The following is a 135,461-nucleotide window of genomic DNA, read 5'->3' on the forward strand; positions in this document are numbered from 1 at the left end:
ATGCCTCTTTTTTTTTTTAACTGGGAGTGGTTCTTTTATGGGATATTGCCAGAGATGCTGGAAGGAGTGAGCCTCTCATGACCTTGTCAGAGCTCCTGCGTGAGCCTCTTCTACCTCTGCATCATGACTGTTCTTTCTCTTTCTCTTGGTCTCTCCCTGGTTGCCTCCAAGACAGGCTTCATTGCAATACTTGTCTCCAGTACTCAAAAAGACCACATTTCTCAGGAAGCATGTTGGAACTGTGGAGTAGCACACCGCAGTACATTATCAAATCCCAGTTTTCTTTGTTAGAGCCATGTTTTTTAACCCCATCTCACGCAGAGCTGTAGGATCCATGTCTGACAGTCATCTCAACCACTTTCCCTGGTGCTAACATTACTTTCATTGCAGGGGCACTTCTGATAATTACGGCCCAAAGCTAAGCCTGATGCTGTGTTCCAGATACAAACTTTAAGGCACAGCTGCCCAGGTGGTAGAGTTCAGCACTGCCTTGAGCAAGTCCAGCCCTTACAGGTTTCAGGAGGAGCACAGGACTTCAGTAGCTGAGCGTAGGAGCTGACGAAGCCGAGCTCTGCTCCCGCAGACACACTACCAGACTTTCCTGCCCTGGATTTCCCCAGGAACACACACGTGAAGCAGCAGCCAGAGGGGGCTGACCCAGCAAGCACTGCTAGGATCTAATCCAGTCTGCTCAGAGGGATGAAGGCCCCCTCCTGTGTCCTGAGCCCTCGATCCCTGCATGGTTCTGCCTTGCAGAGGGGCCACGGGAGCCCCCAGATCCCACCACCCCCCCTCCTCCTTCCCTGCTGTTGATCCTGGAGATGCCCAAAACATCCCAAGGTGGGTGCCTGCCAGTCCCCACCCCAGCCCTGGCTCACAGCCCACCTGCAAGGTGCCCATCATTTATTTATGCTCCTACCCAAAGCCACCAGCCCTGGCCTGCTGCCCTCCCAGGGCAGGGCCCCAGCTCTGCTTCTCCAGCCCCCCACCATCCCAGGGCTTCACCACCAGCCAGACCAAGGGCGTGCAGGGAGGCATAAGATGGAGAAGACTATCTGGACACCTGGGAGAAGGTAAGAAACATTGCCTGCAGTCGCTGAAACCTTGTCAGAACCCACACTGTGAAGGGGTTTGAATGCAAGACATGGACCCTGTGTAATTTAAGGGGTTTTCCCATCCATCCTCAGGGCTTGATCAATTATAGCAGGCAAAAGCCCCAGGGACTGCTTCAAAAGCAGTCACCAAAACCCCAGTTATAATTCTTGGAGAACTATGGAAGTGTTTTCCTTAGACTTAACATGCACTGATATCTTTCAGGGGGGTTGTCCCCCCCTGCCCACTGGGGAAAATATCCCCAAAGTCAAGCAGATAAGTTATCAGCACCCTTACAAGCTATGCCCTCTTTCCAGGACTTGGTGTCCTCTATGTCTGAAACAATTATTGCCTGTTTTTTTATGATTCGCCTACTCTGCAGTTACTGTAGAAACTCTTGTAAACCAGAACATCATCCATACCCTTCTTACTTCTCCAGACAGCAGCAGAGAACCTACATGGCTTGCAGTTCCCACAGGTGCCACCTTTTGTCTAACATAATGACTATTGGTCATAACGCTGACCAAGCCTCACCACACCTTTGGATGTCCAACTTGGAGTTTGCTTCACACCTAAGCTTTAAACCTGGTGCTTTTGCAGTGTCCCTTATCTAGATCGTATTCCTTGCCAAGGCACTTCAAAGTGAGAAGAAGAGCAAGTGTCGGGAGGTTAGGCTGAAGGAAGAAGGATGTTTGTACCTTACCAGGCTCCTCGGCAGCTGGGGTGGCTGCACGTGGTGCTGAGCAGCAGGCAGCAGCGCTGCGTTATGGGGCAGGACAAGCTTGGGGCCACTGGTGAGCCAGCACCTCGCCCACCGAGATGCAGTCCCACAGCTCCTGAACATGGCAGCCTGTGAGTTGGTTTATTTTTTTTAATTTTTTAGCATCTCCTGCCAAGAAGTGAGGATACTTTCTAGCCCTGCTCAGCTATGGGCTGCTGGAGAAGACCCAGGTGGCTGCCACCGTATCTCGTGTCTACACGGTGCTGCCTGGGCAGAGCTCCCGGGGGTGATCAGGGCTTGCAGGCAGCTGCCTGCGACTGCAAAGACAGCAGCAGCCTCCAGCGGCCAGCTGGCAAACAGCACAAGCACGGTTATGCGTCCAGTGTCCCACGGTGAACACCCGTGGGGCCTCATGTCCAACATCCCAGGGCAAGCACCAGCGTGGCCTCACATCCAACATCACATGGTGAACACCAACGTGGCCTCACGTTTGACATCCCATGGTGAAACCATGGCTTCATGCCCCATGTCCCATGGCACACCCAAGCGCGGCTTTGCGCCCAGTGTCCTCACGTGGCATCAGCCCCTCCACCAGATGGGGTGTCAAGGTTGGCCCATAACCAGAATGGCAAAAAGGCATCTTTTTGACCGCAGCAATGTGAAGGGGGCTCATTCCTTTTCAGTTCCCTTCTCTCTGGCACCATCCTGGCAGCAATTACATGATGGCACCAGCCTTGTCCGAGCGTGGCTATAAATATGGCTGTAGGATCTTGGGGTCTCCTCACTGGGCATCCCTTGCTCTCCTCCAGGAGAATGGCCTTCAAGTCCTCAGTGTCACCATGACCCCAAAGCCCTTCCTCAGCCTTGAGTGATCTTCATGACCACGCTGTGCCCTGGGTCCCCATGCTCTCACCCTTCCCCAGCACCTCACCCCATGCGTTTCCAGGTTGTCCTCCAGGGAAAACATCCTGCAGAGGAGGAGCCCACCCAGGTGCCTGGAGAAGCTGCAAAATGGGAGTAGATGAGCTTGTTTTCTTGTTGTTTCCTTTTTCTTAGTCCTTTGAAATAATCACAAGCATAGCAATTATTGCAGAGATAAAATAGCAAGGATTATGAAATCCTTACAGGCAAAGCTCTCCATCAATTAACCAAATCAATCCTTGCTTTAAAATATAATCCACAACAAGGAGCCACAACAAGAGACAATTAGAAAAAAAAATGGCAATAACAACAACAACAAATATCTTTGTGGAAGAGAAGAGTGGGGAGGAGAGAGAAGATTTTTATCAGAGAGCAGAATAGTTTTGGGTTGTTGCATGCAGTGTAGAAGTATCAAAAATATCTCCACAAGCAGCACACCAAGATGTGTTTCCGAGGTTTTGAAATGAGGCTGAGGGACCTGAGGGGTGTCAAGACCTTGCAGGTACACCAAAAAAAGGCTTAGATCAAGATTTTTAAAAGCAGTGAATAAAATTAGATCCCAAAATCCACATTTAGAGACATATAACCAGGAAAGCTCTGTGGGACCACAAAACCCAGTCCCCCGCAGCGTGGGCAGTGCTGGTGTCACCACTCACCAACATCAGGGTGCATCCATCCCCGGGCAAGGTGCTGAGCCTGGTGGGCTGGTGGGGGCTCCTCCATAACCTCCTCCTTGCTCTGCAATCAAAAACCAGTTACTGGTGGTCAGCTGAAGTTTCTCCCAGCTCTGCCCCGTTTCTTCCAGTATCAATGACCGCTTCTAGCCGAATTAGCTGCCAGCTGCTCCAGTGCCTCTGTTTTGGGAGGAAAGCAAGCAGCCTGCTTCTTGGCAGCACAGGGTCTCCTGCAACAGATGAGGTTGAGTGCTTGCTTGATTCATCGATTACTATTTAAATTAAAGTTATGCCTAGTGACTCCAGGCAGGGACCAAACCACAACACAGCTATGGTGAGTCCCTGCCCTGAGTCCCTCCTGTCCACACAGCCCCATACGCTTGAGCAACACGGAGCCCAAGGCTTGCACCCCAGAAGTGCTCCCCCGTGAAACCCACGGCACCCCATGGTGCCCCACACATGGAGGTGGTGCAGTCCCATGGCAGGATCCCCAATAGACGGGGGAGATGCCAACCTGGAGTCAGTGACGGGACACGCACCCTTCTGGGGCACCCCAAAAAACAGCTCACACGTGAAGGACACGGGGGTGGTGAGCACTGATGAGAATCATACGAGGCCTTAGAGATGTGCCCACCAAAAGCTGTAGGTCCCCATGACACTCAGTTTTGACCCTGCAAGACGGAAGCAAAGCAATGCTGATGTGCCATAGAGTTTTAGCACCAGGCTGGGCCTTGAACAAGGATCAGTATCCTATGTTTCACCAGGCAGGTTTGGGTTTATGGCCCAAATTTCACTTTGTTAAAAAAAAAAAAAAAAATCCTTCTGTGCTGGAAGAGCAGGGAGAGCCCTGGGCTTGCCAGGCAGGCAGGGCTGCATCTCCAACCTCACGCCTGCTTTGCCTTCCTTCTCAAACCCAGAGCTCTTCTGCTGCGGTGGAGAGAAACCATAAGAGACGATCAGAAAGGTTAATAAAAAGTTGAAAACATTCTTAAATGACAGCTCGGGCTCAAAATGTGAGTCTTCTGTTTGTTTTTCTTTGTAGCTTGACTTGAATATCCCTGCTAATTTTTTGAATATTGCTGTAGTGTACAGAAGAATTGCTGATGACACATTTTCCTAACGCGCGTATTACACAAAAGGAGATTATATTTTAGCCTCTTTTAGAGACTATAAAATCAGATTCATCCTAATGAAACAGCAAATAAAAAGGGTTTTCCCTTTTTTTTCTCAATCTCTCGGCATTTTTTCCTCCTGTGGTTTTATTCTTCTCCCCGCTCCTCTTTCCTACGTTATCTGTGTTTCCTGCTCATTTCAACTTGATGACATGTTGCTGGGACAACTAAGTCTCGTAACCTTCTTAACTTTGCCATTGTTACTGCCTGGAGTGTATGTAGGAGGAGTGTTTTAATTTCTTTTCGAATGCACAGCGCCTGCCCCATAGAAAGATATTAGAAATGGAGGGGGGTGGGGGGGAAGAAGGCTTTTCTTCTATAAATGTATGCTATTCAAATCATCGCTTTTTTTATTTCCTTTAAACCCATCATTTGTATGCTGTAGGTCGCTACTTTAAAACCCGGCTCGCTGTCGCTGAAAGGATCACCCGTATAATGATGTCATCCATATTCAGCTGAAACCTCGGCTCTGCCGGAGCCCAGCGCTTCCCCCGCATCCCCAGCCCCAGCCCCAGCCCTATACCTGGCCCCAGGCTCCTGAGCTCACCCCAAATTTCCCATGGGACAGGTCGGACTCCCTGACAGGGCAGTGAAGGCACCGGTGCGACGTGCGCCAGGCTGAGAGCGTGTGGTTTGCATGGGAGCATCTTCCCTACCACCACCAACCAGGCATCATGATGGTTTTGGGAGAAGGGACCAGCTCCTTCCTGGGGGTTATCCCGTGGAGGAGAACTGGTTGCTCGCACCGAGACCAAGGGATCTACTGCACCAGGATTCACCTGACCTGTCTGTCCCTGTACCCTTACAGCATGAGGAGAACCATGTCCTGCAAAAGGGGTTTCACGGCACGGCGCGGCACCACCCCAAACACAGGTGCCCAACCATCCACTGCAACCTGATGGCATCAAAAGCCTAATCATAAGTGTGTTGTTTGCACCATCCCTTCGGTGTCGCCCTGACACACTTATTGTACCTGGATCAATGCTCTTTTAACAACTAATTGATCTTTTATTAACTTATAATAACTTACTTATTAAATCTAAATTAAAGACTTAATTGAGACGCTTAATCTAGAGTGGCTCAGTATATCACCCTCATAAGCATAATGTATAATTTAATTAATTGACGGAGCATGTCATCCGTCACCGTTTCTCCTGACCTGGGAGCTGCAGAGTCAGGAGCGGCTCTGCGGGGCTTGGGCTGTGTGTCTTGATCCGCCTGTGGGCCAATTCCCCCTCTGAAACGCACACAAACAAATCGTCCCCCACCTCGGATCGCAAATCGATGTTAAAACGTTATCTGTTCGGGAGGAGAAAGCGGGGGAACGTGTGCCATGGTACAGGCAAGGGCACCGCTGCTCTGCCTCTCCCCTCCCTCCGAGCAGAGGTTTCGGCTTCTCTCCCTCCCGGCACCCTGCTGCTGCCCCAAAGGGCGAAAGGTTTCCAAAATCACCTTCAGCTCCTCTCCCCACGCATCTGCCACGAAAATGGGGCTGAGGAGGTGAGGAAGCATCCTGGCGGGCTGTGCTCCTGTGCCTCCCCCCCCCCACGCTATTCCTTCTGCTGCGGCTCGGATTTGGGTCCACGCACCATTTTTCGCAGCAATTTCCATCGCTTCCCCCCCCCCCAGCCCACCGCCGACTCCTCGCAATGGAGAATTTCATTTTAAAAACGGCAAGATTTAATTTAAAAATACAAAATGGCAAAGGGAGGGTTTCTTAAATAAAAAAATAAAGGTAAAGAGATGATGGTTGGAACAAAATGTTCCGGAAGAAAGCTGTTCCCTTGGGGTTTCTTTTCTTTAAGCTTTGCATATTACAATTTGAAATTTTTGTAAAGAGATCCCCATTTTATATTCACACTGGTAGCCTGAATTTAAATATCTCTCTCACCTGAGATTAATACAGGCTTCACCCTGAATTACTTCCCGGCTCTGAAGTACAGCTCTGGAGAGCTCAACTCTCCACAAATTCACTTCTCTTTTAGAGGCATAAAAGCTTAGGAAATATATGAAATATTAAAATAGCACGTGTGCCAGGGCAGAGAGGGGGAGAGAGAAGGCTGGGTCATGGGGGGGCTCCTTTGATATGAAAACCTACTTTTCCTCAAATGAAAGCGCGGATCTGCCAGCGCAGGACAAGAGCTCCGTTAAACTCCGAAGGCAAAGATTTCAGCCCAAAGACAATGCTCTTTGTTTTATTTATTTTATTTTATTTTATTTTATTTTTTAAGCCCTGCAAGGGGAGCAGAATGCAAGCCATGTCGTGTGCTTAAGAAATTGACATTTCTGTCAGCAACAGAAAATATCAAGTTTCTCTGGAGCAAAACAACATACTCCCCACAAATGAGGTTATAAACAAAGTTGAAAACACCGGCTCCGTATTGTGCCAACTCAATATTAACCAAATCCACCTGATGGGGGAAAAGTGCCTTGTTTTACGTGCTGAGGACCCATTAGCTAATTGCCATAGAAATCCAGCATTCTATATAATGATTTAACCCTTGCAGAGCCATCGTGCCAGTGGAGGAGGGCACCGCAGGGTCACAGAACGGGCAGGGCTGGAGGGCACCTCTGGGTCCCTCTGGTCCAACCTTGTGCCCGAGCAGGGCCACCCCGACCATGTCATGGGCCATCGGTGGGAGATGTGGAGAGGGAAACTGCTGGAGACTGACGGAGAGGCAGGGACAGCCCAGAAGGTGCTGCCAGCGGCACCTGGTGCCACCAGCCCCACAGCTGCTTCCCAACCCGGGCAGGTTTTCCTCTTTCTTTAGAAGGAGAGCCCTCTCAGGCTGTGCAGAAGCTTTTACACTGCTCTTTTTAGGCTCTACTTCATGCTGTAGCTCCACTTGCAGGCACTTGAGAGAGCACGGAGCTTCAGACAGCCAGTGGAAGGGTGCTGCCTGTGTGCTGCGGTGCTGAGGTGATTTGGGCTGCACTCACCCCCACCACAGTGACCTCCCTTCAGACACATGGCTCCCTTAGAAACCTTTCTCAGGGGATCACCAGCATTAAAAATGCCACCTCCTGGTGTTCCCTGGAGTCTCCAGGGCTTGCAGGGTGCCCGCGGTAGCCCCAGAAGACACAAGGTTCACAAACCAAACCCAAAGAGATGTGGATGACCCACCCATGTTGATGACCCACACGTCTCCACGAGCATCGGGACCAACCAAATTCACAAATCAGCTCAACTCCAGTGCGGGACGTGCCAGCAGACCCCACTCCCGGACATCCCCGGGCAAGCATCACTGCCTGCTCCGGAGCCTGGCGCTCCCCCAGGGCAGCTGGGGCCGGGTGAGGACGTGCCAGGATCGGTGCAAGGCTCGGTCACACCGCTTTCCCTTCGCCGCTGCATTGCTCCACGCGCGTGTGTGTGCACGGCTTCGCTCCAAAGGTGCTGGCAGTCACGGCAGGAGGACTGGTGTGCCGCAGCTCTCTTCTGCCAGCTGCAATAAATTTCTTTGCTCGCGCTTCTCCTCTGAATCGAATAGAGTTTGTTTCATTTTAAGAAGTCTTTTTTTTTTTTTTTTTTCATTTCAGGAAAATGAATGTTAGAGCCAGATAAGAAACTATAGTCTGCTTTCAAGAAGGTTACAAGAAAACTGCATCTTGCATTACTAATCCTTTATCTTTCATGTTAACAAAAAGATTACTGACATATTTTTGAATGAAAGAAAATAAAATAGCAAATGCATCTAAAGAACTGTGTAACTTTCATGCAACACACAAATCGGATGTTAAACGTGGAAGAAAAAAGGAGGGGAATGAAGGGAAGATTCATAATACATTTCCCTTTGTAAAGTGAGCAAACCAACTTTCTGTAATAAGAGAAACTACTGGAGGACCAGAGGAGGCTCCTTTATTAACAGAGAACAATGTTACTCTTTAACCAGAGGCCAGATTCGGAGGGAAGAGGAGGAAATCTCCCCTGCCCAGGACCCTGTTCTGGGGGTCTCGGCGGGAGGGGGGATGAGGAGATGCCACCCCCAGGGGCAAGGTGGCCTCCGGGGAGCCACATCCACCAGCCCCAGTGTCGGAGAAGCCTTTGGCAGGGCAAAATCCAGATATGGGGTGGCAGCATTTGATTGAGGGACACGGGTGCTGGCCCCCCAGGCCGAGCTGTGCTGGGGCTTCTCAGTGCCAGTCCCGGCCCCGCTTCTCCAGGAGGAAACAGGAGGAAACAGCCCCCTGCCTTGGCACATGGTGCTTCATTAGGAAACCCATAATTGAATTCCCTGACCATTCAGCTCTAAAACCCCTTTGATCAGGAATTAGTTAATTACATTACATTGGGCCCGGTATATTCCTTGTTACAAATTTTGCCCGTGTCCCCCAGATATGCAGTTGCGGGCTCCGCTCGCATTGTGTCCTTTGAAATGCACAGAGGAGCCTTTGAAGCTCTCCCCCCTTAATGACGCATTGTTCCTTAATAAGTCTCCCGTAACACTTCCCTGTTAGGAAATAGCTGCCTGCTGCTCGCTTGGGCTTGAACGAGGAATAATAATCCCAATGTAATTGATGATGCTGCCGAATAAATGGGGATACGCGCTACCTGGAGCAGGGCCGGGGGGAGCGCGGCTCCCCGCTGCCGACCTTGGCTCCGACCGCCCTGCCAAAAATCCGTTTGACTTTCAGATGGGCTCAAATCCGGCCGATAAGAGCCGGAGAGACGGCAGGGAGCATCGCGGAGAGCCGGGAAGACGAGCAGGAAAGGAGGCAGATGGGGAGATAGCGGTGAGATGGGGAGATTGCACCTCGCTCGTGTTGGCAGGGAGGAGGTTAAGGAGATGATTTCTGTCTCTCACCCCCCTCAAAAAAAGAAAAAAAAAAGAAAAGTCTGTGTCTCCATATCTCTGTACCCAGACAGGAGCACAGCCCTGTGTGTCAATGCAGAGTTCCTGTCCTGGCCAGGAGGGCACCTGCAGGATCACAGATTTCCTGCCATGGAAACCTTTCCTTGCCAAGACACCCCTGGGTTAACCCAAGGAGTCAGGGATGGCACTGTCACAGCAGCACTTTTCACTTTAAAACTGACCCAAATTCAAGAAAGTTTAACCAAAGGGGTTAAATACCTCCTCTTCCTTCCAAATATCTCCTTCTCCCTCCAAACACAAGGCGATTCAGTTTGAGCTCATGAAAACATTTCACTTTAACTCCTGCCAAAATATCCTTGAATCACTCTGTTTTGCTTTGACCTCCTCCCCAGCCCTGCCAAACATTGTTCCTCTTGCACATCGCTCCTGTCCGCACATCACTTCCCCGTGCATTGCTCCATTTGCACATCGCCTCCACTTGTACCTTGCTCCCATTTGCAGCTGGCTCTGCTTGCACATCGTCCTGCTTGCACATTATTTTGCTTGCACATCACCCCACTTGCACGACTCTGCTTGTACATGACTCTGCTTGCACATCGCTCTGCTTGCACATCACTCTGTACATCATCCTCTTTGCACGCCTCTCTGCTTGCAGATTACTTCACCTGCTTGCATGTCACTGGCTCGAAAACTGTTCCTCTTGCACATCACTTGCAGAGTCTTGTCTCTTCCATTTGCTTCTATTGCCCTCTGCTGGGGACTGCCAAAGGGACGGCTGATCCCTTGGGCACTGCCTTCACCTCTCCGTCTCCCTCCTGCAGTTTCAGGGGAGCCCCAAGCTGGGGTGCCAGAGCGTTGGGGACACAGCCTCATGCAAGACTCGGAGCAGCTTGGCTCTGCTGCTGCATCTACTTGTGCATGGCTTGGAAGCTGTCCATGCCCAGAGCTGGGCCCTTTGTTGGTGGAGGAAAGGTTTCTCATTGAGTTTGTAGATGTCCGGAGGCTGAAGAGCATCACCAACTCTCCAGGGGACGGAGGGCACGTAGGAGGCTACCAGGTCACGGTGGGAGCTCCAGCCAAACCGTGCTGTGCTCCCAGGTTCACACCGTTAATGCCTGGCAGCAATTTTGGGGGCCAAAGCAGAAGGCGAGCATCCCACCAGGGCCACAACGTGATCTCCCTGAGATTGCAGAAACCCAAAGGTGCGTTGCTCGGTCATGGAAATAACCCTGCCTCACCAGGCAGTTTGGCAAGGGAACAAATGGGCAGCATTGGGAGGAATATTCTGCCTTTCCAACCATATTATTTCTGTCCTCTGGCAGAAACAGGGGGAAAAACAGCAGCAGGACAGACAGGCAGGGGAGGGGACAGGTGCCCACCCCACAGCTCCTGCTTCAAGTCCTCGCACACCCGCTGGATTACGGATGATGGAGGAGAGGTACACCTTACAGCAATTAATTCCCAAAGTGTAATTAACATCTGGGCCAGCTCCGCACGATCCCCAGCTGCTAATGAAGCATGGCACCGCTTTAATTCCTGCAATGCTGCACCATCTTCTTATTAAATCCAGGAGTAGGCTCCAGCACATTTCCCTTCAAGGGAAAAAGGGGAAAGAAGCAGAGCAGGATTTGTCTCAATGCAATATGATAGATTAGAGTTTTCCGGATAAAGAAAGTGGGGGGGGGGGGAGGAGAAATTTCACATTTCGTACATGCGCGTCCGCATATTCTCTTTCGCAATGACCTCCTTATGCCCCATCCATCAGCCTGGGGTTGGCTTATTCTAACTAGCAGAGTCTTTTCTCGTGTAGAACAGGCCCATCAGACACAATCTGCATGCCAATTACTGGAGCAGACCCCCTGATACCAAAAAATGGAAATTAGCTGTCAAGCAATGGCATCAGCGGGCTGGGTTGGATTGCCTGCGCTCCCCGCTGCTCATATGCATACGGGCTTGGCTGCGCAGTGACAAGGGAGCCCCCGATGGAAAAAGTAATCTAGAATAATAATAAAATAAAAATAAAAACCACAAAACTAGCATATTTTATTGTTGTTTGCCTTGGTTGCCAGCACTAGGGGCACAATGCAAAATTTACTGGAGGGCAAAAGCCAGCCAGAGGATGGGGAGGGGGAAGAGCTGGGATAATTGCATTCTGGCAGCGGGTACCTCGAGCGATGGAGGGGAAGGACGCGGGGAAGAAACACGACCATAAGGGCAAAGCAGAGCCTGGTTTGTCTGACGCCCCACACTGGTGGTGCTCCAGGAGCCCCAGCGCCAAAGGCACCCGCAGCAGTGTGGTACAAATCCCAGTGCAGGGCACAGGGGTGGGGAAGCACCATGACCAGACAGAGTCCCCAAAATCAGAGTGGGAGATGGTTGGAAAGGCAGCAGCTGGCACGCACCTGCCTGCAGGAGTCCTCCCTGCAGAACTGGGGACAGCAACAGACTCCCTGCAAAACCCGGTGGGAAGGGCATGCTCGAGCCAGGGCCCTGTGCACACAGCCCTCGGAGAGCTTTGCCAGGAGCTGGGGGGAAAGGGGAGCTGGAGCTGGCACCCTTGGTTGGTCCTGGAAGAGTGTTTGGAACCTGAGCTGTCTGCATCCCGCATCCATCCAACCCCTCTCGGACAGAGAAACGGAGAAGAGAGCCCACAACTCGCCTGCCTTCACAGAAGCACCGAGATGAGGCAGAATTAAACCCTGGAGGAAAGGAGAGAGGTGAGGGAAGGCAAGGGGGGGCAGGGGGAGGATGGGGACACGCGCCGTCCTTCGCAGGGGGCTGCGTTCCCGGGGGTCACAGTGCTTGCGGCTTGACAAGCGCCGCTTAACCTGCCTCCCCCTCCGTAATAACCTCATACATCAGCCAGGGGGAGACGGCTGGGGGGGCTCTGCTTCTGCCACCATCATTATCCCAGGGTCCCTCTGCTCCACCTGCAAACAGACTGGGCGTCCCCGGGAGGAGAGGGCCCCGTGCAGCCAGCATCACTTATCCTGCATGGGCACGCATCCAGCCTGACATCTAGCGGCACTGGGCAAAACAGGGCTTTCCAAACTGGGCTGACTGGGAGCACTGGCAAGCCTGACAGCCCCCTTTGCTCCCTGCACGTCTCAGGAGCCTGGGGAACAACTTCTTCCCTCCCCCTCCTGCTCTTTGGGGCCACCCAGCAGCAATCTCGCATCTCAGGGCAGTTTTGGGAGGTGCTCACCATCTGGGTCTGCATCCAGCCTCTTTTTCCTCTTCTAACTGCCCTGCTTTTTGTGGCTCTCCCCTCATCTCACACCTCCAGGGAGCATCCTGACACTCAGGGCTGCCAGGGCCCCCATGGGGGCTGTGGCTGCCACCCTCCTGCTCTGACCGCTTTGCCTCCCACCCTGGTCCCAGTGCCCTGTGCACCATGAGAGGGACACGCTCCTCAAGACACAGGACAGCCACTGCCACCCGACCCAGGAGCAGAGGGACGGAGGGGACAGGGCCAGCGCAGAGGAGGATGACAGCAGAGATGGAGACTGTGCCTGGAGGAGGCTCAGCTCCACATCACCTCCACCAGGGCAGGGACAACTGGGAAGCAGGCTCACACGCAGGGAAGAAGCAGGACAGGCTGAACTGCGCGACTCAACTGCTTTATTGGGGTCGGGGGGGATGGCTCCTCTGCGCTCACTCGGCGATGCTGCGGAAGGACTGGACGGCAGGGCTCACGGCTCCCCACTCCACGGGCTGGCGGTACTCCCCCTTGGGCAGCAGGTACTGCCTGCCCCGGTAGTTGGGGTGCTCGTAGAAAACCCAGACGCCCTCCAGCACCCGACAGGCGTGGACCTCACGGATGCGGCACTCGTCCATGATGGAAGGGCAGTCTTCGGTGGCTTCGAACATCTGCCCGCCGAAATCTCCCTTCTCAAACACCTGGATGTGGCCCCGGCCTCCGCTCGGCTGCAAGGAAAGGGGAGAAAATTGCAGGGTGTTTGCTGAGGCACCGACGTATTCTCCGAGGGATGGGAGCGGAGCCGAGGCACAGCTGGGCTCAGATCAGGCACCAAGCACCCCCAGCACACCAGGATGGTGCAGAACGGCTCCTGTCAGCCCCCCAAAAGCACAGCATGGGGTAATGCCCGACCACGCATCCCATGCAAAGAGGGCACTGAGCCCAATCTGAGCAATTTCAGCTCAAAGCCCCACCACAGCCCCGCTTCAGGATGGGTGTAGGGAGGACAAACAAGTGCCGGGCTCTGTCCCAGACAAGACGCCTGCGCAAACCCTTTAAGCTGCTCGGCGAGATCCGAGTGGAGTGATGCACCCCCTCCGCTCCCCGCTCCCCCTGGCAACGAGGAGTTTAATGAGCTGGTGACCCCAGCTGGGTTGTATTACAGCAGAACACAGCGCGGGTATTTTCCACTGTGATTTCAAGCGCTGCGTTGCCTGAAGGCACTGCGGCGGTTTTAATCTGCAGCTGCCTGGACACCGTCTTCCCCCGCCTCCCCTCCCGTCCGCCCTGGTTGCCGGCCCCAGCCGAGCTCTGCGGGGTCTCGTGGATCCGTGCTGCTGCTCCGGGTCCTCTGACCCTACACCTTCGAGCAGCCGGTCCCTGTGCACAGGAGAGGAGGCCAGGCACCGGTGGACGTGCAACATTTCATGCTGGCGGAGGGAGCTGCGCTGCTGTTACACCTCCCACGTGCTCCTGCTCCATCCCTAGCACCAGACCGGAGCTCTGAGCTGGCTGGAAACCCTCCCTGCCCTGTGCCAAGGGGCTTACACCCAGCTCAAACCCACAACAGGCTCAAAGTGGCGTTAGACCTCCAGACAAAAGCAAGGCCCCCTTGCTCCACGCAACGCCAAACTGTGGCAGCGTTGCTCATGCCGGTGATGCCCAGATCCACACCAGCATCTGCTCCACCGCCGGCAAAGACACTGCAGCACCAGCGCTGGTGTCACAGCCTCTCACACCCACGCTCCCATCCTGGCCGGTTTTAAGGCTGCTCCTCTGGGGGCTGCTCCCCCCGCATGCCCCGCAGGGACTCAGCACCACTCGGATTCAGTCCCCTGGGTCAGGAGGGAGCCGTGGCTTGCCAGAAGCAAAGTGCCCCCCATCCCCGGGTGGTCCTGCAAAATCCACACCCCACTGCTCCCTGCCCTGTGCCTGCTGTCAGAGCCAGATCAGACGGCAGCAATGCAGGGGGAGGCAAGAGGCAGACCTCGGAGGGACCCTGCCGGACAGCAAAGTCCCTGGAGGAAGACGCAGATAAAACTGCACTGCTGTTCCTATGGAAACCCCCCTGCAAAGCGGTCAGAAAGAGCTCCTTTCCACCACTGTGCTTGAGAGCAGAGGAGGTCTGCCTTCCCTGCTCCCCAAACTCTGTGCTTTCCCCAGAGCAGAGCTCTGGGAGCGAGCCCCCTCCCGCTGTCCTCTCCCCAGGCTCGCCAGGAGGACAGGGGCCACCTCCAAACACGCCGGAGTGGCAGGCACGTAACCGCAGATGCCCCTCAGGCAGCATCACACTTACAATCTGGACAGCTCTGCAGGAACCGAGGCGGTCGTTCAAGCCCATCCAGTGGTGGTAGTCGGGATACTCGCCCTGCGTCAGCACGTACATGTTCCCCGAGAAGTCGGGCCGCTCGTAGGCCACCCAGGTGCCTCCTTCCACCCGGATGGAGTTGCAGCGGTTCAGGTAGGTGTGGAAGTCGGGACAGTCGCTGTCGCACTCGTAGCGACGGCCCAGGAAATTCTTGTCTTCGTAGAAGGTGATCTGAAACACAAGGAACGGAGGGAAATGGGGTGGTTCCTCAAGCAGCCCGCGTGCAGGCGCACCGGTGCAGGCAGCCACAAGCAGCGTCGGCATTGCCGCTGGAAGGACGTCACTCCAAAGCACACAGTCACACTCGGAGGTGGTCTGTAACCCCTCCTGCCTCTAACGTGAAGAGGAATAGAAAAAAAACAATTTAGTCTCCAAACTTCACTTTTCCAGGGAAAAGGCAACCTTCCCAAGTCCTTTTCCAGAATCCGTATCCTACAGAATCACAGACTGGTTTGGGTTGGAACACACATTAAATAAAGATCATCTTCCACTAGACCCGGTTCTAGCCACACCATGGTTTGAAATATTTGCAAACAGAGCCTTCAGGATGTCCCTAAGTCGTCCAGCCCACCCACAGAGCAGGATCAGCTGCATCCAAACAACCCCAGCAGCAGATCCACCAGTCTGGCCCCGACATCTCCAACCACCGCCCTTCTCAGCTCCTAGCTCTGTCCCAGTCCAACCCCTAGTAAAGCCCCTGTTCTCTTTGCAGCAAGCACATTAACATATTCCCCTCCCACCTTCTCTAGATCAATAGTAACTAAATTACAGCCAAGGGAGCCATAAGTAGTCAATGGACCATACTAGGCAGTTGGCTTATTGAGCGTTTGTAGTTAGACCTCTGTGACAAGGGACTGGTGAGGTCTCTTCCCTCCTGGGTCATGTTTTCAAGCCCTGCGATCAGTCTCCTTGTCCCCACCCGACCTGGTCCTTTTTTTTTTTTTTTTCCTCAAAAGTTTGCTTTTGAGAAAGTCAATGCCAACAACTGGACATCACTTGAGCTTTACCCATGCCAAAAAAAAAAAAAAGTGTTTCAAGTACATGGGTAGCTCAGTTTGTATCAAGGATTGTATAGTTGGCTTGTTCTGCTTTGGTGCTTTGCTGTTGTCACAAGTTTGACACGGCCAACAAATTTCCAATCAATCACCTCACTTCGTTCCAAAGATCTGCGCTACAGCCGAGCAGCTGATGGCAAGCACTTTGCTTAGGGGTGCTTTTTCCCCTTGCTTCATCACAACCTGTTCCAACCTGATCTTGAGAGCTGGTGAGCAGATCCCATCCCATCCCTCTTGCCCGAGGTGTCACCGACCCAGCCAGGCCTGGAGAAGTGATGTCCATGGACTTCAGAGGTCCTTCGATCACCAAGTCCTGGAGCAGCCCTTCGTGCAGCCCTCACTTTCAGTCCTTCCAGATGACAATTACTCGAGAGCTGCTCTCTGGAATAGGGGTTCCTAAACCACCACGTCTATTTTTGACTATATCCCTTGCTTGCTTATGGTACAGTGAAGTCAGACTATGTCAAAAGCATTCCTACTATGAAGTGCTGTCAAATTTCTCCTAGAGAAAACTACGTTGGTTTGACGTGAATCAGTCTCTTACTCCAGTGTCTTCTAGAGCCTTGCACTGAACCAACTGATGTGCAGGTCAGTTGATCCAACACAGTGCAAACTCAGACAGTATTCAACCTTTTCCAGCCTCCTTAGTACGGCATCAGCCCCATACGTGCTGCCCGGGTTATTTGGTAGCGTCAGAGATGGCCTCAACCAATTCCCCCAGCTGCTCCAGAAGTAATTTTTCTGCCCCGTGATTTAAACACCTAACACACAGGGCTCCGAAATCCATTTTCCCCCTGCATGCCAGCCTGACTTCTCACCCTCTGTCCCCAGAGGAGACCTAGCTAAGACTGAGGCAGAGCAGACACTCCAGCAGTCTCAGTATCCCCTGTTCAGTTTTCCTAGAGGTGGTTGGTTGGTCAGTGTGCCCCTTCAGTCCAACCCTAGTCTGGAGAGAGGATTTATGTCCTTGGTATCGTGCCCTGTCACAGCAACAACGCTTTGCCTGCTGAATTGGTCAAGCTGGCCCTCTATTTCTAATAGAGAAGGAGAGCTCGTTTGATGTTCCTTCCCCACCTCGAGGAACACAAGGGAATTTCCATTTGGCAATGCTACCCGCTGCTCCTTGGGAGATCTTCTCCCTGAACTTACAAAGCCACAAAGCCAAAAACAAACCTGAGAACGCATCAAGGAGCAGTGATCAACTAGAAGTGTGGTTTGTTGGTTTATTCTTTGAACACTTACAGGAAGATGTAAGGAGAGGGCTCCTGCCCACCCATTCCCCACTATTGCCCTTTGCACACCCCCTCAGCTCATTCCAGACCCTCAGACCCGGCACCCCTCAGCTTTCCTCCAGGGCTGTGAGCACAAGCAGAGCAGACTGATGGTTTTCACAAGCAGGATAATGACAGGTGAATTACAGATTTCAATTCCAGATCCGTCGGTTGGACACAAATCGCCTCTGTCGACAAAGCCATCGAGCTGCCCTGCTTGCAGCACCGTCCCGTTAACCACTCGCTGCCCAAACATTGCTCTGGGGCTTACCTGGCAGATAACGGATTTGCCACGGCAGATCTTCCTTACACAACTGCAAAACTCTCACTCCCTCGGCCACCTCATACCAGTTATCACTTTTCTTCCCAACAGCAGTTTTGTTAGAGGGAAACTTGTGAACAATACCTGTAAGCAATACCTGGGAGCACCCACGGCTTGCTACAAAGGCAGCATGGGGGCGGTGATCCCTTTCTAGGGCAGACCACTTGCTTACATTGTGGGAAATAGCACTTCATTCTCTCCTTTGCCTTTTTCTTCTCTCCCTGGAACGTGCTACATGGGAGCACGGCACAGAGAACAGACGAGATTTGGGCTCATTCGCTGACTTAACTCATCCCAGACATTTTGCTACACCACAGCACATAATCAGCCAGGGCAAAGCACCCTAACAGAGGACAGGGCTTCCAGCAGGGACAGTACACGTTTAAGTATCTTCATGTGGATGGCAGGCAGTCACATTCTGCAGCACCTTCATGCACGGGTACATAAAGCCTGCACACCTGCAGCCGCCAGGCTGGGAGGCAGTGGCACACCACACTCAGTTTCTGAAGACTGCTCGGAAATAGCTCAATCACTTCGAACCAGACAAAAGGAGCAGGGAAGCAGAGAGCGAGTCCAGACCTTCCGCAGCACAGACCAGTGCCTACAAAACCACTCTGCCCCCGAGCTCTCTGCCTGCTGGGCCTCAGAGCCTCCGCAGGCTAAGAGGGACGTAACCTGACAAAGGAATACAAGGGGTCGACGTTCAGCTGTCCATAGGCTCTTAGCAGTTGTTCAACACTTCCCAGGAGAAGCGGTCCACAAGCCCCAAGTTCTCACCCTTACCCTTGCCCCAATCCCAAGCCTACAGCAAGATCTGCGTGAACAGCCAGCAGGGCTTTGCCACCTCCACATCAACGATCCCAGCATTCGAGCTGGATCCCCACCTAACGCACGCCACCCCAGCTGAAGGTGAGCTTTGTGACCTACCTCTTTCTCCAGTTTAAGTCACCCCTCCTGATTCCACCAGATCACAAATGGTTCTCCTCCCTCTGGGAATGCTATTGCCTTTGGTGCTACGTCCATGATTCAGGCATCGGTCTGTCCCTTTGCTCCACCACGGAAGGGGGATGCAGCAGCTGCTGCTGGGACCCAGCTCATCCCAGGGAAGCTCTCCACGAGACCTCGTTCTGCAAACGCACCTCATCGCACTCACCGCTGGCACCACAGCCTCCGCCGTCGATTTACAGGGCATCAAACCTCCATGCACTTGAAAATATCGTGTGTAGGTTGCCAATAAACTTACCTTGGTTCCAGCTCTGGACATTTTCTGTTCCAGCCAAACTTCCCGGTGCTGGAGGCACGTCAGGACCTCTTACAAACAGCCAGGATGTGAGGCGCCCTTTTTATAGTGGGCTTGTTTTAAACCAGCCAGCCGCTTTGTCATGAGAATAGGATCCAAAAATTGAGTCAGTGATTCTGAGGCTATAGCCGGTTTCCAGAAAAACAAACGGGATTATGGAATAAAGGAAGGCTTCGCCATCCTCCCTTTGTTACCGTTTGCTGAGTCAGAACACCAAAACTCTGCCAAACGCACTCAAAGCACACAGCCCCCTGCCAAGCCCTGGAGTAGGGGGAGGACATTTTGGCTGCTCTCCCTTTTAAGCGTGTTAAACAAGAAGGCATCCTAGTCAGCTCTAAAAAGGCCCATCCCCGTCTGCAAGGAAGAAACACAAATATTTATTAGAGAACGTTCCCATGCAATGAAGGGTGCAGCTAGGAAAGGGTGAGCACGTGCTCAGAGAAGACCACAGCTTGCAAAGAACAGCCTCTGCTTGGAGGCGCTACTTCAAAAGCCCACCGTGGAAACTTCTGTGCAGCGAAGGCATCGTGTATTTTTACAGCACACCCTCAGCTGAGCTATATTCCTCCAAACGGTGCCTGACATCAAGGAGGGGAAGTATTTCTGGCCATACACCCCAAAAGTGACAGTAAATAGCAAAGAATGCGCCTGGATCTCTGAAGAAGTTTGCCAGTGACACAAATTTAACTCAATTCTTACCCCACTGCTTGCAGTTTATGCAAAGGATCATTTCTTTTAACTGGCCCACCAAGCAGGGAGGGAGAGGAACGCTGGCTTCTGTACGCCCACACACCCCCGAGCCTCCACATTATAAAAACCACCTCTGCAGCTATTCACTGCACCAACCCCACAGCTTAGCGGAACAAAGGCACAAATCTGGCACCACTGCGCCTGAAGCACACAGACCCTACTTCAAATCTGTCAGGGCAAGCAGTCTCATGACAGCGGCTCTGCGTGCCGTCCCGCACACACTGCTGCAGCCCTGCTGAACACCGGAGGAATTCACAGTCAGGTATGGCAGTCGGAGGCAGACGGATGCTCAGCAGCATCTCATCCTCCTCCCTTCAATCATCTAGTGCTGCTGCTCACATCTCTTACTGCTAGGAAGCTGTGAAGTCACTCATAGATATTTCTTTTTTTAAATGCAAATGCTATCTTATGACAACCAAAGTCCAACCAAGACCAAGATCCTATCAGAAAGCAACCCAGTAGGTTCGGCAGGACATCTCCACTGCAGTCACTCTGCACATCTCTCCTTTAAAAGTTGGCTAAACATCATAAACTCACCTTGCATTGCCCAACACCTTAGAATTAAATTTTAGAGATTTATACAGTACTAAAACAGAGGTGGAACTAGAACCAACATTGGTCCCAGAGAACGAAAGCTGCAGGTGAATGTAATCCTGCTTTCATTCAGACAGACCCAGAGCCCAGGTGTCAGACAAAATGCAAAGCAAGCACTGGTACTCAGGTAACACTGAGCAGCTGAGATGACGGAGGACAGATACAGAAAGTCTGTAAGAACCACCACCATCGGGCACTAACAGCTCAGCTTTACACCGCGATGTGGGAATGCGTAACTTATTCAGGCACAACTTCCAAAAGCACCAAATCTTCACCTGGTGACCACTGGCACACCTCCACCCAGCCCCAAGTCAGTACCTGACCCCAAACCCTTTGTTCTCTCTTCAAAGTACGATTCAGATGAGCTGCCACCCCAGGACTCACGAGAGGCCTTCGCGGAAATTCCAGCAGTCCAACAGCCACCTACAGCAGGGCACTGAATCCTCCCACCTCCCTCCCACTCCCAGCACGGATAGCTCTTCACAAGTCACACACAGCTGCTGTGCGTTCAGTTATGTGTGCAGCGCCTTTGCCTATTTTGCTTCGCTTATTTAGGTGCTCAACTATAAGCACATCTCCCCAGACAGGGTCTGCTAGCACAAAATGAGCATGGGACTCATTCGTGTTGATACTCTTTGCAAGAAATAAAGGCAGGAAACTGTATTTCTGTCAAAACGCTGCACAAAGACAACCTTTAAAGCCTTCAAAGCCTTTGCTGCTAAGAATTTGGTACTTTTCTCTCAGCTGAGCGGTTCACCTTTCATCAAAGCTGTGAAGATGCTGTGTCCCTCTAACACCGACTGTATAGGTAAAACTCGTTCCCTAGAACACGTGCCAGGCTCATCTGAGAACTCTGTTTTATTGACACTTGTCAAAACAAAGCAAACATACAAGAAAGGTAATTCCACAAAAATCACATCGCTTAAGTGCCATCTTCGTACTAAAAAAATCTATAGCATTTCATTCATAAAAAAATCAAAACATTTGCTTTTCACATTTATAAAAACAGTGCAGCTGGCTTGTATCGTAAGGATGCGTGGGACGGCCATGGCCCCACGTCCAGCGCCGCATCAGGAGAGGCTCCTTTGGTAGACGCCTGCACACCGCGGATGCTACCTGACACCAGCTGCCCTGCGACAAGGGGCAGGCACGCTTGCTCATCATCCTCCAGCAGCATGCACTTTCTCAGCTACCCACAGAGTAGTTACAGCACATTCCTGGGAAAGTGGCAGCAACTGAAATCCTAAACCAGAGAGATGTCCAAATCCACACCGAGACTGGGCATCAGATCCACGTGTTCAGTCAGGACAGCCACAGAGTCATGATGAGAACTGCCTTCAGGGTATCACTGTCTCTTCCAACGACTCTGTAACAAAGTAGAGGAGCAAACTTTAGGCCCAACACTAGCAAAGAGAAAGCAACATAAAGACTAAGGAGGAAAAAGGGGGAAAAAAAAGTTATGGTTTGAAATATGCAATAGCAGAAGAATAGGATAGGGCCCTGCCTCCAGCTTCTAAACCACTTCTGCTTGGGAAGAGAAAGAGACTGCAAACTAATTAAAAGTCTCGCCCAATTCTCTTAAACAAAAAGTGAGACAGGTGAGTACAGACATTAATACACAGCTTCTTTAAAAAGGCAGCTGTTCAAATACGTTTTTACTTCAGATTATGTACAATAAGCCTATCTGCCTTCAGAAGACGCACACAGATGACCCCAGCAAAACAAACACCACCTGTGGAGAACAAGGGAGGTGCTGAGTACACACAGAACAGGCTCAAACTAAAAAGAGGTTTTGACTGCAAAATGAGAACTAAAACCAAATGCACAGCTCTTGGGAGAATCTCCACCAAGCAGCTTCCAGCTTCTTCCTCCTCTGCCTAGGCCGTACACACAAATATGGGACAAGTCTCCTAGATACAGAAGAATCAAGAGAGAAGCCCTGTACTCACCCTTCCTTTCCTTTTGTTGCACAGGAACACGATGCTATCCTGCTGCCTGCTTGGAGCCCACAGCAGGAGGGACGAGGCTATCCAGCTGCTGACGGTTCCCTGTCTGAACCAGCCATTCGTAGAACTTGCTTTCCACCAGCATCTGGAACTGCTTCCTCTGATCCCTGCAACCAAAAGAAGATGATCAGCAAGGAAGCATGCAAAAGTCGTGCTTTTTTTACAGTATTATTCTTCTAAACCTCACCTTCTCTACCGAAACAAGCCTCTAAGCATATCAGCTAAGAGCTGGGCTAGGTTCAAGAACTGCCTGTACCAAGAAGAGAAGGTTTTTACCACGTGAACGTAACTAAAATTAACCCCAAAGGTAGAACTCAGCAGAGTTACACAAGTGACACAAACTTCCCACTCCTTTAGCAGCCACCCTGCTCCATAAGGCTTCCTCCGCTTTAATCTTAGAGCACAGATTAAAAACCGTCTGAAAAGGTAGAAAAAGATCAGTAATGAGTGTTCAAGCAACGGAGACAGAAAATTTTATTCTGACAGCATCTGGAAAAGAGAGAATGGAGATGGGGAAAAAACGTACGTATAAACACCACTCCTCAAGTAATTCCCTTTACTAGTAAATAACTTTTTTTTTTGGCAAGACCAACAATAACAGGGTATATCACCTCTATCACTCTCTCTCTGGCAGTGATCAAATGTCCAGGAGCAGCGCAGTCTCATGGCAGTATTTCTCCAGAACTTCCCAGCCATCTGGGATCACTTCAGCTCCTGAATTTCTTATGCCAAAGGTGGCGTTAGTGTTGAATAGCTCCTGACAGACTTCTTTTTCTATGAGCTTACACAATACATTTCTGAACCTAAGTAAAACATGAACATCTTCAATATCCTTTGGAGATTTTGTGTGGTTTTGCTTTGACTCATTCCTAATTTGTTTTGATGCTCCCATCCTGTACTGGGAAAAGCAGCAAACCATCCCTATTCATTTCTGTGCCACTCAGCTTCAGAGGGGCCCAGTTTACCCACACCCTTTTTTCAATTTAAAGGCTCTTCTTCTTTGTACTGTCACTTCCATTGGAGACATTCACTGACAAATTCCCCAGAAAGCAGGCTTCTAGGCTGGAAACTAACCTAAATTCCTCCCCAGTGAATGTGAACACAAAGGCAGTCACTCCTCTCTTCTCTCATGATTTTATCTTCTCCAAGTGCTTATTATACACCTCGATCTGCTGCCGACCCTGAAAGACTTTGTCTGATGTGCTCAGAAAACAAGCAAGCAGGATTTTACGCTTTTGCAAGTTGTTCCTCAAGCTCTCTTACCGTCCCATCTTATGGGGTTTTTACCTTTAGCCTGGCAGGATTTACATTCCTTTTTTTTTTTTGTTCAGCCCGCTTTCCTCATTCAGACAACTTCAAGTTTTTGAAAGATGGCTTCTACTGATAACACTTTGTTTCACCTGCCTGTTCAAGCACCAGCAGCTTTTTTTCTTTCTGCACACCTGATAACCTGCTTGTTCCAAATTGTCTGTCTAGTCGTCTCCCTGCCTGCAGGGGACAGACACACTTTACACTGTCAACTGCCCAGCTTCTTTTCAGCAACCTTCTAAACCTGGCCCCCTTTTTCCCCTTTTATGAAATAAAGCAATCCAGTACCAAGGTCCCACCTCCTGTGACTGCCGTAGAGGACACTAAAACTAAGTGCATCATCCGTATTATCTAACATTTCTTCAGCTGTAAGATTTTGATGGGCAAAACACCTTTGTAAAACCCTGGGGGAAGAGCAACAGCGCTGGGAGCGCAATGGCTGCAGAGACAAGAAGCACCTCAGATGAGGCTGATAAACACAAGGATGACCCCAGCACAACAGTCGAGGTTCAGATTTTCCTCTCTGCTGCTCTTCAAGATTCAAGAGCTTAGAGCCGTGAAGGTTTTTATACCTTTGTCAACCCTACTGGGTCACTACTGCTCAGCCATCCTCCATCTGTAGCAAAATCCCACCCAAGAATCCCTTCTCCCCCCCATTCTGGAGCTCTTTCAAACTGCAGGCTCCTGAGCTCTCTGAATGCCACAAAGGGTCAGAGAAAGCTGAGGGAGCTGCTCCAGGACAATGAATGATCGAACAGACTCGAATTCCTCCGCTTGGTATGAAAGGAACTGTTGACTGTTTGACCCAACAGGAGGTTTTCATATTCTCTGTGTCCCACAGAACAAAGCCCTCTGAGATCCCTGCTTCTCAGCACCCAGTTACAAGCCCATTGCAACTCATCAGCTGAGCACAGAATAGGAAGAAAATATATACAGTGCAAGTACAGCTTAGGGATCAAAAGTTGTTTTCACCTCTTCGGGTCTTTAAAAATCAACTATCTGCACTCCTACCTCCATTCTCTGTCCTGAAGCCAAATCCTTCAGGTTGCTGCATCAAAACGGATCACAAAAGACAAAAGCAGCAAAACTGAAGGTGACAGCTTTTAACACCTGCCCAATCTGTCTGGCTGCTCAAGAAAGCGCGTTGACAAAGGAAGCAAGGTGAACTCTTTCAGAACTCCCCAACAGGTGCTGAGAAAGCAAACGGATGTGTATCAGTACACGAGACGGGCTAGGCTAGGCCTAGTTAGAACAGTAAAAGCTGGGCAGAGAATTTTAAAGAAAACTTTAAAAGCTACTGTCCGTGAGGTGATCTACGGTAACGGTCCACATGCATATTCTTAGCTCACCTCAACAACAGGTGGGACAGTAATTTAAAGCTTCAATCTCAATGTAAAGGTTGGGGCTAAGAATGATCACCAATCAGCTGCAGGCCAATAATTTGTGGAGCTGTTGTTCAGGGCGCGTGCCCAGATCTCACCCACGTCAGCATGCGGCACTGGAAGCAGAACAGAGACAGCAAGGAGACAGTACCCAGCATGAGGTAAGCTGTAAACTCGTGCCACCAGGACAGATCCCTCGCCTCAGCCCTCAGCAGCATCTAGGCATGCTTCCCCTTGAGCTTTGCAAGCGAGGAAAATGCCATCAGGAGAAAGCACCTCCTGCAGAGTTAACTGTAAACATTATTCCCCTCGCTGTAATATCAAAGATCAGGATCTCAAGAATGCTAAGTACTCGTACTTTAGGACGGGCATGCAAGACATAGCTCACACAGACCGACCCATTACTAAAGCATTTTTGCAGAACCACATCAAAGGAAACTTGTTTGTACGACCGCGCTGAGCTTCAGCGCGGCTCACGCACCCGTCGGGACGCGGCACTCACTTGCTCAGGCATGCCTCCTTCACCATTTTCTGCCAGATCTGTACCTTCTGCTCCCGCTGACTCAGTGCCTTCTGATAGGCGTGGGGAAGCCCGCCCGGTGTCTCCGTGGTGTCTCCTTCCATCTCAAAGGGAATCACGAAGGTGTAGAAGTCCGAGGGCGGCAGGAGGCGGAAGACGCTCGTGTCGCTGCTCTCCTTGCCCAGCAGCATGGGGCTGTCCCAGTAGTTGGGCAGAGTGGCCAGGCCCACCTGAGCCATGTGGTCTTCCAGCATGGGATAGTGCGTGTGGAACGGGGCGAGGCTGACCGCTTGGTTACCCGCAAGGATAAGGGGCTGGGTAGGCGTCAGAACATGGAAAGTACAGCCGGTGGTGGAAGAAAGGGACAAGCTATAGCAAACCGCGATGACCTTGACGTTGTCACAGCTGTGGACGTGAACGGACACCTGCACAGGGCCAAGCACGAAAGTGCTGTTCCGGCACTTCTCGATGGTCACAGAGCTGCAGAAGAGCAACGGAACGAAGACACAGTGAGCAGGAAAGACTACACACAGAACTTTCTCGCTACTTAATCCATCTAACAAGAGCTTCGCACTTGAACAAACACTGAAAAAATATTTGGCTGGGCCTCAAGTGAACAAAAACTCACCGAAGAGGAGAGAGGAGATAAATGAAGGACTCGTTGCAGCGATGAATTCTTACGTGAGCCCCCACCAAGGTGTCCGAGCTCTTGGCCAGCGTCTGTTTGTACACCTGGCTCATTATCACCATGGGGAATACCTCTGGCACCACACGAGTGTTGCAGGCAATCTTTGCTCTCCTGGTTGTTCCCTCTACTGCAAAATAAAGTTAACCGATACATTTCAAATGAGGAAAACCAAAGAGGCTATACATGCCTCCTACAGAGACACAGACACGATGGTTCACCATCCATGTCGCCTGGCAACGCCTCACGAAAGTAATCAGCCCAAAACGTTGACAGTAGCACAGTGACACCGTGTCACCACGCAACAGTCGTACCACCCACAGACGCCTACTGGGCAGGACACAGCAGTCAGAAGCTCCAGGGCACACTGAAAGATCAAAAAAACTTTCAAAACCATTCAGGGCAGCCAAAGCCTCCCGCAAGCCAGGACATGGACATCTCCATTTCCAGTTCCCGGACACAAATCTGAGCTTGGCAGGAAGGTCTTTAGGGCAAGTGTTCAGCGTTGTGTTGAAAGCATGGACAGTACACTTTAAGACATAGTAAACCAAGAAAATGCTCCCTCTACAGCACAATCCTTGAGCAACCTCACTGTTCTACCTAACGCACTGCCACTCCTCCTATTGTGTGGTCAAATGAAAAAAAAATCTTTTTTTTTTTTCCTCCCTAAGGGGGAAGGTGCCTTGGCTCCCCGCAACGCCCTTGTGGGTGAAGGGCTGGGATTCAAGGCATGAAAAATCCCAGTCAATTCTCGGCTTTGCCACAGACACATCACATTATCTATTTTCTGTGTTTGGCTGTACTTGAATAACGAAGGTAGCAATGCTGACCTTGCTCGGGGGGGGGGGGGGGGGGGGGGGCTTTGAAAACAAAAGGGATCTGAGGACTGGAAAAAACACACACAGGTGTCACACAGCACCCTCTACTCCTGCAGACTCGCCCTTAGCTCTCAGTTTCCCCATCTTCACTGTCAGCTGGAAGAAACAGCAGCAAGCCCCTGCCAGATCCTTGCTAAGCAAGAGGAATCGAGGCTGGAAAGTTATTTCTAAAAGTAAAGGCAAGGCCCACAGATACCTTGCTGTGCCCAGGCAAGCTTCTTCCCAGACCTGAGGCAGGCAGTCATTCCAAAAGGGTTTGTCGTCAGGCAGGAGCGCAGCCAGCTCTCTAGCTTGGGGAAGGAGAAGGCATTGTCGCTCTTTGAGTAGCCGTTCTTCCCTTGACAGGGCTGCCAGAGGGCAAGCTTGTGCAGAGGATAGACGGTCCCGGATCCATCCACAGTCCCTTCGATGAGAAAGCTCAGGGCACAGACAGCTTCATAAGACACCAAGCTGTTGCTGGTGGCGTGGGAAGAGGCACTGAGCTGTTCTGGCTCCAGCAGCAGTTCCAGCATGTCCGAGAGGTGGGCGAGCAAGAACGCATGGTGGTCCTGGTCATTCCAGTTCTTAGGGGGCAGAAAAACAAGCGAGAGTGAGGCGACTTCTCAGAGAGATGACAAGCTCCACCAGTACTGTACAAACACCCTTGCCTAAGCTCGTTCTAAAGGAGGGGAAGCTGGTCAGACATAGTGCCTGGTCCCGCTGCTCTGCCCTTCCCAAACACAGAAAGGAAACCGGACTCATCAGCAAGCTCCCCCAAGAAAGAAAAGTGTTCTTATTCTAACTCCAAATACCAGCTATTTCATTCTAGAAAGCAGAAACGGATTCTCCTGCAATCCCTCCCACACAAACTCAGCCTGCTGCTGCTAGCACTGAAGGTAGGAAACAAATCAGTAGCTGACAGCCAAGGTCTTGCAACTGCTCTGCTGGAAAATCGCTGCATCTGCTCCAGACCTTCAGCTATGATTAAGTGCTTCTGATGAGGAGCCGCAGAAAAAAAAAAAGCAGGGGGTCATTTCTTCATAGGCAAGCGGACCAATAAAGCAACCAACCTCTGAACGAAGCACTAGTTCAAATTCTAAAGGGCTCCATACCATGAAGAGTGAAAGATTGGAGCCATGGCAGACGTTAATAAAGACAACCTTTGCTGGCCTGCGAGCTGCAGAATTAACACCCAGCTGCGGTTACACGTTGTCCTCACCACATGCGAGGGCTGCAGGTGTAAGGGCACAACACGCAGCCACAAGCATCTCATCTGCAGCTGGAGAGCCCAGTGTTGTGACAGAGACCCTCTTGTGCACAGAACAGCCCTCATTCCTGTTCAGTGTTTTACGTAAAAGCGACACCTGAGCAGCAGTCTGAAGAAAACATCAACTTTTCAATTCCAGTGGGTGCTCCAGTGCCACCTGTCTCACAGCCATCTATCAGGTCCTCCATTTCTTCCTTTGCTTGTTAAGTCTTCTTGTTAAATCTGATAGGGCTACCCATTTTCAGTCACTTCAGCTTGCCCCTGCCCACGCCTCCCATGTTCGTACAGCTTAGAGCAGCAGAGCCACAACAAATCTGCTGAGGCTTGCAGCCGGCCTTTATCACGATGCGGTCAGCTTGTAATTCACAGAGCTGCCCACAAGCTGTACCTGATACACCCACCCCAAATCTCCTTTCAGAACACTTTACAGGCGGTGTTAGCATTCCCAGGAGGCCGACTGACTGCATTTCTGCCTCTCTGAAGCACGACCTCAGGTAATTTTGTTAGGGAGCGCCCTGGGACCCCCTCATTCTGTAACAGGAGATGGGACAGCAGCCTCCAAGGAAGGAAGGGCTGCCTGAACAAGCAAGGAGGCTGCTGCTTCTTAAAGGGAGAGCCGGGAGGGCTCGGAGCGAGCTCCCACAACCAGCCATAGCGTGGGGAGCCCCTGCGCACAGCCTGTGCGGATCCCCCACATCCCCCTCGCACCGCTTACCGCGGCGCTCCCAGCTCAGGACTACCACCACACGCAGCGCCTCGCTCCCCCAGCCCAAACCGGCTGCTTTTCCCCTCAAAACCCGAGGCAGGCCCCCCCCAGAACCCCCCTCGGCGCCATCACCTTGCTCTGCCCGGCGGCCTTCCCCGCCGGGCCGGGGGCTGCGGCCGCGGGGCTGGGCCACTGCTCGCCGCGGAGCGCCGTGCGCAGGGACACGCGGCTGAGCTGCTGCAGGTAGAGGAAGAGCAGGAACTGCAGCGTGTCCACGGAGAGCTGCGGGGGGAACGGAGACACAGCGGCGTTAGGGAGGACGCGCACGGGCGCTAGGAGGGCGCCGCCGGGCCCCGACCCCGGCCCCATCCCTGCCTTGCTCCGCTCCCGCTCCAGCTCCTCGGCGCTGCCGCACGCCGCCTCCGCCTCCGCTCTCCGCAGGCTGCGCGGCGGCCGGGCCGGGCGGAGGCGGAGGAAGCGCTGGAAGTAGAGCCAGGCCAGGCCGCGGCCCAGCCGCAGCTTGCCGCAGGCGATGTGCCGCCAGCGCGGCCACCGCAGCCGCGGGAAGCAGCCCTCGGCCGCCCGCCGCCGCGCGTACGCCGCCATCTTGCGCAGGTAGGGGCGGCCCAGCCGGGCGGGCGGCGGCACCGGCAGCGCGCCCAGCAGCGGCGGCTCCGTACGGACCCACAGCGCCACGGCGGCCGCCATGACGGCCGGCCCCGCCGTACGCCGCCCCCCCCCTCCCTTCCAGAGCACGCTTCCCATTGGCCGCCGGCGAGGCGCCGGTGAAGTGTGCGCCGCGGATTGGCCGGCGGCCGGCGGCGAAAGCGGGCGGGGCGCGCTGCTATTGGCTGGAGGCGTGAGGCGGGCGGCCGGGGCGGCGGCGGCGCCTCCTCCTCGTCGCCCCGCTGCCGGCCCGCCGCCGCCATGGCCCCCGGGCGGCTCGGCCGCCTCAGCCTCCTGCTGCTGCCGCTGCTGCTGCTGTGCCTCTGCGGGGAGGCCGCCGCCGGGTGAGTGCCCGCCACCCCCTCCCCCGGCCCCCTTTGCCCCCCCCCCCCCCCCCAGGCGCTTGACGGGGCCCCGCCGCCCCCCTCTGCCCTCCCCGCGTCTCCCCGCTGCAGGAGGGATTTCTACAAGATCCTGGGGGTGTCCCGCGGCGCCTCGGTGAAGGACATCAAGAAGGCGTACCGCAAGCTGGCGCTGCAGCTGCACCCCGACAGGAACCCCGACGACCCCCGGGCGCAGGAAAAGTTCCAGGACCTGGGAGCCGCCTACGAGGTGAGGGCCGGGGCCGAGCTGCGCCGGGAGGCTTCGGGCTGCGGGGGGAAATCGGCTTCACCCCGCCCCCCCCCCGGAGGTCTTTTGGGAGATGTAAACCCCCCCTCTGTAAGGCTCTGGGGAGACCCGGCCTCCCCTGCTCCTGTGGCGGATCTCAGGTGCTTTACCTAATGAAAACAGGTGGGCAGAGAGGCTGCCAGGCTGACCAGAAAAAGTCGTTTTACAACTGTTAGTCCCATAAACATAAGGAGTTCTGTTCCATGACAACAGAGCAGCATGTAAATAATAACCAATAGCATAACATGCCACATAAATTGTGTATAAACTGTTAGCCGTACGTTTTAAGTCAAAACCTGCTTTCTCCTCTGCCATGTGCATGAGCATTCACACAACTCACGCAGGGCAGCTGCTTCTGTTTCTTTCCTTCTGCTTCCCTCTGCCACTGCTGGTCACCTCCTGCTCCTGCCATCCCCTGGAGCAGAGGGATCCTGAGGAAGATGAGAGCATTGACCAGCAGGGAGTCAGGTGGGGGCTTGGCATTCACTTGGAGGAGTCGGGCTGTAGCGTGAGCTGGAACCAAGAGCTGTGGTCAGAAGGAAAGGGGCTGTCCCCCCCGTGCAGCCTGCTGCTGCCCCGATACTGCTCTGTTCTTCCGACATGCAAATACAAAATGAATGAGGAAGTGAGGTGAGAAATAGCACATCAGAGTCCAAGTTGTTCAGCATAACGTCGGGGGTTCTGGTGCCAGCACAGGCAAAACAAACGCAGCGTGCTCTCACCTAAACCAGGGTGTTTTTTAACATAAAACATCAGCCTCTTTACTGCTGCTCAAGGTTTGTCTCGCTGAGTATCTAGAGCAAAGTCTTCAGGAAAAGAACGTGGGGGAAGTAGGTTAATTAAACTGCTCGGTGTCCTTCCTTCAAACAGCCTGAGTGATTTTTAACATGCCAGCTGAGTGGTACAGACACAGATGCTTCAATTAAAGGAGACTCCTACATGTAGCAGCAGCTGTTAGTCTCAGGATGGTTTGGGGATGAAGTTTTTGCTGTCTTTTCTTTTCCTAAGCTTACCCACTGTAGCTGCTTTGCTTTTGAGGCAACCTAGCATAACAAACAAGAGGTCTCCTTGTGATGTTTGGAGTGGTGTGTTCCACTGAAGTCTGCAGAAAGACGCAAAATGAATGTAAAGGCAAATGTTTTGTTCCTTATTTCTTTCTTATTGCTTGTGGTACTGTCAGTAGTCCACCAGAAGAATTCTGTTCCTTCACCAACAGATCACAGAAGGGAAAATTTATCCCACTTCTATGAAACAGGTGCTTTAATGCAAATCTTAGGTGGCAGACAGAGACCTGAGCTCTTATCTCTGGTCCTGGAAAGATGAAGCTGATAGTTACTGTTTTGTGGGTTTTTCTTTTTCCTCTCCTTCCCCTTTGTTGCTGACATTTATCACTGGCTACAATTTCAGACTGTTTATCATCATTGAACCAGCTTCTCCACCTGTTTCCACTCCTTTCAAGTCTTCTGAAAGTTAACCTGGCAATTGTGACCTTCCAAAATGTCATCAACTGGTCAGGAAGGGGAAGGGAGGCTAAATCTGACTGGAAATTTGCAGATCTCTGGGTGAGGAGCAAGAGCAAAGATCAACACCTAGGAATTAAAACTTTAAAGCTTTACAACCTTGAGTGCTGTGTGTTGGGATGTGTTATTGTGCCTTAGTACTGAGGTTGCTCCTTTTGAATTTGGCTGCTCTTAGAAGTGAGGGTCAGTGTTCGAGCTGGTGCAGAGTTAGGCTACCTGGCAGATTCAGCTGGGTAGGCAAACGTGCATTCGTTGCTAATTGTTAGGAAACACTTGTCAGAGGAATACGTGTTCCACAGGCTTAAAGAACAAGCAGAGAAATGAGGGGGGACATTGAGTATTGTTTTGTTTTCATTGAGAAGCAGTTCCTGCTTTGTAAGAGCTGGTTTTGAATTATTATTCCCTTCTGAGTCTTTCAACTCATTAAGATTTAAACTCGGTATTGTTCATGTCTTCTGCGTTGCTTCTGCTGTTTTAATAAACTAATTTTAACTTAGCCAATAAACATTTAACTTCGCAGTGCAGCAAGCAAGTTGTAGCCCATGCTTCTGTACCCTGAAGCGTTGCTCGACCCCTGGTAAGAGCCTGGCACGGCTCTTCGCCGCCCCTTGTTTAAATAGCCCGGTTCAGCTGTGGGCAAAAGCCTTGTCCCTTTGTGTCCCGCTGCCAGGTGCTCTCGGACGAGGAGAAGAGGAAGCAGTACGACGCCTATGGTGAGGAGGGGTTGAAGGACGGGCACCAGAGTTCCCATGGAGACATCTTCTCGCAGTAAGACTTTGCCGCTTCGGGTTACTCTGTAGTCGGAGCTCTAATTCTGTGATGCTCGTGCATACGTTTGACATAGGCAAATTCAGCGTTAAGGGCTTTTACCTGGTCAGGGGGCGCTGATCTGAGGTGACAGCTGAGGGTTTGAAGAAATACATTTACAGTGGATATCCTACCTGCTGCTATCATTTGTCTGTCTTGTGGTAGCCCTTTCTCCAAGAGCAGTAAGTGGGAACCAGCGGTGTCTGTCCACACGGATGGCTGTTGCTCACGTGGGTGACTTGTGAGGTGCTGCAGCTGCATTAAACACACAGCATCTTTCCTGCATTTTCTGCTACGTGAGCATTTAACCTTTTATCACAGACTGCGTGCGCCCTTGGGGGTTCTTTTCTTCCTTTTGCAAGGTAACACTTTAGTGACTTCCAGAGAGCAACCTGATCTCGTGGTTATTTCAAGGCCCTTTTGCTTCTGCTAGGAAAAAAAAATGCTAAAATAATTCCTTAAGTCGTTCTTCCCATGTAATCCTTCTGGGTGAGAACTCCGACTGTCTGCAGGTCCGTTTGGGGAAGAACATTCAGACTTTCTCATACTGCTTGCCCTTAAACTTGTGAAAACCAACCTGCTAGCGCTGACTTGCAGTGCTCAGAGCTTGTGCCTCGGGGTGAGGGTAGCTGAGCAGCAGAGCCGTGCGAAGAGGACTCCCGTTAGGCAGCTGTCAGGTTCTGAGGCGTTGCTGCTGCCTTGGGTGGCTCTCTTCAGCAAAGCCACCTCTGATCAGAATTCCTTCCTGAACTAACTGATGTCCTTCACTCCAGCTTTTTTGGGGACTTCGGGTTCATGTTTGGAGGTAACCCTCGCCAACAGGACAGGAACATCCCACGGGGCAGCGACATCATCGTGGACCTGGAGGTTACGCTGGAGGAGGTGTATTCAGGGAACTTTGTAGAGGTAAGTCTGCGGGCCTGTTGGGCTCCCCAGCGTGTTCTCAGCTCTCGGATGGCTGGCCAGGCCACTCTCTCTTCTCCAGAAGAACGGAACTAAAATAGATGCTTGTTTTCTCGGTGTCTGTCAGTGGATGATGTTATGATGCTGTTTGGTAGCAGATAAACAAATACGTTGTTCCATCAGTTATCTTTGCCATCTGGCAACTTGCCTATATGATGCTTCTTGTGATGGTAACTTGCTGCCTGTCAGGGCCTAGCTGTGGCCAGTCTGCAGTAGCCCAGCTGGAAAATGTGTTAGTGGTTTCTCTCCAGAAGGTATTGTTATTTGAGGCTAAAACACTTAATTTAGTTCTCTGGTTTTCAGCAGTCCTTAGAAAACCATGCTGTGGATTTTTCGTCACTTTTTTATGTGGCCAAGCACGTCGTTATGAATCTCTGGATTGCATGCTTAACAAACATATAGTGGCATTTTAATTATTACTTTTTAAGCAAGCTGTATTTCTGGTGCTCGCGATCTCTGCTGTACTGTGGTAGAGTTCAGAATGCTCGAATTTGTGTTGTGAGTGTCTGGGTAAATGAGAAACTCAGAATAATTTTGCCCAGTGCGTGGAACAAGGAAGCTATCCCAACCAAAGGCGTCAGGTTTCAGCCGAGGTTTCAGCCTGGCGTTATCTTTCCTAGTTAGGAAGGTGGCAGTAGGACCTCGGAGATGGTTTTCTGGTGCTTGGGAATTTAGTGGGTGATCAGCGGGAGGCATAAGGTGAAAACCGCTTAGAGAAATGTTTTGTCAAGATCACACGCAGCTACTGTGGAGGCAGCAGAGTGCACAAAAAACAAGTTACGTTCAAACTGTTTGGGGAATCAAGGCCCAGGGGTGCTGGTTTGTCTGTTTACGTCAGCCTCTTTCGTGCAGGTTGTCAGGAACAAGCCAGTGGCAAGGCAGGCACCTGGCAAACGGAAATGCAACTGCCGGCAGGAGATGAGGACCACGCAGTTGGGCCCTGGACGTTTCCAGATGACTCAAGAAGTTGTTTGCGATGAATGTCCCAATGTCAAGTGAGTTTTGTGCTCTTTGGTGCTATGTGCATGTTTATTCAAAACCTGCCACTAGATGGAGAAAAGCGCCTGTACAACCAGGAAGACCTGGGCAATCTGGGAGCGCTTAGCCCAGGTTTCTCGTGGCTAAGGAGAGAGAGTCTTTATTTTTAGAGTAGAAAAGGCCAGCTCTATTAGATGAAGAGCTTACCAATTTGCTCTCTCAGTTCTTTATTCCTTGAACAATCAGTCGTTGCAGCAGAAATTTCATATTGATACCTGAAACCTGCAGAAGCAAAGTTGGAGAAGCCCACGGTTTCCAGCTGGGGACAGCTGGCTGTGGAATACCGTGCTGTAGTCGCGTATCCAGATGCTGGCTGTGCGTTTAGGAGCTTCACTTTGCCCTCTCTTCTGGATTAGTATTAGTGTGCGAGAAAGGCGGCACTTGGCCTCCAGTTTTAGATGTGAGCAAGGAACGTGTTAACGTGTGGGGGTGTTCTCATTCTGTCAGAAACATAAGTAGCTGCTACCACCTGATGCTGGAAACTCAGCGCTTGCTTGTTCTTCCCCTTTGCAGGCTCGTGAATGAAGAGCGAACACTAGAAGTGGAGATAGAGCCAGGCGTGAGGGATGGCATGGAGTATCCCTTCATTGGGGAAGGTCTGTATACGGGCGCTGCCCGGCCGTGACTTGCTCCTTTTCCTTGATGCAAGGCTGGTCATCGTGACAGTGAAAGTGTCCGAGCCCTGCTTTGGGTAACTGATCAGCACGTCTTATTTGAAGTGCTGCGTCCAGTGCATGCTGCTGAAATCCAGGAGCATGTAGAGTGTTAGCCACACTTAGCAAAGACTGAGATCCACTCCCTTTGGTGGTACTGGGTAGACGCACAAAAAAGCCCTAAATCTGATGGTTCAGATGGTAACATGAACAGGAACATCTGCTTCTGACTTGAGTATGTGAGGGAATCCCCTCTGTCCAAGGAATTCAAGTCCTTTAACAAGAAATGGATGGGTATCGTTAGTGTGTGGGCAAGTCTTTATAACAGCAGACAGGTATGAATTCATTGAGGGATAGCTCTGAAAATCCTGGGTTGTTTAGCAAAAAATACTTCTTGTCAGGGTTGTAGTCGTAAGAATCAACTAGTTGCTTTTTTCCCTTGAACATGTGAGCTGCAAATCTCTATTGTGTATAGGTATTTGCTGTTTGTTGTAAAGAAACAACGCGCTGCTTGTTTCTTCAGTTGTACTAACTAGCTCCTTTAAATAGAGCTCCTCTTTCTTTCCCAGGTGAACCCCATGTGGATGGGGAGCCAGGAGATCTGCGTTTCCGAATAAAAGTTCTTAAGTAAGTGGCTGGCCCTGTTACACCACTCTTTCTGGTTCCTGTAAAGGAAGTTTGCAAGCAATTTTCTGGCCGGTGTTGCCTGCTTGGCTAGTGTGTAGCTTACCCTTCAGCAGAGCTGGTACAGCCAGGGGTCCAGTAGTCAGGGCTGTGCAGGATGTTCAGCCCCAAGGATGCTAGAGGGTTCACCACTGCTAGGATGCTGCAGTAGTATTCTGCTTTTGTTGTGTTTGGCCCGAGTTCTGGCGTGAGTTAGCTCCTGCCTGAATCACATGAAGTATCTCCTTTTTCCATAAACATGCGATCTCCCTATTGTAAGAGCATGTACTATTAAGAAAGATTGCCGAGTGAGTCACGACTTCTTGACACGCCTCGCCACTCATTGCCCTAGAAATAGAAAGGTTATTAGTAGTATGCATCTCACACAGGAAAATGAAGCTAAATTTCATTCATTCTTCGCTTCCTCTCTGACTTCTGTGAAATCTCTAAACCCTTTCACAAAGAGAGGGGAGGAAGCTAGAGGACCCACTTTTCCTGTGGGAAAGAAGGGATGTTCCAGTCTCTTATTTCCACAGGCACCCAGTCTTTGAAAGAAGAGGAGATGACTTGTATACAAATGTGACAATCTCGCTGGTCGAGGCACTTACAGGTTTTGAAATGGATATCACCCACTTGGATGGGCACAAGGTGAGGAAACAGTTTGCTTTCCTGCTCCGTGTAAATAAAATTTAGCTCCCAGGCCTGCTGTGCTGAGGGCTAGTTCGCAGGGGGGCTGCGCAGCTGCTGGCTGTGCCCAACGTCCCCTCGGCTAGAGGCTTCCACACCAATTCCTCCAGAGCCGAAGCGCCTTGTACAAGGTGCGTGGTGAGGACCTGGGTTCCAGGCTGCCAGAGCAGTTCTGTCTTCGGCGTTAGTACTGTCACGTGTCCTGGCAGTAACGCTGCCTGGACCCCTTGCATGTCACTGACTTTGGCAAGGAATCAATAGCAGTTGAAGTTTTTCAGTGGGCCGCAAAGGGCATTTGGGGGGTTGGGGTACGTACACAGAACAATAGTTACAAAACTTCTTTTGTCTCTAGGTCCATGTTGCTCGGGATAAAATTACAAAACCTGGGGCCAAACTGTGGAAGAAAGGAGAAGGTCTTCCAAATTTTGATAACAATAACATCAAAGGCTCACTGATAATCACATTTGATGTGGAATTCCCCAAAGAGCAGCTGACAAACGAACAGCGAGAAGGTGGGTGTCTGACGGCTGTTGTGGCTTTGGGCTGCGCAGTTCTCTTGCGAAAGCTGGTTAGAAGTTGGCATAACTGAACCAGGGGCCTGTAGTGGTCAGGAGGGGCTTTCCTTTCCATGGATCTCTTGTACAACACAACGTGTTTGGCCCAGTGCCCTGTGAATAGCTTTCATTTTCTTCTGAAGCATGTGAGCTTGGCTGCTGCAGTTGTAGGGAACAGGAGTGGGTTGGGATGTGCCACTACTGGAATGTTGCACTTGGCAAACCTGCCGGCGCTTTGTTTTGTAGCTGGCCATCTGTCTGAAGCGAAGGACTTACCGGGCTTAGCCCGTCTGCTTTGCCTTTCGTGGAGTAGGATCACAAGCTGCTTTCCAGCCACTGCTTCTGCCTGGGGGCAGTGCTTGTGAAAATCCCTCTACAGCCAAGGGTAAACGGTGCCGTGCAGCGTTCGGGGGGGGTTGTTCCTCCGTACATCTCCCTGTACCCTCAGTGCTTCGGGCATGCTCGGGGAAGATGTGTGCAGCGCAGACCTGCGTGGTTGGAGAGATCAGCTACTCAGCTTCCAGTTCTGGAATGGAAGCTTGTGGGTGAGGTGTGCTGAAATCCTGAAACTGATGGGAGGGCAGATGCTGTACTCCTAGCCGGAAATTCATCTCTGCTTCAATGGCTTCTGCAGTAGGATCTGCTGCTCTGCTCAAGGCATCACAGTAGGCATCAAGGCAAGACATCTTTGCCCCATCCTCTGCTGGGGGGCAAAGAAGTTCCTGGCCCATAGCAATGCAGCTCTCCCGCAGAAAACCCTGCTCCCCAGCGCTTCTTCCTGCTGGTCAGGGCTATCGTACCTCCTTCTGAATGTGCCATTTTAGTGGACTCTGGCAGCTGTCCTAGTGGCGAGAAGCAAATGTGCAGCTTTCCTGGGCTCCTAGAGTTTGTAGAGGGCAGCCAAGCCCCGTGTGGTCTCTTCTCAGCCCTTCCTGCTGTGTCAACGCCGCTGTGTGAGCTACCAGAGGGAGTCCAGCTGGTGGCTGCAGCTCCAGGGCTGGCCCATCTTCTGCGGCTCTTCCTCCTGCAGTCAGGTCTGCAGCTACTTGGGCTGTGAGGTCTGTGTCCGCATCAGTGCGAGGTGTCCTCCTTCCAGGCTCTGCTGTCCTTCTCAAGCCTGCCCAAGGCAGCAGCGCCTCTTCTTGTGTGGACGTGGGGTTCTTCCGGCTGCTGCTGGTGGCAGTTTGAGGAGAGGCTGAGGGCAAGAATCAGTGACCGAGCCCTGCGTGTTTGTCAGAACCGCTAGCTAGCGTGCCCAGGAACTGGGAGGTGATGGTGCTGGCACGGGTGTGTTCAGGCACGGGGTCTTTGGGTGTTTCATACCCTCCTAAAGCAATTCCACCCTTCCGAGGGGAAGGTGACTGGGTAAGCGGTCAGATGCATTCCTGTGCGCTAGAATATCTCCAAACATCCAGAGATTTCAGGGTTTTTATGAGGGAATAGGTCTGCTCGTGTTGTGTGGCAGCGGTTCAGTGTACACACTCAAAGGAAGACAGTAGGCCTCAGAATTCAAAACATCCCTTTTGTTGTTGGCGCTGTTCCTAATTTCTTATCTCCTAACCATATGGATGGCTCCTGGGGCAGTCAGAAGACAGTGAGACTGAGAGCACTGCTCTGGTCCATCTAAGCTCTAGGGTCAGAGAAACAATATGCTCTCCTTCCTGCCTGCGTAGCGTCAGGGAATTTACTGCCTGCTGATCCGAAGTGACTTTCTCTCGTTTCTTACACATCTCTACCGACGCTCGTTTGCTGTCTTTAGGGACCCTTAAATCTCCCTCCAGAGTGCTCAGAGAGCACCAGCAGGCAGCAAAGTGCCCATGTTGTGTTGTAGCCTGTCACCTGCCGGTGGTGTCAGGAAAACTTTCAGCTGGCTGTAGTGAATGACTGAGGGTGCAGTGGCACCAAACGTCAGGCTTCCTGGCTGCCAGGACCAAATCCCCAACACTGGGGTTAGGGCATCAGATAAGTGTTAAAACTTCCTGTGCACTAATGGGGGTATCTTTGGGGCCAATGTGCATCTGCCTAAGAGCTAGTCAGCAGGAAACGAGGTACAGGAGTGGTGAAAATCCCACTTTTTTCTGGGTTGCTGGAGCTCACCTTCCTTCAGCTACGTCCTTCCTTTTGAAAGGCTGCACGGCCAGAGGGTACATCCGCTTACACATGGGCCAGGAAGTAGCTTCGAGCCTCTTATTTCCAGTTCTTTCCAGGACGGTTTTTCAGCATTTTAACGGAACTTCTGTGACCTTGTGTGCATCAAATAACCAGTCCTGAAGGACAGTAGTGTCTGTAGCCAGAATGGGTTAAGGGTAGGTGAGCAGGGCAAGGTTTGCAGGGAGATGTACTGTCTTTTAGCCAGTCCTCCTGACAAAGGATTTCCATGCCTGTAAGCTTGGTTGTTTTGTTGTCGTTTGTTTTTTGTTGTTGTTGTTTTGTTTTTTTATGAGTAAGTTGGTTGATCTTAATAACTGGTCTGCCTCTCCCTGCTTATGTACCCTGCTTGAAGGTGGCAACCGCTGCAGAGTTTTCCAGGCAGCCGAATGTGCTCTGTTTTGCAGACAGGCCCAGCACCCAGCCCCCTCCACCAGGACTCTGGCTGCAGCTCAGCAGGCTGATCTGAGGCAGGACAGCAGTCCTCTCTTCTTCAAGCCAGTGTGCTTGTTTTGAGGCTGATGCTGTTTTGGGGATACCTAACATCAGAATTAAAGCAATTTAGCTTTTTTTTCTTATTTATTTGAAAGTTTGCTCTCACAATCTTGGATCCAGCACAATCCTTTCTGGTGCTGGTCAGAGCAGAGGTGCTGCTGTGCCCCGAGGGGCCCCACGGCCAGGGCTGGGAGTGCTGGCACTGTGGGTGACCAGGCTGACTCTGAAGAGGGAGTCCCCTCTGATTTATCCCTGGAAAAAGTGTGACATTTATGTTCTTGCCAGTCTGCTTCCTCTGGTCAGTGCAAATATGACCCTTAAGCAGCAGTAAAGCCCTGCCAGTCTTTTCCTGAATGCGCTGACCCCAGTAGATCAGCTGCTGTGGTTTCAGTGCTGACTCACCCTCCCGTTCTCTTATCTTGCTCTGGATGGTGACAGGACATCAGGGCATGAATTCTTTAGGGTGTTTTATGAATGGGTTTTCAAGGGTGGGGAGGATGGCATTTGTAGCGGTTGGATCCAGCGTAGCGATGCTCATCCAGTTACAAACACTGGCTTTCAAAACAGAAATGCGAGCTTTCTGTAGAGCGCTCAACTCCACAGATGCGAGTAAGAGAACAAACTTGCTCTCTAGGGACTGCTTCCAGTGAACAGTACTGTCCCCAGGCACCACACACCGGTGTGAAAACCCCTGCTCTGTAATTATTCGCCTGGCTTTCTGTAGCTGGCAGTTCGAGGAGGAGCCAGACGTAGCCTTCCCAAACGTGCTGCCAGAGGATTTCTGTTGGGCTGTAGAGGGAGCCTGGGGAGATGAGCTAGACGACTGGAATTAAACTCTGGAAATGCTCTCAAAGCCGTTTCTTGGTGCAGTTATACTTAAGATGGCAAACTTGTTCTCGACTTCAATAGCAAAATGGCTCTGGGAGTTGGAGCTTTATCTCTACCTCTATCCCTCACAGAGCTGTGAGGATCTCAAGGTGGTGCTCTCGCCTTTGAAGTGATAGCAGAGATTTTCTCCCTGGAATCATTGCCTTTTTGTGGTCCAGAGAGCGTATGAAAGCATTGTTCTGGCGCTGTTAACTTCGGTCCTATTTCTCCTTGTAGAAATGCTGAAGGAGCACGAGTAAAGCTGTTGCACCTCTGGGTTCGGGGGGATTTTGGTGTTGTTTTTTGTTTGTTTAAATCATGCTCAGAGTGTCAGTGTTTGACTGCGTTACTCAGATATGTGGGCTCAGCCTCGAGAGGCTCGTGCCAGGGGGCCTCCAAGTCGATGTGTAAATGTAGCAGGGACTGCTAAATGCAGCAGCTGCAGCGTCCTCCTCCTGCCTGTGCTGTGCAGTAACGCCTTCGTTTCTTTTGCAGGTCTCAAACAGCTGTTGAAACAAGGATCTGTGCAGAAGGTGTACAACGGATTGCAGGGATATTGATGTGGGGGGAAGAAAAGGACTTAAATCAAAAGTCAGATTTGTTTGCAGTTTTTTCTCCTGCCCATTGCAGAATGGGAAAGAGGGAGGGTGGGGTGATTGTTGAGGTATATGTGTCTCTTTTTTAAACGGTGGAAGCATTCAGATGAGCTGGGGGGCATACTACCCTGTTCAGGACACAATTGGTGCTGCCTATCCTGTTCCATGTCCTGGAACAACAAAGACTCCTTGAGCAGGAAAAAAAAGGGGGCAAAGGAGTTTTAAATTCCACACAGATTGGAATTTCTGTTTTTTAAATATATTTTGATGTGACTTCTCTTCACCATCTCAGCATATTTTCATAGCTTCTCCTGTTTTTGATGTCCTTTGTGTCAGTCTCTTCTGAGTTTCTTTTGTATTTTTTCTAATCCCAGTCCTTCCCCTCTGAGTCCAGAGTGTGGTATTGCTTCAGAGTATGTGCTTCTGGGGCAGGAGTGCAGCTGCTGTTGGGAGTGGACTGACAGGAGGGCCTGTACAGAATGCGTTGGACCCACACGCAGCTGGGAAGGCTGGGGAAAAAACTTTCTGAAAGATCCTGTGTGCTCTCATCACTACCAAGTAGTCCTCTTGTCCCAAAAGTTAACGTTCACTTTTAGATTCAAAGTCACAACGGTTTAGCAAAGATTCCTCGGACCTTCAGCGTGAAATTTCAGGGAAAATAATGGGAACGGCTCCTCGTGGTCTTGGTTCCTCTGCCCCAAACGTAACCAGTGGCTTGTCTGGAAATTGTTCACTCACCTCCTGCACCCTGTCCTCCGTGAGGACAGGGAAGCTAACGGCGCAGAAATAAAGATGTTTGAGTTGGAATGGCAAAAACTACCTGCTTCTGTGTCTCAGCAGCCCTTGCCCTGGTAGAGCTGCAAGTCGTTGAACTGAGGAAGGGTCCCTTTAGAGATCTAAGCCGTGAGCTGCCGTAAAGGGGGACAGTACTGCTGCTAACACCAGCAGCAGCTCCGTAGCTGCTTTGTTTGGATCAAGGGATGGGTGACTCAGCAGGGCCGTACCTGTGCTGCTCTGGTGAAGCAGCTTCACCCTCAAGTCCCTGCTCCTTTAAGCATCCCTGTCAGAAACGCTCATCTCTGCGTGTTATTTGTAAGTAAGTTTGGGAGTGGTAGCGAAGAAAGTTCCCAGAGGTGCCTGCGTCAGTCAGCCTCGTGCTGCTGCGCCGTGGCAGGGATGTAGGAGCGAGATGAGTCAGCTGCTGTAGGATGGTGCTCTGCTCCTTTATCCCGTGCTCCACGGGGCTGTACAGCGGGGTCCCTCCAGCTGCTTGCTCGATGCCGCATCCCCTGAGCTGGGAAACGGATGGGATCTGCCTTTTCCACGTGGAAATGCTTGCCAGGGAAAAGCAGCAGGAGACGCAAGGTTGCTTTTTGGGTTTTCCTCTTGTTTTCAAGTGCGGAGTAGCACCGATCTGAGCTTGGGGAGGAGGAGAGCTGTGGCCCAGCCATTGTGTGCCGCAGTGGTCCAGCTGCGTCCCGCCCAGCCCTTGAAGTCCAGCAGCAGCAGGAGCTGACGCAGCGGAAGCAGCAGCACCGGGAAGGTTTCCTGTTGGATCCTTTGTGCGTTTGCTTTGGCAGAGCAAACCTGGGGCTTCGGGAACAGCCAGGAGAGGGGCGAGGTGAACACAGGTTGCCAGACCCTCGGTCTCAGTGCTCATCTTCCTCGAAATCCTCGCTCAAGCCTAAGGCGTTCATCCTGGCTGAGGCTGCTAGAAGAGCATCAGCCCCTTTGGCCAGGTGTTTCCAGGTCTCTGTAGGCAGCTCTGTGCCCCGCTTCCCCACTCTGATTATGTTTTGAAACCTCTGATTGCACAGAAATGCACCTGGTGGCCCTGCGCATGGGGCTGCTTCGTGCTGTCAGCCCTGCGAGGGTCCGTTTGCTGACTGCTCCATGGCCTTTTTCTTTCTACCCTACCACCATGCCCCACGCCGCCAGCACAGCAATAAAACCAAAAACCTTACAGCAAGGTCTCAGCTTCTGCACAAGATTTTGGCTGCGACGTGACCCTTCCTACCCCTGCCCCCAGCAGCAGACTTATTCTGAGCACAAGTACTTGTGCTTGCCGCTGCTTTTCCTTTCCAAGCTAATTCTTTTCCTTCCTGTAGGGTTTTATTTTTTTCCCTTTCCATTGTGGATCTGTGCTGCCCTGAGAGGCCCATGCTGTGCTGAACAGCAACAGGAGCTGCCAAGCCACAATTTTACCAGGGTGAGAGCGAGACGCAAGGCGGCAGAGACCGGCTCCATTGTTGTCGTGGTGCAGGTAATTCACTGAGATGTGAAAGAGAAAAAGCCCAAAGCCCTGCCAGGCAGCCCTGCTTCCTTCCAGCCTCCTTGCCCTGCTGCGTGGTGTGCGTGCACAGCTGGGGCTCGCTGCCACCCCTGCCTTCAGGCTGGGCACCCAGGGCTTCCACGCTCCCCTCCCGCGCAGCAGCGCGCGTTGGTGCTTGCTGCATCTCGTACGGATGCTCCGCTTGTTGCACTTCGATCCACTCGCTTCAGGAGAGCTGGGCACCTTCTGCGATGGTGGGAGGTGCGTTCCCAGGTGGTGGGGCTGGTGGGATGCGGGTCGGTGGCCGTGACGTCCTGTGCCCTCTGCTTCAGTAAAGCTCTGCCAGCGCGGGTGAGTCCTGGTGCATGGGGACTCCGCTATCTCGCAGGGCCTGAAGCCGCGCACAAGCCAAGGATTGTTGACCCTTCAGACACGGGCACGTTGTTCTACTCCTTCAGCAAGATGCTTGACCTCGAAATGTGTTTCTAGAAATTCTCACCCCTTTGAGAAGGGCTTGTTAAATAAGCAAATGGTTACTGCCTGGCTAACACGGGATCCTGCTCTACAAAGTGATCGCTTCTGATCATCTCCTGAAGATGTTTCTTCCACTGTCAGCACGTTGTTGCCCTCCTTTGGCTGGATCCCTGCTGCGTCTGGATGGGGTGAAGACCCCCCAGCCATGTCAGACCCGGCTTTCCCGGCCATCACCTGGGAGGGGATGCTCCAGCGGAGGCCAGGAGCAGGTAACTGCGGCTCTTCTTGCCAAGCAAGCGAGCACGTGCCTCTGGCTTGCTGTTTTCCATGAGATAAATGGGCAAAGGGTCCCTTTGGTTCTTTGTAGGACAAATATCCCTCACAGAGCACTTGCACAGGGAGGGAGAGGAGGCTTCCCGGTAACTGTTTGCTCCATGACGTCTAAGCCTCGTCAGGGTCTGTCCCTCCACGCTCTGGGCTTGCTGCCTGCAAAGCCACGTCGCCTGTCCCAGAGCAGATGTTGCGGTTTTAAGACCACACGCAGGAGCAGCAGCGTTGGGTCCAAAGGGTCCCAAAGAGCCGTCTGGCCCGAGGGGGTTGTTCCCCATGCCCTCAGCCCCACGGAGCTGCTGCTCTCCTATTTCTCATCCCAATGAGTCAAACTGCTTGCCTGGAGCATTCCCTCCTCCCCGAGTCCGGGCAGGGGCTGAAAGTGTTCCCAAACAGCAGTTTCTCCTCCATGGAAACTTCTGGAAGCGCGGTGTAGGCTGGCTTGTTTTTTCCTAAGAGCTTGTTATTTTAAAGCGCTTATCTGTACCTAAACTCGTCTATATCTGAGAGACAGGCAGCAGAGATAGGAGGGGAGTGACCGCTGCCAGGAGAGAATTGCTGTCCTGAAGGCGCAGGCTTGCAGCGGTCCCCGCGTGCAACTGTTCAAACAAGGCTGGAGACCTCAGGAAGGTGAAGTGACAGTTCCTCGCCAGCATCTCTTACACCATTTTAGGTGGTTTTTAGGTGATCGGCCGTCAGGCTGAGCTGCTCACTGCAGTCAGGCAGGGACTGGCTTGCTCAAACCGGAGCTTTCCCTGGCATGGGGACAGCAGCAGGGATGTCAGCGCTGCTGGTGCTGCTCCTGCCCCAAAAACCTCCGCTTGCCCGCCTGCCACATCACCGCCCGGTGTTGACTGTGGCCAGGGTCCAGCTTTCCCCTCCTGTTTCCGCAGGCCCGGTCAGGCACGCTGACCTGGGAGGCGAGAGGAAAGGGAAGAGGGCAGTGGTGGGTCCTGGGCACCCCTGTGCCCTGCGGGGGGACGTGTCAGCTCTGCCCCTTCTGCCACTGAAGTTTTCCATGGCTGCTGCCCGCTCTCCCTTGGGAGCAGGAGGCACCGCTGGGCAGTGGCAGTGCGGTGGAAGAGGGCCTGGGTGCTTTCCAGTGTCCCAAATGAGGCAAAAATACGTTACAAAAAAAATAATAAAAAAAAAAAACACCAAACCAACCTCTCCCTAGGGGCACAGGCTAATAGCAAACGCGCTCGCCCTGGTGCAAGAGCAGGGTTAACAGGGATGTCTGGAAACTGGAAACTCTGCGCACGAAACCAGCCGGGGCTGTCGCGGCGTGACCTCTGAGGACAGCTCAGAGGATGGAGCCTGTTGAGGCCGGAGTGGCGCTGATGACACCAGCGCAGGCACTGCGTGCGTAGGGTGTGTTTATGAGGCTAAGCCCTTCTTCCTGCCCTGGTGACGAGCAGAAAGTGCTGCAGCTTCAGCTGGGGTGAGGGGGACCTAAATCTGGGGATGGGGGAGAGAGGAACACGGTGTGCAGGGGGAACGGGAGTGGTGGTGTGGTGTCACCTGCCCTGAAGGCAGCCGCGCAGCATCTCCACCGGCGTGGTGAGCGCTGGTCCCCTTTGTTCCACCAGGCAGCCCCGTCCCAGGGCTGGGGACGGGCAGGATGCGGCCACCAGCTGGGGCACGGGGCTGATGCCTCTTGGCTGGGGGCTCGCTGGGGACACTGACCCCACAGCAGGGCTGGTGTCCAAAATGCTCAGCCTTTGGGGTGGAACCGCATCCCCCTGCTAGCCCCTGGGTGGAGGGGAGATGTGCGCCCGTCGGGTAAGCGTGGAGGCGAAGGGGAAACCTGCCCCTACCCCGCGGGCATCGCCTTATTCCCTGCAACACCATGCGGAGCTCGAGGCTGGGCGCCTTATCTCAACCCGTACCCCGAGCAGCGATAGCAGCCTGAGTGATGGAAACCATGAGGCACACGGAAGGAGAAACCTCGTGGGGAGGGGGGAGGCTGGCCATGTTTGCCTTTAGTATTTGCTTTCAGGGAGATGCTGCATAGGGGGCTGGGGAAAGCCTCCAGAGGGCTGCGGGGAGAATAAAACAAGGAGCAAACCACACTCGCCCCTCGGATGTACGCGGCTAAGTGCTGGCACCCATCCCGGGGGGGGAGCACGGCCAGATTTTAGAAAGGACGGGCCCTGGATGCAGCTACCAGCTCCCAGAGCGGTGGTAAATATTTAAGCGGTGTCTGGGAGCTGGCTGCGGCCAGCCCTTCCCCGCGTGTGACCCAGCATGCCACACGTCCCCGGCGTGCTGGTGCAGGGGCAAGCAGCAGTGACCCCATGATGAGGCAGTTTGGGGGTGGAAAGAGGAATTTTGGGGCTGGGAGGGGCGCGGATGCTGCTGCGATAACCTTTCCCTCCGCTCTGTGTCACGCGTTGGGTGTGGGTGCTGGTCACTGCCGGGGAGGTGGCTCTGGGACGGAGGGATGGTGGCTTTGGGTGCCCGGGGACGGCCAGGAGCCCTCCTGGGGACACGGCAGGGTGGCAGCAGCAGCAGTCACGGCTCGCTTTCTCTGTGCTGGCAGCGTAGCCACTTTCTGGAGCGCCCGGCCGTGCCCAGTGCGCAGGGGGTCAGCAGATGAGAAAAGTCTTCCCCAGAGCTGCTTCAAGTGGAGGCTTCCCCAGCTGTCCCAAAGCTGACGCGTTTCAGAAGCAAAACAGGCCCTGTCCTTCCACCCCCAGCCCCAGATCCAGGCCCTTCCCGGGTGCCCCCTGGCCAAGGACCTGGCAGGAGCCGCGCGATCCCTTGGGAGAAACGTGCAGCTCGAGGCGCCGCGGTGCCCAACCCGCTGTGCCCGCGGTGTGGATACGGCGATGCCCTGTGTGCCAAAGCGCAGCCCGCAGGGATATGGACACGGCCATCGCGCCCTGCTGGAGGCTGTTCTCCTCCAAGTGCTGACGCTCGCCTGCTGTGGTGTCAGCGCTTTGGATGCTCAGGCCTCTTGCGCTCTGGCTGAGGAACCCCCAAAGGGTGGGGAGCAGCGGGGCGGCCGAGCACGCCGCTCGGGGTGGACGGCGGCCAGGGCCGCCTGGCAGCTCCAGCGGATCAGATGAGGTTTTTGGAGACCTCCTTCTTCAGCTCTCGCTGTGGACACCACCGTGTCATCTCCCCATCCTGTTCCCGTTTCTTTTTCCATCTCCCCCTTCCCCTGCCCGACCCCTTGCTCCCACGAGGAGTTTTGGGTTTGCAGCTGTGCTTTCACGCAAGGACGTGCTTCACCGGCAATCCTTCTTTTCTTTATCCCTCCCAAAGCCCCTTTTGTCCCTGCTCCCCATTTCTTCCCTCGACCGCTGGGCAGCCAGCGTCTGTAGGTGACAGCGGTGAACGCTTCAGTCTGCCCAGGAAATCTGCCCGCTCGCCTCCAGTCCCCCTTGGCGTGCCAGAGGGAGATAAGGGAAAGAAAAACAAATTGAGCCGGCTGGCCCCGGGGAAAAATCCCTGCTGCAGTGAAAACAAAGCGGCGCAGGGGGTCATGACAAGTTCAGGTGGCGCGAGCCCTGCAAGCCTTCTCCAAGGCCGAACAAACTCGGGACGCACCGTCCAGCCCCAAAGCAAGGCAAGGCAGCACAAGGCGGTGGGCAGGAGGAGTTTTATTGCACCAAAACCGAAGCAGGGCTGTAGTGCGTGGAGGTGGATGGCCACCAGTGGGTCCTCGCCCAGGTGTGCCACCTTTCCTCCCCCGTTCCCCCCCCCACCAGAATGGGGACGAGTGATGGTTTGAGTGCCAGCCTTTTAATGCTTTCTTGGCTTTCTTCTCTGATTTTTCACCACGCCCCTTCCCCGTTTTTTCCATCCCGGCCAAGCGTGGTGTTGCATTAAGCCTCGGCACACAGCATGGGGACTGTCCCCGAGGCAGGGAAGGGACATCCCAGCCGGGGGACCCGCCAGCAAGGGGCTTGCAGCGCGCAGGATCTGTCCCCTGCCTCTGTGGGGTGACGCTGGGTCAGTCCCCTGCCTCCGTGGGGTGATGTGGGACGGCCGTGGCCTCTGCTAGCAGCTGCCACCCGTGCACAAGAAGATGCCTCCGGCCATGCCCACCACCGCCAAGACCCCCAGGGTCAGACCCAGCACCAGTGGGGCACGCGACCGGCTGCTCTGCTTTCCTGCAAGAGGTGAGAGGAGGTGACAACGGCAGGCCACCCCGACCCCCTGCTCTCAAGGGACAAGCACTGGGAGCAGGGGGACAATCCCCGGCCACCCCCGTCATCCTCGGCACAGACCTGTCTCGGTGCTCTGAGCCCGCAGGATGTCCACGCAGGTGGTGTTGAGGAAATGCTGCAGGTCCCGGGTGGTCTCCGGGTACTTCATCAGCTCCCGCTGGGCGAAGGAGGCCACCGCGTCCCTGCCGGGCCAGCGGCGCTCCCAGGTGGCAGTGGGGACGTGGAAGGTGAGGAAGGCTGTCCTGTTGAGGGAGACCTCGTAGAAGCTGTGGGCTGTGCCGTTGGGGAAGAGGTAGCAGCCCAGGCGGCAGCACAGGCTCTGCGTGTCTGTGGGAGGCAGGGGGGCCGTGAGGATGGGAAGGGAGGCCATGAGGACGGGCAGGGGATCATAACCACCCTCGCCGCCCCCAGCACCGAGCTGCCCTCATGCACCAAGTTTGCACAGCCCTGTTTGCGGTCCCCCAGCACCCCCTCGCCCCGCCGCCGTGCCGCTCACAGTTGATGGGCCTCTCCTTGCTGAAGACCCGCACCAGCTCGCCGAAGTAGGTCAGGTAGTTGCCCACTGCGTCCCGCCGCCGCTCCCAGGCAGCCGGGGGCTCCAGCGGCAGCACCTGGGTGACGTTGTGGCCCTCCAGGAGGTGGCTGAGCCGCCCGCCCAGCGTGGCGTTGCCCCAGAAGACGGAGCTGCCCTTGGACACCCGCGTCCGCTGCAGCATGGTGAAGGCGAGCGGGGCTGCCAGGAGACGTCGGTGTCACCGCGGCCAGCGGTGGCTGGGTGACGCCAAGCCCAACGCTCGCCCGCCAGCCCAGTGGTGGCCCGCATGGCCCCGTGCGGCCTTACCCGCGCCCTGCGACCCGCAGCCCAGGGCCCCGCAGAGCAGCAGCAGCAGCAGCCGCAGCATGGTGGGACTGGACGGGACGGGATGTGCGGGGACGGCGGCGGCGGGGGAATTTAGCGGGGCCGGGGAGGTGTGGCTGGAGGAGGAGGACGATGGTGGGAGTCTGGCCAAGGCGCTCCCATTTCCTTAGCCCGGGACAGCCGCACCCCTTCCCTGCCGGGCGCAACGGGGGGCAGGGGGGGGGGGTCGGGGGGTTTGGCGGGACTGGGAGGGACTGGGGGGAACGGGGCTGGTGGCAGTGGTGCTTCTTGTAACAGCTGCAGAGCGGCCCGGTACGGGCATGGGAACCGCACGGCGGGCCGGTACTGGCACGGTACAGCTCGGTACAGCACGGTGTGGCTCGGCACGGCTCGGTACGGCACGGCTCAGTACGGCTCGGTACGGCTCGGTACGGCTCAGCATGGCTCAGTACGACATGGTACGGCTCGGTATGGCTCGGCACGGCTCAGCATGGCTCGGTACGACATGGTACGGCTCGGTACGGCTCAGTACGGCTCGGCACGGCTCAGCATGGCTCGGTACGACATGGTACGGCTCGGCACGGCTCGGTACGGCTCGGCACGGCTCGGTACGACATGGTACGGCTCGGTACGGCTCAGTACGGCTCGGTACGGCTCGGTACGGCTCAGCACAGCTCGGTACGACGCGGTACGGCTCGGTACGGCTCAACCCGGCTCGGCCCGGCCCGTCGGGCCCCCGATGGCCTTGACCCGGCTCGGCTCAGCCCGGCCCGGTTCGGCTCGGCTCGGCTCGGCACGGCGCCAGGAGGGGGGCGTGGTCACGGGGGCGGGCGTGGCCAGTCGTGGGCGCGTCCCGATCGTGGGCGGGGCCACGCGTGGGCGGGGCGGCGGCGGAGCCGGTGCCGGGGAGCGCAGCGATGGCGGCGGCGGAGCTGGAGCGGCTGCGGATGGCGGGGGCCGGCATGGCCATCGCCGTGCTCACCAGCGGCGGCGACGCGCAAGGTGGGGCCCGCGGGGGGCCGGGGGGGCCGCTGCCGAGTCCCCCGTGGGCCGCGGGGATGCGGCGGGTCCAGAGTCCTCGGTGCCGCGGGGGCCTCTGGGACGCGCCACGGGGACACGGGACACGGGGACACGGGATGTGGGGACACGGGACAAGGGGACATGGGACATGGGGGACACGGGATATGGGGACATGGAACGCGGGGGACATGGGATATGGGGACATGGGACATGGGGGACACGGGATATGGGGACATGGAACGCGGGGGACATGGGATATGGGGACATGGGACATGGGGGACACGGGATATGGGGACATGGGACAAGGGAAATGGGGACTTGGGACATGGGGGACATGGGATATGGGGACATGGGACAAGGGAAATGGGGACTTGGGACATGGACACGGGATATGGGGACATGGGACATGGGGACACAAGATATGGGGACATGGGACATGGGTTACAAGGGATATGAGGACACGGGACATGGGGGACACGAGATAGGGGGACAATGGAACACAGGGGACAAGGGATGTGGGGACATGGGACATTGGGGACATGGGATATGGGGACATGGAACACGGGAGACAAGGGATATGTGGACATGGGACATGGGACACATGGGATACGGGACACGTGGGACACATGGGTTACGGGACATGGGGGACATGGGATATGGGGACATGAGGGACATGGGACACATGGGGACAGCCATGCCCCAGCAGGATGGAACTGTCGGGGATCCCTTCCTGGCTGGAGGAGGGCCCCTTGTGGAGCCCCCCCGCCAGGCATCACTGGTGGGGGTCCCCCTTGTGGAGCCCCCCCCGTGCCACTCGCCGTCACGTCTCCGCTCGGCAGGCATGAACGCCGCCGTCCGCGCCGTCACCCGCATGGGCATCTACGTGGGAGCCAAGGTCTTCCTCATCTATGAGGTTCGCCCACCCCCTGCTCCCCCAAAAGCCGCTTGGCCCCGTTTTCATTCATTTACCTGTTTGTTCTGCGCTCGGGGACCTCACCTCCACGTCCCCGCAGGGCTACGAGGGGCTGGTGGAGGGAGGCGACAACATCAAGCAAGCCACCTGGCTCAGCGTCTCCAACATCATCCAGCTGGTAAGCCTCGCCCGGCACCCCTAACCCTAACCCTAACCTGTGAGAGGAGCCGGGGGCCGTCACCCCGCCCCGCTGTCCCCCCTCCCGTGTCCCGTGTCCCCCCCTCCCCATCCCCGGCAGGGCGGCACGGTCATTGGCAGCGCCCGCTGCAAGGCCTTCACCACCCGGGAGGGCCGCCTGCGGGCCGCCCGCAACCTGGTGGAGCACGGCATCACCAACCTGTGCGTCATCGGCGGCGACGGCAGCCTGACGGGCGCCGACATCTTCCGCGCCGAGTGGGGCGGGCTGCTGGACGAGCTGCTGCGGGACGGTGCGTGGCGCCGGGGGGCGAGGGGGGGGTCCCGCGGGGACGGGAGGTCGGAAGGGCTGCGGAGCTCAAAGCCCGGCGCTGTGGGAATCGGGGAGCAGGGCAGATCAGCGAGGAGGTGGCGAAGGCGAACGGGCGGCTGAACATCGTGGGGCTGGTGGGCTCCATCGACAACGACTTCTGCGGCACCGACATGACCATCGGCACCGACTCGGCGCTGCACCGCATCATGGAGGTGATCGACGCCATCACCACCACGGCGCAGAGGTGAGCGGGATGGGCTGCCCCTCGTCCCCGGCTGCCGGCACCCGTGGGCGCACGCCCAGCCTCCCTCCTCCTCCTCTTCCTCCCTTCGCTCTCCTTGCAGCCACCAGCGGACGTTCGTGCTGGAGGTGATGGGCCGGCACTGCGGGTGAGGACCACCGTGGGGGGCAGCTCCGCCACTGCTGTGTTTTGGGACCCTGAGGACATGCGGGTGCCAATGCTGCTCCCTGCAGGTACCTGGCGCTGGTGTCCGGGCTGGCCTCGGGGGCCGACTGGCTCTTCATCCCCGAATCCCCTCCGGAGGACGGCTGGGAGGACATGATGTGCGAGAGGCTCGGGGAGGTGAGAGGGGACCCGTCCCCTGTGACCCCCACTGGGGACCACGGGAAGAGTGCTCGGGGCAGGGATGGACCCAGATAACGCTAATCTTGCCGACGTGTGTTTTCCTTCCCCCTCCCCATGCCATGCCAGACGCGCAGCCGAGGGTCGCGGCTCAACATCATCATCATCGCGGAGGGCGCCATCGACCGCAACGGCAAGCCCATCTCCTCCAACTACGTGAAGGACGTAAGGCCCCGCTCCACCAGCACCCGCTCCGCCAGCTGTGGCCGGATCCTGCCTGGCCTGACAGCCTCTCTGCTCCGCAGCTGGTGGTGCAACGCCTGGGCTTTGACACGCGGGTCACCGTCCTGGGCCATGTGCAGCGCGGCGGGACGCCCTCAGCCTTCGACCGCGTGCTGGTGGGTCTTGGGCAGGGGGAGCTGCCGTGGGAGGGGGTCAGGAGCTCAGAAAAGGGCTGGGAGCACGGTAGAAGGGGGACCTGGGGGAACCCTGCCTGATGATAAGGATGTGCCAACTTGGATCAAGCTGACACAGTCCCCCCAGGCGCAGCCGGGCAAAGCGATCGCCCCATTTCCCTTAATTTGCTGCGAAATCACCACTTTTAAATAATTCAGTGGCTTTCCGGCCGTAAATCGGAAACAATCAAGCAAGCCCCGCCGCTTGATTTCCAAGCACACGCACCCATAGCGAGGTGCAGGCATCGGCGAGGGTGGCCCCGGAGTGACGCCCTGATGGGTGTCCCCCCCCGCCCCAAAACCCTTTTCAGAGCAGCAAGATGGGGATGGAGGCGGTGATGGCGCTGCTGGAGGCCACCCCGGACACCCCCGCCTGCGTGGTGAGCCTGTCGGGGAACCAGTCAGTGCGGCTGCCCCTGATGGAGTGCGTCCAGGTGGTGAGTACATGGTGGCACCGGGGGTCCCTGGGGGCGTGGAGCCGGTGGCGGCACCGGTTTTGCCTCCCGGCCCTGGAAGGTTGGGGTGGGCGTTGGGGTCGTCCTGCTCCCATCACCCCAGGCATGGGCGTCACGGCGCTCATCTCTCCCCCAAGACGAAGGACGTGCAGAAGGCCATGGATGAGAAGAGGTTTGAGGAGGCGATCCAGCTCCGCGGGAGGTGAGGAGCGGGGTGGTGGCCACCACAGGGGACTGGGAGGTGTCCCCAGAGGGTCCTGCTGGGATGTGGGTTCTCCACTCGAGGCATCATTGTCCTCGCAGGAGCTTTGAAAACAACTGGAACATCTACAAGATGTTGGCACACCAGAAGCCAGCGCAGGAGAAGGTAAGGGAGAGTGGCGGGATGTCCCCTCCATCGTCACCTCCGGTTTCGAGGGGGACAGGCACGTGCGGTGGCCAAGCCGCCGTCCCCATTGTGCCACCGCCGTCCCCACAGAGCCCCTTCAGCTTGGCCATCCTGAACGTGGGTGCCCCCGCCGCCGGCATGAACGCGGCCGTCCGGTCGGCTGTGCGCATCAGCATCTGCCAGGGCCACACCGTCTACGCGGTGAATGACGGCTTCGAGGGCTTGGCCAAGGGACAGGTCAGCGCGCTGGCTCCGAACGCCCCAAAGGGCTTGTGAGAGGGGTGGCCGGGCTGTCCCCAGCCCCAAAAACGGGCGCTGCTTCTTGCAGATCCGTGAGGTGGGCTGGCACGACGTGGCGGGCTGGCTGGGACGTGGCGGGTCCATGCTGGGCACCAAGCGGTAAGTGGTCTGCGCCGGGGGACACTGGTGTCACCCGGCCTCTCGAGGACCTCGTGGTCCTCACCCTGCCGTCCTTCCCCTCTGCAGCACTCTGCCCAAGACCTGCATGGAAAAGATCGTGGAGAACGTGCGGAAATTCAACATCCAGGCTCTGCTGGTCATCGGGGGGTTCGAGGTGCGAGGAAAGGCTTTTCCACTGGCTGAGGAGGGCAGGGCTTTGAAAGCGCCCCGCGGTGTCACCGGAGGGAGGTGGCATCTCCCGCGCCTCTGCGTGGGGACACGGAGAAGGGACGGGACCGGCCCCGGGCAACGGGGCGGTTTGGGGCCCTGCTGATGGCCGTACCCGTGGCAGGCATACGAGGGGGTGCTGCAGCTGGTGGAAGCCCGCGGGCAGTACGAGGAGCTGTGCATCATCATGTGTGTCATCCCTGCCACCATCAGCAACAACGTGCCCGGCACCGACTTCAGCCTGGGCTCGGACACGGCCGTCAACGCAGCCATGGAGGTGAGGGGCAGCGGTGAGGGGTCCCCCGCTTGTCCCCAGCGGGCTTTGCCTGTGTGACCCCGTCCCCGATTTTGTCCTGGCGCAGAGCTGTGACCGCATCAAGCAGTCGGCGTCGGGCACCAAGCGCCGCGTCTTCATCGTGGAGACCATGGGAGGCTACTGCGGATACCTGTCCACCGTCACCGGCATCGCGGTGGGCGCCGACGCCGCCTACGTGTATGAAGACCCCTTCACCATCCACGACCTGAAGGTGAGCAGCCCCCGGGCTCCTGATGGCATCGTTCGGGTGAAAAAAAGGAAGGAAAACGAGGACGGGGCGGGCTCCGGAGGAGGTCTGGTGGGATCAAGGGGACTTGGGGTGGACGCAGGAGGCCCAGGACGTGCCGGTGGTTTGTCTCGCAGGCCAACGTGGAGCACTTGACTGACAAAATGAAGACAGACATCCAGAGAGGGCTGGTGCTGCGGTAGGTCGGGGGGCCCCCGGGGCACAGGGACACCTTGGGGACGCCAAGTGAAGGAGCGGCCCCCCCACCCCTTCCCTCTGCTCCCCCAGCAACGAGAAGTGTCACGAGCACTACACCACCGAGTTCCTCTACAACCTCTACTCCTCTGAGGGCAAAGGGATCTTCGACTGCAGGATCAACGTCCTGGGTCACCTCCAGCAGGTACTGTGGGGACAGGAGGGCCACCAGCACCGTGCCACGTGCCACAGGGGCTTGACATCAGTGTTTCTTTGCACCCAGGGCGGGGCCCCAACCCCCTTTGACCGCAACTACGGGACCAAGCTGGGGGTGAAGGCTGTGCTGTGGATGTCAGAGAAGCTGCAGGAGGTCTACCGCAAGGGTGAGCCAAGGGTCGGGGGGACACCGGTGGCACTGGGCGGGTCGGCCGCTGTCCCCACTGCGAGGTGACCACGGCCGGCCGCGTCCCCCCCAGGGCGTGTGTTTGCCAACTCAGCCGACTCCGCCTGCGTGATCGGACTGAGGAAAAAGGTGGTGGCCTTCAGCCCCGTGACGGAGCTCAAGAAAGTCACGGATTTTGAGTAAGTCCCCGTCCCCTGTCCGTGGGGACCTTCCCGATGCTGGTGGTGAGGGCCACCATCCCCGGGGGCCACTGGAGAGCCGTGTCCCCCCTCGTAGGCACCGACTGCCCCAGGAGCAGTGGTGGCTGAACCTACGGCTGATGCTGAAGATGCTGGCCAACTACCAGATCAGCCTGACCGAGTACATCTCGGGGAAGATGGAGCACGTCACCCGGCGCACGCTCAGCATCGAGAAGGGCTTCTAGGGGCTGTCCCCGAGCGCATCCTCCCCAAACCCTGCCTGAAATCACTGGTCCAAGGGCTGGGCCCTGCGCAGACGGGGGCAAGGAGGCTTCCTTGAGCCCAGCCACGCAGCCCAGCCCCGTAATCATCCTCTTCTAGTTTATTCCTGTTATTTAATGATGGGGTTATCCTGATTCCTTCTTTCGTGGCTTGACCGCCCCAACCAAGTGCTGCTTTTAGCTGAGCGCACTCGGCGCAGGAGGGGAGCAGAGGAGCAGGTGCCGCTGTGCCGGAGTGGGCAGGGGACGGCCCTGGGGGCTTCCTCTGCCCGGTGAAGCCCCCGGCTCCATCCCCCCAAGTCGTTTCGGCACAGAGGTCCCGGCAAGCCCCTGTCCCCAGCCACCTTGCATGACGCTTGGCTGTGACCACCACCACCGCGTGGCCCTGGGGCCGTTGCCTGTCATCTCACCGCCGCTCCGTGACCCCGCCACGTCTCGTGCCATCGCAGCGTCGCTCGCGTCTTAGAGATAAAACCCGCTGGAGCCAAAGCTGCGTCGCCGGTGTGGTCACTGGGCGCCACGTCCCCGCGGGGAGGACCGGGGCCGATCGTCCCCATGGGGTGGGCATCGGGATGGGGAGACAGTCCCACGCTGAGGCTGGTTCCTGGGGAGCGGGCGTGAGAAAGCTGAGCTGCAGACGACGTGCCAGAGCCGGATTAACGCCGGGACGGGAGGTTTCCCTGGTGTGTGCATCCCAAGCAGGGGTCCTGGGAGAGCAGGACCCTGGGCGGCCTCTCCCATGCACGGGTCCCTCCAGTGGGTGCAAAGTCAACATCCCTCTGCGGGGCGACCTTGCAACCCTGGAGGAAAATCGCTTCTCCCTTGGTTTGGTTCCCACCTTCAAGGGAAGTTCAAAGCTGACTTCTCGGGGCGACACGCGTGGCTTTCACGCAGTTTCTCAGGGTGGCTGCCAAGCGCCACGGCCCCAGCTCGCAGCACTGGGGCTCGGCTGATGCCAGACATCAAATTTCCCAGGACTTGTCCGTCCTGGGGCCAGGCTGATGGGACATCACCAGCACGGGGACGTGTCACGGTCTTGGGGTTTGGACACAGAGTTGTTTTCTTTCCCGTGGAGTTGTCCCCAGTGGCGAGCCCCCTTTGATTTTAAGGGCAACAGTGTTTTTCCCTAGCTGGCCATGGTACTTATTTTAAGCTCTGGACAAAGACGATAATTAGCACATTGTCCCTGCCAGAGCTGAGCGTGCAGAGAAACAGCAGAACTTGCTGATGAAGGAAACATCGCGGCTTTTCCCGGGCGGTACCTGCTCTGGGGACCCCAGGCAGAGCCTGCAGCGTGCCTCCTGGGGCCACGTCCCTTGGGGGACAGGAGGATGGCGGACTTGGGAGCAGCAGGGGCACTTGGCGGCTGGAGCAGCGGCACCAACCAAGTATGACAAGCGCGGCACGTAGGCGGGGAGCTGTGCACGGGGACAGTGGCGCTGGCAGGGATTAGCAGCACAGCTTCTCTGAGCTGGGAGAGGAGGAGCTGCGTTGGAGCAGCCCCAGGCCATGGCAAACCATCAGCTCCATCAGCCACCCAGCCCCCCTGGCAAACCACAATGCCCCCTCTGGCCGCTCTCCTCCTGGCAAAGCGGGGGGCACCAGGCCAGGGGGTGTCTACCAGCACGCCCTGTGGTCCCCAGTGCAGACAGGCGTGATTTCTGCCGCCGAGCAGGCTGTCGAGGCAGCCTGGGAGAGGACTTAACCTCGGCGCAAGGGCAAGATGCACACAAGATGACGGGTAAGTCTCTGGGGCCTTGGCTGTCAAGGGAAGTCTGGTATATTGTAAATCACACCGACCGGTTAAACGCAGCCGGGTTTAACGCAGCAGGCAAGAACTAGGTCATCTGAGGAGTTGAAAGCATCAGCAATCCTCACCCGAAGGGCAAACTGTGCCCCCTCACACCAAGGCCACGTATCTGTGCTTGTGCGCACGGGGCAGTCGACATCCCCGAGGAGCACTCCCTCCCGCCAGCGTGATGCAGTGTGGGATCTCAGAGGCCTGTGCTGACACCAGGAATAGAGACACAAGAGGCTACCAAGGGCCACGTCCCCACCGCTCGGGTCCTGACCCAGCCAGCTTTGCACCTCCGCATGAAACACGCCGAGCATTGCTCGGTCTCTTTTGCTTCCTGCAGTCAGTGTGCACTTGCTGCTGCAAGCAGCTGCTGAAAGAGCAAAGCGCCCTTGGAAAGCAGCTCGGCAGCAGGGAGGTGCAGCAGTTATTCTGGTCTCGAGCAGCACTGCGGTGGCATGAAGCATTTCATGTCCAGTGGAGCGGGAGGGAGCAGGGGCCAACAGCCGCCCCGCGGCTAACAATGTGAGCTGTGACCCAGACGTAACAGAGCAATGCCCAGAGTCAGTTGTTCTCACGATGGTTGCTGAGCCCCAGCCACAACTCGCATCCTAGAGGGAAAATAGCTTTTATTTGGTATGTCACAACGTTTCAGTCAGTATTTAACAGCCCTGTAAAATTTTAGTAAACTCATCTTTCAGTTTAACACCGCCCTGGATACCTGTGCAATCAGATAATAACGCTTGGCTTTCCTCCCAAACCACAAAATGCACAGGGGCATCTTACTCCGAGGTTAAGTTTCCTTAAGCTGCTCTAATGCCTGCAGGGGCACGCAGAGGTGAAACTACAGCTGAGCATTCAGGATTTGCTGTTTCACCCAGGCTGCACCAAGTTTTTCTTTGGGCCACCTCACTGCCGAGTCAGATGCTGGATGTGCTAACAAGGGCCAGAAGAAGTCAGGAGTTTAAGATAAATTAAGAATTTGACATTGACCTTCACCATCTGCACCAGACAGTTCTTGATGATTCTTTTAGGCAGCTTCTTCCCAACAGATTCAAACAAATCTTTGTGGCAGAAGCTGCCTTCAGAGCCTGCTACACACAAAGCTGGTGCCGTGACTGGCTGCGTGTTAGTCCAACAGGGAACGACCTAAAAGCAGCGATCTTCCTGGCTGCCGGCAGGCTTTGCCAACACCTTCAGTCACAGAGCACAGCAGCACCTCTGTCTGCAGCCCTGCTGGTTTTTGCTTGCTGATCCCTCTGAAGCTCCCACAAAATGGCCCCAGCCACACGAGATGTGATTTAATGGTGCCTGCTATGCAAAGAGGAAAGCTCCCGAGAGCCGGATCCTGCCAGCGCAACGTGCACAGCCAGGGGCAATGTCAGGAGAACTAAAGGGGCAGTTTCCTTGCAGCCAGCATCACCCCATCCGCAGGGGAAGCGCAGTGGGATGTGCTGAGGCTTTGGCTGTAGCCAGGCATGTGTGGGCAGAGCGGTGCTGCTGGGCTGGGGCAGGCTCCCCGGCTCAGAGTGCTCCAGGGAGCTTTGCAACAGGCACCGTCACTCCTCCTGCAGCTCCTTCTTCCGAAAGGCCTGCAGCCTTCTCCCCACGGTCTGCTGGACGATCTCCAGACCCTCTGCGTCCAGTTCCTTCGTGAGAAGCAGGATGGCATTCAGCACGTTGTTCTGTCGGGACAAGACAGACACTGCTTTATACAAGCATGTTAACGCCAGCCCGGAGAACGGGGTACTTGATTTTCCAAGAGCAGCTCCTTCTAGGAACTCCACCACTACTGCTGCCAGCAGTTTGCAACAGGCACCTGCACCTACGGGGACAAACCAACCCCCCCTGAGGCCGAGAGGGGCAGAGGCTGCCTGGGAGGAGGCTAACAGGAACGCAGGACAGACTTGTCCGCCCAGTCCTGCACCAGCTGCCCACATGCCTTTGCTTCCTGGGCACCCTCCAAGCTGGCTCCTGTAAGGAAAAGCACGTTCAGCTGAGCAGTCGCCCTCCCTCTCCAGTGTGAACGTGTGTAGAGTGGGAAAGGACATGCCCCCTCTGCTCTGAGGCAGAGAGTCCCGACAGCAGCAGCTGGAGGGAACCTTCGAAGGTCCCCAGCCCCACCTCCCACGAAAGCAGGACCGCTGCCAGCGCCACACAGCAGCTCTGTCAACCCACGTCTTGAAAACCTCCAGAGGGAGATTCCACAGCCTCCCTACATACCTTTTAGGGAAAATATTTTCCCTAACATCCAACCTGAACATCCCCAGCCGCAATCTGTGGCCAAGTCCCCTTGTTTAATGTTTTCTTTCCCAGAAAAAGAGGAAAAAAAGAGGAAAAAGGCCAAGGCCTGCAGTACTCATGGTACTGCAAAGGAAGCTTAAAGCATGAATGAACAAGAGACTGCGGGTGACAACTAGCGGAACGAGGCAGAACATGGTCCAGATCTGGCTCTGGCCTTCCCATGCCAATTGAAGAGATGGCACCGAGCCCAGCACGCAGCAATTCCCAGCTGGGCAGCCAAGATCCACGAGGTTCATCTGGGGCTACACCACTGAGAGGACTGAGGAACCACCTAAGCACTGGATTCAGCAGCCTCCTGTCCCCCAGCTGCGTTTCGGTTGCTGCCCAACTTGTACGTGCTTTTAGCACAGCCCCAGCGTAAGGACACGTGTGCTTATGTGCAGACAGATGGAGAGTACAAACCCCACCAGGCTTTCTCCACATCTGGTGGAGACCAAAACCACTGCATGGCGTCTTCAAGATGAAAAGCACTTGGGTCTTTAAAGATACTCACTCTCTTCTTTCGGCTGCAGTCCGTCTCTCGAGGTGAAAAGGAGGAAAATTTATCCCTGGGAACAGGCTTCATACCAAGCTGCTCTCGAATTTTGCTGAAGAAAAAGGGAGGAAGAGCAAATGTTACCAGGACCAGATGGCAAAACCTTACTCTGCCAGGCCAGTCCCCTACAATCACGGGCAGCCATGCAAGAAGTATCCAGCCGAAGGATTCAAAGCACGTCTATTAAAGCACTGCCACTGCCTGGAGAACACAACACCCCGAGCAAAACTCCCCCCTGGAGTAAGAGCCTCACAGTCAGAAGATGTAAACAGGCGTGCCGCCACAAGAAAGCTGCTCCCTCCTCATGCCTGAGGCTGGCTGGGACTGACCACGTCACACCGTGCTTCAACGACATGTGCCACAGGCTGACGTGCGCCAAAGCACGTTGCAGAGGAGCTAAGCAGGAACGGACAGGAGCTCACACGTCAGTGAGGATCCATGCGGCCGATAGTAAGTAGCCAGCTACAGAAGAGCCTGTTTTGCAGATGGAGAACCAGAGCCACAAGCGCCATTACCCCAGCACGGCTCCACCACGCTAACTGGAACAACAGGAACCTGCGCCAGCTGCGGGTCTGGCCGCAGAGTATCGGGCTCGGCTGGCGGGGTCCTTTCACCCCACCCACGAGGTCAGCCCGGGAAGCCCAGCAGCTCACTTTGTCTCCTCCAGACTGAAGTTCAGCAGCTCGCTCTCGGTCTCCGTTGCAGATTCAGCAGCACTGGGCTCAGTGGACTCAGGGCAGCCGTTCTCCACACTCCTCCTGACCGGCGGGGCCATGATCTCCTCCCCATCAACCAGGGCCTGGGATAGTTCTTCCTCTGTCACGGCTGCAAAAGCCAAAACAGCAGCCTAGAGCCTGCTGCAACGAGCTCCAGCAGCCCAGGAAGGCGGCATCCGTGACCAGGAATGTGCTGCTGCTGCAGAGCTGCGTGACGGGGGCTTCACCCAACAGCTCTCCTTTGTACTAGCCTTTTGCTTTCATCCTCCTCCTGCAGTAAAACCCACACGGAAGAACACTGGCAGCTGTCAGCAACCTCTCAAAAGGAGAAAGGTATCAGGGAGGGATGCAAAGATGCTTTGCAGGCTCCAAAAGCCACCAAATTACTGCTAGCAGGTGGAAAAGCTCTTTTTCTATAACCGCAGATCCAATTACAGAATCCGTGTTTGGCCAGAGCAAAGGAGAGAGCTCTGGAAAACCACTAATTACTAGTACAGTCTCAGCTGTAATGAGCCTCTTTCAGTCCCACGAGTGCTAACTCTGGCACTGCAGGGCACAGAAGGGAGAAAACAGCTCAGGAGCGATGGCTCTCAGAGAGCCTCCGACAGATCCCGCCTGGCTGAGCATCGCCAGCACGCCGCCCCGACAAGGAAGGGCCAAAGGACACCTAACACGAGGAAGCAGCACATCACTGGTTTCCAGCTCACCGGCCCAGGGCTCGGGGCTGTTCGCTTTTACCTGCCAACACCCACCTTGATTATCGAGCTTCTGCAGGCTGGGGAGGTTGCGCAGCACCGTCATCCTGTAGCGGTGGGGGTCCGACCCGCAGCAGGGATTTTCAGACAGCCACAGGACCCTCAGCCGGGGCAGGTTTTTGAGGTAGAAGAGCTCGTTTAGGCTTCCGATGTTGTTCTTCCTCAGGTAGAGCTCGCTCAGGTTCTGGCACTGATTGAGTGGCTCGAGGTCCGAGATGCCGTTCACGCTGAAGAGAGAGCAGGGGATGAGCGAGCGGGGAGCCCGCCCCTCCCTCACCGCGTCCCTTGCGGGGAGCAGGGCCCCCGCAGCACGGCAGCTTTTCAGCCCCTTTTCCTGCACCAGCTTCTCTGAGAAGCCTCACGCCGGCACAGCACGGGCAGTGTTAAGGAGCCTACGGCTTTGCAGGGAACAGAAAGACAGCATTTCATCTTGGTAATCAGAGGAAAGAATTAAGAAAGGAGGCACTGCTCTCTGCTCGAGATGGCAAACAGCTTTTGGTTCCCCCAGCCACCCGTCTCACCGACACCCTTTGCTCCAGCAGCTCCTCAGGCAAGGAGAACCCACTGAAGATTCCCAAGCCAAAAAACTTAAATTCAAAGGCAGCAGAGGTTCTGTGTGATCCCCAGGACAGATGAAGGATGGGAGAAATGAGAAGCTTTGTGAGATCCAAGAAGCATTTCAACCAGCCTTCTGCAAACTGGCCCCACACGGAAGCCCTGAAAATCCCATCTAAACCCTGGAGTATGACTTAGGGATCAAAAATCCTGAGACATTTTAACTGCTCTTGAAACAGGGACTGTTTTCTCAAGTAGCAAGGGGAAAGGTGCAAAGGAGTGAGCTGAAAGATCAGCATTTCCATGTCTCTGCCACTTGAGGAATCGGGCAAGGAGAGCCCGGCAGCTCAGGGACGCAGTCTCAGAGGCAGTAAGGAACCAAAGGCCAGGACGTGGCCCCACGAGACACGTGAGCTCCTCCACCCTCTCCAAGGCCGGCCATTTGGCATTCACCTGAACGAGATCACCTCGACGTTGGGCAAATCCCGGCATATCGATATCTAGGCAGGAAGAGAGAGAAACAATAAGCTGCACTCCCAGGGAGAAGAAGTAAACAAAACGACACAGCAATTTTAATTGCACACAAGCGAGATAAAAGCAGGAGTAGGAATTCAGATTTGCTTCAGTCCAACCCAGGCTCAGCACCGCCAGAGGGATTTGCTGCCAGAGCCAGCGCAGAGCCAGCAGCTCCTCCACCCTCTCTGCCCCGCCAGCATCCCGCTGCTCTCCTGTGCCGGCACCTCCACGCCGGCTCCAGGAGGGATCCGTCCCTCTTACCGGGGCAGCCCTTTCCTACGGAGGGTACGTGCCTACGAGCCAAAATCCCGAGCGGCCAGGTGAGGACTCGGCTCCCCCTTCCCCTCCCGGTGCCGGCTCCCTCCGGGCACAGGCGGGGGCTCGCTGGGGCGGGCGGGTGCCAGCCCCGAAGGATGGAGGACAGCAGCGCGGTACTTACATCGGTGAGGTGGCTGCCCCTGCGGGAGGAGAGGGGTGTCACGGGAGGGCAGGGTGTCACCGCACTGCCCCGGCCTCAGCCCCCCACCCGCCGTCCCCTCACCTGGGTGACGGCCCTGGGCCTGTGCTGTGCCCCCACCACGTCCCTTGCTGTCCCCACACCCGGGGGACAGCCCCGAGCCTGCCCCTGGGACCCTGAGGGCTGCGTGTCACCCACCAGCCCGGCCTGCCCCCAGACCCAAGCCGGTTCCCAGCCACATCCCCGCCTGTCCCCACCCCCGCCTGTCCCCACCCCCCGCCTGTCCCCATCCCCGCCTGTCCCCATCCCAGCCCTGTCCCCACCCCCGCCTGTCCCCATCCCAGCCCTGTCCCCACCCCCGCCTGTCCCCACCCCCGCCTGTCCCCACCCCCGCCTGTCCCCATCCCAGCCCTGTCCCCATCCCAGCCCTGTCCCCACCCCCGCCTGTCCCCACCCCCGCCTGTCCCCATCCCCGCCTGTCCCCATCCCCGCCTGTCCCCATCCCAGCCCTGTCCCCACCCCCGCCTGTCCCCACCCCCGCCTGTCCCCATCCCCGCCTGTCCCCATCCCAGCCCTGTCCCCACCCCCGCCTGTCCCCACCCCCGCCTGTCCCCATCCCCGCCTGTCCCCATCCCAGCCCTGTCCCCACCCCCGCCTGTCCCCATCCCAGCCCTGTCCCCACCCCCGCCTGTCCCCATCCCCATCCCTACCCCAGCCCTGTCCCCAGCCCCTCCCCGCCCCCCACCAGCAGTTCAGCCGCCGGACACCGTCGAGCGCGGCGGCCTTGGCGCGCGCCAGCACGGCCCCGCGCGTCAGCCTCATGGCCGCGCCGCGCCGCGTCACGGGGGCGGGGCCACGCGGCGAGGGGGCGGGGCTCGCGCGCCCCGGGGGCGGGGCCGGCGGCGGGGAGGGCCCCGCGGCTGTGCCCTGGCGGGGGGGGGGTTGCTCGCCGCCCGGCCCCGCGCCCGAATACACTGCCTATTGCGATATTATACTCGTTGTAATAACATAGAACCCGCACAGCGACGCGCACGTGCGGTTTATCGATGCATAAATCAGTGAAGTCCCCGTTTATGCGTGTTTCTGCGCCGCCCCCCCCTGGGTTTTTGCGGTCAAAACCACTCGCGAGTTGTTTGTGGAGCGCGCTGTGGGGCTACTGAAAGCTAGGCTCTGCGGGACATTCCTCCCTTTATCTCACACGCTGTCACGGCACCAAGAAACGGCCCGGCTGTGCTGCTGCAGGCTGGATTTCCGTGCTTGGTCACCTGGACAGGGCCGGTTCCTGCTGGCGTTCCAAAATACGGGCAGCCTGCAGCTCCCGCTGCTCCCTGTAGGCCGTTATTATCGGTTCCTTCTGTCAATAACTGCCTTATGCACACCGTCTGAATACATCTGCGTGGGAAATGGGACCCTGCTGCTTTGTGCGTAATTACAGCAAAACGTGATGCTCCCCTCTGCAGAGCGTGGGGCACCGGCGGTCACGGGAAGGAGCCGGAAAGCGTCGGGATGACACGTCCCCGCCGTCCCAGGGGAGAAAAAACGTGCACAAGGGAATGTGGGACTCGAGGTGGGTCAGGAAGCGTCCCTTCACCTTCCTCCTCTCTGAAGAACGAGAAGGCAGCGTTTGTCAGGCAGAGGAAAGGGAGCTGAAACGCAGCAGGAGCCGTGGGGAGCCCACTGCAGGCAGCCGGCCGCAAGGAGGTGAATAAAACGGCAGGGCCTGGGGGCGAGAGAAAAGGGAAAAAGCAGAGAAATCCCCCAAAAGATGTTAGGATCATTGCCGACAGCGCTACAGCCGCACATAAGGCTCCAGATTTTGAAATAACGACCAAGTGGCAAATCTGGTAGTTCTGTAAGTTACATTTTAAAATGGGTGAAAGGCTTTTTTCAACAGGTAATAGAGGAAGGAAAAAGTGGAGGGGAGAAAGTGGAATTTCCCCTTAATTCCTGATTTCAGAAGTTTTTGAGTATGTAATAATACATCCACCAGCATAGTTTCTTTTCAGGAATGATAGAATGAAAACTACTTGGTGTATCTCATGTGTTTTATCTGTATTTTTTTCAATTTCTGATTACCAAATTAGAGAATTACTTGCTAATGAAATTTGTACGCGCTGGCACAACACAAGAGCAATAGGTCTTGTCAGACATGTCCAAAATGTGCCATTTCAGACTTCTGAGCAAGAATGGTGACCTGTCTGTGGCTGATCAGCTTTGCATAGCTAAGAGATAATCATATGCAACTGGAGTAGAGGAAAAATCCACTCCCTCGAGTAACGCAAGATGAGAAAAAATAATTATTTTGACATGTAGATCTTTATGATGTACAAGGCAAGGTGGTGATGCTCATTCAGGGGTTGATAATAACTTTGGCACTAACTAAGTGGGTAATAAGTGGTAATAACTAAGTGAAATGTGGCTGATATTCCCAACCTACCACTATTTAAAGCAAAATTTGATGTGGGGAGACAAATCTGACATATACAGATATACCTAGAGGGGTAAATTTGACACAGGGAGTAGGATTTATGCATTTTTTTCCCCATGAATTTCACCTGCTCAATCTCTTTCCTTTTTACTGAGGCAGCAAAATATTTGAAATCCAAGTAAGGTGGAAATATTCCCCATATGCTGGATTTTTCTCAGATAGCGTCCCTGTGAACACGCATCAGAGACTGCACACATTCGAGTCCCACATCAACGACATGCAGATTCCCCCTCGAATTGAGATGCTTTCAGCCAAAACCCTCTGTTGCGCATTTTGGGTGAGTATTACGGTTTCTAAACACAGCCCAGAATTTCTAGGTCATGCTCCTGAATGCTAACCGGCTATGACAGCTCATGTCAGATGCCTCTCTCTGTGCCCGCTCAGTACAGGATGTTCCTTTTTCCCTTTGTTACAAGCAGCGCACAGAGAAAACTGATTTTGGTGAGCTTTTCAGTGGTTCAGTAAACTCGGAGGTGCTTCCTGTGACCACAGCCCTCCAGGCCTGCTCATGTACAGCACAGCGTATCACTAACTGTGCCACAAGGCCAGACGACTGCAACACATTGTGATAAAACCATTAAAAAGCAGCATTAAAAAAAAGTTGTGGTATCTTTAATCCAGTGAAAGCTGAGGAAATATTGCTCATCTTCCTCTTCGGTTGATATATTCATCTTCATGTTCTGGGGCTGGGAGGGAGAGGGAAAGCAGCCGAGCGGCCTCCAGCTTGTCTCTTCTCATGAGTGTCAAAGGCAATAAAAAGGGAACTGAATCGAAAAACAGAGCTGAATGGCCCCTGGGCGTTTCAGGAGCCATCACCTGGAAATCTGCAGAGGCAGAGCTGCTCACCACCCAGCAGAGCTCGCCATTGGCCAAAGCGCTGTCTTCACTTTGCTGCCTAACATTTTACTGCTGGAGCCCCCGGCTGCCACCTTTTAAATCTGTGTGGTGAATAACCAGAGAAACAAAAAACCCACCCTTGAAAGATACCAGGCTGTCCAGCTTTCCGCCTTGCTGCCTGTTTAATGGCAGGCTGTGTGCACAGCATTATCCCTGCTCTCACTACACAGAAAATGCCTTTAAGTGAAAAAAGAAATTGTTGTTTTCGTGCCAGGTGGAAGCCGTAGCAGAGTGGGATCTCAGCCTTCAGGGGAAGTACGTAGAGCTACTGGTGCCGCTTTAGGTGCCAACTGGGACCGACCACTTCGTTCTGAACACCTCCACCCTTGCACAGCCCCTCTGCTTCCAAGAGCACTGGATAAGTCAATGACCGGGGGGCAGTATTTTAAGTAGTGGCAGTTCCCTCGATTACCCGATTTTGGTCTCCCTGTTTGATAGATGCACAGGCAGAGCCACGTTGCCCCTGTAGGGATGGATGATGGTGCTTTACAACCACCGCGTCTTGCTCGTTTGTGAGGCAGAATAAAAAGAAACTGGTGTGGCCGCAGTCAGCGGCAGGCAGTGCCTCTGAGGGAGGACAAGGTTTTGTGTTTCCCCACAGATGCACTCCTGCACGTTTTATGAAGAAACGACTCAAGGACTGAGCAAAGATGCGGCAATCCTGTGCTGCCCTCGCGTGGATGTTTTAGAAATAGCCCAATTCTGGTCCCAAACCGGCACTAAACAAGTGCTTTTCAGCACTTCCTCCACAAAACCCCCTGCAATCACAGCGATTTTTAACCGTTCCCGCAATAAACACGCAGCCTGGAAAGCGGGTTTATTTTAAAGGCAGCAGGGGACCCTGAGCGTGTGCCATCTCTGCTCCCTGGTCACGTTTGGCATCTGGCCGTGCCTGGGAGCAGAGGGAGGCGGGCAGCCCGGGGGGGGGGGGGGGGGGCAGAAGGCAGGGGGCAGCCCCGCTCTCAGCCGCCGCCTCGCTCCGGCGGCCGGCCACGTCCCCCCTGGGAGCAGCGAGCCCCGAGCGGGGCCGTGCTGCGGGACAGGGCGGTCTCTGGAGGCTGCCCGCTGCACGTCTGGCTGGCTGAGGGGGCTGGGGAAGGAGCAGGAGGGGATGAACAGCACGGCCGGGGGCGGGGGCACACGGCAGGGGGCAGGGCGGGGGGGGGGGGGAAATCCTCGCCTCAGGGCTGGCGGAGGGGGGCGGGGCTTTTCTTCAGGGCGGGAACTGAGGGGGCGGGGCTTCTCCAGGGCGGGCGGAGAGGGGCGTGGCTTAACATCGGGGCGGGCGGCGAGGGGGCGTGGCTTCTCCTCGGGGGCGGGCGGAGAGGGGGCGTGGCTTCTCCTCGGGGCGGGCGGCGAGGGGGCGTGGCTTCTCCTCAGAGCGGCCGCCGGGGTGGGCGGGGCGTGGCGCGCGCGCGTCGCACGTCACTTCCTCTGCGGAGAGCGCTGGCGCCGGGGACGGTCGGGTGGTGTCGGCGCGGCGGCGGCGTCGGGGAGCGGCGCGGCGGGACCATGAGCGACAGCGGCGAGCAGAACTACGGCGAGCGGGTAATACACGGAGCCGCGCCGCGCCGCACGGCCGGCCCCGCGCGCACACCCCCCCCCCCCCCCCACCCCCACGCACCGCTCCGAGCCGCCGTCCCGCCGCCTGGGCGGGGCCGCGCGGGGAGGCCGCGGCCGCGGGGAGCGCCCCGCTGGGGGCCGGGGCCCGGCTCGGCGCGGGAAGATGGCGGCCGGCGGGGAGGGGGGGGGGGGGGTGAGGAAGGAAGGGAGGGCGGGAGGGGGCCGCACGGCGGGGCCGCCCGGCGCCATCTTGGGCTGGTGACCGGGTGCGCCGAGAGGGACAAAATGGCCGAGGGCGGGCGGGCCCCGCCGCGACGCCTCTGCCCCGCCGCCAGCGTGGCGGGGACGGCCCCCTGCGGCACGGCGGGCTCGGGCTGGGGAGCCCGGATCCTCCGGGATCCTCCGGGATCCTCCGGGATCCTCGCCCTCCAGCCGCCCCGCGATCTGTTCCCGGGCACGCGGCCTCCCAGCGCTGCCCCCCAGCCTGCTCGTAACCCGCCACCTCCGCCTCCCGGTGCAGTCGCAGCCCCGCGTCCCGCTGGCCGGGTCCCTCGTTAAACGCGGGCGCGGCTGCGGGAGCCGCGGGGTGAAGCCGGAGGCGCTCGGTGCTCGGGCGGCGTGCTGGCGCTGTGCGGCCTGCGGCGGGTGGCCTCGGGGAGCCGCCTGGCCGCTAATACCGCACGCTTGCTGAGCCTCACGTTGGTAACGAAATCTGAGCTGCAGATGTGCCTATAGCTGTTCCTCCTTTAGTGAATCGGGCTTTGATTTATTTTTTTTTTTAAACTCCTACCATAACAATAAAGCGCAGTGCAGGGGTCGTTACTGTGTTTTGTCCTTCTCAGCATCAGCCTGTAGCTTTTTAGCTTGTTGCAGCATCAGAGGGAGGTGTGGAGGTGGCAGGAAGTTGAGAATCTAAACCTTCACTAGAGCGCTCAAAAATATTAAATACTAATTTACTAAAATACCAAATAACAATCCTGAGAGAAATTGTTATGCCTTGTAGTATTTTTCTGTGGTGAATGTGGCGCTTTCTTCTTCAGATTCACTCTGCTAAGCCTCAGAATGTGAGTGGTACTGCTTCAAGAAAGTTAGGCTAGAAAAATTTGGTCTCCTGGAAGCTGAAAATGCTAGGTGGAATTGAACACCGAAAGACTGCCATTGAAGAATTACAGACCTGTTCTGCCCCAGTGAATCTCATTTTCATTGATACCGCTTTTAAGAGCGACATGAAGATCTGTTTTCAGTGAAGGGAGCATTCCTTCTCGTGCTCAAGATGGATTCCTGCATGTTAATTTAAAAAGTTGGTCTAATTTCTGTCGTGTGAGTCAGGCTGAAAACCTGCTTAAAATGCTAGCCTAACTTTGGTAAAGCTTCTCAGGCTAACCCGCATTGTATTCGCAATGAGGATGAATGCAAATGTTAAAACCGTTATTGTAAAGTCTTCTAGAAACATCATTTTGTAGGGGATGGTAGGACAGCAGTTGTCCTCATAATCTTCTCTATTTTTATCTTTCGTGCACTTTTTTTTTTTAACTCATGGGTGGACAATTTTCACCACGAACAAGGCTTAAAATAAGCTGCATCTGCTTGTTTAGAAGAATGTTATTTCTCTGTAACTGAACTTTTGTGATTCATAAATAGGTAAGTTGTATACAGCATACTTGTGCTTGTAAAACTAAAAGGTAGGACTGTTTAGCTACAAGCCTTGTATTTCAGACTAATCGGGAGTGGCTTTTTGAATATTATTACCGGTGTTGTATATGGTTATTTTTTGCCTAGTTAAGGCTTATATTTTACTGAGTCAATGGCTTTCTACTTCAAGCTGGAAGCACTAAAGTCTCCGCTTTGCAGAGTAGGAACACTGCTTGGGTAAATAATCTAGGATATGACTTTACAACTGTCTGTTAAGCTGTTCCAGGTCCATGCTGCCAACAAGAACTGTGCTCCTGAAAGTGTGTTCCTGCTTTCTCCCTTGTACTGCTGTTTGTGTAGTCAGTCAGTCAGATCTGGGAACTGAATCAGCTGAATTTTTTTCTGATTCCCTTTCCAGCTGCGTTGGTTTGCAGACTTGACTTGATGATGTAGCCACAAGTCCTAATGTCAGCACTGGGGATGAAGAAGAAATACCAGGTGCTATCCCAAGTAATGGGATGTCCCATTTTGGAGGCAACATAACCTTAAACTGACTTCATGGCATAGGTTTAAAAAAAAAAAAAATCCTGGTCAAATTATTTTTCAACTTATGCATCATGGTGAGATTAAACTCTAGAAACTTTTTTTAAAGTGAAGAAACCATAAATTATCCAATGCTACCAATACTTCAAATAATGGATTTTTGACAGTGCACTGAAGGAAATGGCCACTTTTTAAAGGCACTTTTGTTTTCATTCATCACAGTTGTGCTCACTGAAACGTGTGTAATTCAGGCATGGACAGGTTGGAAAGAAGGGTGGCTGAAGGAAAGTCTTTCTTCTCTGAGTATTTGCAAGCTGCAGCTAGCCAGTCTCATCCTGTGAATGCGTTAGTAATAGCAGTCATTACTTGGTATCTGCCTATCAGAAAGTATTTAATACAGTAGTCATTTTTTTTTTTGGTCAGAAGCACTTGAATGTTACAAATACTCATTTTATAGGTCTACTTGCAGTACTTGGTCAGCATTTTTGGAAGTACAGCCTCTAGTAATAAATTGTGGCCTAAGGAAGCAACGTGGGCAGGTTTGGAACAGCCTGATTGGTAGCTTGGTGCCACCAAAAGGGCAGGTCCTTCTCCGTGTGCCTCCTTCATCAGCTGACACTGCATCTCACCTCTTGGTGGCCGATTCAGTACCCTGAGCAGTCGGAAAACTGCTTGCTTTTTGCAGAGGGGTTGTTTTCCTGGCAGCTCAGCGTACCCAGCCGCTCACCGGCTCGGCGCGGGAGGAAGCCGGGCTTGGCGCCGAGGGTCTGTTAGATCAGCTCTGTTTTCCAGAACACCCTCCTGTCTTTTTTTGGTGGAGCTTGGCAACTGTTCACTAAATCAAAACATTTAGGCATTGCTTAGAGTTTTTTGGGGGCAGATAATAGTTACTGAATGGCACATCCCTGAATTTACCTTGCATTAGTACTGCTTCTTGTTTATAAATCGGCTTTAACAGGGGCCTCGGCAGAACACTGGTGTGTTTCTTGTTCTGCGGGCTGCTGCCAAAAGGGCTTGCTCTGCTTTCCATCTGCGACACGGATCCCCAGCCCCCAGCAGCGATCTGGTGATCGTGTGCTTCGCGGTGAGAGGCAGAAGCTGTTATTTTTTTTGTTGGATCAGCTGCTAGATTCAGTACTAGCAAGGTCGAACGAGTGTTGAGTTAGCCCCCTTGCACGTGGGATAAATCTGCAGTCACGTTAGATAATGCGTAATGGGGGGCTCTGCCTTTTGGAAAACAAGTGGAAATTGCTCAATCCCTGTAAACTTAGCTTAAATCATACTAATAATTGTATTTGACTGTATTTTAAGTTGTGAAATAACTGAAATCTGTAACTTGCATTCCCATGAGGTTAAGTTGGATTGCAGAAATACCCGAAAAAACCCAAACCCGTGGAACTCATTTACGTACCTTACAGCTCCTCCTGCCCATGGAAATTTTTATCTCCTGTCCCCAAAATCATTCTGCTGTTGTGGCTTTCCATGCTTAGAGGTTACTGTAACCTGTCTTTACGAATGTGCTCAGAGGTGTTAAAATATCTTCCGTGCAGCATTGTAGACTGTTTTTAATATGCCTAAAGTATGGAAAGAATAATTTGGAAACCGCAACCCTGGACTTCAGGGCTTCCCCCTGAATTCCAGTAACGCCTGATGACTGGGAAGAGCTGCAGGTGAAGATCAAGGGGTCTGGTGGTGGTTAAAATCTGCACTTCAAAAAGTCAAGCTTAGAAACACCGGCTATTTAATGGTGAGCACCAGCTTTGATCCGCTTCCAGAAGTGTTTGCATGGAGGTGGGACAAAAGTCTTTCATCTCTCTTCTTCCACGTGTCATGACATGAAATTGTTATGTCTTTTTTTTTTTTTTAAAGCTTAAAATTCACAAAGAACAAAAAGTAGAAAAGGAAAACGCAGTATTCAGAACAAAAGCAAATAGTAGCTGCTCTCGGTTTCAAGCCAACTGTGGGAGAGGCTTGTGTGAACCCTCAGCAGGCATCAGTATAGTGGGGCACACACCAAGTGCAGGGTTTGCAGGCTCCTGGTGTTACAAAATTTGGGTGGGTGAGGTTTGCTTGGGGGCAGGGTGGGGAGGGTAATGGCTTTGAAACTTCAGGAGCTATTACCAGTCTCAGTAATATCCAGAAAAGATCAGGTGCAGCAGATCCTTTTGAGGCTGGAAGTGAGGAGGAAGTGATGCAAGCCTGTAAAATGTGACAGAAGGTAAAGGTTTTGGAGAAGGATGGTCCGGAAACAAAACGCGAAGGTTGAAAAACTGGAAAATTTTGTAAAGTTTGAAGTTGGTAGAGGAAAATAAGCCAGCTGTTTAATTTTGTTTTAACACACAGGTGTCTTCAGGTTTTTCCTAAATTCCTTCCTCCGATGCTAGGCATCCAGTTTCCACACATACGCCAATGTAACATAGCAAAGATTATCCTTTTTAAAAAAACCTATCAGTGAGATGAAGACTTCAGTCATTTGCTTATGCGAATACCACTTCGCCATATTTTTTTCAAAGCTTATTGACTTCTAAAAGCTCTGAAAAGGGTCCGCAGTACACTCATGGGCAAGGTGCTCCCTGCTCCTTCCCTCCCATAGCACCATGCGTTCCTCGTGTCCTTCCCAGCCTTAGAGCTTCTGTCCTTGGGCATTGCTCCTTCTGCCTAGCTTGAATCTGCCAGGAGTTACGGCTAGTGAATGGAAGTAGTTTTCCTCTAGAGAACAACATCTTAGTTCTGGTTTTTATCCGTTCTTCAAATCTTGCTTTGTCTAACTCTTAAGAACGCTAAAGGCTTCTTATGGCTAACTTGATGCAGTTACTCAGAACTCATCTCCAGGGATTTTTTTTTTTTTTCTTTTGAAGGTAGTAATGGATTTAGGGTGAACTTGTTATTTGTAACTTAGTTCTCAATACTTGCACTGCCCTCTGCAGGGTTTGTAAGTGTGGTGGCTGTTGTTTAAAACACTTCCTTACGCATTTTGATAAAGAATGTGGCCTTGACCAACTTTGCTTTATTTCTGTTGCTCTCGGTATTAATTCAAAATCTGCTTCATCCTGCAAGTTCCTCCACCCCAACTGTTAACAGTGTGGTAGGCGACTGTGAATAGCTAAACGTGATTGCATGTCATATGGAAGTGGTTTAAGCACAATTAAATATCGGTTTAGCTAATGAATCTCTGAATGCTTAGTCCGAAATGCCTATAAAGTTGAGTGCTCAGATTTAAGAGGCGTTACAGAGATAAAAACAAGTGGTTTGGAAGAAATTCTGGTAGTCCGATGTTGTCAGTAAGCGCTCCTGCTCAGACTTGTCGCAAAATTTGGAATTGTTCATTCTTAGAAAAAAGACCAAATAGATTTTTGCCGCTGAATTCTAAATTTCCTCTAAGCTCTTGAAATAATACCTCCTAGTGTGTTCACGCCAAGTGTTTAAGCCACGTGACTGAAGTTGAGCATTATACTGCTTCAAAAAAGAAAAATAAAAGCTGAAAGCGCTAACTAGGTTAGGTCACCACCGAAGTCGGTTAGAAGTACGTAACAGAGCAGCAGGGCTGTTGTTCCAGCTCAGCGTGCGAGCGCTTTGCACAGAAGTCTGGTTTCGCTCTGGAAAGCTCTCACTCTGAAGCGCGAGCGCTGTGCCTGTAATCAGACTTGTGCGGGCAGCATAGACGTGAGCGTGCTCGTCAGCGTTCGCACCGGGCTTCCAGCCTGGAAGGCTGCCCCCAGAACAACACCAAGCGAAGTCGTGGAGAGACCGAGCACGCTGTGCTTTCTGCATTCCAAATCCTGGCAGTTCGAGGTGTCTCTGGCCGCAGCAGGGACTTAGCTTGGCTTACGGCACTTCTTGGTGATTTTGTCTGAGTGTGTGGCTGACAAAGTATTTGAGTTTCCGAATGCTAGAATCGATCAGTAGACCTTCAGTTGATCTGTTGTGCACTTGCTATTAAATGTAGGCATAAATAGCGAATCCAGTTGCTTAGTGCTTAAAGTTAAACTGAATTGACTGAACCTGTTTATAAAATAGTAGGGAATTTGGTAGATTCAATTCTTGAACTGCATATATAGTAAAAGTCCGCAGAACATTTTTTTTCTAGTTTCAGTTTTGGCACTAGATTTTATCCTGGAGTTTTTAAATATTCTTCATCCTGTTCTTTTTCTATTAAGGTTAATGTTGAAGAAGGAAAATGCGGAAGTCGCCATTTGACAAGTTTTATAAATGAGAATTATTTGAAGCTCAGGAATAAGTGAAGCTGAAATTTGAAAAAAAAGAAAGTGAATGCATGCTAATTATCAGACCAGAAGTCCCACTTGGTAGAATATTGAGCAATTTGTGTGAAGTGGGGAAGATGAAAGAAGTCAGAATTTGAAACGGAAGAATGAAGAAAAGGAATAAAAATGAAGTTAAGATAAGAAGTAATCTGGAATCTGAAAGCACTACGCTAAGTAATTACTAGTCTGTTTATGTGTCCCTGTATATTTTGCTAAACATGCATGCATTATCTGTTTAATAGCAAAAGTATATGCAGGGTAAAGAAGTGTCTACCAGGGAAAAACTTCTTAAAAATCTAGGCAGTTCTAATGCCAACTGCCCGGACACATAGATATGAATTTTTACCATTTATTTCACTGGAGCTTGTTTACAGACCTTAGGTAAACCAGAACTTGTATACAAATTAGGCTTTCAATATCTGCGTGCAGGAATCCCGTTCTGCTTCCAGAAGCGGAAGTGCTCATGGGTCTGGCAAGTCGGGGAGGCACACCCCTGCAAGATCTCGATCTAAGGAGGATTCAAGGCGTTCCAGGTCAAAATCTAGATCCAGGTCTGAATCCAGGTGAGTTTACTTTTTACCTCTTCCTCGTCTTGCAAGTCAGTTGTCTTTGGATTATTATGTCAGAGATGAAGTGAAGTCCTCTGTAGCCCAGTTCTGTTTCCAGAGGTACCTGGTGATCTGTGTACGCGGAATGCAAAGGGACATGTGTGGTTTCTGGATTTGAAAAGCTAAACTATTGAGCTAGAACTCTCTGCAGCTTTTTTTTTGAGAGGTATTCTGCTACGTAGGCTTGTATCTCTGCCGAAGGAGTGTGTAGGTGCCCTGCCTTTTAAGTCTATCTTAAAAAAGGAAAAAAAAAAGTTTAGCTTCCGAGCGTAAAGCGCTAGGAGCTCTAGATCTTGGTTTTTCTATATGTTAAAATAAATCAGTGTATCAGCATATTTTACACTTTAGGTCACCTTAATCTAAAGGTTTTTTTCACTGGAAGCAATGATGCTTCCAGAGTGGTTGTTGGTATATTCCATGAGAAAGACGCAGATAAGTATAATAAATGTGAATTTCAGCTGACATGTCTTACCTTTTAAATATGTATTAATTCAACTTGAAAACTAACAAGCTGAAAAACTTGAGACAGCTTCCTAAGCGCTCAGAAAAGTTGTGGAGAAAGTAGCTTAACTACTGTCATTGTTCCACAAGTGGATGCTGTGGAAATGCCTTTCGGACTGTATCACCAATCCTTACGCTTACCTGTTAAACAGACTGTATGCAGTGACAGGATTTCTCTTGAAACTGTTAACAGGCTTCTAACTGAGACATGAAATGTGCCGGTAGTCTAAAAATAAGATGATAAACGTCACTGCTAGCCGCTTAGCGTTGGACTTAAGAGGGGTGTCGTGTAAGGGGTATGTATTTAAAAAGAAATGAATGGAGAGGCAACAAAGCATGTAAATGGCTGAATGACGTTATTTTTTTCTGAAGAGTCTAGATAAGTCAGTGCTGGCTACGGAAATGAATGTGTTGATGATACCTTTAGTCATTTGTAAGTGTTCAGAGGAGAAAAACAACCAAAACCAGCTCGGGTTTCAGTGGTGGGGTTTCCAGCTGAGCTGCTCACAATACATTTTTGTGTATGAGCACTGAATTAGGCTTACCAAAGCCTGGGGGTAAGGGTGTGGGAAGGATGACATCTCTGGAAGACATCATGCAGTCACCCATGATAGAAAACAGTATTGAATGCTGTGTTTATCCCCGCTTGCAAGATCAAAATGATCAGTTTAAAAGGCTTTTGTGAGAAGGTAAACACTTAGGACTTGTGACAGCAGAGAAATGGGTTTGTTGTTTCTGTATATTTCAGGCACAGTCACAAGTGTCAGATTATACACTTGACAATCCCTGCAGTGGGAGAACAAATGTCAGGTTAAATGAAGAAATGCTTGGAACTGCTAGCATCAATAGACTCGTAGGACAGCCTAGGAAAGGTCTGGTCCAAACCCGTGTTCAAGACAGTCGGCTAGGGGTTCAGGTGGTGTTCCCAGGGCTTTATCTAGTTGAGTTGTTAAAAGTTCCGAAGGTGGAGACCACACATGTTCCTCGGCGAACCTTTTGCCTTTTGAAGTGGCAAGCGAGTCAGGACAATCCAGCATGCCCTTGTGCACCCTAATCATAACCCCTTGGGCTTCCATGGTCTTTCCAGCACTGTGCTTCTCACTTGCCGAATAACCACAGTACTATGTAGGAGTGCAGTCACACACAAAGACTGCAGTCTGAAGTGACCAGGCAAATAATTTGCTCTTGCAAGGACTCCTTTAAATAGTACCTGGGCATCTGGCACTTTGCTTTTCGATGAACAACAGTAGATGCTTATGACTACCGTGGCTTCCTGAGCATTTAACAGCTGTCCTGCAAATTCCTGCAGCTGGAAATACTGAGAGTATGTTGCAGAGTTAATTGATTCGTTAGCAGATTTGAGCGGAATCGTGTCAAGGCATGTGTTTAGAACCAATATACTTGATTCTATTTTCAGTGCCATCACTCATCTGGATGTGATCACGAGCAGGTCACCCAACTGGCTCTCACCAGAGATAACATTGTGAGATCTTTCATATTTCGTGGTAGCTTCCATCGCAAATATATTTCTGAGTCACTAGCTTCATAAATTAAACTTTGATTGACGATCAAATCTGTGTCCTGGCGTATTTATCAGTTGGGGTGTGGACATACTTGATTAAAAAGTCCAAAGCTGTTCTTATTGAAGTTTTCATCCGCAATATAGTGGAAACGCTGTGCAAGCTTGTTGTCTTCAGCTGGTTCTGTGTGTTCATAAAGTCTAAACAATTCTTTGCACTTAAGGCAGCAATATAAGCAGTTCCTATTTAAAATAAGCCGTGCTCTCAGTGTTTTGTCTAGTTTAGGAGGGTCCAGCTTTTGTTCATTCTAACGGATGCATACTGTAACCTGGAACATCGGTTCTGTGTTTGTCTTCAGGCTTTCTTTATCAAAGGCTGAAATGTGGCCTTGTGCATGTGTAGAGCTTCACTTACGTTCTTACTTCATTGTCTTTCTGTACTGTCTTCCCTGCCTCAGGGAAGTTTTCTCTTTTTTTCTTTTTAGCTTTGTTCCCCAAAATCACTTGTTCTTTCTACATACATGAGTGTTGTAAGGGGTCTAGCTGAAGTCATTTCTCTGGGACATGTGCATATGCTTCAGGTCGAGGAAGACAAAACTAGCTGGCTCGCTTCTGAAGAAGTCAAAGGCATTTTTTTGAGGCCTGTAATGTACAGAGTGTATGTCCCGCAGTTTGGCTGTGTGGTGACGCTTACCTGGTGACAAAGCCTGACAGTGGAAGAAGCTGTTAAATGCTCAGGAGAGAAAAAACTGGTTCAGGTTGAGAGCGGCATTCATGCCAGTGCACTGGTTGGCTTACTGTGAAACACGATTCTGCAGCGGTGGCTTCTGGTCTCAGTCAGCTTCCACAAACAGGGGCAAGGCAATTAAGGTGTAAAGAGTATGTAGATTAATATTTTATGACTAATAGCCTTTGAATATTGAACTGTTTAGTGTACTTCTAAGCCTTGCAGCAGCTTTCTTTGTGGTTGCGTGACATGCAGATTAGTGGCTGCAAACAGCAGACCACGCTCGGGCGTAATATTCCAGTGTAAGTGCCTGCCCAGCTCTTCAGCGAAGACTGCCCGTGCTGGGAGAGCTGAGGGTGTAGTAGAAGGAACTGCAGTGTTTGTGGCCTCAGCTCCACAGACCTGGTGCTGTCAGAGAACACTTCCAAAGAGAAGTGGGCCAAAATTAGGGAGCAGTTGCACCTTTGCCTAAATACACTTGATGGGTGAACATGTAAACACTTATGAACAGCTGATGTTAAATAACTATTGAAATACCGTAAGGTAAATAAGCCTACTACCACTTGATTTCTTCAGCCCTCTTATGCGCTGTTTCAGATACGTTTAGCAGGTTCCCGTGCTTGTAATTACGCACTCCCAAAAATATATTTGCTTTTCCATGTCATCGAAGGCAGTGTTATTCTGGAATAAGTAGAAGTGTGCACCTCTGCAATTGTGCATGTTTGATGTGAAGCCATATTTACTGTTTACTCCTGTTCCATTTTTCTGCTAAGTCTTTCAGAGAGAACTCTCTCAGCTATTTTAATTTTACTTAGACGCTACTGTAAATGCTGTGGATATTCAAAGCATACGCTATTTCAAACCAAGATATCCTTGTTAGAAAGTTAGAAGCTGATGAGGAATTAAAAGCTAATTGAAGTGGATGTTGAGGTTACTGTTTTGCAGTAGATACACTCTAGAGCATCTACAGTAGTCTAATTGTAAAGATTGAGTGGTCAGTCCTTGAGATTAGTGACTAAATTGATTATGTCTTAATTGTGTGGTACCTACCACAGGTTCTTAGAAAATGGCTGTTTAGACTTTGTGAATATCTGTGTTATTTTTGAAGGGTCCAGGGAAAAAACACTACCTTTTATTTTTTTCTCAGATCTAGATCAAGGAGGAGTTCCCGTAGACACTACACAAGGTCACGCTCTCGTTCCCGCTCTCACAGGAGATCCAGAAGTAGGTCATACAGTCGGGATTATCGGCGACGACACAGTCACAGCCATTCCCCCATGTCTACTCGCAGGCGTCACATTGGAAACAGGGTATGTATGCTACAGAGGAGAGGAGGAGGTGTAAACAGGGTTGAGTATGTCTTGAAGTCACTACATTCATTCCGTAGGGTTTTCCACAAAATCATTCTGCTTCCTGCACGGGTCTTTTTAAAAGATATTGGTGAGGTTAATTGTCATTTGGTTTTTGGTAAACCTTGGATCTCTGTAAGTTTGCCTAGGATTGTGGGGTGAGTTGGTTTGTCTTTTTTTTTTTTTTTTAACAGATGCCTTTAGAAGTGGTACCAGTGCAGGCTGATGTCAGGATACGTGCTGTAATAAATGAGCAGCTGTATACAGTGAAGGGCAGAGGTAGAATGAGGAGGGAGGATCATTTGACCTTACTTGAGAAAGGCTGGAAAACTAAAATATTTAATTAAAAGCTGTCTTGATGGTCTCTTTATTAAGTGAGAGCATGCAATCCAGCTCGATTTTAGCTGCTGAGAGTCTCAGTTGACAGAAAGCAATGTATTTCATGCTAAAGTTAGGGGGCAAGCGATAGCTAAAACGAAGATGTGATCCAGGCCCTTCTCTGTATCCATAGTCAGTGGTCACCCACTCTGTCTGGAGAGAAGACTTCAAGTACAGTAACTTTGCGTGTTCTCATTATAGTTGGTACAGGACTCTGAGAAATGCAAAGTTTTTCTGTGAAAGGGGGCCTGTATATCTGTAGGTTTTATTGTAATAGAAGTGTATACTTGCAAATTAATCCAACCTCAATCTAAGCAGTGTGTTGTTGCTGATATTTTGAGGGACTCAAGTTTGTAAAATACCATGCGTTGCAAATGCAAACATTTTTATTCTGATCTCTCTCTCTTCTTAGGCAAATCCTGACCCAAACTGTTGTCTTGGTGTATTTGGGTTGAGTCTGTACACCACGGAACGAGATCTGAGAGAAGTCTTCTCCAAGTATGGTCCAATTGCTGATGTTTCCATTGTGTACGATCAGCAGTCGCGGCGTTCAAGAGGATTTGCATTTGTGTACTTTGAAAACGTTGAGGATGCTAAGGAAGTAGGTTGGGGTATGGGCTGTATGGCATGTTTGCTGGGATGTGTGTCCTGTCCCAGGTTGTAGCCTAGGAAAGCTTTCTGTTCGACCTTTAAAGTGGCATAGGAACCTTTTGCGCTAATCCATTTGGCTAGATGAAATGATCATAATGCAAGCTAATGTCACAGTATCTTATCTTCCCTGCCTTCTCAGGGCCTAAAAAAAAAACTTCGCACCTCATAATAAATGTCAGTGTCTTGGTTCAAAAGATATCTTCTATGTACCAGAGGAAACAGTGAAAGGGCATGAATTCTGGTCCCAGTGCAGGCTGAGTTGTTCAAAACAAAAGCAATCTTCAGCCTAGCATGGTGCAAACTGTGCCAACAAGAAAAAGAAAATAGAAACACATGTTCTCTTCAAATTATGAGGTGGAAGTTCTTTCCGAGCTCCACATGACCCTCTGTTTAGTATTACTGCTCAGAGTGCACCAGACTGATATTGCACAGTTCTCAAATGTTCAGGTGCCCTGTAGGAGCTTTAGCATGCATCCTGCTGACTTATGTAGAGCTTCAGAAGGAAGGAGGGGGAAGAAGTTTTTTATGAAAATAAAAGGCCAGGCAAATATTTCTGGCATTCCTGGTCTCTGCAGGTGACTGCTGGAAACCCTAAGGGACTGGGTGAATCGAAGTGGTGTCGATACCACATAATAGATTACCGAGTGTGCTTACAAGTGCTATGGAACGGACAGGGGAAGGGGAATACAATTCCATCCTTGGGCCTGCCTTGGATGGCACTGTGTCTGTGGGCTCTGATTAGGTTTATCTTCTGCATGAGTTCCAATTCTTACCATCTGGAGTGTCTTTTTTTTTTTTCCAAATTCAGCATAAGACTTCCATGGTAGGTTGAAGCTTTGAATGTAGGCTATGCTACTTGGCAGGAAAAAAACACTGGTTTCAGGCTTTTTACTTCATGTTTGCTTATGGCTCAAATATTAGTATATTCAGTGATATGGTAGATTTTGAGAATGTCTTTGAGGGGGGGGAAAAAATTAAAAGAGCACTGATACATTGACTTAACTTCTAAGTATATTCTATGTTTAATGTTCCATGTTGGAGTAGTTATGATTTCCCCACACAAGCACTTTCAAAGGCTCCTCTTAATCATGTTAGAAACAGTTAGTGAAACAATTGGTAAATTATGTTCCTCTTAGGCATTTCGTGCAATGTAAGTCACCTTTAAGTAATTACTGAGGCTTATATCCAGCTGGTTAGAATGTCTTAAGAGTTTATGTTCAGTATTTAAGTACGGGGCATATGTGAAATTTAGACTTGGGTCTTAACTGAGCTCTTCTAAGGCCTTTCTAAATATTTCATGCAGTGGTTAGGAACTTGTGTTTGTACTAAAGTTCATACCTACAGCTAATTGTATTTTTATCTCTGCTTAGGCAAAGGAACGTGCCAATGGAATGGAGCTGGATGGAAGAAGAATCCGGGTAGACTTCTCCATTACAAAAAGACCTCACACACCTACCCCTGGAATCTACATGGGAAGACCAACTTAGTAAGTTACCTCCTGATTTTTTTTCCTAAAACATTAAGGGACAGGTTACATTGTGTCCTGTGTTTTAAAATAAATAAAACCCACAGAACACCTCTTGTGTATATTCCTTTGAGACCTGTTTCTGTGTGTTTTTCTTAGTTTATCAGGCTTATCAGCACATTAATGTGCTATTCTGAAAGCTAGCGTCTACATGTAGTTTGGCATGTGGGCACAAGAAGAACATATATCCTTGTTTCTGGTTTGCATGCTGTGCAGTATGTGGATGTTTCAGTACTGGGAGCTAAAATACGAAAATCGTTGATGCCTAATCATATTTTTAACAAGTCTCCTTAGGAAGAGCTGTGCTAACACTGGTGTGGCTGTTTGGCAAAGCCTCAGAAAACTAGAGACTCAGCTGATAAGAGGTTCTTCAGATCCTTTTTAAAAAGGAAAAACGCACACGGACTGCTATCAGTAGTAATATGCATCTTTCTACTCTTTAGTTATAAGGTGTTAATTTATATAGCACTTGTCAGAGACTGATGTAGTGTCAGTCTGGATTGCAATAAGCAGAAACCTGTGTTCATTAGTTATGCCAAAACATGAGTTATCTAAACATTTAAGTCTGCAGTAAGAATCTTTGTTAATTTCTAAACTATTTCAAGTTGTTTCTGATTAATGGATGTTCCCCTACGTGTTCTCAAATGCTAATGGCTTTGCAAGCTCTAGTTTTCAAGAGTACATCAACAAATACTATTGTGCAGCTTTGCAGTTTACCCTATCCAAAGTGTAAACATTTGACGAAGTTTCCAAGAATGTGAGTTGTTTTCCCAAGTGGTTTCCCAATTGTTTTCCCAGGACTCAGCTTATGGTATTGGTGGCTGTGTAGCTGATGTATTGATGCTGTAAGCTTTTTTTTAATAGAGTTGTTCTTCTAAAATAAGCTTTCTGAGAGTTAAAAGTGAATGAGGAGTTGCCATAGAATGGAATTCCTCGTGTGCCTGCAATATCCAAAGGTTAAGAGGTTTCAGGCAAGGAGGAAAGTAGCAGTGTTAAATTCAAGCATTTTAAAAAGCAATGATTTAGGTAGATCTGTTTCCATCTGCATAGATGGGAAACTCAGCCATCACTTAAACTGTGAGGACAGGAGGTAGTAATTTAAGCCAGTTAAAATGGCATGTACTTGCCTGAATGCACCGCAAACAATGTTTTATATTTTATTAAATGTCATTCTCTTCCATTACTTGTAGTGGCAGCTCTCGACGACGAGATTACTATGACAGAGGATACGATAGAGGATACGATGATCGTGACTATTACAGCAGATCATATAGGTGAGGCAATATTTGTAATTCTGGACTACTTTTTAAACTGTGCTTTCTTGTCTATGTTTCTACCTTTAGAAGTATGCCAATATGTTCTTAGGCTCATCTTAATTGTAGTTTCTTCGTACAAAATCTTTACCAAGAAGACTACTTGGTACAGATGAGATTGGTCGGAGATATACTTTGTGCTGTTTAGCAAGAGTTAGTCCATAATGCTTTTTTCAATCAGCAGTAAGTGTTGAAAAACAAAGTAACATTCTCTGTACTCTTTTTTTTAAAAGAATTATTTGTTGATTCCTCTGTTACCATTAAAATGGTGGGAATACAGGTGCTCATTAATATTAGTTTGTGTTATAATGCCAAATTACTTTCTGAACGTAGTAGAAAAGTAGGAAATTTCAGTGGCCACCAGTATCCCCTATTAATGATGGACATCTCAAGCATTGCCAAAAATGAGGAATCAGAAGTTGGAAAATTTACCTGTTCTATACTGGACATTTTCATGAAAAAGCTTTTTTTTTTTTTAGCATACTCTTGTCAGGCTGTGTGTAGATGATCTACTTGAAGGACTTGCATATCTTACTTCTGTCTGTCTTCAGTCCAAACTTAGTGTTCAACAGTAGCTAGCCTCACCAAAAGAGGTGTGAATGTTCAGGTGGCAACATAGATTGTCAGGTTAGTGTAGTACAGAATTGGTACTTAATTGGTTTTGGAGATAGAGCTAGCTTATCTTCAGCATTCTCCATTTTGACTGCCAAATGAGCTTGTCCCATGTGAAATTCCCAGAATTTGACTATTAGGTCGGACAGCAAGATGACAATTCATTTTTTCTATCTGTAATTGCCCAGTGTTTAAGAACAATGTCAGTTTAAATGGTTGCGGAACCTGTGTTCAGTCCGTGTAGCAGTACTGAGCTGTTTGGCTAGCTGTAATGCGTCGGCACTGGGTGCATTTGTGACCTCTGCCTGCTGACAACAGCGCATTGGAGATGCGTGCATTTGAATTGTGTTATCCTATTACACCTCAAAGATGATGAAAATACTCAATTCTGTGATCCTCCTAGCGTTCAGTGTGCTCTTCTGTTCTTTCCTACGTGTATAAGAAATATATTCTGTATGCTTACATCGGTATTTGTATGGTGATCCTCAATCACTGAGGGCAGTTGTCCCTTCTTTCCCCTCCTACTTTCAGACACTTTTTCTTCTTACCTTTAGCCATTGCTTCTGTCTGTTTCTCACCTCCCTGCCTTGCTTTTCTGATTTAAAGCAGGGGCTTTGCTTCTTCAGGTGCTTCAGCCCTGCTGGAGGCAGGGAGGGGTGCTCCACCTCATTACAGTGAATGCAGGAGGCACAAGTGTTCTTGGCTCATGGCTCTGGGAACACAGGGTATTTTCTGCCTTTGTCCATTTCCCTACTGTGTCAGCAGCTTTGAGTGTTTTGGAGAGCTGTAGCAGGATAAATCTGACAGCATACACCAAGACTTACTGGTTTTGCCTTGCCGGCTGTTGTATGTAGGCTTTCGTGAAGTAGCTGTGACGCAAAAGTGTATCTTTGACCAAACTTTCTGTTTATTTCAGGGCGCTAGGTGCAAAAACTTGCCCAGGATAGTTACTGCTATCGTGCTTAATTTACCTGCTGGATTTCAGTTCGTTATTTTTTAAGACACTGCGTGAAGCAGCTCCCCAAAATGCTGGGGAACAGAAAACGTGTCTTGCAACATAGTCTGCTAAACGGTCTGTTAAGTGGGGCTTCTAGTTTGCTTCTCCCATTTTCCCTTTTTTTTTCCCCTGGTGGGGGGGATTGATGTAAACCTATCAACATGGCAAAGGCCTATAAGGACCATCAAAAAGTGTGGGTCTATGGAGTGTCTGCCGAGAGTTCTGTACTGTTGGTCTTTTTTTTTTTTTGCACTTCATGGTATGGATCTCCATTTTCTTAAGGGTTGGTCAAGGTTTACTGGCCGTCCTTGAAATCTGCTGTTTGTTGCTTGTGTGTTCTTGAAATGTAATTTGTTTGTTGAGGTTATGGTATAACAATAGTCTTCCGTTACCAGGTGTTACCTTTTGTTATCCCTGATGGTGAATTGTGGCTTGGATCTTTGTAAAGCATCATCAGAAGTTTGAATTACTTCACTTCTGGGTGCGTGCTAGTCAGCATAGTTGCAGGGACTGATAGTGAGTGAACAACTGACAGTGAGGAGGATGTGGATTAGGAGAGGAAAAGCAGGCTAGTAAGAAGTGATGTGAGAAGATGGACTACTTCAGTTAGTGTACTAGTTTGTGTAGTGTATCAGAATTCATGGCTATGCTTTGGTTCAGCTCTTTGAGGCAGTCATGCCCGCAGGCGATGTTCTGACCTTCCTGTGTGCTCTCCCATCCTGTCTGTTGTGTGAATTAGGGCTTTGGGGTAGAAATACTCAGGGTATTGACAGGTCCAGCAAGAATGATTTCCATTCCCTGAAAAAAATCTTTTTAAAGCTTCCTGCAGAAACTTTGTCTTCTTGGATATTAATATTGCAGATACTGAAATACAGCAGATAAAGATTGAAAATAAGCCATAGATGCACGTGGCTACTTGACAAATGCCATGGTCTGTACCAGCTAAATACCTACTTCTTATCCTGCAGGTGTTGGTCATTTGAAGGAGAGAGAAGAATAGTGTTGCATGTAAAAACGTGTAGATGTAGAGCTTAGTGCTGTGGTCCAATGGTGGACTTGGCAGTGCGAAGTTAAAGGTTGGAGCAGGTGATCTTAGAGGTCTTTTCTGACCTCAATTAATTTGATATGCCATGGGTGCTCCCTTGACAGGAAAGTGTCTAGGGCGATATATAAACTTAAAATCTGTTGTGTACTCTGCCCCCAGAAAATCAATTGGTAACAATTACTTGGCATTTTCTTTCTTCCTCACCTGCTGTGTAGAGAAGCCTTAAGGGCATTTTCAGGACAGAGTTCTCATACTAAAACTTTAATTTCCCCATAATTTTCCCCATGTTGCTGTGGGATGCTTAGTCTTGTCTGGAAAAGTGTCTGTAAACTGAAGAATAACCTAAAAAGTATGCACGCTGGCTATCTACCAAATGGGGAGGGAGGACATTTGGAGGGAAAAAAAAAAAAAAGTAAAATAGACCTGCTGATTGGAAATGTGGTGGTTTTTCTGTCTTAAAATTGTAGCCTTTTTAAGCTGCTGTGAGTCATCTGTGGTGGTCATCCCTATTCTGTAATGCAAGCTTGATGCAGTCTCCTCCCAGTAATGCTTAGCTGTATCTAAATCTGTGGAGGTACTGGACTGGTCACTAAATATCATTCAATATTACTGTCTATTGTTTCTGTGCAACTTCTACGTGAGAAGTTTTACTGTTGTTTTGAAGATGCCCTTGTTTAAGCGTGATTAAGTGAAGTGTTAAAACATAAGGGTGTCTCCTTTGCCCCTGCCTCAACCTTGAAATCAACTTGCTCGTGTTTCCTCAGGACAGTGAACTGCTCTCACTGCTTTAAAAAATAAAAAATGGCTTGCTTGGAATGGGGTAAGCATCTGAGAACAGGAATGCTCTTAGAAGCAAAGGCTCTGTACCAATCTCAAACTGCTGCTCATTGGAGAGTGTGCCGTTGTAAAATACAACATCGGGCAGCTGAGCGTGAGTCCTCTCTTAACTGCTTCTTGCCACTGAATTCAGCCAACTCATTCCAGTGATGCAAAAATGAGTGTAACGAGGAAATAACTTTGTCCAGTGTAGGTACCAGCTGCTTTCTTGCCTTCACATCATTTTCCTGTATTTGACAATACTTTTGCTTGTATGGCAATCTTTTTATTAGTTCACGTTTTTAAATTTTTAAAATTGATCTGCTTTTGTCTTTGCAGAGGAGGTGGTGGTGGCGGAGGAGGAGGATGGAGAGCTGTTCAAGACAGGGATCAGTTTTACAGGTACAACAGGAAAGCTTTTGGTGTCTGGTAAACAATAGAGATACTCATATATGGTATTTGGGGGACGTTTGAATCCACTCTGGGATAGCTATAAACACACTAACAGCAGTCGGGTGGCTGCTGAATGCTTGCCACTTTGCAGTGAGCAGTACAATTCATTTCAAAGGCTCCCTCATCATTATGTAAAGGGGTGAGGTTAGTATAGGGTCAGGTTAGTGCAGCTTTGCACGGGAAAATCTTGTGAGCTATGGCAAGAAGTTAACTTCCTGAATGGTTTCCTTGAATGACAATTTAGGGGATTAGTGGAAACAGGCAAGAAAATGCAAAACTTTTGCCTGGATTGGAAGAGTATCATAGAGTTGAGGGTGGGATTTGCAAGGTGGCAGCAGAGAGTGCTGTTCAGATCAACTCTTCATCTAGAACAAGTATTTTAAATTAAAAGTTAAGGTGTGATTTGGCTTACTCTGCTCGTTTGGGATGTTCTTGGCTTGAAACACAACACTTGGACACAGATGGGAACACAAGAGAGCATATTTCCTTTATTAATCAAAAGTAGTATTAATCTGACTGTTTGCTCAAAAAAAGGGTAAGAAAATTCAAATGTTTGCTCTGTTATCCAGTATAAACGTCAATCAGCTCTTCATGTGCTCGTTAGCTTCCCCAACTACACTCCCGATAGCAGGATTGAGAGAGACCCTCTAAAAGCTGCTGCCACTCATCTGCCACAGGCTTTAATGAAGGGATTGTTTATGTTGCTTTCTTCCACAGGAGGAGATCACCATCCCCATATTACAGTCGAGGGGGCTACAGATCTCGATCCAGATCTCGATCCTATTCACCTCGTGAGTAGTTACAGCTCTCATGTCAAAAGCAAATTTCCACTTTGCCTGAACTTCTTCCTTAGAGCTTTTCTATCCCCTAACAGCTTCAGTGTGATTGGTTTTCTTTGAACCACGGTTCCCTTTAAAGTTTCATTGAGCAACTGGCAACCTTGAGGGCAGAGCAAATATTTAGTTTGCAACAAAATAAACTAGGTAATACCACTTTTTTTAAGGGAAAAAAAAAGTCTGAAGTAGCACTTCTTTCTTGGGAACCCAGTTACCACAGCACTTTGTAGCAGGTTGACAGTTTGGTTAAGTCTAGGACAGCAAAGCCAAATTGTCAGTCCTTGCAGGTTCTGATACTGGAACTAAAATTCCTGACAAGTTGCTGAAGAGAAGGTTAACTCAGTCTGGGATCTAAACGGTGCTCTTCTCCAAATCGCTTATTTGCATGAAGGATAAAGCTGCATTTTTGCAGAAAGTTAACAAAACACAACAGCATTCCTAGCATGATCCCTTTGTAATGGATACACCTGGAATGAATAGGTTCTGTTCTCATGTTTACCATTTGTGTCCAGATGAAAACAAGTGTAACTACTTCTCCTGATACACAGGGAAACTGGCTTCAGCCCCTGTTACAGTGTGTATTGCATGCTGAAACATCAGCCCTGTGCATATATGATGTGAACTGGGCTTTTTCTTCAGGAAGGAGCTTACTCACAGAAGAGTACTGATGTCGTACTTTGTTGTAGACAAATCACTGGGCACTTGAATTTGCAGATTTGAGGCACGTCTGTGAAATCAGACATGGAACTTGTAAAATCTGTTGATACTTGGAAGTCTAATTGTATATATTGTTTGTGTTTTTTTTCAGGTCGCTATTAAAGCATGACATGTAGAGGAATTTCTAGCTACAGCCTTTGAGTTGAAATTGCAAGTTTGTGGACAATATTTTTATTGTCTCTTCTGTTTAAACAAGTGAACAGTGCCTAGTGAATAGGTGACTTTTACACCTTTTATGAAGACTACTTCTGTGATGTTAAATGCTGTTTCATTCTGCATATTTGTGTAGTTTGGTGCTTTGTTTCAAGTTGTGTTTTGAAAGGAGTATGTTTTGCATGTATTTTTTTAGTCTCAATTTTGACTCCTGAAAGGTTTCTATTGTAAAGACAAACTGTTCAGTTAGTTTTTTCTACTGATTCCAAGGTATTCTGAAGATCAAAACCTGTGTAAAATGCTTTCAAAAAGTGAAAAATAAAATAAAAAGAAGTTTGATTTTTTTTTCCTACTTACTTTTTCCAAGTCTAAGTTACATATTGAAAGGGGACTACTGCACTTACATGGTATTCCATAACCAAACCATAGCAAAAAGTCCAGAAGTAAAATTCACACTGTTTGTGTTGTTGGGTAATTGCTTTCTAGGTGTAATGTCTTCAGGTCTGTAAATCCAGGGCATAGAGAAGTCCATATGAAACTTGTACAGTAGCAGGAGGAAGAAACATCGAAACGTCTATCACACTGTAGATAGACATGGAGCAAGACTTCTTGTAAACTCAAGTTAATGCTGCTGAGCTTTGAGGTGGGTGAGCTGTGAAATTCTTTATCCCATGTACAATACAGACCTTTAAGTAAGGAGCTCTCAGAAATGGGGGAGGTTGTCTTTGGAAGTAGATAACCATACATTTACAAAAGGCAACGTCATAACATTTAGGCTACTTAGACTTCACTTCTTCACCAACAATTGTCCTTTTAAGAAGTACGTCTTTATCTGCATATGTGAGTAAAATGCTGGATGCAATATAACTCAAGTGGTGCTTTCCTACCAGCTTTCTCCTTACAACAGTCAAACGTACCCTTTTTGCTTACTTGGATTCGTAATCATCATACACTTGCATGAAAATTACGTTTGAGAGGTGAGAGCACTGTTGAACTAGAACTTCCCTCAGCCTGGTAGTGCAGGTGACCGGCTCTCACACTTGTCCTCGTTTGGATTCCTTTTAAGCGCTACTGAGCGAAGGCTTTCATATGGCTAACTTCCAGGAGGTCGCACCAGAGGAGAGGATCCATGATCAGAAACTTGTTCCCACAGTCTTCCTTTTACTTTTAAGAACACAAAACATGGCTGTATGAACTGCTGTGCTGGCACTCGGTGAGGAAGAGAAGTGCCACCAGAGCCATTGCAGGTCAGGATTTAAGTGGTAAGATTTATTACTGTAAGCTTGTCATACTTCCCCAGAAATGTGTAACCTGTGGGAGCTGCTCTAGTAGTCCTGTCAACCTAACACAAGCCAAAGGCTTTAATTCAGCAAGTACATGCATAACATCTGAGCTATACCCCAGTTCTTTTAGGGACAACCAATTATTTGCTGTCCTGTAAAGGACAAATTGAATTTCAGGTTCCTCATAGCTATTTAATGAAAAAAGGCTATTTTTTCATTTTAAAAACCGGCACTGGATCACTCATTTTGGTATTCAGCTATTAAGTTATCTGTTACATTTTAAAAAGACTGGGCAAATACCATCTTACTGCGTAGTAAGTCTATGCAGTTGGATCTATGATCTAATGCTTTTAATACTACATGGTAGAAAATGCATTGACCTTTCCATGTTGGTTCACAGTGAGCGTATCTCATGTGGATGCAGCAGTGTACTCGTTTCTCGTTATGTTCTGTACTGATGTAGGAAAAAAACTTGCTTTTCCATTTTGCTCTCAGAAGGACATTTTGTCAAATTCTGTGCAATTGCTTGAAACGAGGCAGCAGGCTGGAGGCTGAAGAAAGAAGCCCTACCTGCTGCAGCTTTGCAGAGGGCAGGAACGCTGATATCAGCATGCTGGATGTTTGGTAAAGGGAAGTTTCTGTAGATGTCTAGATGCTTTTTTAAATCCATTTCAGATTTTACTGTGGCTGTAAGAACTGACAACAGGCTTTTAGCAGTAATTATTTTTAACTGAAGTTAGCAGTAACAATCCCTTCCCTAACCCAGCTGACACCTCCATTTAAGTTTCCCCTGGAGCATGTAGCAATGTTCTAGGCTGGAAGCTCATGCGTGGTTGCTGACCCATTGCAACTCGAATCCCTGCACGAGGTCCCTGCTCGGTGTGGCTCCTAGGGCTGTGGTTATGGACACAGGAATGAGTTTTCCCTGCAGAGGTGGAGTCACCGGGTGGTGCTGACCTTTGCAGAGCAGAGGGAGGCTGTTTGTTCTTTGGACCACATTTTGTTAGTCATGATCTTCTACTTCCTTTGACTCATTAAACAGGGGGGTCGACAAAAGCAGAGTCAAGAACATGTGTCCTCCGGTAAGCTTCATATTTTAGTAAAATGAGGATTTCGCAATCTGTGGTGCAGTTCCTGGCAGCTGAATGCATCTGATGGCTCGTCGCTGCCAGAAGAGCGTCCTCCTGCTCCTACCCCCCACTCCCATACCTGATAGTTCTGGGAAGACCTAAATCCCAGCGAAGAGGATCAGCTGAATGCAGGGCTGGTCAAAGCGTGTTCTCTAGCACTGCCTTAGCCTCGCCATTCTGAGAGCCTCTTATCTGGGTGTTTCCTGCTGCTGAATCACTTGAGCTGCTCGTCAAGCCCAGAAACAGCCCCATGTGAGATGCTCCCCAGCGAGTGTAATGCTGCCCTGGTAGGCAGGAGTGACAGATTGCTGTGGTATGCGATGCGCTTCTGAAACAGGCCTGAATCACTGCGGGATGTCCCCATGCCCTGCCAGCGCTTAACACAGAAATTCACCGAGCGGGGAGAATCCTGAGCTTCAGGAGAAGCCGTACAAGCGGTGGCGATGCCTCTGTGGACCAGAGACTGCAGGAAAGGACGGAAACGCTGTGTGGGACAGCCCTGGCCCCTGCCATGGTGGGGGCTGTGAAATGTGGACGTTTTTCTGCTTGATCTACTGAGAAAACGCCTCCAAGCCCTGCGCAGGTGCTGCGGGTGGCGACGCTTGGAGTCGCGGCACCGAGCTGCTGTAGTGCAATCAGAGCAACATCTGTCGGGTGGATGCGAGGCGCCGCGCCCTGCGCTGACCCTCCTTCCTGTGGGGACTGCGGCAAGCAGCAAACCTTAAAAGCACGTGGAAAACAAAACACGGCGAGGGAAAGGCTACAGAAAAAGCTGATGCCTAGCTCCTGTTTCGCTCTGCTGGGAGCAAACGAAGAGCTGCGGAGGCAAGGTGTGAGTGGGGGGAGGAGCTGTTACCAGCAGGTTTGGGGTTCCTAAAGAGGGTCTGGGATCCCCATGGTTGCATGAGCTGCTGCACATCAATAGTCAGTGCTTGCACGCACACAGTTACCTGTCACAACTACATAATTTGGATTTAGGTAACGTATTTTGTTGCTCATGTACTGGTTCCAGCAAACTTAGCCCAAAATGCAGGTGGCCACGTGTATCGCTTCCCCTAACTTTTAGGTGTGTACCTCTGGGACCTGGCCTTTGCAGGGTAGACTTGGTCCTACGCCAAGGTCCATACCTTCAAGAGCGCATTGGGATAGTCACCAAAAGGTTTAGCCTCTTGGGAAAGAGCTGTTAGCGCATCGCTGCCGGCAGTCCATCATCCCACTGTTAAAACCTTGAGCATTAGGTCCTGGCTCAGCCCCTGCACAGCAGGAATGCCCAGAGAGGCTGCGCTCAAACCCTCTTAGTCCACCTCTGGGATCTCTCCATGCTGTTTTGTTCCAGCCTGGAAAGTAACTTGGTGGATTTTCACTCGTGTTGCAGCAAACCGAGCAAAAATACTCCACCATTTCTTCTTTTTTTCAACCAAATTTGGAATTTTCTCAAAGCAGGACTAATAGTGCTGTCTGTGAAGATCAACCCCGCCTGCTGCTGTGCTCAGTGCCGATGGCTGTGGCTGCTTCTGCAGCGCTCTTCCCCCATTTCCATAGCAGCTGCCTGGTTTTCTGCTAGGAGGTTTCTAAAAGCCAAAGGATGGTTATCAATGTGATTTTAGAGTTCAGTTCCTGGTCTGTTCCCAGCACAGTGTGTTACCGTTGCAGTTATCGTCGCCATCGTGATCCTCAGCCTTGTGTAGCTCCGCTAAAAATACACCAAGATTTGGGAGGAACGAGGAGAAGGGGACGTTTGTATGGGGATTTCTGAAAATCCATCCTTTGTTAGAAAGTCGGGCAGGAGCAGCAGTGGTGTTTATCCCATAAAATCGAAGCTGAATTTCTCAAACTCTCCCTGGCTGTGCTGGATTCCCTCTGCCCTGGGTTTGCGGGTCCTCGACACATGCTTCAGGTGTTTATTTTGGGATAAAAACACGGAACAAACCGTCTCCAGCCCCGCAGCTCCTTGGGCAGGCTGCAGCCTCCCAGCTGCACGTTGTGACACCTGAGGTCACCACTGTGACTTGGCCAGAAGGAAAAAATCAGTCACTTTGCAAGGGAACTGAATCATTTTGGGGGCTGGAGGGGTTATTTGGGTGTTATTTGGGGCTTTTTGTTTGGCGCTGCCTCTCTGGTGGGCATGGCTGTTGGCCAGATGTTTGTCCCACCTGCTCCCAAAATCTCCAGCCAAGGAATGTCCCTGGCTCCTTCTGTCCTGTGTCCGATCAACAAAATGCTCTCTCTTCCCCCTAAGTTTCCAGCTTTTTCAAAGGAAAGCAAGGCGGTTATCTTCTCCAGCCTAAACAAACCCTCCCTAGACGTTCCCTTGCTCTCACCTGTTTTTTTCTCCTTTTATCAGTCTCGCGGCTGCCTCCTGGAATTGTTACGCATCTGACATCTTTTCGGAGAGGCGTGACCTTGTGGCACACCCCACCTGCCCTTAGGAGAAGACCTGGGTCCTGCAACACCTTCAGGACCATCGACCCTCGGCCCTGCCCCGTGCACTTGCTGCCTCACTAACGATTTTCTGTTGGTGCTCTTAAATCCTTCCCCCCAGAGCACGTCCTTCTCTTGGCCGTCACATTGATCGGGACAGCCATCGTTTTAAATTCTTGCAAGGTTAACAAAACTCCGGGAAAGCGAGGATGGCTGTAGGGACGGGAAGGCATCTGAAGAAAGGCGTCGAGTTCCTTCTGCAGAGCCAAAGTCGTGGGCAGGGGGATGAGCTCACGCAGGAGCTCCATGCACTAAGTATTTGGGCAGGAGGAGCTGAAAATGTGCCTTTAGCTTTTCTTTTTCAGTTTGATGAAGGTGCTGGGCAGGGACGGACGCATCCCTTGGGATGGGAAATGGGTCCCTCAATGTCACTGAGCCCTGCTGCACCAGCTTCTGCAGAAAGGGAGCAGAGAGGGACGCACCGGGCTGCTTTCAGCCCTAAAAGCACCAGAAAAAAACCCCGCTCCTGATGCTGAGCCCAGCAGGAGCTGCGCTGGGAGCAAAGAAGAAGAAATCGGAGGAGAACGGATTCTTCTCGCTTTGCATCATCGCAGTCCAACCACATCTATTTTTGCAGTACGCATGGCATCAAGCACCCGTCACTGCTATTCCTACTCCATCCAGCGCATCGGCACCTCCGCATGACACAGGAGCGGCGGCGGCGAGACCGGCAGAAGGGTTTCGGTGCTGTTCGCCCAGCTGAAAATCCCGGGAATTCCATCGCCGCCCTTCACCCGGCAAAGGACAGCTGGCACCGGGGCACCGCGCTCCTCTCCAAGGACACTTGTCCCCTCCCGCCGGGCCAGCGTTACTCGCGCACCTTATTTTAGGCTCCGCTCGCAGCCCTGACGCGCTTCCATGAAGATCTGGCTTTGTCGTCTCGAGGAGAGAGAGAGAGAGAAGTCATCTAACCCGGCCGGCCGGGGCAGGTAGTGGCACCAGCTCTCGGTCACTCGTTCCCTTGGGGACACCCTTCCGCGTGCCCCAAACCCCAGCATGGCAGCCCCGTACTGCCGGGCTGAGAACAGGCGAAACTCGCTGCCGGGATGCTGGCAGCCGCCCGCGACGAAGGCGATGGACTCGCACGGGGCGAAGGCAAAGCAGAGCTCGGCCAGGGAGGGGCCGTGCCGTTGCGTTTTGCAAAGCAGCACATTGAACACAGGCTTCCCTTTCCTCTTTTCCTCTGTTCTTTCCTCTCTCTTTTTCTCCTTTCTCTTCTCTTTCCCTTCCCTTCTGCTCTTTTCTTTTTTCTTTTCTCCTTTTCCTTTTTCTTCTTTCACTTTTCTTTCCTCCTTCCCATTCCCTTCCCTTTGTCTTCTTTTTTCTTCTTTCCCTCTTCCCCTTTTTCCTTTCCTTTTTTTTGCTTTTCCTATTTTTTCTTTCCCCTTTTTTCCCTTTTCCTTTCTCTTCTTTTCCCTTTCTTTGCCCCATTTTCCTTTTTTTCACTTTTCCTTTTTTCTCCACCTTTTCCTCTTTTCATTTTTCCCCTTTTCCTTTTTTCCTTTTTCTTTTTACCCCTTTTCCTCTTTTACCCCTTTTCCTTTTCTCTTTTTTCCCCCCTTCCTTTTTTCTTTCATTTTCCTTTTTCTCTTCCATTTTTTCTTTCCCTCTTTCCTTTTCTTGCGTTTATTTCCTGTTCTCTCCCTTTTTCTTTTACCTTTTTTCTCATTTCCCTTTTCTTCCTTTTCCTTTCCCTTTCTTGTTCCTCTTGCTCTTTCCCTTTCCCACTTTTGTTTCCTGTTCTCCCCCTTTCCTTTCCCTTTTTTCTTCTTTTCCCTTCTCTTCCTTTTCCTTATCTTTTTTCTTCCTTTCCCTCTTTCCCTTTCCCACTTTCGTTTCCTGTTCTCTGTTTTCCCTTTCCTTTTTTCTTCTTTTCCCTTTTCTTCCTTTTCCTTTCCCTCTTTCCCTTTCCCTTTCCTGCTTTTGCTTTGTTCTCTCCTCCCCTTTCCTCTCCCCTTTCCTCTCCCCTTTCCTCTCCCCTTTCCTCTCCCCTTTCCTCTCCCCTTTCCTCTCCCCTTTCCTCTCCCCTTTCCTCTCCCCTTTCCTCTCCCCTTTCCTCTCCCCTTTCCTCTCCCCTTTCCTCTCCCCTTTCCTCTCCCCTTTCCTCTCCCCTTTCCTCTCCCCTTTCCTCTCCCTTCTTTTTTCTTCTTTTCCCCAGTCTTCCTTTCCCTTTTTCCTTCCTTTCTTTTCCCTTTTCTTCCTCTCCCTCTTCCCTTCCCTTTCCCTTCCGTTTCCCCGCTCTCTCCCTCTTCCCTTCCCCTCTCCCCCCTTCTCCCTTCCCCTCCTTCCCTCCCCTCTCCCCCTTCCCTTTGTTCCCCCTCTCCCCCCTCGGGGCCGCGACGCCCGCAGCCCCCTCCCGGTGCCGGGGGGCTCCCTCCACGTGCGGGGCCGGGGCCGGGGCCGGGCCCCTGGCGGCGGCGGGCGGAGGGCGGGGGCGGCCGGGCTGGGCTCGGCGCGGCTCGGCTCGGCGCGGCTCCGCCCGCTGCCCGGCGGCGGGGCGCTGTTGCAGGCGGCTGCGGGCCGGGCCGGGCGGGTGGCGCAGCGCCGTGCCCGTCTCTCTCCGGCCGCGGGGCGGGAGGAGCCGCGGGGCTCCCCATGAAGCGGCGGAGGATGAACAAGCTCTACATCGGCAACCTCAGCCCCGCCGCCACCGCCGACGACCTCAAGCGGCTCTTCGGGGACAGGAAGCTGCCCCTGGCCGGCCAGGTCCTGCTCAAGTCCGGCTACGCCTTCGTGGATTTCCCGGACCAGAACTGGGCCATCCGGGCCATCGAGACCCTCTCGGGTGAGCGGCGCCGCGGCCCCCCCCGGCTCCCCCCGCCGGGCCCCCCCCCGGCCGCCCCGCTCCCCCCCGGCCCGGCGGCTCCGGCCCCGGCTGATTTTTCGCTGATTTTTTTCTCCGATTTTATTGAGGGGCAGCCGAGCGCCGGGCCCCCCCGCCGGCCGCCCCCCCGGCACCCCCCAGGCCCCGGGCACCTTATTACGAGGTGCCCTGCCCCAACTCGCCGGGGGCGCCGAGCGGGGGGCGGCCGAAGGGGCGGCTGGGGGGGGCAGCGCGGAGCCGGGCGGCGGCGGGAGCGGAGGGGGGGGGAGCGCCTCCGGGGCCCGGGGGGCCGGCGGAGAGGAGGACGAGGGGGATGAAGGCCGGGGGGGGCGGCGGGGGGGGTCCCGGGGAGAAGCCGGGGGGGGGGGGGCGGCGGCGAGCCCCGCCGACGCTGAGCCCGCTGTCCCCGCAGGTAAAGCGGAGCTGCACGGCAAAGTGCTGGAGGTGGATTACTCCGTGCCCAAAAAGCTCAGGTGAGGCGTGGGATGGTCGGGGAGGGGGGGCGAAGGGGGGGCGCACGCCCCACGCACACGCGTGGGGGGGCAGCGGGAGCAGCGCCGGGTTTTACTTTCGCTACGCTCCGCGGCGGAGCGGGGGGGGGGGGGGGGGCAGCGCCGCCACCGCCCCTGGGGGCTCGGGGAGGGGGGGGCTCGGGACCCCCACGCGTGTTTTGCCCGGCCTCAGCTCCCCCCGCAGCCACAAGATGTCGGGGGGAGCCCGGCGCTGGGGGCACCCCGGGGCCCCCCGCTGCTCCCCACCAGCCCGGCCGGGAAGCGGCTTCCTGCCGGGAAGTAACAGCCCCGGCGGCGAGAGCAGCAGCACGGGGAGCGATAGCGGGAACGATAACGGCAATAAACCGCAGTGATAGCAGCGATAAGAGCGATAGTCACAATCCCAACAACCCTTCCGAGGATTTGCACCGGGAGAAGTTGCGCGCTGCGGGCGGTCGCGTCTCCTCCGTCAAGTGATCCAGGTCCTTACATGTATTTTTTAAATTATTTTTCCCCTCTATTTTTTTTTTCTCTATTTTTTTCCCTATTTTTTCCTTACGCCCGCATCTTTCCTCCTGCGCCCCCCTCCCAAAGAACCCGCTCCCAGGGCACTTTGCTCCTCCCTTCAGGTGGGCAACGGCGATGCCGCTTTATAAAGAGAGGGGAGCACCCCGACCCGCAGCATTGCCCCCCGGCACCTCGCGACAGCGGGTCCGGTGGCCCAAAATTCGGAGGCTCGGGGCACGGTTGGTGCCGGAGACATAATTTTGCAACACGGTGCTGGGGGGGGGACACAAACACGACGCGTTGTGTAATGGGGACTCGGTGGGGAGCAGCTCGTGCCTGGCATCACGTGTGCCGCGGTGGGATGCGGGCTCTGACAGCGGGATTCCTTCGGCGGGGAGCACGCGCGCTTTTTACCTCCCAACCAAGCAGGCGAAGCCTCCCCCCGCCTCCCCGCCGCGAGGTTTCGGAGCTAAATCTCCTCCGGCAGCCTCGTGCCGCTCCGTCGGCCGCTTCTGGAGAGCGGCAGAGGCAGAAATAGGGGTTTTGAGGGTGTCGGACCTTCACGACGGCCGATGGAAAGCAGGGGTTCGCCCTTATCCCCGTTCTCCATTGGGCTGCTGTGCTCTTAATTTGCCTGCCGCGTACAAAAAGGCATTTAAACAGCCCAGAAATAAATGCTTATTTCTTTGGCCATAGCCTGTTTTCAGCTCTCTCCAAGTTTTCTAGCCCAGCCCGGCTCCCCAGCTCGTCGGCACCTCGTTTCGGGTCTCTTTTGCTCGCATCCAAAAACCAAAACTCCAGCCTCATGTTAACACCCGTGGCCGGCAGGGCCGTGCCGTCGCCTCGGCAGATTAAAGGTTTGATTTTTATAACGCGATTTTTGGCGTGGAGCGGAGGCTCACGTGGTTGTGTTGTAGTTTTCCCCTGCCCTGGGATTAATGTGCAGTGATTTATTTTTATTGCCTTATACGTATATATATATATATATATAAATATTTTGTTTGTTTTCTGCGTATACGTGCTCAGCGTAAAACACTGACGCGCAGGGGATGCTCGGTGTTTGCTGCACGGCGGTGGGGTTTGAGTGCTATGCGGGAAGGGGATTTGATAAGAAATCTGCCCGAAAAAAACATATCTGTGTGTCGGGAACCTGCCGGGAGGGATTTCCTCGAGGAGCCTCCGAAGGCACAAAAGGACACACGGTGCTGGAGGGAAGCGCAGAATTTGCCCGAATTTGTGCTTCACGAGTTAAAAATCGGTAGTTGCGCTGCAGTGCGAAGGGTTTGCCCTGCTGAAGGCATGATGGGAAATTATTGTGATTGTTTTGTGTTTGTATAAGCTGTGCTGTGCATCGGTGGATTTAATTTTTAAAAAAAAAATATTTTTTTTGTAACATTGGTTTTGAATTCACCAGGAACAGAGAATGTTGTTGTTTAGCTCAAGCCGGGTGAAAGAGCCGTATTTTCAGGGGTATTTTGTGTCCAGAGCTGTGCATCTGACCTCTGAACATCCCACTGATGGGAAAAAAAGATAATAATAATAATATTATTAATAATAATAATAATCAGGATTGTTTGTGTGATGCTAACAGCAAAGCCCAAGCGCCCCCCGTGCGGGCTCGTGTACAAGTGCTGGCCGAAAGCAATGAGTTTAATCAGGAGCAGCGACGTGCCAGAGCCCCGCTTCGTGGCTTCCACGCGGAGAAATTTCCAGGCTCCGCATGGCCGAGGTGCCTTTTATTTTCTGCTTCCGCCGTAATTTTCCAATTTAACAATTTTCAAATGATGCTTCTGGAAAATAATCGGTTTGAAATGAGTTCCTAGGGGAGCTGCTGGAGCTCTCTGGTTCCAGCAGGAATTATTCTTAAATCTGTTAAATCACAAAAAGGCTCGAGGCGGGGAGGGAAAGGCTGGCGTCGCGGCTGGGATTTAGCGGGGTCGCTGGAAAACCATCCGGACGCCTCCGGCACTCCTGGGGTGCGGAGCTCGGGGGTGAGAAGTCAGCCTTGGAGCTCGTTGTTTTCCGTGGCACTTTGGGCTAAAGGCAGAGTTTTTGCCAGCGAGGTGTGCTTTTCCACGAGCTGGGTTCGTGCCCCTTTATTCCCACACCCGGTTGCATTTCGCGCTCATCTTTCCATCGTCTTCATTTATATTTTATTTTATTTATTTATTTATTTATTTTTTCATTGCATTCATGCTGTAGCACTTCAGGTGCGCTTTCTGGGGAGGGAATAATTTTTTTTCCATTTTTTTTCCCCCCGCTTCCTTGCATGGAATACAAGCACAAGCCCTTCCATCTCTCCGCGGGCGTTATCTCCCTCCCTCATTATTGTTGTTATTGCTTAGTGTTGATTGCAGATGCTTGTTTAGGGGAGAGAAAACAGAAAACCCTTGTGCAAACTGACGATTCTGCGCATTGCTTTGCCGGGAAAAGCTTCGAGCACGGATGATTTGCACATACACACGTGTCAGGAGCGGGTGGGTTTGTCGCCAGCCTTAAATTCGGGGAAAAAAACCTGCAGTTTTCAGTTAGTTTGTTCGTGAATAGCATTGAGCGTGCTGGAGATGTTTGGGGCATGGTGTGGTGGTTTGCTTCGGGTTGAAAATTAAATTCAAAGCACTGAAAGTGCGTTGCTGAGGCTGCTGCTGTGGCCAGGGGCAACTTTCCTTGTTCCCTTTCCCAGGGGCGCAGCACGTGGCCAGGGTTGGCACCGCTCGACGAGCTTTAAAAACAGCATTTCCCAGGAATAACCCATTACCCAGAGCGGCAGTGAGCTGGGAGTTTCACAAATCAGGGTTGCATCAGGATTAGGGTTGAAAAAAAATGTCCTGGAATAAGCTGGAGAGCCAGGGGAGCCGATGGAGAGCTGCTTCCCACTGTGCAGCCGGCACGGTGACACGCAGTCCGGCCAGGGAAGGAGGTTTGCTGGGTGTTCAGCGGTTTTATTTTTATTTCTGTATTTTGTTTTATTTTTTTTAGCTCCCCATTTTTAACCAGGATATTTGTGGATCGGATTCCTGCAATGGAAACTCGGGGGAGATTTGTATTCCAGGAATTTGGGGTGGGCTGCAGGGTGCGTCTCGGTGACAGGAGAGGAATAATTGTTGTCCCCCTTTGCGTCCCAGTGCAGAGCAGGAACGCGGAGGGGTGTTTGCGTTTGTTTTTTTTTCCCTTTTCCCCCTCTTAATCTTGAAAAGCCGTGACAGATGGGGCGCAGTTTCCCATTCAGCTCCATCGTTAATACATCCCCAGGTCGCGGGGGTGCGTTCATCACGTGCCCTCCTTGCCCCCCCTCCCGCGCCGGAGGACAGGGCTTTAGCACGAATATATTTTAATTCCTTAAGAGCGTCAAGGCAAAGCCCCCGGAGCAGGCGCACCCGCGGTGCTCTCGGCCGCCGCTCAAAACTGGGGCAGCGCTTTAATGCTCGTCCATCCCCGAGCTACCGCTGCCATCCCGGCAGCTGGGGCAGACGCAGAATTTGTCGAGGTGACCCCAAAACGAAACCGACGGAGGCAGGGAATCATCAGCTGCTCTCGTCTGGGGGAGCATGCTCGTGTCCGGCTGCAAATCACCAGATGCAACCAGTTCAGGTGGGCGTGAGTTTGCGTACCGCCTGCTGGTTTTTATAATTTTGGTGGCATCATAATTTTTTTATACAAATTTTTATTATAATCTTTCGCCTAGGACATTGGAGATATTTTACCAGGTGGAGCAAAGTTGCTGGCGGCAAAGAGAGTTGTGAAACCCCGCACCTCCTAAATGCTTTAGTGACATTGTGAGGTTTTCACAAGCAAGCACTGAAATATTTTGTAAGGTGGAGGTGTGCAGATTCCCCCCCTCGGTTTCCCATTTCTCTAGAATTTTGGTTTTGATTGGAAGCAGGAGCCACAGGGCTTTTTTTTAGCTACCCCAAATACTGATCCAAGGTAGAAGGTGCTAAAACCCCTTTATGGCTTTATAACAGTAAAACAATGCACGGCGTGAATGGAAAAAAATCCTTGTTTGAACAAAACCCCCAAAATAAAAATTCCCATCTCTTTAATGCTTGAAGCTGGTGCTTGGGGTTGTTTTTTTTTGTCTCTTGCCCCTTGCCTCATGCGCTTGTGGATGGGGTTGTGCTGATGTGCTCTTGTGGGGCTAATTAGGTGTTTTTCCATAAACTGTATCCCCGACATTAGTGATTATTGGTGGTATTAATTCCCACCAGCTTACTGCAAAACGTGCGGTGCAGTGCAGTGGGGCTGATTCATCACTAGTTCTGGTGTTGGGAGCTGGGGGGGGGCTAAAATTAGCCTGTGGCACCCCCAGGGCCCCCAGGTCCATCATCGGGGGTGGCCACACATGGCCCAGCACTGCTTCAACTGGGCGGGGGCCATTTTCCACCTGGGAAACAGCCGTTGGTGCTCCAAATGAGACACGTCCCGTTTTCTGGAGTGGACGCTGTGTGCGCGGTGGTGCGGGGTCAGCCGTGGGCAGGTGACAAGGATGGGCAGGAGAAGGGGACGGGTGAGGTTGTTGGTGAGCAGCGCAGGATTGCCGTGGCCGTGGGCCCCCCATGGGCCAGGTCCTCCTGACCGCCTCCTCCGTGGGGTGGGGTTGGATCAACACGGCTCAGTGCCGGAGCCTGCACTTTGGCCACAACCCCATGCAGCGCTACAGGCTGGGGGCAGAGTGGCTGGAAAGCTGTGCAGAGGAAAAGGCTCTGGGGGTGCTGATGGATGCTCGCCTGAACACGAGCCAGCAGTGTGCCCAGGTGGCCAAGAAGGCCAGCGGCATCCTGGTTGTGTCAGGAATAGTGCAGCCAGCAGGGCCAGGGAGGTGATCGTCCCCCTGTGCTCTGCTCTGGTGAGGCCGCACCTCGAGTGCTGTGTTCAGCTTTGGGCCCCTCACTACAAGAAGGACATCGAGGCCCTGGAGCGTGTCCAGAGCAGGGCTACGAAGCTGGTGAAGGGCCTGGGACACAGGTCCTGTGAGGAGCAGCTGAGGGAGCTGGGGGTGTTTGGTCTGGAGAAGAGGAGGCTCAGGGGAGACCTCATTGCTCTCTGCAACTGCCTGAAAGGAAGGTGTGGGGAGCAGGGGGTCGGCCTCTTCTCGCAGGTAACTAGTGATAGGACCAGAGGGAATGGCCTCAAGTTGTGCCAGGGGAGGTTCAGGTTGGAAATGAGGAGACATTTCTTCTCAGAAAGAGCAGTCAGGCATTGGGACGGGTTGCCCAGGGAGGTGGTGAAGTCACCGTCCCTGGGGGTGTTCAAGGAAAGGTTGGACGTGGTGCTTGGAGACACGGTTTAGTGGGTGACGGTGGTGGTAGGGGGATGGTTGGACCAGATGGTCTTGGAGGGCTTTTCCAACCTTCATGATTCTGTGATTCTGTGAAAGCTGTGCAGGGAAAAAGGCTCTGGGGGTGCTGATGGATGCTCACCTGAACACGAGCCAGCAGTGTGCCCAGGTGGCCAAGAAGGCCAGCGGCATCCTGGTTGTGTCAGGAATAGTGCAGCCAGCAGGGCCAGGGAGGTGATCGTCCCCCTGTGCTCTGCTCTGGTGAGGCCGCACCTCGAGTGCTGTGTTCAGCTTTGGGCCCCTCACTACAAGAAGGACATCGAGGCCCTGGAGCGTGTCCAGAGCAGGGCTACGAAGCTGGTGAAGGGCCTGGGACACAAGTGGAACCCTGGAACATGGGTTGCCAGGGAGGTGGTGGAGTCACCGTCCCTGGGGGTGTTCAAGGAAAGGTCTTGGAGTTCTTTTCCAATCCTAATGATTCTTTGACTCTATGAGATGGGGTGGGATGGGATAGGGTGGGGTAGGATGGGATGGATGGGATGAGGCAGGATGAGATGGGGTAGGATGGGATGGGATTGGTGGATTGTGGTAGGATGGGATGCAGTAGAAAGGGGGGAATGGGATAGGATGGGGTGGGTGTAGGATGGGTAGGATAGGATGGGACAGGTAAAGTTGGATAGAATAGGATGGGTAGGGTTGGATAGGATGGGAGAGGTTGGATAGGTGGAATGAGATCAGGTGGAGCAGGATGGGGTGAATGAGATGAGATGGGATGGGATGGGCAGGATGAGATGAATCTTGCTCCTTGCCATGTGAGCTCCGCACCCAGCCCTGAAATCCCTGGTGGCAGCTGGGACCAGAGAGGTCCGTGGCTGCTGGAGGAGTGGGCTTTGGGAGCGCTGCAGGAGACGTCTTAGGCTGTGGCTTCCCCACTTTTTCCAGCGCCTGATTGCTTTTGATTGGCAGAGCCCCCTTCAGGGGAGGCTGCGAACCAAGGGGGATGGCAGGGTCCATGCGTTCCCCTGCCGCTTCGCAGCATCGCCTCCCCTCCTCGCGTCCTCCTCGAGCAAGGGCAAAGCTGGGCAGAGCAGGCACGACCTCCTGCTGCTGATGGGCTCCCAAAACCAGCATGTGCCGGGAGGTAGCTTGGCAGGGAAACCAGTCCCCACTGCTGGAGGGGGTGGTCCTGCTCTGCCCTGCCTGGCTTCCTGGCACCGGGTTCAGCGGTCGTGCAGCTGTGTGTCAGCTCCGTGAGCTGCTCTTGGCTGAAAATAGCAGCAAAAAGGGAAAAAATAACAGTCTGGCGGAGGAAATTGGCTAAGAAAGGATTGCAAATGCTGCTCGGGATGGGCAGTGTGTGAGTTTTGTCCCAAAACTGCCTGAGTGCGTCTTGCTGCAGGTTGTCTGGGGAGGCGCTGGGTGGCCGTTGCCTCTTGGGGGGCCCTGGTGATGCCCCGAGGCGGCACCACGCGGGGCTGGAAGCGCCGCTCACCTCCAGGTGCCTCCTCCATGGACATGCATTTCGGTTTCTCCACTGAAATCCACCAGGTGATGCTGGGAACCGCTGGAGAGCAGCAGCATGCAGCTCGGGAAGCGGGGTGCCTTCTCAAGGTCTCACCTTCTCGCTCCCAGAAAGCCTCCGGTAGTTGCTGCCCTCCTGTGACCGTAACCCAGGGCTTTGTCTTTGCAGGAGCAGAAAGATCCAGATCCGAAACATCCCCCCCCACCTGCAGTGGGAGGTAAGAAGCGCCGCGCTCCCCTCCTGCCCCCTCCAGAGGCTGGGCCACCCCAAAAGCACCCCACCGCACCTCCTCCATCACTCAGCACAAACTTGCACTGCCAGGGTGCGCGGTCTCCACAGAGTCCTTCCGTTGCCTTCCCAGTATCCCCAGTCAGGAGGCGGAGGGCGAACTGGGCTCCATCTCCCGCATGCCCGGGGCTCGCTGCTCTGAGCAGAGGGGCATTGCAGGGCGGTGGGGTGCAGGGTGGGTGAAGGTGGTCCTGCAGTCGGGTGGAGGTGGCTTGAGGATGGCTCCGAGCATGCAGGACCCCGCGGGTCAGAGCGGAGCAAGGAGCCACAGAGCAGAGGAGCCCTGCTGGAAATGGCACAGCCCGAGGTTCGCACTGGGAGGTCCGGGGGCAAAGCAGGGTTTGAGCCAGGCTGGCAGAGGGCTCCTGCCCGCCTCACCTGCCTGGTTTTCTGCTCTCTCCCCAGGTGCTGGATGGCCTCTTAGCCCAGTACGGGACAGTGGAGAATGTAGAGCAAGGTAAGATGGTCCTGCACGGTCCTCATCTGTCCGAGAGCCCCAGTGCCGTGCCCCAGCTCAGCCCATGCTGGAAAAGCCACTCTCAGCAGAACCTAATAGGGTGAAATGTGGTTGTCCCAGTGGTTTGTGCTGGGCTGAAGTGGTTTTCCCTGAACAGTCACCTGCTGGCAGCTCAGGCTTTGGGTAGCGACCTCAGCCCAGCGCAGGGCGTCTCCTTTGCTGCTCCTTTTGTGGGGTGGAGACAAGTCCACGGTGGTGGACAAGTGCAGACCGCAGGCAGTGGCTGGGCCCCTCCACGAGAAAGGCATTGTGCTCCCACGCTCTGCGTCAGCCCTCCACCACAACGTGGGGCACTGGGGTCCGGGAACAGCGGTGATTGCCATCTCCTCCTGCCCCCTAACGCTCCCCGCCTTGCTTCTCCCCCAGTTAACACAGACACAGAAACAGCAGTTGTCAACGTAACGTATGCAACAAAAGAAGAAGCAAAAGTGTAAGTGGCTTTTTTTTCCTATTTGTCTGTATTTTCGATTTCTCCTGGGAACATGGTGAAGTGCTGTGCGGGACCAGGAGTTGTCCACATCGGCCACGTTTGCTTTTTCTCCTGCTCCAAAGACCTGGTGGGGGCTGGTGTGTCCACGTGCTGAGGACAGATTTTGTCCTCGCTACCGTGGTACTCTCCGTAGAAGCATCAAGGGAGAGTAGACCTGGGGTGCTCCAAGCCCCATTGCCATCTCCATGGACCTTCCAGGCAAGACAAATTTCCAACCAACCACCCGAATTTCCCCAGTGAAGTTCAGCTATATTCCCCTGGCCATTTTTCTAGGCCGCACCGTTCTTTATTTTTCTTCTTGACTTATCTCTCCCCCTTGTGGGGTTGTTTCCAAGCTCTTTCAGCTTCAAGTGTGTTAAGGGCTGCCCATCCCACAGCCCTCTGCTTGTCCCCTCTTCCTCTGTGCTGTCTCCTCCTGCCCCCAAGGGGCTCTTGGCTGTGTCATTTGCAATTCCCTTTGGACTGCATCTTTCCTACAAGCCTGCAGGTCCTTTTTGGGGTCCCAGTGGCCTTGTCTTCGGGGAGCAAAGCACTCTAAGATAGCGGAGAGTCAGGTCAGGTAAGCAGCCCATCAGAGTCATCTTCCTGGACTGGAAGTTCAGACCTAAACTGGGAACGTGCTTTGTCGGTCACTGGTACGGCCACCTGGCTCGAGCAGCTGGAGAGGTGGAATATGGTGAGGGAGGTGGGAGAGATGGTGGTCGTATAGGGCAGAGTCAAGTTAGAGACCAAAATTTGCAAAGACTCAACTCCTGCTTCCTGGAGCTAAGTGAAACCATCTGAGCAGCTCCCAGAAGGCTTCCAAAACGCCCCCCTGACCTGGAGAAGAGGGCATTTGGGTTTGTCAGTAACTGGTTAGGGGACGCGAGAGGGAGGCGGGGGTCAGTGGCCAGTCCGCAGGGGTGGAGAGCAGCAGAGGGCAAATCACTGGCGTGTTGTGTGGAGACCCTATAGAGGAGTCGCAGAGAAATGCCACCCATCAAGAAGAACTTCAAGAGGATGGAAGAACCTGGTGTAGGCACCATGCAAAGACATGCCTGAAGACTTGTTGCATCCAGCAGAGGAAAAACGTGCAAACTAAGAGTTAGTCAGAAGTGCAAGGCCAGAAAGCTGTAGCTTTACAGGATGGCAGCAGAGACAGATGCCCCAAGGCGTGGTAGGTCTGACCTCGAGGCTTTGCTGATGGACACTGCAGCGATTTCCCACCTGAGTTGGACCAAAGTTGGGGGACTTTGTCTTCTCTCTTCTCCTGTGGACCTGGGGGGAAGGAGGACGCTGGGCTGGAGAGGGACGGTACCCTGTGAGGAGAAGCGCTGGGGGTGCCACCGACCTCTCACCCTCCCCTCCTCTCCCTGCCTTGCAGAGCAATTGAGAAGCTCAGCGGCCACCAGCTTGAGAGCTATTCCTTCAAGGTTTCCTACATCCCGGATGAAGAGGTGAGCTCCCCTCCGCCCCCACAGCGATCCCGCCGCGGGGGCCACTCTTCCAGGGAGCAGGGCTCCTCCCCGGGGGGCTCCTCGCAGCCCAAACAGCTCGATTTCCCACTGCGGATGCTGGTGCCCACGCAGTTTGTTGGTGCGATCATAGGAAAGGAGGGCTTGACCATAAAGAACCTAACTAAGCAAACCCAGTCCAAGTAAGTACCTCGAATGGTTTTGTTTCCTTCCACAGGACTCTGTGGGTCCACTTGCTTTCGGCTGTCAGCGAACGTTGTATTTTTGGGGTGTAGCTTCAGGAGAGGGCGGAGAGCTTCCCTCATCATGGGTTAGCAGCCCATGGGGTCTAGACAGCTCAGCTCCATTTCCCAAACCCATCCTTACTGGCCTGGGGGGTTAGGAGGGGGAGCACATGCTGAAAATGGCCAGAAACGGGGTTTCTAAAGTCTAATGCTTTACAAAGCAGGAGAGGCTGGATCCTGCGAGCCCCGGAGCCAGCCCCAAAACGGGTGTGCTCGCTGCTTGTCAGCCAGCGTTGCTTGGCTCACGTAGCTCTCGCCCTGCAGAAATAGCTTGGGACGAGGCTTTGGAGAAAAAGGGCAGATTTGGGGATAAAATGGGGATCCTAGAGGCAGCAGTGACACTCTTTGCCCTTGGGATTTGTTCATGCTGCAGCGCTCTGTAAGGGCTAGAGATGTTGCACAGGGGGAGAGGGAGCACCAATGGGCTTTTTGTAGCAATTTGAAGCCTTTTTTGCTATCTATTTTTTTTTTTTTTGAAGAAAAAAAAATATTTAAGGACTGTCTTGTTGAAGTTTTCCATGTTTCTCATGTCGATGTTTACATTGATTGCATGGTTTTCCTGCACGCTTTGTTCCTGCCCAGATGTGTTTGTGTTTAACCCAAAGCTGTCTTCTCCCATGTTCATCATCCTGAACCCGGTGATCCCACAGGACATGGGACTCCTGTACCAGAACATCCTCCAGGGCGTCCTAGTTCTCAGAGAAGCTTTGAGAGGAAATTACTTAAATCAGAATAGTGCATCCACTTGAGCCGAATTTGTTCCGGACCCAGCTGGTGCTCAGCTGTCTCTGAAACACGCTGACCACTACTGATCCTTGCCGTACGGCTCCCGGCGTGCGTGGCCCCGTGGTGTGCCGAGCAGAGTAGCGTAGAGCGCAGCGTAGCTCAGGAGGATGCTCTCTTTGCTGGTGCTCTCTCCTGCCAGCAGCAGGCAAAGACCGGTGCCTGAGCCTCCCTGTTCTGGTACGAAAAGTTAACCTCCAGCCTGGGTAAGAGAAATGTTTGAAGATTTGCATGCCTGTGTCCCTTGGGCTGAACCCAGTGCTCAACCTCTGCTCCCCTTGCTCGTCACGATCCCCTGCTCCAGCAGCTCGCGGGCGTTGGGTTTTAGAGAGGTCCCTGTTGGCAAAAAGAGGTTCGTATGGAAAGGGGGTGGCCCCGCAGGGTGAGGAGCCCAGGCTTGCCAGGGAGCACGGCCACCTCGCAGCTGTGGAGGCACCTGCTGCCCTCCCAGCTGCAACGTGCGCCACGCTCGGGTCCATCCTGGGCCTCCAGCCCTTCTTCTCCAGGTGAGTCCCCGGGTGCGTTCGGCAGCGGGTGCACACTTGCCCTTGCCACCTGAGACTGGAAAGTTTTCCTTTGCAAGCCCTGACTCCTACCCTGCACCTGGCGAGGAGGATGGGGGACGCGGTTCCTCCCAAAACACTGCTGCCTGTGGGCAGCTCCTGCTGAGGAGCCCTTTCACCCTTACGGGTTGACCTCCCGGGCCCGCCCCGAAGACGCCGTGCCGCAGAGGAAGGCCGCGCTCTGTGCTCTCGCCTGTCCAGGCCAGCCCCAGGAGGCCATGGGCCATGGTGTGCCACCGCTTCTGCTCCAGCCTTGGGCAAGGGAGGACCTCGTACACGTGGCACATGCAGTCACAGGAGGCTGCTGCCTTCAGTCTTGGGGTGTCTACCATCCTCTTCCTCGGCTGTCCTCTCCTCTGTCCTCCCATCGGACTGGAGCCGTGCCGCAGCAGCACTGGGACGTGCTGGGAAGCCTGGAGCCCTCCTCAGCCCTCCTGCTCTTTGGGGCAGGGTGTGCTTGGATGCAGCAGCCCCTTCCTGGCACCCCATCTCCTCCCCGCAGACTGAGCTGGAACTCACACGTCCAGGTTGGGATGGCTTGCAGGCCAGCAGGAATCGTGGCCATGCCTGGCCCTGTGCTTCTCCAGGATGCTTGGCATTTCAGAGCCTCCATCCAGCTCATTCGCAGCTCTCAGCCCCTCTTTGGTACCAAGGCATGGCCGTGTGCCCCATCTCCACCATCCTCAGCTGCTTCTGGGTCTGAGAAGTTGCCTGACTTGGTCCTGCTGCCAGACCGAGGCACGAACCCGCTCGGAGGCACCTTGTGGTGTGCTTGCCTTCCCCCCAGCTGTGGGAGGCAGTGGAGGTCCCCATGGCACTGGGCACAGGATCAGCCTCTGAAGGACCAGGTCCTCCAAGTCAACCTGTTGGAGCTCTGCAGCTGGGAACATCCTAGAGGGTGTCACACGCAAGTGGCAGTGCGTGGCTTGGTCCCTGTGTGCCGTGGAGTCAGCACCCCAGTGCCCGGTGCGAGCAGGACCGGTCTCCTGCTCTAGCTGACGCCACAGAAGATCTGCTGGAGCGACGTAGCAGTCTGACTGTCTCCCCTTTCCCTCCTCGGTGCTTAGAGGAGACCACGCTGGGATCCCTTTCGGAGCTGGCAGGGACAGGCTTTCCCCTTAGCTCAGGGTTACCCTGCTGCTCCCCCTCTCCCTGTAGATGAAGCCTTCTTGTTTCTACGTGGTGGTCGGTGAGCTCCTGTAGGAGATGACCCCTGCAAACCCACCAGGACCCAGCATCACCCCAGTGCTGTGCTGGGGGGCACTGCACCACAGCCTCGGCCTTGCTCGCACAGCAGCACCCACAGTGGCAGTGGGGTCAGGACGTGGACCCCTTACAAGAACAGGAACTTGGCCGTTGGCAGAGGGCACGGTGGTGGAGCCGGACATGTGGAGCTGGGGGCAAGTACAGCACCTCCCCATAAGATGGGGGCTGGCACGGCCCCGGCCGCGACGGTGACGGGGACCCCAAGGTGGTGGCCACGGAGCTGATGGCAGGTTGGCCACGTGGAGTCATCCTCCGGCAGGATGAAGGCTTGGTGGAGAAGGAGAAAAGATTGCTTACGCATCACCCATGTCCTTCAAGGCACGTGGTTCATGTGTCAGAGCCTCCTACCCTGCTTTCCTCTCTCCCTCTCTCAGGGCCCTGGCCAGGTGCAGGGGTGCAGTGAGGAGCGAGCTGGAGGCCCCTGCCTCCCTCCTGCCACCCCCTGAGGGAAGGAGCAGAGCAGCTAGAGCACAGCCTTGGCCAGTGCACAAGGGAAAACTTTCTGGTCTCACAGGGACGGGCGTGAGTACGAGCGCTGTTGTCCGTGTGCAGGTGTGACTCCGTGCCCTGACAGCCACGGGTAAGTTGTCTCCGTCCCGGAGGACACGCAGCGCTGGTGGCAGCTGCTGAGCAGCCTCGGGTGCTCTGCACGGAGAGGCTGAGGTTGGAAGGGACCTCTGGGGACCTCGAACCTGGTCTCCTGCTGCAGCGGGACAGGCGTCAAAGACAGGGCAGGTGGCTGAGGGCTTTGTCCAGTGAAGGAGTTGTTCTGCCCCATCTTGGTGTTGGATGGTGGTTGGCATCCCTCAGTCCCCAGGCAGACCTCAGACCGTAGAGGCATGTGTAGGCCAAACCTGATCCAAGCAAAGTGCTGCTTCTGGGTGGCAGTAGGTGTACGTCAGCAGGACCTAGGTTCAGCCCAAAGACCGAGCAGATGTTGAAAGGAGCCTGTTTGTGAACAGCCAGTTGAGCTCATGAGCTCTCAAAAGCCTTCTTGCGACGACGGCCGCGTCTCAGGGGGCTTCTCTCTGCTGGTTGTGTCACTGTAGGGTTGACATCCATCGGAAGGAGAATGCTGGCGCTGCCGAGAAGCCCATCACCATCCACGCAACGCCCGAGGGGTGCTCTGAAGCGTGTCGCATGATCCTTGATATCATGCAGAAGGAAGCTGACGAAACCAAATCGTAAGTGCGACATTCGCTGGCTTAACAAAATCGTCGGATTTGCTTGTCAGTTGCCATGGAGTCGAGGAGCTCGGGTGGCTCGGGTGGCATGCAGGCAAGCTCGGAGAGCAAAACCTCAGAAAATACAGATGGTTCTTCTGTTCCTCCCACTGTGTCGCTGCTGCCCCTTGCTGGAGATGGGCTTACAGACTGGACGGGCCTTGAGATTTTACTTTCTCCCCTGTTTTAGAGCAGAAGAGATCCCCTTGAAAATCCTAGCTCACAACAGTCTGGTGGGGAGGTTGATTGGCAAAGAGGGCCGCAACCTCAAGAAGATCGAGCAGGACACGGGGACGAAGATCACCATCTCGCCGTAAGTCCTGCTGAACACCGGGTGGTTCCCCCTGCTGCCCACCACACTGCGGGCAGCACCAAGCCCGAGCCACGCAGGCCCATCCTGCTGTCCTGTCCCCATCAACCACGGGCAGTGCTATGGGGGAGGAAGTCCTGCTGCCTCGGGGTGGGGGGCCCTTCTCTCATTTGGCAGTTTTTCTTTATTTTGGCCTGAAAAAAGAAATGTGACAGCATCTCCCTTTTGTCTGCACGTGGGCTAGTTTACAGGATTTAACCATCTACAACCCCGAGCGGACCATCACGGTGAAGGGCAGCACAGAAGCGTGTTCCAACGCTGAAGTGGAGATCATGAAGAAGCTGCGAGAGGCCTACGAGAACGACGTTGTGGCTGTCAATGTGAGCCCCCAGCCTGCCCCTCGACATCCCCCTGCTTCAGAGCTGCTGCTGAGGCAACCAGAAAAATATGTGGGGGGAGTGGGGGGGGTCAGTCTGTCATGGAAAGGGCCACAACGTTTGCTAAGAACCCCCAAGACCCCACTCAACCTTCAGCCCTTCTCTCTGTGTCTGTACCTCTCTAGCAACAAGCCAACCTGATCCCAGGACTGAACCTCAGCGCTCTGGGCATCTTCTCGACAGGGCTTTCCATGCTCCCGTCCTCTGCGGGGGCCCGAGGTGCTGCTGCAGCCACCCCTTACCACCCATTTGCAGTAAGTGCAAGAGAATCTGGGGCGCGGGGGACTTGCTCGTGGGAGCAGGGTGGTCTCTGGACCCTCCTAGCTCTTGGGTTTGGGTGGGTGCTGTGGCTGTAGGGGCCATCTCGTGGGGAGCCTTGAACAAGTGCTCCAACCCCCGGCTGTTTTGGAAAGGTGCTTGTCCGAGCAGCCAAGCGGAGAAGACAGAGACTGAACGTGGCTTGTCCCTCCCTGCTTGTAGCTCCCTGGGTAGATCGGCTGCGTCCTGATGTTGTGCTGAGCTCGGTCTCACTTGTATCTTAGGCTTGCCACCTCTGGAGGGTGGTTCTCTGCTTTCGGCTTGCGTTCCGCATGCCGAGGCAGGAGCTGGAGGCCGCTGGTGCCGGCAGGGAGGGGCGGTGGAGGTGCTCCCCTGTCCTGGCCCGCACTCACACCTGGGTGCTGCAGGCTGGGTTGTGTCCCACGGGCACAGTCTCTGGGCCGCCCAAGAGGGGCTGAACCATGGCAGGACCCGCGGGCATCGCCGCCGGGCGTGTGGAGCGTGGCTGGGAAGGGGGCGAGCAGTGCCTTAAGGCTTGGTGCCTTAATGCCCTAGCGCTCAAGGGGTCCTGCCTGCTGAGAGCTTATCTTCAGACAGATGCACTGCTAGAAACTCATTTTTTTTGACATGACCCAGGTCCCTTTGGCCTTTCTGTGGTGCAGAAGTCTCGTAAGCTGCAAGTGCAGGGGCAGTCTTATGAAGGAGAGGTAGTGAGGTGGGTCTGCGACGTGGTTCTGCAGCCAGGGCTGGGGAGCAGCCCCACCGTGCTGCCCGGGACGTGGTGCCTACATCCACATGTACAGGAAGGGCTGCAGGGCACACGCCAGGCACGTGTGGCAGCCCACGAGGATGGTGGGCAGGAGAGGAGCGGCCACCAGTCCTGTTGGCTGATGGAGAGAGAAGGTCCTCCTGTCCCCCAGCACCTGCAGAGCACCCTTAGGGTGACCGAGTGACAGGGCTTAAACCTGCAAAGCCGTCCCAGCTCTGTGGTCCATTTCTCTCTAAATATTTCTGCTTGGATGCTTGAAATGCAGGGAGGATGCCTCAGCGCACGTTAATTTACTTGTACTGTTTTCTTTTTCTGGCACCGCCAGCAGCAGAGTGGTCGGAGGAGAACGGTGAGTGCCGAGCCTGTGCCGGGCTCGCGGTGCGATGAGGCGGATGAGCGTGACCCCGGGGCTTGTGGCCATGCGTGGTGGCCCCAGAGGGGTCCCCTTCCCCTGGGCATTGCTAAATTCAGAGCAGAGGAGCACTGGAACGGGCTAAAAGCAAAGGGGGCCCCTTCCCTTTCTGCTTTCAACCTCCAGAGCAGGAGGGGAGGTGTCTCAGCACAGGTCGTGTCCGTGGGGCTGTTGGTCGGTCTGTCTGTGCCTGTGGAGAGAGGGATGCTCTGCCTGCGTCAGCAGAGCCTCTGGGAAGAGCCGTGTTGGAGCACTGCAGTGTCGTTTGTTGCTCCGTGAGCTGGGGGGGGGCTGCAAGGTTCCTTCAGGCAGCCTCCTCCAGTATGGGCTCCTTGACCCAAAACATCACCCCAAACAGGGAGCCAGGAAAAAATAAATAGGAAGTAGGCTCCCAGCTGGCTCCTTCCCCCCAAATACTGTGGTTTGCATGTCGGAGCGATGGCCGTGGGGGCTGTAGCTGAAACCCAGGGCTTTGGAGAGGCGCAGAGCGTGGGGGACAGGGAAGGAGGCTCAGGGTGAAAGGGGGAGGCTGGGGAGGTGCTGAGGTCTCCGTGCCCGTGAGGCTGGGCAGGAGCAGATGCTTTGGTGCTGGAGATGATGCCCGTGGCTAAGGTGCAAGCTCCCGAAGCCCCTGTCATGCCGGGTTAAACTGGAGGGCTGGGGCCGGGGAGCTGGGTTCAGATGACTTGCACGTCCACTGGGTTGTGCCTGCCCGAATCCGGGGCTGGGAGGAGCTGTACCTACTGCCAGGAGCTGCGCCTGGGCCTCGGGTATTCAGGGGACAGGGTGCTGGCAAGCGCCCCTTCAGGCACGGGGAGAGACACGTGGCTTTGTCCCTGTCCCTGTCCCAGCCTGGCTGTGCCCCCGCCGGCTGTTGGGGCAGTGTCAGCGCCAGCTTTTGCTTCTTCTCCTCTGACCCTGGAAAAGGGAAGTGGTCGTGGGTTGAGTTCTCACCAAATCTTCTCCACCAGGCACCAGCATTGCTCACAGCACCGTTTCGGCTTCAGTTCCTGAGCTGAGGGGTGTCCCCGTGTCCCTTTCTTGGGGGGGCCAGGGTGCAAAGTGCAGCAGGGCCCTCATTGACTCTCGCCCCTTCTCCCCCCGCAGAGCTCCTCGGCGTACCTCTCGGGGCTGTACGGAGCCTCCCCGGTCGGTGCCTTCCCACATCAGCACCCCGTAAGTCCTCCCGCACCCACATCCCCTGTGGGGTGCCCCCTCCCTGCTGTCCCCAGGGCAGGGATGCTGTTTGGGGTGGCATTCCTAATTGGCGATTTTAGGGCATGGGGTGGTGCACTGGGAGGGGGGAAAGGGAAAATGAAAGAATTAAGGAAAACCCCTCACTCTCCCCGCCAGCTCCCGGAGCAGGAGGTTGTCAACTTGTTCATCCCAACGCAGGCGGTGGGGGCCATCATCGGGAAGAAGGGGCAGCACATCAAGCAGCTGGCGCGATTCGCCGGCGCCTCCATCAAGGTGAGCTGAGGTTTTGTGCCTGGGTGGCTCCTGACGAGGTGGGGAGAAGGGAGTTCCCCGAAAGAAGGGTGGTGCTGCCAGCGAGCCCCCTCCCCGCAGCTCTCTGCACGGGTCCCCATGCCCAGGGGGTGGAGGGATGCTGCAGCACCCTGGTGTCCTCCAGGCGCGTGTGCACAGCAGCCGAGCACGCATTTAACCCCCCCAGATGGATGGATGTGCACCAGAAGTGAGGCTGAGCTGGTTCTCCCCTCCCTGGAGGGGACAAATGGCTTAGCAAGGGGACAAAAGGCTTGGTGAGCCCCTCTCACGCTCCCGCTCCCCCTCCATTTCGCAGATCGCCCCGGCAGAAGGTCCCGACGCCAGTGAGCGGATGGTCATCATCACGGGGCCGCCCGAGGCTCAGTTCAAGGTGGGCTTGGGCGCTGGGGACATGACTCGAGAGCATCCCTTGGGTTGCTGCTGTGCTGCCAGCCCCGATGGCGGGGGGGACACTTGGCTTGGTGCTGGGCACCCCGGGTCAGGGCAGAGCCCTGCAGGGTCCACGGGTTGGATGCTCCTCGCTCGGCACCACCGCTTTTGCTTCATTTTGCATCGCTCCCCCTTCTCGCAGGCCCAGGGGCGAATATTTGGGAAGCTGAAAGAAGAAAACTTCTTTAACCCGAAAGAAGAGGTGAAGCTTGAAGCCCACATCAAGGTGCCTTCCTTTGCAGCCGGCCGCGTGATAGGCAAAGGTGGCAAAACGGTACGTGGGGGCGCGGCGGCGGGGCTGGGCCCCGCTGGGGGCGGCCACCCCGAAAACAAGGGCTCTGTCTTCTGCTGCAGGTGAACGAGCTGCAGAACTTAACGAGCGCAGAAGTCATCGTGCCACGAGACCAAACCCCAGATGAGAATGAGGAGGTCATCGTTAAAATCATCGGGCATTTCTTTGCCAGCCAGGTGAGGGTTTTCCCTTGTCGTTGTGAATATTCCCGCCTGGTTTCGGCCTCCGGGAGGCCCGCCCCAAGCCCGGCTCCCTCAGCACCCGTTTCCTGATGGCTGCCTTGCATCCAACGGTGTCTCAGCAGCTCTCCCCAGTGGTGCTAGCACTGAAATTAAGGATAGGCTTAATCAAGCTAAAAATACACATCTCAGGATCGCCATGGAAGAAGCACAAGTTGAAAACGCGCAGTGTAAAGGCACGGCCCCGGCCTCAGCTCGCAGCTGTTGGAGCCGTCGCCGGCTGCACCGCTTCGCCAGCTGCCCCGGGAGAGGCGCAGGAGCAAACTGCTCCTTGTGTGCGCTGCCCCAACTGCAGCGGGGCCCGAGCAGGTGCCTGGCCCGTCATTAAGAGCCACGAGTGGGGAGAGGCTCAGTTGTGGGAACACCTGCTCGGACCAGGAGGGAGTGCAGGGTGCCCTTAAGCTGCTCGGGGCTTTGGACGCTCATTTCAGGTGCTCATTTTGGATGCTCGTGGCTGTGCTGCAGTCCCCATCCCCCCCTCTCCCCCTCAACCTCCCTCCTGATCCCCGCCTCTCACTTTCTCCCCAGACTGCACAGCGCAAGATCAGGGAAATCGTCCAGCAGGTGAAGCAGCAGGAGCAGAAACACGCTCAGGGAGCCCCAGCCTCGCAGCACAGCAAGTGAGGCTCCCGCCGTGCCGGCCAGCACCACCCGATGAATGTACCCCTGCCACCCAGCGGGCAGGGAGAAAACCAAAGAGCACCCCGAGGCGCGGGGATGGGCACGGGGACGGCTGCGGCTCCCCACGCACCGGCGACAACGCCGCAGCACCCGGCTGCTCGCCCCGGGGCGCTGCGGGCTCTCCATCCCACAGCCTCCACCCGACTCGACTCCCGACGCTATCCCTTTAGTTGGACTAACATAGGCAGAGGGTTTTGGATTTTGTTTTTTTTTTTTTAATTGTTTTTATTTTTTACCTAAAAACAACCCGTTTCACAAACCGTTCTCTGGCCAGGTGTGGCCGGGTGAGTGGAGGAGCCTGTCCGGCGTGCAGCGCCCGTGAGGGTAATATATTTTAGAATTAATATATCAATAACAAAACTAACGCCGATTTTTAATGTTTGTAAGATTTTTTTTAATTTTTTTTTTTTAATTTCAGAGGGGTCACGGGATGTTTGTTTTTAGCAAAAGCAGGCTTTTTTAGACTTTTAAGGAAAGGAGCTAGTCCATTGGTTCTCTAATGCACAGTAGAGCAGAGTTGTAGGATTGCCAGCAGGAACAAAAATAATTAACCAAGTGTTAAAGAAACAATTTCTTAAGGGCTTTGAGAAGAGCAGTGCCATGGGGATTGCCTGTGTGAGCCAACAGAAGGGATACCGTCTCCTACAGGAGGAACCTCTCCCTTTCACACGCCCTTTCCTCTTTGCTTCACAGAGTCCAAAACTGGGTTTTGCATCTGTTCTGACCCCCTGCCCTGTCCATCTGTCCGTCTTTCTCTCCATCACCGCCAGACAAAGCCGTGCTCAACATTAGCACCCCCCCCACCCCACCCCCCTCAAAAACCAGCCTGCCCCATGGTCCAGCCCGCAGAGAACAAACTTCCCCCGTGGCTCTTTGGGGATGAATTCCCCCCTTTTTTAGTTTTGGTGTTGGAGGGAGAGGAGGGAAAAACAAGGGGGAAAAGATTTACAAAACGTTGTTGGCCCAGGGCTTGAAGAAAGAACCTAGCAAAAGTTTTTACAAGAATGCAACATGCATACACACACACACACACACACAAACACACACACAAAAAAACTACCTCAGGTTTTCGTACCTCAGCACCTTGCGCTTGTGTTTCCCTTTTAGAGATTTTTTTGTATGCCTTGTAAAACTGATAGTTGGAGCATTTTTTTATTTTTGTAATAAAAACGAGTTGGAAAACGATCTCGACCAAGTCAGCTGCGAGGTGGGAGGAGGAAACCAGCCCACGCGTCCGAGAGCTCTTCTGTAGTCTCCTGCTAGCTGAGAGCCAGTGGCCGTTCCTTCGGAGAAAGCTTGAGAAATGTTAAAAAAAAAAAAAAAAAAGGAAAAAAAAACACACAAAAAAGGTAAAAGAAAAAAATAAAAGAACAACAGCAATGAAGTCCAACCAGCGAGAGAAAGGACCAGGGCCGACCACCTGAGCCCAGCAAGGTGCTGAAGGCTGAGCCTGTGCCAGCGACGTACTGACAGACTGCAATGCCAGTTTTTGTCTACTGCAAAGTGTTCTGTGAAAAAAGCCAACGACAAACAAACAAACAAAATATATCCAGCTAACAAGAGCCTGAGCTTGCTCTCCGTTGCTTTCTTTCCAGTGCCCTGTGGTGGTCATGGCTGTGCCGAGAGCGGGATGGGCGACAGGTCCTTGGCTGGGAAAGGGGGGGTGAACAAGAGGGTTAGGGCTTTTTTGGGGGTGTTTTTCTTTTTTTTTTTTTTAATCTTTTGTTTTAAACCCAGCAGCAGGGATGCCCTGACGACAAGCGTGGGGGGTTTCATGAGTCCACGTCCCATTCCTCCACCATCCCCAGTACATAGCATCTTCATTGCTGGCCTTGCAGCTTGAAGTTGACCCAAGAGGCTTGGGTTGAACCCCAACCTCCCACATCCCCCTCCAGGGCTGGAGCCTCACCATGGGCCAGGTTTCACACCCAGAACAGGTCTTTGTGTTTGGTTTTTAGTTTGGGGTGGTGGTGGTAATGCAGGGGCATGGAGGTGGGTGCTAAAGAGAATTAAATGACCTGACACACCAGTGAGGGAACGGGCTCCTTCCCTCCAGCTCAAAGCAGCTCCCTTGTCATACCTACAAGCTTTGTAAAGGTGCAGGGAACAAAAAGTTCCCGCCCTCCGCCTACAGTCTGGTGCTGCAGAAGCACTCACCCAAAGCTGGTCGGTTCTAATGGGTGCTCTGTCCCCACGCCCCCAGCCCCAGACAGCCAGCAGCGAGGAACGACTGCTCCTGCCGTGACTGATGGGCTCTGGGGCAGACCCACGCTCACCAGGGCTTTAAAGGACGGGTTTGATCTAGACGCACTGTCTGAGCCCCCCAGCCTCCTTCCTGTGAGTAAGGAGCACGTCAGCAGGCAGATGACGGCATCAGAAGCGCACGAAGCAGGACGCAAAGCAGCCCCCCTCTCCCTCCTCCCTGCCCAGGGAGCGCACAGCATTACTCACGCTGCAGCGCAGGCCTTCGGCGTGCTCCCGAGTCAGCACTGAAAGACTTAAGGGATGATTTCTCACCCTAGGATGTCCTCAGAACATCTTATAAGGGCATAAGGAACCAAACCACAGCTGAAGGTCCACATCCCATGGGATGACCTTGCAGACAGAGGGGGCATTTAGTGGTACGCATACGGTTTTTCTCCATGATCTCATAGAACGAGGCTTTCAACAACCACAAACACACAGCTACTTCTAAGTGCCCAGCACAGTCAGCTCCTGATGAGGTTGACAGCACCCTTCAGGGGTGCTTTGCAGTTCTTACTGAGGACTGGGAACGCACCAGCTGCCTGCCCCTCCAGCATCACGCTGCTGCTTCCATCTAATGTCTGAGCCTCCTCTTCCTTAAGGGGCACGTACGAGGAGGACCTGGAAAGCACCCTCGTATCACACACTTCCACCACCAGTCCTTCTGCAGGGGTTGTTTTGTTGTTAGTTTTTTTCCAAATAAAATTTCTGCTTCCATAAGCAGAAGACTACAGGGTCAGCCTCAAAATTATGTTTGCCACATGTCAGGAGTTGAAGCTAACACAAAAGGATACTTGAAGTATTCAGCTACTGGGCCCTAACGTTAATCAACAGCTGAAATCTTCCAAGTCCTCAGGGAATCCAGGGAGGATTAAATATCTCATGTAAGGACAAAACACAACAGATTGCCTTTGTAATAGTTGTCTCTTCAGAGGATCTCCTCTGATTTTGTGACGGATTAAGCTAATCAGTTTGAAAGCAAAGACTGATCCAGCTCCTGACCCACAACACAGATAAACCAACTTAGCAGCTCTCCCAGGAGAGCAGCTCCTCTGGCAAGTAGCAGCAGCGTGAAAGCTGAGCAAGGACAGAGGGGATGTCCCAGAAATCAGCGTCTGCCCCGGAGCTGAGGAAACACCTCGTCACCAGCCAGGAATCACTTTACATTATGGTAACTGTGCCATCTAACGTTACAGAAACAATCTGACGTGGTTATTTATACCAGCGTTCAGACAAGTGGTTTGCATGCCAACTGCATGCCAGCCTTTCCTCTGCAATAGTAAACGGGGAACTGAAAGACCCCAAAACTTACTCCAGTCCTGGAGCGTAAGCTGGTGGGGGGGAACAAAAGAAAAGGTGAAATGACTTCGGCTCACCTAAACTAACCTGGCTCAGCCTGGCTGCAAGAAGTCTGAGCAGAAGTCACCCAGACACTTGACTCAGCAGGCGTGTGGAGGCAGCACCAGCGGCAGAGGGGCAGTAAGGCTGTGACATGTCAGCACCACAACCCGTCTGGCAGGACCCATCCAGAACCCAGTACATCGGCACCAGCACCTGCTAAGCACCTTTCATTCAGCAGCAGCAATCTGTAGTACTGTGTGGAGACACTTGTGTTAGCATTAAACAGATTCAGTACTGGACAGCCCATGTTGTGCACAGGCTGCTTTGTCCCACTGAGCTTACTGAGGTTGTGCTTGCTCATCTCACTGCTGAATGACATTCTCACAGCCCCTTCAGGACTTCATGACCATTGCTTAGAGGTTTTTGTGCTCCGATACTTATCCTGGATAGTGTCTTCTTCCTCGTATAAGTAAGCAAAAACCACTCTGATACCTCAAACCTTCTTTCAGTTAGAAAAAAAATCACTACTTCATTACCAAGTAGTTTCTTTCCAGAAAGGCTCTTTATATAAGTTACATATTTATTTTAATAAAGAAAAGAAATAAATACCTCTCTCTTCACATTAGGTAATCCCCCGGAGACAAAACAAAAACAAAACCACCCCAACTACAGGGGCTTCACTACGGATTTGTTACAAATCAAAAGATTGTAAATACTTTTTTTTTTTCTATGGTCATCACAAATCCAGTTTTAGGAATCAAGTAGATCATAGATATTCCAGAAACAGAAGAAAGCTCTCCTTGAAGAAACAGTAGCTAAGCACATTGTCCTGGGGGAGTTCCGTTGGGCTAACACAACTGTTACCACCGCACTCGAGAGTCCCATTTGTCCATAATGCGGCCACGTGTGCTGCAAGGTGTGAGCCCTCCATCCCAATGACGGAGGTTCACAGCCTTTGTTCTTAATCGCTCCCCTGGCGAGGTCACAGCAAACTGTCTGACTTGCACTCAAGGTGCATTAGCTAATTTCAAAGAGAGTTACTGTCTCCAAAATCAAGAAAAAAAAATAACCGCTACTTCATAGCCTAAAGAGGAAAATTTGTGTGCCTGCTGCCTTTTCAAATAAGGCATTACAAAAGTAATTAAAATAAGAGTTAGTCACCCCAAGGTGATCACAGTGTTACTTGAATAGTGCATGTCTCACAGCAGCTGCTGATGGATTATTTCCCACACCATCTTCCTGCGGAAGTAAGGCATGTGATTCTGAAAAGAAAAAAAAATCCATTAAATACAAAATCACAGTAAGAAAAGGCAGAGGATACGTATAAACACCCAGCTGATTCTTTCATGTGAAGTTCATTCATAGAATCATAAAGGTTGGAAAAGACCTCCAAAGATCATCTGGTCCAACCATTCACTGTCAACACAGCCACTCTGGGTACAACATGGGTCTAATCCACACAGCACCTAAGTGGGTACGAGACACAACAACCCAATAAAACCAGATTTACTTGGCTAAACAGCTTACAAGCTCTTTAACAAAAGACCGCTGCATCGGAAAATAACGACTATTTTAACTGGCCATGGGGTTAAACCCATTTCTCCAAGAGATACAAAAGCCAGATGTTACAAGCCCATCGGCTGCGGTACCTTGCCCAGGAGGAATTTCATCAGTTTGGCTACGAAGCAGATACCAGGAGTAAGGAAGAAGAACACACCTCCACCCTGAAGTACACCAGAAGTAAGGAACGAGAACATACCTCCACCCTGCTGAGGCAGCTTTGAAGTTCCAGCCCTTGCACTACACCCCCAAAATGGAGAAAGGTACAAAACCTCTGCCCCTGCCCCAGACACAATTAACAGATGTGCAACTTCCCCAGCTCTTCTATTTGTGCAAGAAATCAGGAATCATTTATAACCTTTGCTCACCTGTGTGAAGGTCATCGGTTTGTCTCTGGAGATGTAATCTGCGTATTTGCATATAAAAACCCCGCAGTCGCTTCCATTCAATTGCTGAGGGATTTCCTAATGAACGCAAAGAAGGTGGAGAATTTTCTTCTATCTTAAAAGAAAAGCAACTTGGAGGTAGCACGCATTACCCAGCACTGCCAATGCGCTAACCAGACACGTGTGAACCTAAGGGCACTTACTCCTCCTGGACATGAGGAATATACCCAATTCACAACACGTTACTCTCCACTGCTTCCTTTTCCTGGATGTTATAATCCAAATTCTTGGCAGGCTGATAAGGAATAGCAGCAGTTCACCCTGCAAGGTGTCTCAAGGTTTGCACTGTGCCCAGCACAACGGTGTCTTGTCTCTTAAACTGAGTCTTTAGATACTGCTTTTTACTATTAATATGTAGAGAAACATTGCCTCAACCCTTTGCTTTGTCACATGCCAGAATTTGCACTCTAAAGGAAAATAATTATCTCAAATCTCAAGCCACTTTTAGAAGCCCGTGTTCTCTGACAACTGTTAAAGAGATTCTTAAATTTGACTTCTGAAAGAGAGGCAAAGCCAGATTCACTGTAACGTGGTAGACTAATTAAAACAGAATGTATTCAGCCAGCAAGGAGAGGCACTGCCTAAAATTTCATCCCAGCCTGGCTTCCTGGTCCACTTGCAGCCTGAGATGATACCTGAAGAACATGAGATGCTTATGGCTGCTCTCTAAAGGCTTAGACTTATTAAGAAAGAGTTAAGACCTTCATGATGAGGAGTTACGGTTCACACTTCAAATCCAAGTAGTTCTCACATACATGCGACTCCATGCTGTGAAGAATCCACTCTGAAAATGACAGCTCCAGATTTCGTTTTTCCTGGCTTTCTTCTTGCAGGTACTGGCTGTTTGAAACAAAACAAAACCACTCTTCATCTCTTTATTTTAGGCCAACAAAAGGAGATGGTGAAGGATCACAGGAAGCTGGATGGCAGGACAATAAAACGTCAGAAGGTCTTCACTGCCCCAATATAAGACATTTGGAGGAAAAACCCAAATCTTAATCACACAGTGACAGACTGTGAGCTAACAGTTACTGGTCAGGAATGACACCAATGATTCCAAGAGACTTCCATGGAAGCATAAGCTTACTACTTAGTAGGGGTTTAAAAAAAAAAAAAAGGCAAATTACATGTTATCTCAAGTGAATAGAAAAAGCAAGCAAGGAATCCTAATTCCACAGTATGCCTAAACCCCACATGCTGGGTGCACCTCTGGAAGAACAAATACAAATCTACTTAGCTAATACCTCAGGGCTGAGGAAGTTCCCAGGCCACCAGCTTCCGGAAGGAAAAAAGCCCTACTCTATACAGGCCTGTTCTTACACTTTCCCAGGCATCTGCTGTTATCTGCTGCTCAGGAGAGTACTGGACTAATGCAACACTTGGTTTGGCTCCATGAGCTGCTCTCCTGCTCTCCATTGACAAGGCTGTTGGACTAAGGGGTTGTGCTGCTTCTGCACCAGTGGTAAAGACATCTAAGGATGCTGGCTTACACAACAGTTACAACCCAAATCTACACATATGAAGAACTGTGCCCACTACGTTTGAGACTTACGTCATGCCAGTACATCTGGAAATGCTTGCTACAAGACATCTGTCTTGAATGATCATGTCAAAATGAGAACGTCAGAAATATGAGTAACACACAGTCAGGGCACGAGGGCAGTCTGCTGGGGTAAGCTGGAGGGAAATACAGTGGCTTTGTTTAAAACACCAAGCCAGAGCAGAAGAGGTATAAAAAATTTGAGAAGGAGCATGTCACACAGCTCACCACAGTAAAAAGGATGAACACTACAAGTGGAGGAAAAAAACATCCCAAGGCAAGAAAAAGAGTGAAAGAGCTAAGCAATAAACAGTAAAAGTATTTATATTGTTGAACACAAGTAGGAGTGAATATGCCGTAGGACACTAACAGCACAGAGCTGCAGTAATTTGAAAGTTTGCAAAGAGTAGGGCTCAAGAGTGAGTTAAAAAGTTCTTTGAAGTCTGTAATGCCTCCCATGGACATTGCATTTCCTTTCACAGTTTGTTAGGTGTTTCTGCAGTTCTTCCCACTCGTCAATGTTACTAATTAGTAAAGCTGGGCCAAAGTCCGTACATTTGTGCAACAGGGCTATAACATATTTGATGGTGATACTTTGTCCACACATATACTGGGAAGCTGGCAGAACCCAGGCACCCAAGGCCCTGGATGGAGGGGGCGATGTGAGATTAGGTAAGTAGCCGATGTCACAATTCAAGTACAATTTGCAGCAAATCAATTGGAAAGATTTGTATTCCTGACCTACAAAAAAGTTAAAATTTCCAGTCATGTTACAGATACAAAAACCTAAAAACCTTCTCAGAGTTTACAACATAAAAGCATTGACTGAGCAGTTACTTACAATAATGCTCCACAAATCTTGTCCCCTTTTTGTGCCACCGAGTCAAAGTACGTGATGGTCTTCCTTCTGACATCTATGACCTGTTATTAAAAGGTGACTGTGAGACACACCACGACCATGTGCTGCTGACAGAACAAAACCTAAGTGACTTTTCTTGCTTGCTTTTTTCCCTTCCCCATTTAATTCTTCAATTAAAAAAAAAAAAAAAAGCTAGCTTGACTCACCACTAGTGCCCAGTGCACTGTCAAGTGAATGGGGACTATGATGAGGTCCTGCTTGAAGAGATCCACACCTCTGGTCCATCTTCTTACTGCTTTGTAGCCCCCAGAAATAAGTTTGGGGTAGAAAAAAGTACTAAAAGCATAGACTGCTGGATAGCCTTCTTTTTTATTTCTTTCCACCAGAAGATTCATGTAGAAATTAATGATCTATATGATAAAGAATAAACACAAGATGTAAAATAAGACACTGCTTTACCAAATGAAAAACACAGCAACGTTTTTGTGTTAGCCACCCTTAAGCACACAGCTGTCTGAGAAAACACAGCGTCAGCTTTCAGTTTTAATTCTGAGAATTTTGCACTTGACTTACCTCTGCAGTGTAACACCTACCACTCACTCCAATAACATAGACTAACTCCTGGAAACTGCAGAATACAAGAAATAAAGGAGCTTCTAGAAACAGAAGGCCCATAAATACTTAAAATAAGGACTCTACAGATATTTCTAAGCTCTACAGTGAGGGTCCTCAAATGACTTTGAAAAGAAGACTTCCGTACACAGTGAAGGGGTATTTTTAAATATATACTGAACTAGAACATCACCGTGCTGCAGTTAGTTTTACCTCATCATTTAGCCAGTGAAGGTTCTTCAGTGTGTGGATGTCCTCACGGGTGACCTTCAGTTTGAAGGCACTGCTCATGATCTCGTCTGGCTTGCCTTTGCCAAACGCAGCAGTGACCTCTCTCTCCATGGCCTGAAACAAGCAGTTCAATGGGAAAGGACTTGTGAGCACACCAACCTGTGAGCAGCTTTCAGCTGAAACGAGGTCTATCAAGTAAGACTCAGGTGACGTTCTATGATTCTGTGACAAATCTATGATTCTATCCATTCTGTGATTCTATGACAGAGTAGCCCTTGACCTCGGTAACAGCAAGTGTTTCAGAGCAGAGCATCAGTGGCTTAACCAGATTTTTGTTAAGTTAGCAATAGGACTGTACTTTTTTTTCTTGTTTCACAGTCCTGACTTTGAGCTTTAAAGTCTGGATTTGCTTCTGTTTGTTTTCACAAAGGAAGCTGGTATAAAACTATACCAGTTTGGCTAGCAAATTCAGAAAAATAGGTGAAAGACAGCAGTACAGCAAATGCCTTTCCCGCATGATGCTGCAGCCTTTGCAACACTGGGGTTTAAGCCAACTACAGCAGGCATTCTCCATACCTACGCAGGTAAGTCAGGAGCCTAAAAGAACTTGAAGGTGGGGAGCTTCAGAGGAAACTGAGGTAGGAGTCCTGTAATGAGTCTGGGTTGTGCATATAATTGGCTGTAGCATGGATATTTCCAACTAAGTCTGCTTAACGGATGCAAATAAACCACTAGGCTTGTTAGTATGAAGATCTCTGATCCGCATCTCCTTCTTGGTTGAATCAGGGCTAGTGAAGTGGAAAAAAAAAAAATTTGCCTCATCCTGAGCATCATTCTGTACAGCTTGTAAACTCTAGATTTGCTAGCCCTTTCCTAGTCATTTGTCAACTGGCCAAAAAGGAGGTGCTCGTTTAGATCAGCAGAACCACAACTCCAAAGAACAAAAGCAGCCAAAATTCATTGAAGTAGGGGAACTGGAACAACCATGCCCTGATAAACAGGGTTAACTTCTGTGCACTGTTATACAGAGTGCTGACATGGCCAGTGTGGGATCCTGAGGACATACACTAGATGCTTAGGTCCCTCACGAGCAATGCAACACTCTGGATCAGCAACAGCACACTCTTATTGCTGCGGTATGACAGGTTCGGAGGCAGAGCCAATGCAACTGTTACAAATCAGGTTAGCAAACAGATGCACATTCAGCACTGCTCTAGGAGACTGTTCTTAAACCTGGACCAATTTTTGTCCTGATCACAGAAGTCCCATGAACCCTTATGTTAACACAACCAAAGGAATGTGCGGACCACATTAAAGCCTTAAAACCAGCTTTACTGCTGACCCTTGCTCTGTGAGGTCACAGCTTCAGACACTCAGTAACTGGTTAAATCTAAGTTCTTAAGACTTAGAAAACAGCTCAAGAACCACTTGTAAAAAAAATGGAGTTGTGTATGTTTCACAGCTTTCTGCTTCAAACAAGACTGACAGGAAAGGTACCTCTGTGAGCGGAGAAAAGTGTTCTACTCTTTTTTCTGATCTTGGGAATTTCTTTTCTTCCACATCAAGGGCAGATGGCCTTCTGGACAAAACAGGTGCCAAACGCAATCGAAATGACACCTCTTCTGAGATTTCAGCTCCACGCTGCCTCTGTTAGAAAAAAGGAAGTCAAGCAAGCAAGAAAGCACAAATTTGTTTGCTAGGGAGTAAGGCAGAATGCCTTGCTCATGTATAAAACTGGAAGGGTATTTCGTACACGCATCCAACCAGCAAACTCCAAAGTTACTTTTTATGGGTGACTGCATTCAAACCGTGCACCAACGTAATGCTACACCCAAAATTAAATTGGGGCAAGAGAGCCAGAAAGTTAGTTTGGCTTGAACTAGCATTAAGAAGCTCAACAAAACCTCTATGTGTAGGTATCAAGTTGAGACTGAGATTAGTATTTCTTACTTCCATCATTAAAGTTTTATTTGCAGTCTCAGTCCTGACCAGAAACTAAAGCCAAAGAGATGCAACTCCTATCTCACAAAACAGGAGAAGACTAAAGATACTGCAGTCCAGCACTGTAGGTCAACCAAGTTTGTGCACTAATGGTTTTGAAGCTTTAACCAACAGATAAAAGGGGAAGAATAAAAACAGTATAGTGTGGTATGCTCCTAATAGTCCAGAAACAAAATTAGAGGCAGCGGAAAACCCTTTGTTATAGCACCATTCATCAAATCATGTTCCTGCTTTCCCTGGGAAAAACAACTTGGATGAATACATTACTCACTCAATAATATATGTAAGGAAAGAGTGCAAAAACTTCGGATTGCAAATAGCCATATTTTCTTAAAAAGTGAAATAATGACTAACACAAGCTTACCCCTGAACTGGCTTGTTTCACTGGTCTTCCCTGTTCATGAGAATTTTCTGCTGGTGTGTAGTACCTGCAAGAAGGAGAGCCAGAAAGAGAGAAGCAGGTTGTATCAGTATTGTGCCACATCATTCCTAAGAATCCATCTTCTGGTTAAGGAATGCTTTTTCAAGGCCGATTCAGACTAGAGCCTCACTAATATACATGAACATGAGATGACATCGCCTCAGCTTCGAGCAATGTTCTCTTGTAGCAGGAGTGGGAGCTTCTCAAACTTTCTTCCATTGACATGTGCAAGACTCCTTTTGCTTATCAGCTTTGTTATTTGGAAAACAGGGAAGCAACCAGCACCTCCTCTATAAAGGGCTTTGTGTTCTACTGATGATCAATACTGCAAGCTAGGTGTTACTCTGCAAGGTATAACATGAACGTCTGCACCTACACTTGCAGCCAAATATAGATAGCTTACTGAAACTAAGACCAGCACACTGAATTAAGAACGGGACAGCTAAAATTTTCTTACTTGCCTTTCATGCACTAGTCATGAGAGTGACTATCCCCATTTGGAGAGGACTATCATTAAAATAACGCAGACTCTGAGGACCAAGCAAATACACAGACATGAGAGTTGTCCACGTGTGTCTCTTCTTCGAAAAGAAGAATTTACACTGTCACCATAGATCTCCTTGTTCGGGGGGAGACCTATAACAGACTCTAACGGTATCCCCCACTCATTGTGCTTTAAAGGCATTCAGTCCATCATGGTAAGAGTAGATATCACAAGCCCTGCTCAATGACTTCAGTTAGTAGCTACATCTGCAAAAAAGGCAGGAAAACATTCCCTTTACTTGAACCCGTCAAGCTCTATCAGTTATTTTATTTCCTCCTCTCTCTCCTTGAGCTTAGAGGAACCACAGACAACTTAAGCACTGGAACAGGGCTGCACAGCTAAATATATCGTTAGGGTTAAAGCAGGGAGAACAGGGACAGAACAAGCTACAGAATTGCCACAACTAAATTTTTCTGCTCCCATCTACACTTTGTCCCCTCTTGTTTAAGGGAAGGTCACTGCAAAAAGGTATGTGCCACACAAATCAGACTGCCATAAAAAACCTCTCCCACTTGGTGTACTTATCGCAACCAATACCACGTTTCCTTCAACAACACAAAGCCATCTGAACTCGTACTGTTGCCAGCTCAGGTGGTTAATGCAGAAGTCCACTGGTCAAAGTCCCTCCCAAGCAGGTGGATAACCCAACTGCATGCTTCCTTTTTAGTCTCATATTCAAACCAAAGGCATCCTGCACGTCACAAAAACTGCCTCAGTCCCACCAGGCTTTACAAGTTCTCATTCTCATGCGTTTTAGGACCCTAGTTTCAAAGTGGACAAAATGAAATGGCAGTTCATTAATGGTTTGGCAGAAAGGAACACACAAGTGAAAACTGATTCCTTGCAAAGCAAAGGACAACTTGGTACTGCCACCACTGTCACCCTCAGATAGCTTGCTTGCCACAGCAAAGGACTCGGTGTGCACAGCAAACACCACACCAGCACAACCCCTGCTTGTCACACAGCAAGAAGTAGCTGAGATGCAACTGGCTTGCAAGCAATTCCAGAGCCACAAGGTAGCTACTCCCGTTCCACGCTGAGACAATAAATATGATTTTTCTCCTTCTGGCCACTACCAGAGGATGACACAGATATGCACACAGCAAAACCAAGCAAGAACCGCAACTCTACCTGATTATATCGCTTCTTGGAGACCAGTGTGTGCTGCAGCCATCTGCACGTTTGTTGTCTGCACAGAAAAGCAGTAACAGAAAGACAAGAAGTCAGCTTTTAATTACAATCAGATGAACATGGCTATCAGTTCATGAGTGATAAGACAAAGCCTCTAATAATGACCACATGGTTATGAAGTTTAAACTCTGGCAAACAGGCCTGCTGAATATCATGAGCAAGTGTATGAGAATAGAAGCAAGGGATTTGCTAAGTTTTATGTCCTGGTCTGCACCCTTTACTAAATGAGTGTTGGTTTTGTTTGTTTTTTTTTTTCAAAAATAAGATAAAGAAAATAACTCAGAAGTATAGCTTGTCATTTTTCACCTCAAAACAAGCTTTCCCCAAATTCTAGCACCTGCTCAGAAATAATTTCACAACTCATGTGACTGCATAATGAAGTCAGATATGTAAAAAGGAGCACTGATGAAATACTACTTAAGTAATGAACATGACAAAAATTAACCGGAACAAAATTAAACATATACACATTAAAACACAGTATTATAACACACTGCTGGTATACAAGAAAATAGCCTGTCAGCAAACCAGTATCACCAGCCCATTCTGCAGGAGATAACTAAGGTCACCTTCACTAGTCTGTCTTCAGCAAGCTGAAGGTATGGTCAGATACTACAAACTTCCCATGCCTACTGCAGTTACTTCTGCAGCCAAGAACATCGCTAGTACAGTAATGGCTTTGAAGTACAATTTTAAACCTTTTCCACATACAAAGCCATTTCAGCCAATAACTACCCATGGTTCTGTTCCCGCTTTCCCTTTCCTTTTCTTTTCTCTTTCTTTCCAGAGACAGCTCGTTTCATTCTAAGAACCGATGTAAGCTGTAGTAGCATAAACACGCTGTCTGATTTAGACTTCCTTACACGCAGACACAGCTTAACAATACACCAGCACTGACAACTCTTCTTAATGTAGACTATGCCTTTGAGACCTAAGGAAACACCCTATTTTGATTCGAAATCTAGCTGCAAAACAGAATAGATACGAATCACGGGGGATACTCACTGGTTCTTAGTGTCATATATTGACAGACATCTCCACGTTTTTGTTCTTCCAGGTGACTTGCAGCCATCACTGGTTCCTTGGAGTAAGCCTGAACACTTTGGTGCAGCAGAAAATACCAGAGAAGAATCAGAATGTCTGTATAGGCAGTATGTGTTATCAGTACACACCAATTCACCAGAAAGGATGAAGTTTATTCATACATAACTGTCTACACTAGAGTTGGAGACCATAGGTAAAGCAATAGAAACTTTTTTAGGTACAATTAGACTGTTTAATCCATTAACAGGGTCATCCTGTCTCTTGCGTTAGTTTTACAACAAAACCTAAGTGGCATTTTCACTAAGAGGCAGTTTACATTCAAAATCTTGTCTATTTTCAACTCATACATACTGGAGACACGGGAGTCACATTTTCTGCCACTTAAGAATTTCAAGAGAGACTAGTAAGTCACAAAAATCAACTCCTTTACCTCTTCACCAGCAAACAAGGAGCTTTACTTTAAAAAAAAAAATAATCTTTACACAGTGTACAAACATCTGGGTTAACCTGAGGAGGCTATTGTATTTTACAGGACAAGACAGCATTCGTTTTAACAGTCCTTGACCAACTCTGTTTAATCTATTTAATAAAGATTATGTTCACACTGTGAATAGTGTCCACAACATATATTTCTGGGACATTTTACTTAGGATCTGCTCTGCTTGGACCTCGGGGACTACATGCTCTTTAGCAGCTGGAGCACACGAGATGCAGTCTGGAGGAATGCTCTCTGATTTAGCATCATCTGAAAGGAATCTGCTTCACATCCTTCAGGTCTGCTCTGACATATGAGCCAAACCACAATAATCAATGATCAGGAGATTAGATGCCAAAAGCAGAATCTTGATCCACCCTAAAAAGGTACAGATGGCACACCTAGAATTATACAAAATACTGATTTCCATATTGTTTGCATGCACCAGAATGTTTAAACAGGCCATGCTGTTCTGATCTCAAGTCTTGCGTTTAGGTGTCTCCTAGCTGCGAACAACCAGAGATTGGGATTTTTCTAAGCCTCAGTAACAATCTATGTTTCAATGCATTAAAAAAAAGTGCAAGAAAACATGGCATTTCCTACTGTCTTTCTGTGTAGAAAGGCACAATGGAATTTTAGCACCCTTTTGGCATCAGCATTTTACAATTAGTCCCTCTCTGCACAGCTTTGAAGCGTAGCTATTCCACTAAGATAATGGCTTCTATTATCTTCGTGTTCTTCCTGGTGTGGTTGATTTTATGCAACCTCTTGGTACAGTTACAGACATATCAAGCATACTCATCGTTGGTATATATGAATCAGAATTACACGCAAGTTCCCTCTTGCAGGTTGCTTTAAGAACAGGCGTTCCATACACAAGACTAAGATTTTGTCATTTTAGTGTACTGCAAAGAGAAAACTTCCTATAATTTGTACGAGAAGCACTGGGGGAGGTGGGAAGGAGCAGAGATAGACCTAATATTCCCTGTGTTTAGGTTACATTTCACATTCTCAGATAAAATAGGTCTACTGACCAAGGAAGAAGTCAACAATTGTGAATGAGAAGAAGACATTCTTTTTCATGGTGTTACAAAATAACCACTCCTGTGGATTTTTATGCTAAGTTACACTGCCAGCACTAGAACTAGGTACTACCTTTCTTAACAGAAATACAAGGAAGGGGTATCAGAAGAGAAACAAACCCCTAACAACTAAGGAATCTTCACCTTCAGAATATGCCTTCACAGAATATTCATGCCTCACTGTGGGGAGGTGAAGGCCGGGAGGGAAGAGTGTGTCGTGGTCTTTTCAAAATTACTTTACTCCAGTACCTGCTCTGGGACAATCTCCACAACCCTAAGCGTGATTTTCTCCTCCACTTCCCCACGTACAACAACAAAAGCTACAACATTACCACCAAAAAGTTAATATTTATTTTTCCTATAATTACTTGCAGAAGCTTGTCGGCTGTGAGATAGAGCGGCTTCTAGGATATTTTTCCTTTACTAGTTTCAAGAGCTGTTTGTATTTCTCCTTTTCGCCTCTCAGAACATCCTAGCAGAATAGAGGGGAAAAAAAAAAGATGAGATCAGAACCCCATATGAAGCAAATACTTGTAATCTGAATTTAGTGCAGACTGCACAGGTTGTTCTCATAATACTGGCAGAGAATTCAAGTTTATTTTAGCAGGAATTTCTACACCTTCATTTTTTTCCTATCCTGCGATAAGAACTTGCATCCCACTACAATTTCAAAATTCCTTCTGCAACTGTTTCCTCAAATGTGGGCCTCTTCTCTCTAGCTGTGGTCGGCACTTCTTGCATAAGAATTCAGGCTAACAGGCATTCCTGTCAATATACATAATGACTGTGTGCTATGAGTCTCCACGGTATCTTAATCATATTCCACCACTTGTCATGGCCTGCTTCTCCAGTAGTCCAGCTTAAGATCTTCTCCAGTGTAATCTAGATTTATCACATATTTTCCAATAGTTGCTTCAGATATTGGAAGAAAAGGACAGCGAAGGACCTCTTTGTCCTTCAAGGAAGAATTATCAGCACGTGTGTGGTTTTTTTTGCCTACATCATCCTTATAAAGCTGCTATGTAAAGACAGCAGTTGAGCCGGGTTAAGGAGAAATAGCACTACGACTCTGCAACAATGATGTGCTAAGTGGCAGGGCAGTACTTCCACTTACAAGACTTGATACACAGAAAAGCAAATAAAACATCATACACTGATTTTCAGAAGCATCCCTTCATTAACTATATCCACTGTAGTGAATGTTACAAGCTGTCACTTCGGTGTTGTCATAGTTTTGATGTCACTACTGAGTTGTGTTATTTCAAAAGACACCTTTCTCACCCAACGCACCTCTTCCACAGTACAGAAGGGCCTCCCCATTTTGCTGACTTCTGAAGTCGCAGACTCCGGCGTAGTGTGCTCCTTAATGGGTGGCCTGAGTGTTATGGTGTCTTCTGGAGTAGGTTTGATGTGGTGGTTGCCATTCCTGCTTGTGCTAAAAATACCAATGGCAAAAGAAACAGCATCAAGAGAATATTCAGATAAGTACCTCTGATTCAAGCTCCACCACCAACTGTTTTGTAAGCACACGCATTGATGATGATGGAGACAGACATGAAATGTTTATTACTTTCAGATGGAGACCTGCTGTCTTCAACCACTTAATGGGAAAGTATGGAGAAGTAAAATAGAAAGTCAGAACAACTGCTTTGAATATACACTGCTGTTTGATCTGCACTCAGATGCAGCACAAGTGCTGTGCCCATTCTCAGGGTCATTTCCAAGGCAGTCCAAGCCCTGAGTCAACACAGAAGACTCGAGAACCACAGAGGCGTGTTAAACATACCATCAAACCCTCAACTCTTCCAAAAGCTAGCACACTCGCATAGAAGCGTAGCTGCTTTCCTCACAGAATTGTTCTGGTTATCAGGGACTTCTGGAGATCATCTCATCCACCTCCCCACTCAAGCAGAGGCAACCCAAAGCAGGTTGCCCAAGACCGTGCCCAGCTGGGTTTTGAGCGTGTCCAAGGACAGAGACTCCACTGGCTCTCTGGGCATCCTGTGCCGGTGCTCAGTCACCCTCATGGTAAAATAAGTGCTTCCTTATGTTCAGATGGAATTTCCTGCTTTTCAGTTTGCGCCCACTGCCACCTGTCAGTGGGCAACACTGAGAAAAGCCTGGCTCGCTCCCCTTCATTCCCTCCCATCAGATGTTTATGCACACTGATGAGATTCCTCTCAACCTTCTCCAGGCTGCACGTTCCCAGCTCCCTCCACCTCTCCTCATATGCTTCACACCCTTCATCACCTCTGCTGGACTTGCTACCTTAAGCCCACGTCTTTCTTATGCTGGAGAGCCCAGACCTGGACACAGCACTCCAGGTATGGCCTCACCAGGGCAGTGCAGAGAAGAAAGATCATCTCTCTTTGCCTTTTTTGATTTAAACCTTTTTTGATTTAAAAAGGTTAAAAATTGGTTGGGAAAAAAAGCTAACGGAGACCTCCCTACAGTACAGCAGCTTGGAGTTCCAGAATAGCTTGGAAAACTATCACTACATGGACAAAGATACAAGTGTTTCACAACACCCAGAAAGTTCAACAACGAAAGTGAAAGACAGCAAGTCTTTAAGTGATGTCAAAGAAACTGAAGGATTTTTACCTCAAACACGGAATTGTCTTATGAGAAAGGGATAGTGTTTCATTATTCAAGCAAGCGTTGGTTCCACAAGGCATTTTATCTATGAGGAGAGCACAAGTTAACAATATAACTATAAAAAAAGTGAAGTTTTATCAGTTTACATTAAAGAACTTCGACAATTTTTTTTTCATTTTTCTCTCTTGCATCATAACGTTACTTGCATTATGTCATTTTATTAACAATAATCTCAGATTTTCATCTTCACAGCTACAGAAATTTGTGCACACAAACTACTGTTAGCCTAAACCTGAAATAAAAAAGGGTTACTGGGATCTACCACCTAAAAATTAGTGTTTTAAACA

At 51.8% G+C, this 135,461-nt stretch overlaps 9 protein-coding genes across 13 annotated transcripts in view; 4 read left to right on the top strand and 5 right to left on the bottom strand.

The window, feature by feature from the left end:
- Positions 1 to 13,045: 13,045 nt before the first annotated feature.
- On the bottom strand, positions 13,046 to 18,940 carry CRYGS (crystallin gamma S). The gene is made up of 3 exons (XM_035544788.2): positions 18,850 to 18,940; positions 14,887 to 15,129; positions 13,046 to 13,318 (listed from the first exon to the last, which is right to left on the bottom strand). The coding sequence occupies exons 1-3, from the start codon at positions 18,868 to 18,870 to the stop codon at positions 13,046 to 13,048; spliced, it is 537 nt and encodes a 178-aa protein (XP_035400681.1). The 5' UTR covers positions 18,871 to 18,940.
- A 2,150-nt stretch (positions 18,941 to 21,090) lies between these two features.
- On the bottom strand, positions 21,091 to 29,715 carry TBCCD1 (TBCC domain containing 1). The gene is made up of 7 exons (XM_035545053.1): positions 29,357 to 29,715; positions 29,114 to 29,263; positions 27,226 to 27,592; positions 26,095 to 26,281; positions 25,449 to 25,946; positions 22,200 to 22,363; positions 21,091 to 21,616 (listed from the first exon to the last, which is right to left on the bottom strand). Exons 1-6 carry the CDS (start codon positions 29,687 to 29,689, stop codon positions 22,234 to 22,236), a joined length of 1,665 nt encoding a protein of 554 aa, XP_035400946.1. The 5' UTR covers positions 29,690 to 29,715; the 3' UTR covers positions 21,091 to 21,616; positions 22,200 to 22,233.
- Positions 29,716 to 29,838: 123 nt separating this feature from the next.
- Positions 29,839 to 42,123, top strand: DNAJB11 (DnaJ heat shock protein family (Hsp40) member B11). Its single transcript, XM_035544403.1, has 10 exons — positions 29,839 to 29,991; positions 30,103 to 30,259; positions 32,507 to 32,604; positions 33,417 to 33,549; positions 34,459 to 34,601; positions 35,158 to 35,240; positions 35,867 to 35,924; positions 36,497 to 36,608; positions 37,000 to 37,159; positions 41,207 to 42,123. The coding sequence occupies exons 1-10, from the start codon at positions 29,909 to 29,911 to the stop codon at positions 41,269 to 41,271; spliced, it is 1,092 nt and encodes a 363-aa protein (XP_035400296.1). The 5' UTR covers positions 29,839 to 29,908; the 3' UTR covers positions 41,272 to 42,123.
- Positions 42,124 to 47,976: 5,853 nt separating this feature from the next.
- Positions 47,977 to 49,509, bottom strand: PROCR (protein C receptor). Its single transcript, XM_035544404.2, has 4 exons — positions 49,403 to 49,509; positions 49,058 to 49,294; positions 48,622 to 48,888; positions 47,977 to 48,504 (listed from the first exon to the last, which is right to left on the bottom strand). Exons 1-4 carry the CDS (start codon positions 49,461 to 49,463, stop codon positions 48,392 to 48,394), a joined length of 678 nt encoding a protein of 225 aa, XP_035400297.1. The 5' UTR covers positions 49,464 to 49,509; the 3' UTR covers positions 47,977 to 48,391.
- Positions 49,510 to 50,285: 776 nt separating this feature from the next.
- Positions 50,286 to 56,458, top strand: PFKL (phosphofructokinase, liver type). The gene is made up of 22 exons (XM_035544407.2): positions 50,286 to 50,422; positions 51,280 to 51,353; positions 51,454 to 51,531; positions 51,652 to 51,841; positions 51,940 to 52,105; positions 52,206 to 52,250; positions 52,336 to 52,444; positions 52,574 to 52,669; positions 52,750 to 52,842; positions 53,211 to 53,336; positions 53,492 to 53,556; positions 53,658 to 53,721; positions 53,833 to 53,979; positions 54,071 to 54,141; positions 54,229 to 54,316; positions 54,494 to 54,646; positions 54,732 to 54,896; positions 55,049 to 55,110; positions 55,200 to 55,311; positions 55,390 to 55,489; positions 55,583 to 55,688; positions 55,786 to 56,458. Exons 1-22 carry the CDS (start codon positions 50,338 to 50,340, stop codon positions 55,931 to 55,933), a joined length of 2,343 nt encoding a protein of 780 aa, XP_035400300.1. The 5' UTR covers positions 50,286 to 50,337; the 3' UTR covers positions 55,934 to 56,458.
- Positions 56,459 to 58,376: 1,918 nt separating this feature from the next.
- CFAP410 (cilia and flagella associated protein 410) lies at positions 58,377 to 64,478 on the bottom strand. Its single transcript, XM_035544664.2, has 7 exons — positions 64,348 to 64,478; positions 63,585 to 63,603; positions 63,083 to 63,129; positions 62,072 to 62,301; positions 61,257 to 61,428; positions 60,562 to 60,655; positions 58,377 to 59,449 (listed from the first exon to the last, which is right to left on the bottom strand). Exons 1-7 carry the CDS (start codon positions 64,422 to 64,424, stop codon positions 59,324 to 59,326), a joined length of 765 nt encoding a protein of 254 aa, XP_035400557.1. The 5' UTR covers positions 64,425 to 64,478; the 3' UTR covers positions 58,377 to 59,323.
- Positions 64,479 to 68,387: 3,909 nt separating this feature from the next.
- Positions 68,388 to 89,526, top strand: TRA2B (transformer 2 beta homolog). Of its 4 annotated transcripts, none has more exons than XM_035544701.2 (10): positions 68,398 to 68,535; positions 74,883 to 75,161; positions 75,417 to 75,550; positions 79,490 to 79,652; positions 80,482 to 80,670; positions 82,091 to 82,206; positions 83,436 to 83,519; positions 87,368 to 87,430; positions 88,199 to 88,272; positions 89,126 to 89,526. In XM_035544701.2, exons 4-10 carry the CDS (start codon positions 79,620 to 79,622, stop codon positions 89,134 to 89,136), a joined length of 570 nt encoding a protein of 189 aa, XP_035400594.1. In that variant the 5' UTR covers positions 68,398 to 68,535; positions 74,883 to 75,161; positions 75,417 to 75,550; positions 79,490 to 79,619; the 3' UTR covers positions 89,137 to 89,526. The 4 variants fall into 4 exon arrangements, with proteins under 4 accessions (XP_035400593.1, XP_035400594.1, XP_035400599.1 ...); XM_035544703.2 differs by lacking the exon at positions 68,398 to 68,535 and adding an exon at positions 68,808 to 72,472; XM_035544700.2 differs by lacking the exon at positions 74,883 to 75,161 and having other exon boundaries at positions 68,388 to 68,535.
- A 7,030-nt stretch (positions 89,527 to 96,556) lies between these two features.
- IGF2BP2 (insulin like growth factor 2 mRNA binding protein 2) lies at positions 96,557 to 118,490 on the top strand. Its single transcript, XM_035545071.2, has 16 exons — positions 96,557 to 96,866; positions 97,318 to 97,378; positions 104,872 to 104,920; positions 105,397 to 105,448; positions 105,875 to 105,938; positions 107,362 to 107,634; positions 111,398 to 111,532; positions 111,762 to 111,884; positions 112,126 to 112,261; positions 112,444 to 112,572; positions 114,886 to 114,954; positions 115,132 to 115,248; positions 115,583 to 115,657; positions 115,859 to 115,990; positions 116,071 to 116,184; positions 116,776 to 118,490. The coding sequence occupies exons 1-16, from the start codon at positions 96,677 to 96,679 to the stop codon at positions 116,869 to 116,871; spliced, it is 1,815 nt and encodes a 604-aa protein (XP_035400964.1). The 5' UTR covers positions 96,557 to 96,676; the 3' UTR covers positions 116,872 to 118,490.
- A 2,563-nt stretch (positions 118,491 to 121,053) lies between these two features.
- The window catches only part of SENP2 (SUMO specific peptidase 2), a 20,393-nt gene continuing 5,985 nt past the window's right edge, over positions 121,054 to 135,461 (bottom strand). The window contains exons 5-17 of one of the 2 annotated variants that reach the window (XM_035545072.1): positions 135,121 to 135,199; positions 133,810 to 133,954; positions 132,888 to 132,991; positions 130,924 to 131,018; positions 129,859 to 129,916; positions 128,127 to 128,190; positions 127,259 to 127,408; positions 125,744 to 125,875; positions 125,125 to 125,328; positions 124,901 to 124,980; positions 123,275 to 123,359; positions 122,442 to 122,537; positions 121,054 to 121,775 (exon numbers count right to left, since the gene is read on the bottom strand). In XM_035545072.1, the coding sequence (XP_035400965.1) occupies positions 121,713 to 121,775; positions 122,442 to 122,537; positions 123,275 to 123,359; positions 124,901 to 124,980; positions 125,125 to 125,328; positions 125,744 to 125,875; positions 127,259 to 127,408; positions 128,127 to 128,190; positions 129,859 to 129,916; positions 130,924 to 131,018; positions 132,888 to 132,991; positions 133,810 to 133,954; positions 135,121 to 135,199 (1,355 nt within the window). In that variant the 3' untranslated portion in view covers positions 121,054 to 121,712. Of the gene's footprint in view, positions 121,776 to 122,441; positions 122,538 to 123,274; positions 124,801 to 124,900; positions 124,981 to 125,124; positions 125,329 to 125,743; positions 125,876 to 127,258; positions 127,409 to 128,126; positions 128,191 to 129,858; positions 129,917 to 130,923; positions 131,019 to 132,887; positions 132,992 to 133,809; positions 133,955 to 135,120; positions 135,200 to 135,461 lie in introns of those variants that run through there. The other variant, XM_050712625.1, reaches the window with a different exon arrangement.

The sequence above is a fragment of the Cygnus atratus genome, chromosome 9 (assembly GCF_013377495.2).
Source record: "Cygnus atratus isolate AKBS03 ecotype Queensland, Australia chromosome 9, CAtr_DNAZoo_HiC_assembly, whole genome shotgun sequence".
Lineage (NCBI taxonomy): Eukaryota > Metazoa > Chordata > Aves > Anseriformes > Anatidae > Cygnus > Cygnus atratus.

What these genes read in the sequence shown, in the direction of transcription:
- CRYGS (XM_035544788.2), bottom strand. Translation starts at nt 18,870, where the DNA reads ATGTCCAGAGCTGGAACCAAG. An exon ending in TGTCCAGAGCTGGAACCAAG is followed by an intron (nt 15,130 to 18,849) that starts GTAAGTTTATTG and finishes CTTGTGTTTCAG; the next exon opens with ATCACCTTCTACGAAGACAA. An exon ending in CCTGCAGAGCTGTCCAGATT is followed by an intron (nt 13,319 to 14,886) that starts GTAAGTGTGATG and finishes CTTTCCTTGCAG; the next exon opens with CCGAGCGGAGGCCGGGGCCA.
- PROCR (XM_035544404.2), bottom strand. Translation starts at nt 49,463, where the DNA reads ATGCTGCGGCTGCTGCTGCTGCTGCTCTGCGGGGCCCTGGGCTGCGGG. An exon ending in CAAGGAGAGGCCCATCAACT is followed by an intron (nt 48,889 to 49,057) that starts GTGAGCGGCACG and finishes TGCCTCCCACAG; the next exon opens with ACACGCAGAGCCTGTGCTGC. An exon ending in GGCTCAGAGCACCGAGACAG is followed by an intron (nt 48,505 to 48,621) that starts GTCTGTGCCGAG and finishes CACCTCTTGCAG; the next exon opens with GAAAGCAGAGCAGCCGGTCG.
- TRA2B (XM_035544700.2), top strand. Translation starts at nt 68,500, where the DNA reads ATGAGCGACAGCGGCGAGCAGAACTACGGCGAGCGG. An exon ending in AGATCCAGGTCTGAATCCAG is followed by an intron (nt 75,551 to 79,489) that starts GTGAGTTTACTT and finishes TTTTTTTCTCAG; the next exon opens with ATCTAGATCAAGGAGGAGTT. An exon ending in GACAGGGATCAGTTTTACAG is followed by an intron (nt 87,431 to 88,198) that starts GTACAACAGGAA and finishes TTTCTTCCACAG; the next exon opens with GAGGAGATCACCATCCCCAT.
- IGF2BP2 (XM_035545071.2), top strand. Translation starts at nt 96,677, where the DNA reads ATGAAGCGGCGGAGGATGAACAAGCTCTACATCGGCAACCTCAGCCCC. An exon ending in ACAAAAGAAGAAGCAAAAGT is followed by an intron (nt 105,939 to 107,361) that starts GTAAGTGGCTTT and finishes CCTGCCTTGCAG; the next exon opens with AGCAATTGAGAAGCTCAGCG. An exon ending in CCCCTTACCACCCATTTGCA is followed by an intron (nt 112,573 to 114,885) that starts GTAAGTGCAAGA and finishes CTCCCCCCGCAG; the next exon opens with AGCTCCTCGGCGTACCTCTC.
- CFAP410 (XM_035544664.2), bottom strand. Translation starts at nt 64,424, where the DNA reads ATGAGGCTGACGCGCGGGGCCGTGCTGGCGCGCGCCAAGGCCGCCGCG. An exon ending in GCAGAAGCTCGATAATCAAG is followed by an intron (nt 61,429 to 62,071) that starts GTGGGTGTTGGC and finishes TGGCTTTTGCAG; the next exon opens with CCGTGACAGAGGAAGAACTA. An exon ending in ACTGCAGCCGAAAGAAGAGA is followed by an intron (nt 59,450 to 60,561) that starts GTGAGTATCTTT and finishes TTGTCCCGACAG; the next exon opens with AACAACGTGCTGAATGCCAT.
- DNAJB11 (XM_035544403.1), top strand. Translation starts at nt 29,909, where the DNA reads ATGGCCCCCGGGCGGCTCGGCCGCCTCAGCCTCCTGCTGCTGCCGCTG. An exon ending in ACCTGGGAGCCGCCTACGAG is followed by an intron (nt 30,260 to 32,506) that starts GTGAGGGCCGGG and finishes TCCCGCTGCCAG; the next exon opens with GTGCTCTCGGACGAGGAGAA. An exon ending in TTCCGAATAAAAGTTCTTAA is followed by an intron (nt 35,925 to 36,496) that starts GTAAGTGGCTGG and finishes TTATTTCCACAG; the next exon opens with GCACCCAGTCTTTGAAAGAA.
- TBCCD1 (XM_035545053.1), bottom strand. Translation starts at nt 29,689, where the DNA reads ATGGCGGCCGCCGTGGCGCTGTGGGTCCGTACGGAGCCGCCGCTGCTG. An exon ending in AGGCCGCCGGGCAGAGCAAG is followed by an intron (nt 27,593 to 29,113) that starts GTGATGGCGCCG and finishes CTGCCCCCTAAG; the next exon opens with AACTGGAATGACCAGGACCA. An exon ending in GCTTGCCTGGGCACAGCAAG is followed by an intron (nt 26,282 to 27,225) that starts GTATCTGTGGGC and finishes TTTATTTTGCAG; the next exon opens with TAGAGGGAACAACCAGGAGA.
- PFKL (XM_035544407.2), top strand. Translation starts at nt 50,338, where the DNA reads ATGGCGGCGGCGGAGCTGGAGCGGCTGCGGATGGCGGGGGCCGGCATG. An exon ending in TCTCCAACATCATCCAGCTG is followed by an intron (nt 51,532 to 51,651) that starts GTAAGCCTCGCC and finishes CATCCCCGGCAG; the next exon opens with GGCGGCACGGTCATTGGCAG. An exon ending in AGGGCTTGGCCAAGGGACAG is followed by an intron (nt 53,980 to 54,070) that starts GTCAGCGCGCTG and finishes TGCTTCTTGCAG; the next exon opens with ATCCGTGAGGTGGGCTGGCA.